The sequence below is a fragment of the Ornithodoros turicata genome, chromosome 1 (assembly GCF_037126465.1).
Source record: "Ornithodoros turicata isolate Travis chromosome 1, ASM3712646v1, whole genome shotgun sequence".
Taxonomy (NCBI): domain Eukaryota; kingdom Metazoa; phylum Arthropoda; class Arachnida; order Ixodida; family Argasidae; genus Ornithodoros; species Ornithodoros turicata.
This window is the reverse complement of record NC_088201.1, coordinates 102473818-102617996: the sequence shown is the minus strand read 5'-3', so window position 1 is coordinate 102617996 and position 144179 is coordinate 102473818. Positions and strand designations below refer to the sequence as shown.

Sequence of the window (144179 nt, the reverse complement as noted above, 5' to 3'; positions counted from 1 at the left end):
CCACCGAAATGTGACCGGATAATCACCATTCTTCCTGACTTCATGAAGGAATATCGGTGTCGTTAAAAAAAGTCGCTTAACACACCAGAAAGTCACCAAAAAATCCGCTAATCCCAAATACAAAATTTTGTCGCTAGACAGACAAAATCCGCTAAATTTAGCGACTTTTCCCCAGATTTAGCAACACTGGCCGGCACGGCATGACTGATGGACTCATGAGAGCGTCGTCGTCGGTGGCGCCACAGGAGCTCCCCCCTCGGAGACCGGAAGTCACAGAGAACGGTGAGAGTGACGGCTTACGTCACGAACTTGCTGGGAGGCTCTGTTTGGCATCGATGAGCGGACGGGGCCGATGATGCGTGAAAGTGGGTCGTCTTGGAAAGCGCGGACGGTCAATGGTGACCGACTGGGGAGTAGCGCGAACGTCGATTGTGAAGGTCTTGGGACCACGTCGGAGCACTTTATAGGGCCCAGCATAGGGAGGCTCTAGGGAGCGGCGGATGCCATCCATTCGCAGAAAAACGTATGCCGATGAGTGCAGGGTGGGCGGTACGAAGGAGGCCCCTGAAGTTGAGGCGCGGGTCGGGGTGAATGGTCGCAATAGCTCGGCGAAAGCGGGCGAGAAAAGAAGGATCTTAGGCCGCGACAGCTGACGTGGCAAAAACTTCGGTAGGGAGCCGGAGAGGAGAACCGTACACCAACTCAGCCGAAGAGCAGGCGAGGTCGGGCTTCACGGTGGAACGTATGCCGAGGTTGACGAGGGGCAGCAAATCGGGCCATCGGGTGCAGTAGTCGTGAGTCATGATGGCCTGCTTGAAGTGCCGATGAAACCGCTCAACCAATCCATTGCAGGCGGGGTGGTAAGCCGAAGTTTCAAGCCGTGTGCTGCCCAAAAGGTGCGTAAAAGCTTAGAAGAGGCGAATTGCTGGCCCCTGTCCGTCACAATCTCCTGAGGGACGCCCAAGCGGGAATTCATGTGCCGAGGAATGTGCGTGCGACAGTGGCGTCCGGCATGGTAGCCGCTTCAGGCCATCGCGTAAACTGATCCACACGCGTCAGGAGGTATCGGAAACCTTGAGAAGGAGGTAGAGGGCCCACAATGTCCAGATGGACCTTTCAGAAACGGTCTGTGGGCGGTAGAAAAGCGCCAAGAGGCGTGACTGTGTGGCGATGGTATTTCGAGAGCTGACACGGTGTACAGGCGCGCACCCAGAGACGATGTCCTTCCGTGCACCCGGCCATACGAAACGGCGGAGAATCATGCTGGTTGAGGCACGCACACCAGAGTGGGCTAAGCCATGGATGCTGTCGAAGACAGCGTGACGGAGGGCACAACTGGGCGCGGTTCAGAGTCCGAGATGTCGCAGAGGACCGATATTCCGCAGCCAGGAGAAGTGACGTCGCTCAGCTTGAAGCTGGTCTTCTGCGAGACACGGAGGTGCTCGCAGAAGAAGATCCGATCTCGGGATCACCAGATGCGTTCGGGTCACCAGATGTGTGGTCTTCGGTCGAGGGCGTAAAAGGAAAGGTCCGGAGCAGCCAGCTGATCTGAACAAAGTGAATGGTTTTATTTCGCGCGCCCCGCGCTACCATCGCTACCAGCGCGGCACGAGAGCGTCGTCGGTGGCGCCACAAACTGTAAGGGAGTTAATTAAGCCTCGTCGTGTTTGTGTCTATCTTCAGTATTTTGTTCAATCCTCTAATTTAAAAAAAGCTGCCTTCATCGAATGATCACCAATTTTCTTCCACATTTCTTGTCTGTTCTGTCTTGTATAGACAGCATGTACTGTAGTGCTTTTCATGTTAAACTGTGGATGCCATGTCATTAAGTTCTTTCTCCGGTACACACACCCTTCTAAATTTTGGGGTGGATACCTTCACAAATGACGGTAGTGACATGTGTTCAGTAAAGTACCCATGACCTGATTCTTCGCCACATTTTACCCCAAAGGTACAAGGCTCTGCATGAAGGTTTACTTGGTCATCTGTGAAACGAAAAACCAGAAACCAACTGATATTGCACTGCAGCATATGTAAAGGTAATGTAGCTGGGATGATTACAGGATGATTTGGACTTCTTGGGACGAGACTGTGTGTACGCATGGTCTGTGACGATGATAGAGTTCACATATGTATTAGTTGGACCAGGCTGAAAAAAAAAGAAAGAAAAGCAGTTGTGCAAGTTCAAAGGTTCTGCATTGTCAAGTGGCCTTGAGCCGTGCAACAAACCGCAAAATTCTTGTGTACACACATCATTTGCAGTCGTGCAGTGTCCAGGGTCAACAGTCTCAAGGCATTTGACGTCTTCCATGCACTATGGGGAAGGTGCTCACCAGCTAAAAAATCAAAAGAAAAGGGATGGAACCCTACTGGTAAGAGACCAATGTGCAACTACACTGCATCTAAGACTACATACCAGGTGTTTTCAAGGCCGGTGGAAACCTCCAGGGCGTTTCAAATCTTGAAAATGGCATTTTTGAATTCCAGGGTATTCAGGGGTTTCAAGGACCAGTGGGAACCATGCTTGCACCCTGTGAAATATGCACAGCCTCAGAAACTTTCTCGCGCATAGAATCATGAAAACAAGTACTACACAGCACGGTTGACTCTGGTACCATTATACTTTCCTAAGGCATTACAATAGCATTAGTACAGCGAGGAAATCCCATAGTGCACAATGACGATCTGTTACTGTGCATTTCATACTGATATATACATAACACAACGAACCTCGCTAACATCGGGTGTCGGTGCTTTTCCTTCGAACTTGGGCGGTGCTGACTCCGACGTTGTGAGCCAGGTAGGAAATCCTCGTAAGAGTTCAATGTGAAGTGTACAATGTGAGGCACACACGACAGTCTGACTGCCCAGCAACCAACACCATTCCCGTCTTCGATGTTCAAACTTGGTACGACGTGATACATAACGTAGCTTCCATCGCGCGTCTCCGCAGACCGAGACACAGCACTGTGTACCTTGTACGTACTTTGAGTGGTCCAACTAGTGCTTTGACATCGACCACGAATATTTAAAATGAGTAGTTCGCGATAGCCACGCCGCTACGCTATGCATTGCCATCCGCGATCAGAAGACGCGGCAGGCGAAGAGGTTGGTCAGGTGGCGCCTCCGTCAAACAGGGGAACAGGGCTGCGTTTCCTTTTCATTTGACTTCGCAAAAAATACACTGAACAGGGGTTTCTGCACTCCTACGGAAACATGATAAGAAATAATACAGCCACCAAAAGAACCATATTGCGACAAAATAATGCTGCATAGATATTGGACAGTGTGGTCCGCTGCAAAAGAGGTTATTTGACACCAGGCGCCGCGCCGCTGCGCTACGCCGAATTTTTCTTGACAAATTAAAAATATTTCGAGCACGGTGTCGGCCGTATGGTTCCGCATATGGCATTTACAAGCAACAAACTGTCTAGTCACGCCGCGCAGAATATCTTGCTTGTCCACTGCTTTACAGTGCCCAGTACCCTTTAACTGCCCCGTCACTATTCGGAAAGACGAGTAGGGATGGGGGATCGACGCGTTATATACGAGGGGCGTTCAAGTCAAACAAGGGACTTTCTGTCTCCTGAGTGTACAAATGGCTTGCGCTACTTCTTTTTCATCATTTTCACACACGACAGGCCTCCGCGTTCACCACGTAGTGGTCCAAAGTTTGTGCAAAACAGAAGACACGTGCTAGACAAGATGGGCGACAACGAGGTGAGCGCGCACATCGAACAGCGAATTCTCATGAAGTTTCTCGTGAATGAAGGCGTAAAGTCATCTGAAATTCACAGAAGACTTCAGGCTCAGTATGGCCACGATACACTTAGCCGCAGCAAAGCGTTTGAGTGGTGCAAACGGTTCCGAGACGGCCGTACATCAGTGCAGGACGATCCTGGCCGGGGCGGCTCAGAGCCCAGTGTCAAAGTTCCTGAGAACATCCAACTTGTGAAGCGCCTGATCCTCAAGGACCGACGGATAACATGTCTCGAACTGGCTCGAAAGATGGACCTTTCTGTGGGAACGTTGAACACTATCATTCATGAACATATCCAGTTTCGGAAAGCCGGGCCTCATCACCAAAGGAGTCCTCCTCCTACAGGACAATGCACGCCCGCATACCGCGCATCTCACGACACGCACCTTCCAGGAACTTGGCTGGGAGTTGCTGCCACATCCCCCTTACAGTCCAGACCTCGCCCCCAGCGATTTCCATCTCTTCGGACCACTGAAGGCGTTCCTTGGGGGCCGCCACTTCAGCTGCGACGACGAGGTCAAGAATGCGGTCCGATCATGGATGGTACGCGTCGGTAAGGATTTCTACGCTGCTGGCATCAAAGCCCTCGTGAAACGCTGGGACAAGTGCATTAGTGCAGCTGGAGATTACGTTGAAAAATAAAACTAATTTCTCGCCTGTAAGTTCATTTTACTTTTGCGAAAAATGAAAAGTCCCGGTTTGACTTGAACGCCCCTCGTATAAAGCCCCTCTATACTGTTAAACGTAGCGACGCACTTTGAGGAAGCCGCCAACCTCTGCGATAGACCGGTTTGTAACTTGTGACCTGCCCCGCCTCTCCGTTCGCCATGATCGTTCAAGCGTTCCAGCAGTTGCGGCCAGCTGTGCCACGCTGTTTGATCTTTTTGTTGTGAGCTCTTTTCTGCGTATTTCTCGAAGTCTTCGTTGCCAGTTGGCGGTAACTCTCAGATTAGCTGCATCGTTTCAACCGAGTCAGATCTTCGGTATGTGCCTGTAAGTTGAAACTTTGTTTGGAAAGCCGACATGCCTGGCTGCTGCGCAGTAAGTTGCCGCAACCGAACAGAAGATGGGAAGAAACTCTTTGCCATGCCGCAGAGCAAAGCCAACAATATTAGAAGAAAAGTGTGGTTGCACAGAATAGGACGAAAGAACTTCACAACAACTGAAAATACCCGACTTTGTGAGGTAAGCCGTGTGTGCTCGTAATTTCGCAAAGCTATATTTCGGTCTCAGATGTCCAGTCTCAAACGGGGTGCTAATATTCTGTCATGGCTCATGTGATTGATTTTTCGGAGTTAATCGCTTGCAGTCCGGCAGGTATGAGGGACGCGATGGTAATTGGGATGCGTGGGATTTTGCCTAAAAGCTTGCTTGATCAGTTTACCTTACCAAGCAAGCTTGCAAATTCAGATGATCAGCCTGGGCTCTTCGCAGTCTCTCGTCTTGCGTTTTTAGATGTTTGATATGATATGTTACATTCAGCGTTTATATTAGGACCATTTCACCGTGGACCAATTTGAGCCACTCATTCTCGCGAAAACTGGTGAGAAAAAGCTGAAGTTGAATGCTGTACCAAGCATTTTTTCCCACCGGCCAGTCGAAAAGACACGTAAGCCGCCGTGCAAACGTTTGAGAGAAAACAATCCTGGTATGTAAAAAGATCAGACCAAGCTCTTTTTGTATATGTACATTACTTTGCTTAAAAAAAAAGGATGTCGTTTGCCATGCTAGTTGAATTGAGTATAGCGGTGTGCTCACTCCTTTGACTTTGACGGATGCTTCTCATGCATATTTTGCAGTCACTACCACGGCCAGTGTGGAGGCAGAGACCACGTGTGAAGTGGAAAAGACTGGTAAGTGCAGTGCCTTACATTTCACGATTCTTTTGTGTGAGTCTAAGCTATATGTGTATGCTCTACGTAGCTGCGCCTGACGGATTTCTAGACACTGAGAATAACAGCACCTTTGGCAGAGATATAGATAAATGCTGTTCCTTCAGGTGCAGTAACTGATGCACTCATTGTATTATTGTTTTCACTGCATAGTCTCGCACGAGGAGGATATGGACACATGTAACGACGCTTCAACACTGTGCACCGAAACACCCATATCAGGACCAGAGAATGCAGTGACGGGTGAGTCTTCACAGTCCAGATAGCCTTTTTCATTGTCGTGCATGTTCCACAGTTAAAATGAATTTCCCAGTAAAAAATATAGCCCGTAGTACATGCTTATGATGTTGTTCCAAAGCGGTTTTTAACTTTTTGTATGCGTTGGCCTGTCTTTTTCGTTGTTGCAGTTGCTTCAACACATTGCCGCATTTCTGAGCAGGATACAGCAACTCGAAGATCAAGTTCAAGGTGCGCGACGAAGACTGAACCTTGCACATAGACAGAGGTGCCAAGCACTTCTTGCAAACAAGCGTATTGTCTCAAGACTAAAGAAATATTTAAATGATGACCAGTTGAAGTGCCTCGAAAAGCTGACAATGAAGGGGGTTCAGTGGAGAAAGAAGGCGTTCATAAAGTCGTTAAAAGTTAGACTATCCTGTGGAAAACGTGGCTACAGCACTGTCAAAGAACTTGGACAACCCTTGCCTTCTGAGCGCACTCTGCAACGTCACCTGGAAATGTACAAGTTCGAACCAGGGCTGCTGAACGACATCATGAGGTCCCTTGGATTGAAGGTAGATTTACATTTTTTAAGTAGGAGATTTGGCCTTCAGCATACTTCCTTTGCACACATGGATCTTTTTCATCCCTCTGAGTGTACTATCGTCCCTGTGCAGGTCGATCTCATGTCACCAGAGGAGCGGCATGCTACCCTCATGCTTGGTGAGATTCAGCTGTCACCAGGCCTGGTCTACGACCCATCATCTGGTTCAGTTCTTGGATCGCCCGCCATTCCTCTGGCAGACGAGACGCTGCCAGCTAACACCCTTGCCACCCACGGACTTGTGTTTATGCTTGGTGGCATCAGCACACGCTGGAAGCAGACAATTGCCAATCATCTCTTAGGGAATTCGTTCCACGCACAGACTGTGAAGGACTTTATCGTTCACATTATCAGAGAATGTGAGGCCATATCCTTGAAGGTGGACGTTATCGTGACAGATATGGGAGGTGGCAACCAAGGCCTGTGGAAGCTTTTTTGGAATTATTGTTGGGAAGCACAGTAAAAGATGGACCTGGTGCCCTCACCCCTGTGATTCAACCAGGAAGCTCCACTTCATGGCGGACGTGCTTCATCTGCTGAAGAACCTGAGGAGTCACCTGACCAATGGCCAAACGATCTACGTGCCCGACAACCTTGTAGAAAAGTACTGCCTCCCAGGGAATGAGATGTCCATCGGACCAATCAAGAAGCTTGTGGAGGAGGACAGTGATGGCTGAGCTGGAAGCTGGCTCCCCATCTGAAACCTTTTTGTGTAGAGCCCGACCACTATCATAAGATGACGGTGGGGCCAGCTTTTAGCCTGCTCAATAACGACACAGCAGCTGCCCTGCGTTTACTTGTCGACAACGGGACACTTGACAAGACAGCGTTGCCAACTGCGTGATTGGTTGAGACTGTATTCAAATGGTTCCGCTTGATGACTTCGAGAACAACCAAGCTAGCTATTAGTAGGTTTGATGATGTTCAGTATGGCAAGGCAGTCCAGTTTCTGGAGGACGTTATTCAGCTGTTTGAGGAACTGTCAATTGGTGACTCAAAGAGAACCAGCTGGAAGCCGGTGCAGACTGGCCTGATACTTGCAACCACAACGGCCCTGCTGCTTCAACAGCTGTTTCTGGATGACTATGGCTTCAAGTTCCTCTTACTGAGCCGTTTTAGTCAGGACTCGTTGGAGAACCTGTTCTCTACCCTGCGGTGCAAGAACCCGGTGCCTCGTGTGATTAAGTTCAGGTGTGCACTTCGCGGAGCAACCATGGCACAGTTTCTGCGCCCAAGCAAAGACGGCAGTTACAACGAAGAGGACTGCTTCCTGCTTACAGGTTTGCCCACTGAAGAAAGGACAGCTCAAGTACAAAGCGCTGTAGCCTACCCTTCTGATTTCCTTGATCTTGAACACCCAGAACAAGAATCCCTAGAGTACCTTGCTGTCTACGTTGTGGGGCAAGTGAAAAAGACAAACTCGTGTGAGAACTGTCACGCTGCCATAACCGGCACAGCTGAGGCCAGCAAGCTTACAGTGCTCAAGGCATACAATAAAGAAAAGTGTGCGCTAGCGTTTCCGTCGCCTGCAGTGCTGCAGGTAATAGAAGCAGCAGAGGGCTATGTTCGGGCCAACCAGGAGCAGCTCATTGCAAACAAGCTGTCTCTTGCTACATTGAAGGGGACTCTACAAGGTGCTCTAAGCTTCGGTAACTGTTTCCCAACCTGTCACAAAGTTTGTGATGTGGTGCTTGCAAATTTTTTGAAAACTAGAATTCGAATTCTTGTAAAAAGGAGGAACGTCGTCGTTTCCCAGAGCTCCCAGAGATGTGGCAGCCGAAGTGTAGGCATGCGCGTTGCTGCAAACAGAACTAGGTAGCAGAACAGCACTCGCAGTTTATCAAAACCGTAGCAGCAGCTTCATTATAGCCTGCTTAACCTCGCATAAACAGTACTCGAGGTGCAAAGCTGATCTGTGATAGCTGACATACAGTGTAATGCACCTTGTACCATAATCTTAGAACTATACTTTGTCCTTATCAATAAAATTTTTAGTTAGTTTAGTTAGTTGGTGTCTGATACCATTTATTGTGCATGCTCCTAATTGCATTTGCCTCACTATTGTGTGCTTGTGCCGAAGCCAAATCACAAAGTTTTAGTTCCAGGGCTCAAGTAAAATGGCAAATTGCACTGAGCAATCAAGTTCAAGTCGGTTTATTATGTTGTCTTTTGCTCAGCACATCTTACAGCAACCTTTCTTGACCAACCGCTAAGCTGTGACTGCAAAATCAAAGTACAGTCGACACCCGTTTATCCGGACGGTGCCGTTCCCGGCGAAATCGTCCGGATACCGGGGCATCCGGATAAATGAAACGACCGAATAGGAACGTCCTACAGAGCAAGGTTTAATTGAAACATAGAAATCTCGTCAATGACAGCTGTTACATAGTAGCGTAGGCACTCGATTTCTGCAAACTTTTGCTAATTCCATAGAGTTGAGCCACGCTGTTGCGCTGCTCGAAGGATGTCAGTGCGGTCGCAAAGTGTCGATGTCCGAGCCTTGTTTCTCACTGCGTCATCGGCACCGTCTTGCTGCACATCATCGGAGGCAACAGCAGCAATCACACCGTCATCAGTCATAGCTGCACACGCGTCATAATCCTTTTCAACGTCAACGTAGTCAGAAACCGCAGTATCATCTACGGCAGTCGCAGTGAGCCTCTGCACCAGGGATCGCAGCTGAGCTAGGGGAATGTCTTCATCGGCCAACGGGCCGTAAGCAGCAGGCCCTCGGGTTGGAGTTTTCCCTTCTAGAACCGGACAGTTGCTCGAGATATTTCCAAATGACTCGACTGGTCAACGTGACCCAACGCACACAAATAGAAAAGAGGGTCATCGTGCATGGTTGTCTCCCTTACGGAGGAATGTAAGTCCCTGACGTGTGACGGGAACAACCCCAAAACAGCGAAAACGGTGACGAAGCGGGGTCAGCGTCTCCTCTTACCGGATAACTGAAGCTGGATTACAAGATATTTCGACTTTCGTTCCCTGGAATTCTTGTCCGAGTCCGGAAGCTGAAGTCCGGATAAACGAGAACAAAATACATGCAGGAAAATCCGTTCCCGTGCCTTTTGTTCGGATACCGCGGGATCCGGATAAATGAAGTCCGGATAAACGGGGGTCGACTTATTAGTGTTTCATTGGCGCAAGGACTAACGTTGCTGAATTGTATTTCTCGCTTAGCAGTTTACACCCGGTTTGGGGGCCCGCCAAAGACGAAAAAGGGCTGTCTATGTCCCCTCGCAACCCCTAATTGTACTGCCAGTCTACTGGAGGTTGCAGCGTTTATTTCATTGTTTTTCCACTTGTACTGTGCCAAGGCAGCATCCGGAACGCCATGTACACCGCAAGTCTTCATTTATTTGCTCGCCGTACAAAGATATTCCCCCACAGAAGAAGCATGGAGACACGCCGGCGTCGTCTGCCAGTTTTGCGCCTTGGAACGATGAAGGTTGCGCGCGCGTCGAACGGAGGAGTGAGAGGAGGAGGTTGTCGCTACTTTTACAGTATAGAGGGGCTTTAGTTAGTCAACCCTCGATTTATGAACACCCTCGGTTCCCCGAAAAATCGTTCATAAATCGAGGGATTCATAAATGGAAAATTCCGTTAACTGAGTGCTATCGAGCAAATGGAACAGTATTTCCGAGTTGATATTGTGTTTATAATGCCATATATTGTGTAATTTTGCTTTTGACCATGCCTTCTGCTGTATCAATCTCACATAGAACAGACGTTAGCGCATTCACACTCTGTGTATTATGCAATACTAAATTGTTTCATTGGAGAGGAGAGATGTCACCCGGAAAACCCGTTTGTTGTTCGGCTTTGGAGGGGTTAAGAACCGAGGGTGCAATACCTGGAAAACGTTTTGTCCGTTCAGGCGTCATTCATAAGACCACGGAATAATCCCTTTGAAGGTTTCTGTTGACCTCGGAACGACCCGTTCATAAATTGAGGGCAAAAACGCTGGGCAACTCCTAGTTGGTTCCCAGAAATTCCGTTCATTATTCGAATATCGAGGTTCATAAAACGATGTAAAAATGAATGGAAAAAGTTTGGTTCCCCGTGCTCGTGTTCATAAAACGAGGGAATTCATAAATCGAAGGTTCATAAATCGAGGGTTGACTGTATAAGGACAGCGGCGGCCATCTCGAGTTACAAAAGTTAACTTTTACTTTGAATTTGACATCTTACTAAGAAAAAGGGGGAAAGCAGTTGTTAGCCCTGATAGTAAGTGTCTTCCTATACATCGTATAATTCTAGCTCTAACTTCCACAGGACGTCCTCAATCCTCTATCCTCAGGACGTCCTCAAAGTGTCATGGTGTCCTCATCCGTGATGGGATGCCCGGAGGATATCCAGAGAGTGTCATCATGGGATTTTCCAGTGATAGTCATTTGTGTACATCCTACGGCTGTCAGCCGGAGGACATATATAGGAAAAGTAAACTAGTTTAATACTGCGTTGTGCATTTCAATGCCTCCACCCATTAATTAAGGTTCCGGTTTGTTTGTCATAACCAAATTCAACCGAACCAGCCGTGATCATGTATAAACTACAAAAAATACTACAAAGAGAAAATACAAAAAGTACAGGGGCACAAATACAAATTGAATGATTTCAATGGATGTTCCATGCACTGGGTTCAATGTGCAATAAAATACAGCTTGCTAGGTCTTCCATTGTGATCTTGTTGCCATGAACATCCGAGCAAGGTCCCTGACGGGATGCTACGCGGATCATTTCCGTGGACGATACAGAATAGAGCACTGCACGGGCCAGGGCTTACCCGAAAGCCCGAGCCCGGGCCGGGCCGCGGGCCGGGCCGGCTTTGCGTTTTTTATGCGGGCCTGGGCCGGTGTCTGGTTTCAGCCACCGTGCCCGTGCCGGGTACGGGCTTGACAACGCCGACCATGGCCGGGCATTTACGCGAACATATTTGGCGAAACTGAACAGCTAAATTTTAATGTCACTTCTTTTTTTTTTTCATTGGGTATGTTGTATCATGGTATTCTCATCTAAGAACTATCACTTTATTATATGTGATCATGCTTATTTCGTGTAATGGGTCTAGATTTAAAACGTGCACTCACACACATTTGGAGACGTTTGGTGTGGCGGGCGCGCTGAGCAAGTCCGGCACGAGGGTCAGTTAGGTGTTGGGACATATTTTGTTCCCGTGAGAGTCCTGTGTGAGGGTCAGTTGGGTTAGGTGCTCTGACATATTTCGTTCGCGTAAGAGTCCGGCGCGAGGGTCAGTTAGGTTAGGTGTTCTGACATATTTCGTTCACGTGAGAGTTCGAGAAGGGGGTGAAGGAGACAAGACAACCTTCATGGCGCGAGAATCAACGAGTACTGGTTTAATGACAACCGATCGGGCCGAAGGCTCTGCAGCTCGCGCCAGGTGAAGAAGATCGTGGTGACGATGGCGACGGGCCGCTACAGTTGCCCCCCCCCCCCCTCCCCTAGCGAATGGGCGAAGACCATGAGTGATGATGACAGACGTTACGCGCCCATGAGACCCTCAGACGGCGCTTGACGGGCTGCGAAGGGAGTCGGGCAGAGGATAAATCCTCGGTCGCCAGAACGTTGACGTCGGTGGCTGGCGGCCACTCGGTGTAGGCTGGCTTGAGCCTGTCGATGGCGATCTCCTCTGTTTTCGCGTTGATGCGGACTGTGAAATGCTTCGAAGAGCGAGCGATGACAAGGTAGGGACCGTTGTATGGGGGCTGTAACGGCTTCCGAACCGAGTCGACGCGCACAAATACGTGTGTGCATGTGGCGAGGTCTGGGTGGACGTACACCTTGACGATTGAGCCCACACGCGTGGGTGCGGGACGCAGATCAGTGAAGGCGGGAGACATAGTCGGTGGGATCAGGGATGGAGCGAAGAATTCGCCAGGAAGTCGCAAGATCCTTCCATAGACAAGCTGGGCCGAGGTCAGCCGAGGTGCAACCCAAGTCAGGTTTGAAAACGGACCGGAGTCCGAGGAGTATCACCACCGGCAAGGTTTCCGTCCAGACGGTGGGGTTGACGTGAGCCTTCAATGCGGCCTTGAGGTGACGGTGGAATCTCTCCACGAGGCCGTTGGACGACGGATGGTAGGCGGTCGTGCGGATACGTTACGCGCCGAGAGGAGTAGTGAGGGCGGCGAAACGAGATGACTCGAATTGCCTTCCGCAGTCTGTTGTTATGGTGGAGGGTACGCCAAAACGTGAAATCCAGGTGGTTACGAATGGGTGTAGCTTCCGGCAACCGGGTAAAACGGTCGATGACTGTTAAGAGATAACGTTTGCCTTGAGAAGTTGGTAAGGGGCCGACGATGTCAGTATGAATTTTGTCGAACCGTGAGTCGGTCGGGAGGAAGCTGACCACGGGTGCGTAGGTGTGACGATGAATTTTAGCTCGTTGACATTGCAGACAGCAGCGTGTCCATTGCTTGATGTGGGCGTGCATGCTTGGCCACACGTAGCGGGTCGCGATGAGCTTCTGTGTCGCCCGGACTCCAGGATGTAACAATGCGTGGAGCATGTCAAAAAGTTGTCGACGTAGGGTGACTGGAACAAACGGTCGCGGTGTTCCAAGTGACACGTCGCACGCTACAGCCGTTGCCGCGCCGGGGAGGAGCAAGTCTTGGAAGTGGAGTCCAGAGCGAGCATCGGCGCGGAGCTTAGCCAATTCCTCGTCTGTGCGTTGCTGCTCAGCCAAAGCGTCCAGTGTGAAACTACTTTCTGGTACTGAGCGGCGGGTGTACGACCTGAGAGAGAGTGCTGACACGGCTAAGGGTGTCGGCTACCGTGTTGTCTTTGCCGCTAAGGTGCCTGATGTCAGTCGAAAACTCTGAGATGTACGAGAGCTCCCGAGAACTCCCGAGGGGCGTAGTTATTGCCGGAGGATACGAAAACATAGGTTAGCGGCTTGTGGTCCGTGTAGATGGTGAACGTGCGGCCTTTGAGAAAATGTCGAAAATGCTTCACCGCGAGATAGACTGCAAGGAGCTCGCGGGAAAATGTGCTGTAACGTACTTCCCTGTCCCTCAGCTTGCGGGAGAAGAATGCGAGCGGTTGTCATTGGCTGCTGACTTGCTGCTGGAGGACTGCGCCGACGGCAGACGCCCAAGCGTCTACCAGCAGGATGGTCGGGGCGTCGTGGACAGGGTGTGCCAGAAGGGTAGCAGTAGCCAAGTCACGCTGAATCTTCTCGAAGGCATCGATGGCGCCTTGCGTCCAGGTGAGTAGGGTGGTTACGGCTTGTGGTGGTAGCAAGCAGCGATTCCAAAGGGAGGAGAGTTGTTACACAGCCAGGAACGAAGCGCCTGTAAAAGTTAACAAGCCCTAGGAATTTCTGGAGCTTGCGTGCGGACGAGGGTTGTGGGAAGTCCTGGGGCCCTATTCCGAGCTACCGATTGCGCGTGACCGACACTGTCGGTAGGCGAAGATCGCTCGCTCTCGATCGACCTTGTGGGAACGACCCATGCAACTTTTGATATTCCGACGGCGCGTCTAACGATAGCGGGCTTGAATCGCGAGGTGCACCGCTCGAGCAATCGAGCTGTTTGCAACCGATGGCACGTGATGCGTGATATCACGTATCGACGGCATCGAGCATTTGGTATTTCCTTGCCTTCTAAACGTGTCGCTTGTGAACGATGCTATCGGCTGAGTGTCGGTGCACGAGCGGTTTCTCGGACCCAGTCGTTTGGCCTGTCGAGTAGCCAGAGCATTCAACGGAGATGGCTGCAAGTTACTTCGCGTGGCTGCTATCGAGGCCAACACGGTCGGACCTTATGTGCAAGTCGACCTGCCTTCATCACTCTGTGAGGCAGAAGCTGCCTCGGGCGGTGCCATATAAATGATCGTTGCTGCGGACTCCGAGGTCGGCAGTGCCCGTATCCCGAGTCTCCTGCATCCCGGTTGTCGCCACTTGCCCAATCACAGAGGCCAGCCGCTCCTCCAGCTCAGAGAGCGATTTTCTTTCGGTGGGGGACCTCCTCCCGTCTCCCGCGTGTGATGTGAGATGCGAGCTGCCTTGGCTTTAGTGGTGCTTTTCCAGTTGGTCCACGTCTAAAAGTTCCCATTGAACACAACTTCAATCAAGTAGTGGGATATTGCAACAAAAACAACATATATATTCTGATGATGCAGGGGGGCGGTTTTCCACTCTATGAGTGGAAAGCTACCCCATAGCTAGGGGTTCTGATATGAGTGGTGACAATGATGAGTGATGACAATGAGAGATGACGGGAATGATCGGAGCGGCGATGGCGATGATGAACGTGATCGTGATGGTGGAAATGTCTGAGAGCGCTGGTGGGGTCATAATGAGTTCCTTAGGCCTGTCGCCTCAAAAGAGCCAACTACATGACGGAAGGTCGCCCTGGAGTGGGCTGCGGTGTCCCAAGGGCCGATGACGGGGATATTGCAGTCGTCACTGCTGCCGCGAATTTTGAGATTTTTGTTGGTGTTTCGTATCTGATGCTAATTTACGCACTTTTCTCCACCTCTCAACGGGTTTCACTGCACCACCGCTGGCGTTCAAACGTGTAGCCAGCTCGCACCACTCCCTATTTCTGTCTTGCGATGTGTAGCCAGCGGACAGCCCACCCGTAAAGAGATTACTGTGCTCGCCCACATAGTCGAGCACTATGTGAAACTGCTCTGAGGTGGGACGTGAAGCGCGTACCGGTGAATGAATCCATCGCAGATAGATGAAATTATACAAAAAAAAGAAAAACAAGCACAGCGTTTTTTTTTTTTTTGCGTCGTCTTTTATTGCCTATGTTTGCTTTTATCTCAAATGCACAAAGTTATATTTGCGAACGCGCTCGTGCAATCGCTTTGTCGTCGTCATCTGGGATGCGCGTGACAGTGACGTTGAACACCTCGACGGGCTGAACGATAGTAAATAACCCAAGCGCTCGATCGTTAGACGTAACCCGAAATACCAAAAGTGGCAGGTATCGTTCCCGCCGCCTCGATCGCTTCGCCTACCGACACCATCAGTGGTCCGGAACTACATGTGGTAGCTGGTCAACGGATTGGGAGGTTGTCAGTGGTTCCTTTGCCTTTGCCTTTCGCACCTCCGACTGCTTTTCACTACATGTATTCACTGTCAGCCGTGGAAAAATTTGCTAGAGCGGGAAGCCGCTATAGAATGTAACAAAAAAAAAATCATTACACACGTTGCTAGCTTATGAGGGTCAGAACCAGGCGGCAGTCGCCTTCTGGTGGTTCGTGTTGAAAGTTGCTATTTTTCACGTTCCCTTCTGCTGAGCTCTCCCCGCTGAACAAGCGTGCGCATCGGTCAAACGACAGGATCGTTCACGCGCGGCTCGTCTGGGAGCACTGGAATACCAAATTCTCGGCGCTGTCGTTCGATGACATCACGCACCACGTGCCGTCGCTTGCAAACGACTCGATTGCGCGAGCGAGGCACCTCGGAATAGGACCCCTGGATCGCTTGGACCTTTGCGGGAAGTGGGGTAATGCCGGAGCTGGTGATGAGGTGCCCGAGGAACTCCAGTTGCTCTACCCCGAACTCACTCTTGGCGGCATTGACGACGATATCGAAGTCGTTGAGGCGAGTAAGGAGAGCGCGGAGATGGACGGCATGCTCTTGCGGGGTGGAATTTGCGATCAGCGGGTTGGCAATATAGGCGAAGACAAATGGAATACTTCTGATGACTGAGTCGATGAACCGTTGGATAGTTTGCGCTGCGTTTCGCGAGCCAAAAGGCATCCGACTGAAACAGTCCAAACGGGGTGTTGATGGCGGTCTTCTGTACGTCTTCTGGCGCGACCGGTATTTGGTGGTATGCAAGAACTGCATTCCAGGACACCCCCTCTGAAACCCGGCTTGACATGATAGCAGAGGACTACGCAAGGAAGCTAAGTTTACAGGGTGGTGCGTGAGTACGTGAGGCGGAACAGACTTGGGCGGGAAGAGGAGGACATATCTGAGGCGAACAATTCCCTTCTCGCGCCCCGACCTGATAACAACACCGATAACACGTACGGAAATATTCGCGTAAGATAAAGAATAAGACGTGGTGTATAACTGTGAGAACGAGCATGAGACTTTCCAGATATCGGGAGACTGCCGGATGAAATTGGGAACTTGGCGCCTGTGATAGCCTTCTGGACGACAAAGTGACTAAGTGCGAGTTCTAAGGGTGCAGCAAGGGCAACAACTACGGTCCGGAGACGATATACAGACTACATAATTTTATGACGATACCGTCAATATCAAGTTGGTATCAAGAGTTATTACAAGTTAAAATAAAGGAAATTAACAATTCGGCGCCAGTGAGTGCCACTTGGGCGTATGTCTGAAGTATATAGATTGGGCTGGTTGGTGTAAATCCACAAGCGACCAAAGAACAATCACGAAACAACAACAGAGCGACTTGTGTGTGATCTTGTCTCCTGTTTGTTCTTTGGTTGCTTGAAAATGAACGATTTGACCATACGCTACTTCGCAGGTTGTAGCAATGGAAACAGGTATGGGCCGTGGATCCATAGCTATTAAGCATGGATATACAGACTACGTAATTAAATGATGACGCCTTCGATATCACGTTTATATCAAGAGGTATTACGAAATGAAGTGGAAGATAAATGGAAGGACTAAAGGCTGATACCAGCCGTTTGAATTCAGCATGGGAGAGCCGCGACGATATGACAATAAAAAAACTTGCCAAGCTACGGGGCACAAAAGTGAACTTCCACGGCAAATTGCCGGCAGTCCGAACATTTACACGGCAGATACTGTTTACCCATACTTGTGGGTATAGGCGCAGGTGCATAGGTCACAGAGCAATTTACAACAACACAAGAACAGACAATTACAACAGATGTTGCAGTTTTTAACTTCAAGCCCCATGTAAGATTTTGCCTTTCGGAGGTAGAAAAATTACTAAACCAAAATAACGTGAAAATGAGCTTGTTTGTGGGGGTCTATTTTGAAACGCGTTGAGTGGTGTGTTATCGCATCTCTGAATGACAAAGCACGTCTCCCCCCCCCCCCCCCACACACACACACACTTGGAAAGGAAACATTTTCGCGACGTGATCCAGCGGGTGATAGTACCGAGGCGACATCCGTCCCTTACAGCTACAAATGTAGAGTGCATCGGATGCATCATACGGAGCTTGTTGTGTTCAGTTTTTTTTAATTGCGTGCTAGCGCCGCGACGTACAGACGTAGACAGATGTCTGTTGTGTTCAGTAGTATAGTTATGCGTGGAAAATATAAGGTGCTCTGAAACTAAATTGCACAACAATCAGCGAGTTTTGATAAGTTAGAAACTTAACAACAACAACGCGGTTTGATTGTGCGACCCCTTCCTTCAATTCCAGTCTATAACAACTTGATCTCCGATGTTTATTGTAGATCTCCAATAACCATTTGTATGGATCCATTGTATGAAGACTGGCATCGGATCGGTAGTAGATCGAGACTGGAACAGGACAGAATACCGCCGGTGGCGATTAAAGTAAAGTTGATCTTGAGGACCAATAATGAAGAATTCGGAAAGAAACCAGGCTCTCAAGCCTTGATGTAGTGCTGCTCCTGTCGATGTTAGGAAGTACTTGCACATTCGAGCAGTTCTTGTGACTCATGAATCTCAACAAGTAGTTATAGTGACCTGGTCTGAAAGTGCATTTTGATAAACTACACTGTAAGGAATATGATAATTAAGAAGTAATAGTGAATATGTGCAATAGTGCGAATGGACTAAGTTTATGGGCTTGCAGCATAGCAGCAGCCTCTCCGGATATCATGCGCGAAACACTCTAACGAGCACAGAGAGGCGCAGAGAAAACAAGCAAAGAAAAAATAGAGATCGAGCAGATATGTACGAGGGTCATTGTGTGAAAGTTTTCAATTATTTCTCCTTCTCTTATTTTGTATATTTCAGGTTGAAAATGTAAGCAAAATCCACAATACATTGCGTAAACCGACAATTTCAGTGCTCTAGGACGTTGGGATAATCCCTCGTGAAGAACTGTGTACGAAGAACTTGAAACGCCTTTCAAATTTTCAGTGTCTCATTTGGAAAGGCAGCTCATTTGTTTCTGTTGGTGTGTCAAGTGAAGGCTTTCATTGATGAATTGTATACGCGAATGCCTAATAACTATACGGCTCAGCTGTTCCTTTTCTATATATTTTTTACGCTAAGGTACTTTGCTATAATTGCGGTCATTTTCAGGCTTTTCGTTCCGCCTGGTTCGCTCCACTTGAAATCACGCAGAGATCTTATATATCACGTTGGGGCCCGCATCTTGGCTTCTATATGCATTCGTGATAAAGCCAGCCCCAACAATAATGACAAAGAAGAAATTGTCGTTGCCCTCCGGTGCTGATACGAGTTGCGCAACGGGCTAAAGGCTGATACCTGCCGTTTGAATTCAACATGACAGAGCCGCCACGATATGGCAAGGGAAAAACTTGCCAAGGTACCAAGCAAAAAAAGTGAACTTGCACGGCAAATCACCGGCAGTCCGAACATTTATACGGCAGCAGACACCTACGAGCACGGGTGCTAAAGTCTGAGGAAACATCATCATACATGAAAATACATATTCTTTACGGTGCCTTTTGAATTTAACTGTTCATGGTAATCAACCAATTTTTCTCGAAGTGCAGCACGCATAGAAGAGTTCATGTTTCGCGGGCACGTCTACCTGCAAGAAATGACCCACAGTCTTCTTCTGAAACACTGCATCACTTGCCAACTTCTTTAAGAAGTATATAGATAAGTCTGAAGTATATAGATTGGGCTGGTTGGTGTAAATCCACAAGCGACCAAAGAACAATCACGAAACAACAACAGAGCGACTTGTGTGTGATCTTGTCTCCTGTTTGTTCTTTGGTTGCTTGAAAATGAACGATTTGACCATACGCTACTTCGCAGGTTGTAGCAATGGAAACAGGTATGGGCCGTGGATCCATAGCTATTAAGCATGGATATACAGACTACGTAATTAAATGATGACGCCTTCGATATCACGTTTATATCAAGAGGTATTACGAAATGAAGTGGAAGATAAATGGAAGGACTAAAGGCTGATACCAGCCGTTTGAATTCAGCATGGGAGAGCCGCGACGATATGACAATAAAAAAACTTGCCAAGCTACGGGGCACAAAAGTGAACTTCCACGGCAAATTGCCGGCAGTCCGAACATTTACACGGCAGATACTGTTTACCCATACTTGTGGGTATAGGCGCAGGTGCATAGGTCACAGAGCAATTTACAACAACACAAGAACAGACAATTACAACAGATGTTGCAGTTTTTAACTTCAAGCCCCATGTAAGATTTTGCCTTTCGGAGGTAGAAAAATTACTAAACCAAAATAACGTGAAAATGAGCTTGTTTGTGGGGGTCTATTTTGAAACGCGTTGAGTGGTGTGTTATCGCATCTCTGAATGACAAAGCACGTCTCCCCCCCCCCCCACACACACACACACACTTGGAAAGGAAACATTTTCGCGACGTGATCCAGCGGGTGATAGTACCGAGGCGACATCCGTCCCTTACAGCTACAAATGTAGAGTGCATCGGATGCATCATACGGAGCTTGTTGTGTTCAGTTTTTTTTAATTGCGTGCTAGCGCCGCGACGTACAGACGTAGACAGATGTCTGTTGTGTTCAGTAGTATAGTTATGCGTGGAAAATATAAGGTGCTCTGAAACTAAATTGCACAACAATCAGCGAGTTTTGATAAGTTAGAAACTTAACAACAACAACGCGGTTTGATTGTGCGACCCCTTCCTTCAATTCCAGTCTATAACAACTTGATCTCCGATGTTTATTGTAGATCTCCAATAACCATTTGTATGGATCCATTGTATGAAGACTGGCATCGGATCGGTAGTAGATCGAGACTGGAACAGGACAGAATACCGCCGGTGGCGATTAAAGTAAAGTTGATCTTGAGGACCAATAATGAAGAATTCGGAAAGAAACCAGGCTCTCAAGCCTTGATGTAGTGCTGCTCCTGTCGATGTTAGGAAGTATACTTGCACATTCGAGCAGTTCTTGTGACTCATGAATCTCAACAAGTAGTTATAGTGACCTGGTCTGAAAGTGCATTTTGATAAACTACACTGTAAGGAATATGATAATTAAGAAGTAATAGTGAATATGTGCAATAGTGCGAATGGACTAAGTTTATGGGCTTGCAGCATAGCAGCAGCCTCTCCGGATATCATGCGCGAAACACTCTAACGAGCACAGAGAGGCGCAGAGAAAACAAGCAAAGAAAAAATAGAGATCGAGCAGATATGTACGAGGGTCATTGTGTGAAAGTTTTCAATTATTTCTCCTTCTCTTATTTTGTATATTTCAGGTTGAAAATGTAAGCAAAATCCACAATACATTGCGTAAACCGACAATTTCAGTGCTCTAGGACGTTGGGATAATCCCTCGTGAAGAACTGTGTACGAAGAACTTGAAACGCCTTTCAAATTTTCAGTGTCTCATTTGGAAAGGCAGCTCATTTGTTTCTGTTGGTGTGTCAAGTGAAGGCTTTCATTGATGAATTGTATACGCGAATGCCTAATAACTATACGGCTCAGCTGTTCCTTTTCTATATATTTTTTACGCTAAGGTACTTTGCTATAATTGCGGTCATTTTCAGGCTTTTCGTTCCGCCTGGTTCGCTCCACTTGAAATCACGCAGAGATCTTATATATCACGTTGGGGCCCGCATCTTGGCTTCTATATGCATTCGTGATAAAGCCAGCCCCAACAATAATGACAAAGAAGAAATTGTCGTTGCCCTCCGGTGCTGATACGAGTTGCGCAACGGGCTAAAGGCTGATACCTGCCGTTTGAATTCAACATGACAGAGCCGCCACGATATGGCAAGGGAAAAACTTGCCAAGGTACCAAGCAAAAAAAGTGAACTTGCACGGCAAATCACCGGCAGTCCGAACATTTATACGGCAGCAGACACCTACGAGCACGGGTGCTAAAGTCTGAGGAAACATCATCATACATGAAAATACATATTCTTTACGGTGCCTTTTGAATTTAACTGTTCATGGTAATCAACCAATTTTTCTCGAAGTGCAGCACGCATAGAAGAGTTCATGTTTCGCGGGCACGTCTACCTGCAAGAAATGACCCACAGTCTTCTTCTGAAACACTGCATCACTTGCCAACTTCTTTGCGAAAAGTAAAGAAAAGCAACCTTCCTGCAACCCCGATCACGACAGGGGCATCCAAGGAATACACCACAAACAGTCACTGATGTATCCTGCATAGCGAAGCAGTTATCAACAACTTATGCTATAGACCCTTGTACTAGGATTTTAACAGTCGAAATTTGGAAAAGGCGCCAGCCTAGCTCTTTAAAACGGGCGAAACCCTTTGTATCATGACGCCGAAGGTATATTCGCGACGACTTATGCTATTGCCCTTCCCACTGGGATTTTAACGGAGGCGATCGCAAAATCCGTAATAGTATGCAGCAGAGCCCTTTAGACCGGGCGAAACCTCTTTAATCATGGTTCCAAACAGATATTATCAACGGCTTATGATGCTCTTCTACTGGGATTGCAACAGAAGCGACCACAAAATTTGGAAAAGGAAGCAGCAGAGTCCTGTAAAACGTACGAAACCCCTTGTATCATGGTAAAGCATATTCACGGCGGCTTATGATATGCCTTTCTACTGGTATTGCTCAAAAGGGGGCCGCAAAATTCGGATACGGCGGCAGCATGGTCTTTTAAAACGGGCGATACTCCCTGTATCATGGAGCGAAAGAAAGAAAGTTATCAGTGGCTTGTGCAATGCTATTCCGCTAGGGTTATATTATAACACAGGCGATCGTCAAATTCGGAAAATGCCGCAGCAGAACCCTCTTAAACGAGCAAAACCCCTCGTGTCACGCTGCGAAAGACTTATTATCAACAACCTATACTATGTCATTCTACCGAGATCATAACACAGGCGACCGCAAATATCGGAAAAGGATGCAGCATAGCCCTTCAAAACGGCCGAGACCCCTTGTATCATGTTGCCAAAGACGTATCACCAATGGCCTGTGCCATGCCCTTGTACTGGGATTGTAACAGAGACTTCTGCAAAATACGGAACATGCGGCTGCAGAGCCCTTTAAAACGGTCGATACCCCTTGTATCATAGTTCCAAAGTCATATACGTATTCACAATGGCTTATGCGTGGTTCACACTACAACTTCTCTCCGTTGCGGTTACGGTGCGGATCCAGTGCGGAGGCGGCTGTCGTACGACACGCTGTTCAGACATATGCGTTCTTGATACGTCAAACGCTTGTGGTTGACCAATCACGTCTCCACTCCACCACGTCTCTATTCCACAGGCAGCCATGAACGGGCAACGTGATGTGGTCGGCGAAACTTTGAGGTGTATTGAAGCGTATCTGCGTCATACAGAGCGCGTAAACTGGCCACTTGTTGTTCAAATGGCAGCAGCCATGTTGGAAAAGCACGCGATAGCACAGCAGTGATGCGCTTGCCCGGAGCGCGCTCGCTCATTGGTCAGCTGCATCACCGCAGGTAGCCCGTACCGCATGGAGTTCGGTCGAGCTCAACTCTTGCGGTATGGTGAGCTAGAATGAATGGTGCGCTGAACGGCGACTGAAACCGGGTCGTGACGACGGGCCTGCCGATAGGTGGCTACCAAGGGCTCGGCCCGCTGCCGCTTCTTGCGCCCTCAAGGCCACGTGACCTCATGCGCAAAGAGCACCTGGGAGCGGCAGGGAGTTCCCGCGATGGCCGAAATTGAAGCAATCTGGCAGATACAGGGGGAGGGAGAAAAAATGTGGGCGTGCAGACACGTCACGCTTCGGAGATATGATTACGACGGACGGAGAAGTTCGCGTTTTCGCATGTTGCGGTAAAGGCAGTGTTTCAATGCCCTTCGATTATTCTTGGGATAATCGGGAGATAATTCTCTTCGGGGGATAAGGAATATCTCTAGTTCTGCTACATCGCTTCTGCGCGAAATCCCCTAATTAAAGAGGTTAATAAATGAATTTTAGGTAATTAGTGACCTTGTAGTTACATACTTTATTCAAGAGGGTGTTCGCCTAGCCATATATAACTCAAAGAAAAAAAATAAATTAATAAAAGGGAGGAATGGAGTGGACTTTCAGTGCTGCAAGCATGTATATTAATATACTAAAAAAGTATTCAAGTCAAGATAATAAATACTGCCTTTTAAAAGTATTTGTAAGATACCAAGTTACTCCCAAAAGCACTTAAGGTAAAGTAACTTGAGTAGAGTATTTTCGTTATGTACAATTCTGTGTGAAGCTCTCACATGTTTTGTGAGGTAGCACAAAGGCATTCCATTCCAGTCTCCTTGGGTACTTCACACAGATACGTTATGTATAAATTAATGTACATGGAAGTGACTTCGATAGTCATAAAGGTATACTTGAGGTTGTTTGCATTCACAGCAAAGTACATACTGGTTTGCTGCTTGTCTGTATATGCCCAGCCCCTGTTTGGTAATAAAATACCTCCGTTTTGAGACATGTTGGCTAAAATTTTGGCTGCAGGATGTGTTACATGCCATTGTTGTACAATCCAACATGATGCGCTTGTGATATAATGCAATGATACACTGGTGCACAATGTATAAAGTTTTGGGCGCGACAGACTGGACCATCGTGACACACGCTCTGAAAGTCACACAAATCATTTCATACTCATGGCCCTGAAGTTTTTCCATTTCCAAAAACAGCGTCATGTACTCATAGATGCAGAGTATTTGGAAAATCAGTCAGATACCTCAGCCAATTCTTGACATCAAATTATGCAAGCTGTGAACATCTCCTTATTTACCTCATAACATGTAATCGCGTCGTTTGACAAGCAAAAGTCGGGGTGTACTATGTATTTGTCGCGAACATCGTACTAGAGGTAGTAGAAGGTGAGATCCTGTTTAGACAGAAAGTCACATCCTGTAGGAACGACTGTCTTTCTTTACGACTGTCTCTGAAAACTGTCTCTTTTATAACTTCGTCGTAGAAGCAATGGTTTTTGCTTACGATTTCAGAACAGGGTTTATACACTATGTCACTGCTCTCCCCCTTTCCCGGCTTTACGGAAACCCCCTTTCCCGGCTTTGTAAATTTGGTACCCGTACCAAAGGGGAAAACATAAACAGTTCCAGCAGAATAAACTCGTCCTATACTGGATGAGGTGAGCATCTCTCAAAACGGTGTTCGCTCCATGCTGAGCAGCGACCTGTACTTTGCTTTCATGGACGCCACCACAGAGCAGCCAAGTTCACAAAGTACATCATGACTGATAAAAAGAGAGAGAGAGAGAACTTTCATAACTTTAGTGCTCAGGAGCAGATGTCTTTCTTACAAATCCGCCCAAATTTGGGAAGATAGCTTCAGCAGAACCAGCAACTCCAAAGGGGGTCAAGTTCGGGCCACTCCCTGAACGCTGGTAAATCTGCGGCGTCCCTCCTGGTGCTGGGGTTCACTATGTGTTATTCCCTTTATGCTGACATGGCATACCGAGACTGGGAGGTGACCTGGGTTCGAATCTCGGAGGAAGCTGTGCTGTCTGAGGCTGGGCTTTCCTCGTACACTTTAAGACAAATGTCAGCTCAGTTGGCTATGAAGTCTGTCCAGAACGCCCACCCCCCCCCCCCCGGCATGAGCAGCATGTGCCGCCAGACAGATAGGCAGGTCGCTCTGTTGTATCCACCACCTTTTATGCTAAGCAGACGGTGTATACCGTCCTATTTTGATACAGCATTCAGGGTTACCCCCCCCCCCCCCCGTAATTTCGCTAATCTTTATCATTTCCAGAAAGACATCGTCGCGCTGTTATCAGGTATCATGATACATGCCGAGCGGGGCTGCTATTTTCGTCATCTTCGTTCTTAAAGAAAAGTTTTCTGTGTCCGCTGCAAACGAAGCTGTTGCATAATTTATAGTCTTTTTCTTCAGAAATTCGGCATTGTTATCTGACTACCCGCACTTTCACTCATTCAGTTGGTGAATATTCGGAAAACAAGGGCGGTATAATGTTTATTTTATTGCCGATTTTATCTTGTCGTTCTTACTTCCAACTTTAGCGACGCTCTTCCATTGCTTGCTATTGAATACTGGCATTCAATAAAGCAGTTATATATAAGAAAATTTTATTGGCCTTATATGCTGGTGTGTACAATAAAAAAAGCGCGAGATGTACACATATAAGTACGGGCTAAAACAATGAGTGGGTTCCCCAAACACTCTTCCATCCGTTCTTACATGGAGTCTCATTTCTTGAAAATAGCGAGCAACAAGCAGTAGTTATGATGTGACTGTGAACAGCAGGCACATTATCGCCGAAGTTCTTTCCACGTACGTACTTTCTTGTACGTACACCAGCTAAGGGGTTCAGAACAGGATGAATAGAAAAGCGACGAAACGTCGGGTTACTTATCGTTAAGGGATAACAAGTGAAGATAATGTCGCATGCTTAGATGTAATTTATATCGCATCAACTACATTGCGGTGTAGTACATATGATCGCGGTATTTGATGATTTGATGAGGCAATCGTCTGTAAAGCACTGCGCGGTCCTACGTTTGTCACCCGGTCAGTGTCGGAAGCGACGAGGGTTTATTTGACCCGTGATTAAACCGCGGAAAACTGTTTATCCGCACACTTGGTGCGCTTCCCTACTTATCCCGGCCACTTACCGGCCTAATAAAACGCGAAAGAATACGCATCACAAGCCCTTAATTCTTGCACTACGCACGAATCCGACTCATGCGCTCTAACCTGTGAATCACTGCGAGAAACAGTTTCTGAAAACTGTGTGAAATGAGAAAATATACGATTTGTTGCTGCTGCTTTCTCTATTGAAACCGTGCTGTCTCGGGTAATACTGCGAGGTCCTGTAACGACTCCTCCCTTGCCTTCGATACACAATCCTTGCATACTTGCGCCTGGACGCGATCCTTATGCCATAGCCGATTTCGAATGAGAGAAAACAAGCACGGTTAAATTGCAAGGAATAGCCATTGCACATCGTCTAACCAACTGTACGCGTATTTTACAATCAGTGATTTATGGAGGCCCCCTTACTAAAACCCTCAGTTGCTTGGGGTCAGGTTATGGATACAATTCCGGCTCAGGGGGCTATCTGCTTTTCGGCGGGGTACAAGTTGCTTATAGATTGTGCACGCGCTGCGAGCGAACGCCCAACGCATTGCCAATCCTACTCGAAGGGTTCCCCGAAGCGCAACAAATTATCAATTGCAAGAGAGTGAGAGATAACCTCAGCAAGCAACGACCTTGCACTGAGCTCGTGATGCTCTTGATAAACCACGCATCGACACTGTTCCGTTTCTCGGCCGGCGCGGTGCGATCCTCTGCATTTCTCGGAAACGTCATGTGATACCAAACAGAAGAGTACCTCGGATCCCCACAAAAATCCTTCCGCAAGGCGCGCAGCGAGCTTCAGCGCATCCATGTAAACAATCGCACGTGGTCGAGTGCCAAGGCCGCGACCAAGCGCTCCCATGCATTGGATAGGCCGGTAAGCGCACCAGTCATTCTAGCTCACCATACTTGCGGTGCGTGTGCTTTTCGGAGTGTCGTGCTTCGTTGTCATGACAACCGTGTCGCGCCGCGTCCGTAACGCATGAAAATGCAACAGTGTGAACCAAGCATTAAGCTATTGCCCTTCTACTGGAATTATAACGGACGCGACAGCAAACTCCATAAAGGCTGCAGCAGAGCCCTTTAAAACGGGCAAAAATCCCTTTAATCATGATGGCAAAGCCATATTACACACATACAAAGACGCGACGGTTATGTTATGCCCCCCCCCCCCGTGTGATTGTATCGGAGACTACCGCAAAATTTGGAAAAGGCGGCAGCAGGGCCTTTTACAATGACTCAAACGACTTGCATCATGGTGCCAAAAAGATACTATGAACGACTTGTACTGGGATTGTAACAGGAGCTACCGCAACGTTCGGCAGCAGATCGAGCCCTTTAAAACGTGTGAAGCCCCTTTAATCGTAGTGCCAGGGCGTACCTGTTTCCCCTGTACATGGAGAGGTCGCGTTTGAGGAAACTGCTTCCAAAACGGCACTCGCGAAGGCAAAAAAAAAGAGGATAGGATCAAATTTGTGGCGTAATATGATCTGATATAAAAATATCAAAAATGTCTTCAGCTGGTTTTACAGAACGCATACGTGAAATTCAGATTTCGGAGTTTGGGCCCCGTACCATTTTCCCCTTTTGCACCCTAAGAGGTCCCGTTTGACAAAATCGCCTCCAAAACGGCACTCGAAATTGCCAAATGGCCAATCTCATCAACTTTCGGGCTTAATATTATTTGATATAGCAATAATATTAAAGATGTCCTAAGCTGATTTTGTAATATGTATGTCTGAATGTAAGATCACGGGGTTTGAACCCCGTACCTTTGTTCCCCTGTTGCAGCCTGAGAGGTCGCGTTTGAGAAAATCGCTTCCAAAACGGCACGCGAAATTGCCAAATGGCCAGTTCCATCAACTCCGGTACTTAATATTTTTTTTATATAACAACAATATTAAAGATGTCCCATGCTGATTTTGTAATATATATATGTGTGTGTGTGTGTGAAAGTAAGATCACGGGGTTTGAGCTTCGTACCATTTTCCCCTTTTGCACCCTGAGAGGTCGCGTTTTACCAAATCACCTCCAAAACGGCACACGAAATGGCCAAATGGCCAATTTCATCAACTTTGGGGCTTAATATAACATAACAATAATATTAAAGATGTCCTGATGCATATCTGAAATAAGATCACGGGGTATGAACCCCGTACCTTGTTCCCCTGTTGCACCCAGGGATCGGAACCGGAACTGAACTCGGACCGAAAACCGGAAAACAAACGTTATTTTCTGACGAACCCGAACCGAACCGAACCCGAACAATTTTTTGCTTGTCCTGATCCGAACCGGAACTGAACAAAAAAAATTCATACGGTTACCGGTTCGGGAATCGGTTCAGAGGTGAAATCATTGTGCTACTGGCCGACCTTTTTTTGACTCACCTGAAACGGTTATCTCACACCTTTCTCTTACAACCGTGTACGGTGAGCGGAAGCTCGCTTTCATGTAGCAAAATTACTGCCCACGAACCGGCTAAACCGGGCCCGAAAAAAGTAACGGTTCTAATCCCTGCAAATGTCCCGACTGCTGACCGATTTTTTTGTCTGTGTGTGTATGTGGGGGGGGGGGGGGGTTCCCTGAGCCGAACCCGAACCGAACCGATATACCTGAACCGGTTCAAGCTGATAATTTCGGTTCAGCGGAGCTAAACCAGAACCCGAACCGCACCGAAAAAATACCGGTTCCGATCCCTGCACCCTGAGGGGTCGCGTTTGGCAAAATCGCCTCCAAAACGACATTCGAAATGGCCAAATGACCAATTTCATCAACTTTGGGGCTTAGGATTAGCACTCACACATCGTGCCGTGGTTGGTATGTGGCCTGAGGACGTACTGACTAAAAATAGGCGATGACACGTCCAGAATTTGACTGTCTGTCAGAAAATCGTAGTCCCATGGGCCCTGAGCAAAAATCGACGGAATCCCCATAGGCGCAACGCATTAAAGTTTATTCGCCCAGGGGGCACTAGGTTTACATTCTGATAGCGCCTCTCATGTCTCCAGGGGTTCTTTGCTGGGCGGCTGGGCTTTGCATAGTGTTCTTCTGTATTAGGCGATGACATCTTAAAATTTTTATTCCGTTTTGCTGTTAAGTGGCAGAAACACTGTCGCCCATTTAATTTACATCCTGTAAGGCCGCTACCCGCATAGCGGTTGAGCATGGTGGCGGAGCGCGCCGGCGGGGGGGGGGGGGGGGGGGCGTGCTGCGAATTTTGGGATTGTGCGGACCAGTTCGACCTTCGAAAAATCCTGTACGTCAGGAATCGGGTATCGATCTGGTACGGTGACGCGATTAAGGGCTATGTAATCTCCACATGCTCGCCAGTCTTCTTGGGGACCATATGGGGAGCGGATGACCAGTTGTTGGATGAAGGTTCGATGATGCCGAGGTCGAGCTTGTGCTCGAACTCAGCTCTGACCACCTTGAGCTTCTCTGGTGCGAGGCGGCGTTGCGGACGCGGACAGGTGGACCGGTGGTTACGATGCGATGGACAACGTCGTGATGAACAGGCAGTTATCAGTTGAGCGGTTGGGTGAGCGCCGGGAATTCCTGCAAATTTCCCGGCAACCACCGCCTGCCGAGAACCGCCTGCCGGAACGAGATGGGCTGAGATTCTGTCTGTGGCTCCGACTTGCGGAGGATTGGACCAACTATGCGTGTCAATGCGATTGCGCCTTGCACCATAAGGTTGGTAGTAGTGTCAATCAACCTGCGACGGTTCATGTCCACGAGAAGGCCAAAGTGCACCAAAAAGCCTGCTCTGATTATGACGTGCGGGACTTGCGCAATGGTGAAAATCCAGCGAAAAGCGCGGCGTAGACCAAGATTGACGGTCACAAGCTTTTCGCCGAAAGTGGTGATGGGCGTGGTGTTAACAGCCTGCAAGATGTTGCATGTCCATGGTGGAAGCAGGAAGGACAGACAACTCTGCTCCAATGTCCACGAGGAACCGCACGCCGGAGGAGCGGTCTGAGATGAAAAACAGGCGTGGACGACTGGATGCGCCGTCAGCAAAGCTGGTCGCCGTCAGTTGCTGACGCTCCCGTTTCCCGTATGGGTGCAGGTAGGCTGGCAGTTGCGTGCACTGGCTCCGAAAGCCTGGTGGTACCAGCATTCGCCTGGGTTGGGGGACGGCGAACGGTTGGAGGGGCTGCGGCGCCCACTGCTTCGGTGAGGGCTACGGTTCCTGGGTGTTCTGGGGCGGCGGTTGAAGCGTAAACTTGAAACCATGGCGGTCAGCCGCACGACCGCGTTACGGAGGGTCTGGAAGTCCGACATCGTGGGAGTGGTCGAAGGTGGGGAAACCGCGTGCGGTTGCGGTGATACAGCAGAAATGGCTGGCGGTGCGATGTCCATTATCTTGTCAGCCATCTCGGCCAATGCTTCAAGGGAGGCTACGGTGGAGGTCGTCAGAATCATTCGCACAGTGTTCGGGAGCCGCTGCAAAAACAGCTTGCGCAAGATAGAATCGTCTAGTGCGGAAGCACGGTCGCTTAAGAGTTGTTGCATTCGGCAGAGTAGTTGAGATGGCTTTCTGTCGCCGAGGACCTCAGCGGTCAGGAGTTGCTTTATGCACTCCTGTTCAGACGCGGCGGTGCGCCGGGTCAGAGCAGTCTTGAGGGCGCCATACGGGTGGTCTGCAGGGGGTACGGTGATAATGTCACGCACCTCCGCTGCTTCATCAGGTCCGAGGGCGCCGATAACATGATAAAATTTGGTTAGCTGGGCGGTAATACCTCGGAGGATAAATTGCGCCTCAATGTTAGCGAATCGAAGAATGTGGTCAGCGTGCCAGAACGGGGGGATCTTGATGGAGACTGCGTTAAGGCCCGGCGATGACGTTGCTGGTTGGGGGGATTCCAGCCCGTGAGGTACAGCAGGGTTGGACTGCGGAGTGGCCATGGTTGCAGCTCGATCGTATCACGTCCGGGTCACCAATACGAAGGAGACAAGACAACCTTCATGGTGCGAAAATCAACGAGAACTGGTTTAATGACAACTGATCGGGCCGAAGGCTCTGCAGCTCGCGCCAGGTGAAGAAGACCGTGGTGACGATGGCGACAGGCCGCTACAGGGGAATAACACCGGTGCATGCGCAATAGAGCGGAAATGAATCTCTCTTGATCGGCAAGGTACATACATATCTCCAACGCGCCACTGCGCGCTGCCTTCCCAAGCAAGCTAGCACCAAGCACACAGCGGCTTGCCGGCAGAGAAACACAGCCCGTAAAAACATAGAGGGTACCTTCTTCTTCGTCCCACGGGGAATGGCCATTAGCCCCAAGGGAGATCGGCCAGGGCTATGAGGATGTCCAACTGTACTATGACTAGACGGGGGGTGGAGAATGTGAAGGTTGGTGGAGAATGTTATGGTTGAAGTGGTGGAGGTGCTGAAGTTCGCTTGTTTTGGCTCCATGGCACAAGGGCAAGCAGCGTGCATGACGTGGTTATTTGCGTAATTGACATGTAGAGGCATTGTAGCACTCATTAGCAGTAGACATTGTAGTAGAGTCATTGTGTAGTAGTCAGTGTAGATGCGTGGCTGTGTGTTTGACCGTAGCTTTCTATTCCAGGTAGGTAAGAGCCCGCGGAGTTGGATACTCTACATTGAAAGTGTGGCACGAAGTTATACTTGGGATAAACCAAAGCAATCAGATGCCATTGTAACCTTCGGCCACCCTTTTCAGACTTATGTTGCTTTGACTCGCCTCGCGCGAGGGAGCCACCGGAATTACTCAGACCTAATGGGCTCCTTCGGCGTGCACGTAACACACGGCGTGGTAACACTCAATGGGTGATTGTGGGTGGGTGGGTGAATGGGTGGATGCAAAGGTGGGATGATGCAAAGGTGGGCCAGAAGCGGCGCGAGCGAGAGCGAAAATATGCAAGTCCAACCGCTACCGACCTATCCCAGCTGGAAGTGCTGGAGACTCCAAACGAAAGGAGGGCTGCTGGGGACACGGGAACCCCCAGCAGACGGGGTGGAAGACTTATATAGGCCTCTCGAAGCCTAGCGTAAAAGCTGCATTGCATGAGGAAGTGCTCTACCGTCTCGTCCTGGCCACAGTGGGGACACGCGGGGGATGAAGAGCGGCCGGTTCGGTGAAGATAGAAGTTGAGGGGGAGGGCGAGGCAGCGAGCGCGCGTCAGCGAGACCTCTGACTGCCGAGAAAGACAGGAATTCGGCTTCCACGGGAAGCACAGATGGGCGTACTTAGGGCGCAAAATGGGGCAAGAGGATAGCCGTGCAAAATGTTTGTATCTGGCGATACACACATGTGCAAGGGGGGGCAGCAGGCCAATAACCGCCCCAGAGAGTGACATATTTGCGAGGCAGTCAGCGGTCTCGTTTACAGCAAGCCCACGGTGACCAGGAACCCACGTTATGATGATATCGTGTATGTGCGAGGGAGCGAGCGTAAGCAGAATGGAGAGCAAGTTCTGGGAAGGGGTCGCCAAAGTGAATCTGAAAGCAAGAGCACCCTTTCCCAGGTGGGCGGGACCCTTTTGAGAGCTAGTATCATGGCGAGGAACTCGCTATGAAATGGAGGGGTGAAATCTGTGAGCCGCACCGGGAACTGGAAGTCAAGCTGAGGGAAGAAAAGGCCGACCCCAGAGCGCTCCTCTGAGACAGAGGCGTCAGTTGCGACCTCAAGATGTAGCGGAAATTGATGAAGATAGTTCGTTAGCACTGTCTGCAGAGTACGCAAAGGAGCATGACGAACACTCTTGGGAAGATGTCAATGACACTCACAGAAGGAGGGTCCAGCGGGGCCCCAAGTGGGAGGACATCCAAGAGCGAAACCTTTAATGGCAGAAGGAGTTGCTGGGCGAAAACTAATTGCGGAGTATTTCTACGGTGCCACTGCCGAGTTAACCACAGCCGAGCATCCATGAGAGCCGCATTATTTGCCAGCGCAAGGGGGATCTGGCGCTGAGACAGGAAGATGCTCACAGTAAGTAGCCGGAACCGAGCCTTGAGAGAAGGCAGCCGGGCCTCAAGGAGAAGTGCATCATTAGCCGAATCTTGGGGAAGGCCCAGGCAGAGGCGGAGGGCCCGCCACTCCAAAATGTACAGTTCGGTTAGTCGCCAGTCAGGCAGGGAGGAAAAAAGGACTGCACCAAACTCCAAAATGGGTCGCACGTAAGAACGGTACACGTAGAGCAGGGCATCCCTACGCATGCCGACACGGGGCTAGAGCACCGGTGGAGGACGCCGATTGCCTTCGTTGCCTTTAGACACAAGTGATCTATGTGGCGACGCCAGCTCAGCGAGTCGTCGTACCACATCCCCAAGTACTTGAGCTGCTTAACTTGACGGACCGATTGCAGGCCAACTTGCAAGTCGATGGTGACTGGAGTGTTCAGCGGGAACACGAGCATGGCCGACTTGTCCACATTCAAGGAAAGATAGAGCTCATCCAGGCTGCCAGGGTGTCCAGGGAGGCTTGAAGCCTAGCGTACAACTCAGACAATGAGGGCACCGAACCAAAGAAAGCAATGTCGTCCGCATACGTAAAAGTTGTAATGCTCGGGTCACATGGGAGGGAGCTCATCAAAACGTTGAATAATATGGGAGAGAGCACCGATCCTTGGGGGACGCCCCTACTCTGGGGGTAAGATGAAGAAACTAAGGAACCAGCAGAACAGAAGAACGAGCGATCACAGAGGAAGGCCATGACCCAAGCAATCAGGTAAGGGGGAGTGTTAGCGTTCACTAACTCCTGGAGGAGCACCGAATGCTCTACGCTGTCATAGGCTTTAGCAACATCTAGAGCCACCAGCCCAGAGAGAAATCCCCTCTCGCGGGCGAGGCGGATCTGGCACTCGAGGCTGGTGTGGGCCAACCAAATGGAGCAATGCTCGCGAAAACCTATTTGTGATTTGTTGAGAACACCAGAGGACTCTACAAACGCCGATAGCCGGCGGTGAATGATACGCTCGACAGTCTTACAAAGGACTGACGTCAGTGCGATTGGCCTAATATTGTCGAGAGAGAGGCCCCTGGAGGGCACCTTCTGAACGACGACAATTCGAGACCGCCTCCAGACTTGGGGGATCCATGCGTGCTTCAAGGACGAATTCACAATATTCAGCAATACAGATCGATGGTTCGCCCAAAGGTGCTTAACCACCGCTGCACTAACCCCGTCAGGACCGGGAGCACTGTTAGGAAGAGCCCCCAGAGCACATTCCAGCTCCGCGGGGGAGACCGCATGAAACCCAGAGGATGGAGCTGGAAGGGCAGGTAATACGACGGCTACCGCATTCGAGAACCGCAGAGCAAGTCCCCCTCGCGACTCCTTCGAGGCGCGAGCTAGAGTCGGCATCGGAAAGGACGGTTAGAGCGGGGGGTGCTGTGGAGAAGGATCTGTGGATAAAAGCAATGTGTCTGTGTAGCGCTTCCTGCAGTTCGGAGCTGAGAGGAATGAGTTGCGACCCGAATAAAAGTCACGCTTGGCGGCTGCAATAGTGCGTTTATAAAGAGCCTTGAGACGCTGGAAATGTATCCAGTTCGCGTAGCATGTGTTAGCAAGCACTTGTTTCCATTCTGCCTTGCGGCGTCTGTAGGCTCTCGTGCAGTCACCGGTTCACCAAGGAGCACATCTTGAGGAAGTACGTTTCTCCACCCTAAAAGTGGACTGCTGTAGAGATTGAGAGAGAGAGGAAAGAGACGAGATTGCCCTGTCCAGAGGAGGGAGATCGTCGCTTCCAGCCAACAATGAAGCAAGTTTCTTCTCTTGCAGAGAGCGGTTACACTGGGACCGCACAGAGACAGTGCGGAGGACAGGAGACAGGAGCTCGAAATAAATGGGTAGGTGATCGCTGTTGGTGGACGAATCGATGGCCCTCCATGAAGACAGCTTGATCCGGGGTCAGGTCAGGTCGGGTCAGGTCAGCAAGGTCAGGTCGATCGCAGAGCGCGCAGTCCCTCGGAGTAACGTAGACGATCCATCATTAGCCACAGAAAGGTTTCGCTGGCAAATCCAAGCCCACAAGTCCCGGCCTCGCGAGTCGGTCTTATGGCCCCACTGGACATGGTGGGAGTTGAAATCCCTGGGCCCGGAGAGAAAGCCACCAGGACAATAGACGTTGATGATAGAGATATTCAGGGACGGCGAGGCAAGGCGAACGCCGAGCACTTCGCAGACCAGAGATGATTGCTCATAGAAAACAGAGGAACAGTGAATGAGGGATGTGGAAACAAGTGTCAGCAGGCCACCACCGCAGCCGGCTGGTCGGTCTAAGCGGTACGCATGAAAACCGGGAAGAGAAAAAGACCGAAAAGCAGAAAGCCAAGTCTCCTGAAGTAAAATAACATCTGGAGAACAAGAGGAAACTAGTGTGTTAAGGTCTGGAAGGCCGTTGAGTACAGAGTAGCAGTTCCATTGGAGTATGCGAAGGCTATCCATCAGTGAGTATGGATTCAGCAACGGCGGTGGCAAGGGCGTCACTACTCACTTGCTGTTTACGACCTTTCTTATTGCGCTTGCCTTGAAGGGAGCCCGATCCCAAAGCAGCAGGGGAGGCACCGCGCTTGGGCAAGGAGCGTAAGGAATCTATGTCAGAATCCATTTCGGAATCCTGGCAGTCACCCGGGGGGGCGAGCAAGAATGGGCGTACAACCTAGAGGCGGAGTTGCCTCTTCAGACACCGAGCCGCCAGGACCACGAGCCGCAGAAGCAACCCGTGCCACTGAGGACACAGTGTCCTGGGGGGCAGCAGTTAGAGAAGCTAGCAGGGAGATAAGAGAGCAATTGTCCTCTTTTAACTTGGCGACTGCGGACTCCACAGCATCACTAATCATTTTCTCAAGTCTCTCCGGGGCAAGCCCGGAAGCCTGAGTCCTAGCGGCAAACGAATCACCACGACCCTTAAGCACAGAAGCAGCTTCGACACGAGAGCAGTGACGTGAATCCATAAGATACAAGAGAGCTATTTCCTGATCGCGACAGGGACAAGCCGGGAAATCCGCGTTGTGATCGCCTCCACATAGACAGCACTTCAAAGAGGAATCAGGGGAACAGGCAGATTCTTCATGGGAATCACCGCAGCGCCGGCAGCGCATCTCGGACTTACAGTGCTTAGTGACATGGCCAAAGCGGTGGCAGCGCTCACACTGCAGCGGTCTACGTTTGAACAAGTCCACGCGAAATATCAGCGGCCACGATTTTATCTCCGAAGGACAGTTGTGCCCCGCGAAGGTCACTATGACTGACTCTGTAGCTACACGACTGTTGTTACCGGGTGCGCTACACCGGTAAGCTTCAAGCACCCCGAGATGGGAGAAAAGGTCAAGGAGCTCATCGGCAGGGAACGAGACATAAACCCCCTTCACCACCCCTTTGACGCACGCTAAGTGATGGGGAATGTAGGACTTGACAGGAAGGCCTCCGAATGTAGAGGTTTGGAGCAAGGCCGAACCACGTTCAGGTTAGAGGACCTACAAACGATGCCGTCTTTTCCGTACTGACGTACCTCATTAATATCCTTAAAATCGGGAGTTACGCCCTCTAGGCACTGAATAACTATCTTAGGGTTTTTAGAGCATTCGTACCATTCGTAGGCATCTGCAGAACAGGAATGGCAGAGAGCCCGTTCTCTAAGAAGTGTTCCAAAGGGAAGGAACCAATGTCGCTGGACGCGGACCAGTACAGCTCCGCCCCGCCGCTGACCGGCATCTTACGACCGCGGGGAGCCCCGGCCAAACCCCCTTACCTCGACACCGCCGGTCACCAACAAGGTATGGGCAGGTGGCAGACCCAGAGGCCAAGAGCAAAGTCACTTAGTCGCTTTCGCTAACAGACCGTTTCCCGCAGGAGCTATCGGAGAAGCAGCCTTCACCCGTTCAATGGTTAGGGCCGGATCCAGCCACTCTCCACCAATTAATTGCGTCCTTTTCCTCGCTGCGCTGTGCTCTTTCAATGCGCGGATTTGAAGGGAGACCAGAGCAGAGACCAGAGCATAGCGTGTAGCGAACGCTGGACGACGACCACGACGACAACGATGGCCACGCGCATGGAGCACCCGCTTCTCAGTTCCACCGGCGCGGCCACCCCACCGCCACCCCGCCACGCCACCGAGCGCCTCACTCTCTCTCGCTCGTCTCTACCCGACGGATCGCTGTTCCCGTCTTCATCCTCTGTGAAATGCCGCCAACGTGTGCCGTGCCCCTGTTCGACCACACGTCACCACGTCTGCATGTCTACCACCGTCGCCCTCAACTGCAGCTTTTCCCAGACGCGTTACCTGGGCTCCAGCTCTTGCGATGCGTCCGCAACGCATCTGACGGCCGGTGGACCCCTGTAGCGGACGCTGGACGACGACAACGATGGCCACGCGCATGGAGCACCCGCTTCTCAGTTCCACCGGCGCGGCCATGGAGATCGGCCACCGTCATCGCCTCTCCGTGGCATACCATCATCGCCGGTCGGGACTCATGTAGAGGAGCAACACCTCCTCTACATAGCGCACGTCAAATGAACCCCCGGTGGTCCACACATTTTCTAGAAGGAGTGCCTCACATTAGCTTTTATAGTTTACATCTTCTGAGATCTCGTATACTATCTAGCAAGCTATTCAAGACTACATTACGCTGCTAGCGCAAATTGGAACCTTCGTTGACTTCATTATAGAACGTGAAGAAAAAACAATGTGCAAGTTTCCGATTACTCAAAAATCGGTAATGAGCTCCGTAAAATCAAGAATATCCCTTTGTATAACAATGACAAGGTATTAGATCTGCCGCGCGTCATAGTTGCCCGATGACTGTTCTTAATGAGCCTCAGTATCGAAAATGAGCGATCATAGGAACTGCTGCTACCATCATAGTGAGCTATAGACCAAGAGCAACTCTACATAAAGGAAAACTTCCTTCACTCCGTTCTTTATACTAAGCGTCTAAAGGAACGCTCCTCGGCTGCCGATCTCGTCTTGCAAAATGCTTTAGCACAGAGCCTGAAGTATATACCTCGAAGATGCAGATTTCTCCAAAGAGAACCAGGACGATAGTGCTTCATACCGGCCAGCTGTTGATCAAGAGAAACCAAACTGATCCCGGACCGGGAGAAAGTTCTTTGTAAAACGACGATAAAACCTGAGACACTCAGGTTTTATCGTCATTTTACAATGTACCAGCTCGCCTGCACCCTTGCACTTCTACGGCATTAAAGTTCTTTCTCGGAAACTTCTACGAAGAGCCACTAGACCGTGCTTCCGGGACAGTTCCGTAGCCTGGTGGCGTCAGCCATACATTAGGCAGACGATTGAGCTTTCTTATTGCAGTATATTCCCTCGTTCCCTTCCCCGACCATGCCGTAGTGACCGAATGCTTCACGCCTTCAGGTCAAAGCATTTTCGGGTCGCTGTCCAGGTGTATCTTTGGCATTTGTAACGTTTTACTGGTCATGTCCACTATGTCTAAAATATCGTCCCAAAACACCACATAAATTCCCGTTCTAAGTCGTTGACACCGCCTGCTTTAAAGCGCACTTCAGTCATTTCATCTCGATTGCTAGCAATAACTTCGAGCGTGTTAAAGAAAAGACAGTATCCCCTGACGGCTCTGAGAGCGACCGCTCTACAGGACCACCGTGTGCTGCTGACCGTCTTCGGTATACCGGTACAGGCTGCTTTGCTGAGCAGTCGCCGGACATCGTTGTGGTGATGTTACTAGTCACCTTGTGTCTCACTCGTATACTTGCTCGAGGAAACCTCAAAAAGGCAACATCAGCGGGGCACTCGACAGCTAATTTTGCCAACAGATTCAGACAGCGCACTGAGCAAGGGACCCACGTGCCAACTCGTGCTTGAAGACCTTTCTACCTTCCACTCATGGACGCAGCATTGTCGTAGGACTGCCATACCTTTCTTGATGTTTATGCCTTGTGCGTCGAATAAACTGATTAAATCTTCGAACATGTCCTCAGCATTATGCCCCTGGTTGTGCATGAACCTTACACGACACAAAGTAACTGAACTCTGTGGCTGAAACACACAACAGGCGCACACAACTATGTGCGTCACCTTAAGGCTTGTGTTAACACAAGCCTCAAGGTGACTAAGAACATACGGCTGAATTATGGAAGTGAACTGTACGACTATCTTTCAACTGGGCTGGTATTGTCCAATTGCACGAAAGTTCTTACTGCATATGTGATTTTGGCCAGAACCCACAACCCTATCGTTTGGAGAAGAAGCAGTGACAATTGCAGTGGTGGGGGCCCCGGGGTATGCGCCCCGTTTCCCCCCTCCCCCTTAAATCCGGCACTGGTGGTGACTGGTACCATACATGGTTGCTAAGCTTTTTCCTGTCATTGGCTGGCCAATGGCTGATATAACTAAAAAGTTGCTTTGCTGGCCAAACAACCTGCTGGTTATCTCTTTGCATTACACTTACCAATCTATGACCACTAGCCAGTGCCTGCTTGGGATGGCTAACGTGAGTGCCGTATACACCACCCGTTACACATAGGCACCCAGGTTTTAGGAAAAATCTTCCCGGGAACAGCACCGCATGCGATACTGCCTCGACGACCATTTCATGGGCCGCGCATTCTAAGACACTGCCCCCCCCCCCCAGACGGCGAACCGCATTATCCAGGAGCCCTTCTCTAATATATATGAACGACCGGCTCCCGTTTGCCTCGCTTCACAACGTACGCGGATTTGAAGGGAGGCTAGAGCGACCAGGGACCCTATTTTCGTCAAAGTAATCAACCTCGATTACTTTGTGTCTCGCCTGTCATTGGTCGTCACGCCTTCTTCACGTATAACGAACAATGACACGCAAAGACACAAAGTAATTGAGGTTGTATTACTTTGACGAGAATAGGGCCCCAAGGAAACCATAGTTGAGGGGGAGGAGCTTCGGCGTAGCCACTATAAGCCAACCGAATGGAACATATGGCCACGTTCATCAATTGTAGAGTGGGGCGTAAAACGTTTGTAACGGTGACGAGGATGCGTCTTTGCAATTAGCCCGTGCATCTGCAAAGAGTCAAGTATACCAAACAACCTTCCTGGTACAACAACAACTGTATTTCAGGATAATGGGTGAGGAGTTTCATCGCCGGGGGCGATACTCTACCCCATTGCTGGAGGTGAAGCAGGGAATGAAGGAATGGGTCCCGTTACAATGAGGATCGAAGTTCTGTGGCGTCCAAGAAGGCGAAGGGAGCCTTGAGGACAGAGCGTTGGTGAGCTGGATGCGGCCAGGGGCCAAGCAATTTGGTGAGGGAGAGGGGACGGGAATCGAGCTCGTTCAGGGAGGCGGAAAGTACGGAGCGGGAAGGGTGGTAGTGTGGGCAACGGAGAAGAATGTGCTCGAGATCTTCAACAGCACCAGTGACTGCAGTGGGGAGAGTTAACTTGCCGCAAGCGGTAGCGTCACTGTGCTGTGAAGGTCACGTCGAGGCGCATTCGATGAACTAATGCGGTGTCTTGACGAGAGATATGTGCTGGCATGCGGAAAGCGAGCGCTGGGTCAACTCTGCTCAGCATTGCGGGGGTAGTATGTCGGCGGTCCGTTGGCGGGTAGCCAGAGGAGTCACAGGGCTTCGAAGTATGGACCGCCGATCGCCTCTCAGCAGTGCAATACGCGTCCGTGTCCGAGACGAGAGAGCTGCTTCGGCGGCGCTGTCCGCCAGTTCATTGCCTTCGACACCGCAATGGGCGGGAGCCCATTGGAGAGCGAGCCTATGTCCTGTTTCGTAGACAAGTTTGTAAGCGGTTAACACATCCATAACCAACGGGGCGGAGGAACCTCGGATGCCAGAATTTTCAATTGCTTGCAGCGCAGATGCTGAGTCAGTAAAGACCACCCATATTCCAGGGTATGAATGGAACGATGTGCTGCAAAAAGAAAAGTATGGCGTAGAGTTCCGCAGCTGTGGATGATGTACCCCAAGCAGCACAATGCACTGAAAGTCGAGTGCAATAGGGGTGGACGGTATGTGTCTTATCAATGTTCTTTAGTTTCACGAGTCTGTTCAAGGCCTTCCACCTACCCGTCCACCCCTATTGCACTCGACTTTCGGTACATTGTGCTACTTGGGACAATGCCAAAGGCGACGTCCTTGAACTACGCCTTCGACGGGGATGACAAATGCTGACGCGGACTTGCCATTTCGAGATACGCCATCGGTGTAAGCGGCGGTAGAGGTGGAAAACTTCGCGTCGACGAGAGCATAAAAATGGGCTCGAAGGCCTTGAGGGGGACCCTGAGCTCTTCGGACCTGGAGGTCAGGAACACGTGGGAAGGTGGGTGGCACAGGCAGAGACCAGGGGGCGTTCGGCAGTGTGACAGTCCTAGGTGTGAAGCCGGTGAGAGCGTGGCGTGTCCCCTGCGCCACGCGATGGAAATCACTTTCCAGTCAAATAAATGACATTTTCCAGTCAAATACTGTGTTTTTAATTCAGACTCGTCTCTAATGTGATTACAAGGACGGGGTGCATATGCAAACCCAGTCAGTTTATCATGTTACTTTGAAAAGTGTTACACGTGTGCTTGGCACAGGCAGCAGCATGCGAACGATGGAAACACGTATGGAAACACGTTTCAAGTGAATCGCTGACCAGGTATTTTGTCTCCGTCAGCTATATTTTGTGGATTCGTACGAGTCTGGCCAACGTATGCGTACCATACATGGCTGCAAAGCTTTTACCTGTCATTGGCTGGCCAAAGGTTGATATATCTCAAAAGTTTGTTGGCCAAGCAACTGGCCAAGCAAGCTGGCCACACATTCACCATACGCTTGTCAATCTATGACCACTGGCCAGTGTCTGTTTGGGGGGGGGGGGGGGGGGGTTGTCCCAGAAAGCGTGTCATTGAATTACAATTTAAATAATTAGCATTGGCAAAAAGTTGGCTAGCCAAACTGGCCAAAAACTTTCCAAGTTTGGCCAAAGAGTATGGGACCAGTGTGGCATATTGGTTCCTTGGCCAAAGGTTTGGCTGGCCATTGTGTGCCCAAACACAGGTCTGTAGCCAGTTTGCCCGTCCTTTCATTCTATACATATATATGTATATAATTTATATATAGATGTGTACGCCTATATATTTAATTTTTATATAGACTGCGTGCGTGAGCGCTTCTGGTAAAATGGTACATTGAACAATAATAAATGGTGATAAATTTTATTAAACCGAGCATTCAAACAAAGAGCAGCATAAATAACGAAAGCCACCGATATATCACTTTGGCAGAGTTGGCATAAACAGTCTTACTGATACTGTTCCCTGTGTATCACGCAGTAAAAAAAAAGTATAGAATATTGAAGTCACATAAGACTGTGAGCAGCGACATAGATGACAACGTCCACCAAAATGTCAGTTCAGTTGAGTGGGCGTAAACAATACCCTATCACTTGTGTATCACTCAGTAATAACACACATATATTTAGAGAGAAAAATCAGTTCTTCAAATACAGGTACGACTATGAGCAGCCAGATGACAATGTGCAACCAAAATGCCCCTTCGGCCATGTTGCTCACATATTATGTATTGACACACTCCTGTATCACACAGCGGAAACAATACATATATTAAAATTCACTTCCTTGAAATAAAAGCATATGGCTGTGTAATACATTTATACGTTTATATAGAAAAGAGGTACATGTCTGAAAATCGCTCTTCAAATACAGGTACAACTGTGAGCAGCAATTTGTCCACTAAAGTGTCCATTGGTTGACTAGAATAGTTTTAAGGAAGCAAACAGTTCTGTTATGTACCTCTGAAAACTCACATTGCACCTTGTCCGAAAAGAACTTGAATTACTTAATACATTGGCAGAAATCTGGCCAACATGTTTCTTCCATACATGGCATCCAAGCATTGTCCAAACTTAGGTGTGCCAAACTTTGGCCAACCTCAAATTTTGCTTTGTTCGCCAAAGAACCTGTTGGTAAAAGGCCTGCCCGGCCCCTGCCAACCTCTGGCCATTCACCACTGTTTGCTTGGGGAGCTATCCCTACGAAAAGAATAGCCGAATATCATGCTTCTTGTAGCCTCCAGAGCATAGCGCTCGACGACAGTTTGAGCGCCCTCAAGCAGCCCGATGACAGGAGGTTGCTAACACCCAGCCCACAGAGGGATAGTAGAAAAAGCAACACTTCTTGAAACTGGGACCCAAGCAGCACAATGTACTGAAAATCGAGTGCAATATAGGTGGACGGGTAAGTGGAAGGCCTTGAACAGGCCTTGACCAGCCGAGAACGTGTCGTGTCGTCCCTCCTCTGTCCCTTTCTCGGGTTCCAATTTTTTCACTATGTATTTCGAACTGATATGTGTCATTAAAGGTCAGCTATGCCGATATCCCAAATAGTCGAAACGGTTGTGATATTCTGAAAGGCCACATCCAGCTCTCACCAAAATGCACCTTCATTCTCTCAGTTCGGTGCAGTACCATGTAAAAAAAATAGATAATTCATTCCGAAACACACATGGGCGCAGCCATTTTTATGAAGTAGATGCACCCGAACGACCCGAACGGGCATTGTGACGTGTACGCGCCTTCGTACTTGTCAGTGGATTCCAGCTACGGCTTTTCGCGGCTTCACGTATCTGTGCTTGAAGATGGCGGACAGCCGGGTTCCACCGTTCCGCGATAAGTAAACAGTGCAGCAGCTGCGAACTCATTCGCGAACCAACCTCTGTGCGATGTTGTGACTGAAATTCGTCGTTTGTGTTTTGTGAGCACGTACGGCTGGACCAAGATATTTCGCACACATATTCAGTCTTCGCTAACGAACACAAAGCGCGAGTATCGCTCAGTATCTGCGACACTTCAAAATCGGCATATCTGACCTCTAAACCTGATGTGATTTACCCCCGTATTCCCAAACAACCCTGAGGGCTCCCCATCTAAGCGCCGGCCCTAAGGGAGGAGAATTTCGTTTCCCAAAGCGCCCGTATCTGCAAGGGGCGCCCTAAGGGCGCGCGCCATAGAGTCACTGTACTGGGGGAATAGTATCGCATTCGCTTTCCCCGTGCCGCCGCCTTGCTCATTCGCCGAGGCGCGTCACGTGGTGCGTTTTCCTCCTCTTTGCTTCCAACCTCCCGCCGGGTCTCCGGGGAATGCAATAGCTGGGACGCATGTGCGCGTACGTTCGTGTGCCGCTCTTGGTGTTTTGTACGTGCAATGTATCTTAGAGAGCTGAGGAACTACGAACAACCATGTCTGGATGTTGTGCTGCAACGGGACAGAGTCAGGGAAAGCATTTTTCTGCATTCCGACGGGCAAAAGTGACGAAACGCGTAGATCGGCACAGAACCTGTCGGAAGAACTTCGCGCCTACGAATAACACACGCTCGAGCGAGGTAAATTTCGTGGCGTGTTTATTTTTCATTGCAGAACCTTTGCACACAGTACTGAATAACAGTTCAACTGTGCGAAGAACAGCCGTGCGTATCAAAGTAGTGCTTGTTGGATCTTCCCATTGCGTTCCCTGTCCTGCGGTGCTAACAAAACGTCACTGTCAATACTTCACACGCGACTTCAACGCGAAACGAAACTTCACACGCGACGACTTCGAGGACAAGGAGATTCGAAAGAAGTTGAAGTGGACGGCAGTCCGAAGCAGTTTTGCATACCGGACACCTACGGGGCTGAGGAAGGCTCCTATCCCCCGTTCTTCGCACGCAGAGTTCTCCGAGGAGTCACCAAAAGACTTGCACACTGAAGTTGATGACAACATAGTGTAAGATCAAGGGGCAGTGGAGGATAGTAATGCGTCGAGATATATGTAGATATGCACTATGAAAATTATTGGAACTTATGAAAACCATTCCTAAATATTGATCAAGGGGCAGTGGAGGATGGTAATGCGTCGAAATATATGTTGATATGCACTATGAGAACTATTGAAACTTATGAAAACTATTCTTAAATATTGAGCTGTAATTGTGAGTGAATCAACTTTGCAGAGGAAGACAACACCGTCACAAACCAGAGCATCGAGGAATATGCACAGGAAAAACTTGCAGACGAGTCATGTGATGGTCCTTCGACGAGGTCGCCGTCTTAAAAGAAACGAGCAAAGGCTGAGACGGAATGTAGTGACTTGAAGCTCACGGTCTACTCCTCATGGAAGATCAACTGCTTGCGTTGGAGCGGGGGATTGGAAGAACAATCCACAGCACTTTACATGCGCGTGAAAAAACGGTGGCATGCACATAGCCATTGAACGTTTGAAATAGAAATTTAATTGCGAAGAGACGAGAATAAAACTGGTGGAGGTTATTTATGTCAACCTGAAGCTGCACACACGAGCACTATAGTTTTATGTCCACAAAACAAGTGAACTAAAAGGAAAAAAAAACTGATCTATAGAGCGCAAACGAGACTCGACGATGCCTTTTAGAGGCGAACACGAGCCAACATAATTCGTCTGTTGGCTACCGAATACAACAAACGATATTGTAGTGACGCTTATGACCTGTTTCATTAAGTATTAGCCGAGTCCCACCACAGGAAGTCGCAAAATGTTTGGTGCACAGCCGCGAAATCAACGCGTTGTAACACTGACTACAGCTATCGCAACACGCGAACCGCGGCGGCTTGGAAGCAATATGGCTGCCGGAGCAGACGACGCGGAGCGGTTGCGGTACTCTTCCCCCGGTACAGTGACTCTAGCGCGCCAGCCAAGCAAGCTCGCGAGCTCCCTGTACGCTCCCTGGGGGACGCTCGCCTCGAAACAAACATGGAGGACATGTGCGATTTCATTCATGGATCGCGTCGAGCGATTCGGTTTATGCCGACAGTGCGACGAATGGGAATGGGAAAAACCATCTTGAGCGGTACGACGAATATCAATTCAAAGAAAGATACTGCTTATCGAAGTCGTCTGTGCATTATACCAACGTCTCAACATCAGGAGGGGCATGGACAATCGTGGCTTCCTTTGTCCGCCCATCCAGTGATTGCTACAATCTTGCCATTTTAGCGCAACACACATACACACATAAAGAGACGATGATGAGATGGGTACAATTCATATTCGCAATACCCAACAGTTTTACAACATCTGAACACAATACTGACATGAAGTTTGCAACACAAACGCCAGCAGATACCAAAATAGCAGACGACAGCCGTCGGAAGCGGAAATGAAGCGCGGTCGTGCGCATGCGCTTCTGCTTCGTTCTACGAGGAATCGGGCCGAATCCCCTTCGAGCCTCCCGATGGCCAGCCGTTCGCTGAGCGCGTGCACGTTTACGTTTGAGAAACGCATGCTGCCCTGAGGGGATGTTCGCCCTCAAGGGTCCCTGGGCTACGGGCGCCCTTAGGGCGAAGTTGCGGGTGGTTTGGGAATACGGCCCTATTCTTCTCTGTTCTCGGCTGCGTTCCAATACCTCGCGCCCGCGAAGCCGCCTGACTAGGCAGCTGAGTAGACCTCTTTGCTTGTCACTATTGGAACAGGCTTGCCTAGCCGAGGCGGCTGTGACGCCATCTCTTTGCTCACGCAAGAAATGCGTACGGCGCAAGCGCAGCAGGACTCTAATGCGCTAAGTTTGTAGGACATCGTGCATAATTAAACTGTCACCTTCACAACTAAACATGTGTTGCAACTCTCTACGCAGTTTTAAAAAACCTACCACTATGTGCAACTTTACATTTAAAGCAAGCAGAAACAGCATGCACGCTGGTACCGTCAACGCGCGTCTCCATCCCGGCTGTCAGATGGTCAGGCGTATAACTAGACTGCATCGATGCGCACTAGGCGGTAGCCGACTGAATAGCGGACTTGGCGAGATTTGGAACGAGACTTAACATGGCGGCACTTCCGGTTAGACCGCTAGGCAGTCGACTAACCGGGGTATGGGAACGCAGCCCTCCTCTGGTATTGCTGTCCTGGGTGACTAGTATTGTTCGGTAAGGAAAAGGGGAAGGGTACACAATGCAAACGAAGTACTAGAATGCAAACGTGCCATGGCTAATTATGCACTACTTATTATTCATACTGCTGACGTCATATGTGACATCATTTATTTACAAGAGTAGTAGTCCGCGCAACGGATGGATGGCGTTGGCAGTCTCTATCATGTCTCTATCATGGCGCCATCTGAAGACGCAGGGCCCTGAAGCAAGCGAAGCGCGATGACGCGACGGACGCAAAAGAAGGCGCGCTCCCCGAAAGCTTCTAAGGTGAGTGAATCCAATTTGCTCACCGAAACCATTGCGAAAGAACCCGAATTAGAGGATATGATTCAGTGTGACCAGTGTAGTCGATGGGTTTACATGGACGAGACAGGATTTGAGAGCTGCGAGGACGCAGATCTACCGCCGTCCTTCGAGTGTAAAATCTGCAAGAAGCTCGAGATATACAAAAAGCTAATCGATAGCCAACATGAGAAAATTGCTAAGATTGAGGAGACCAACCAGTCATTGTCAAGAAAGGTTGAACAGCTTACAGTAGCCTGCAGAGCGCATGCAGAAAATCTAAACATACTGGAGAGAGAAAACGAGGAACTGAAGAAAACGACACAATCGGAGAAAAACCCAACAAGACAGGAAATTCAAGCTCTCGAAGACAAAGTCACTGATATGAACGCTGAGAATACTGCGAAGATGGAAGTGATCGAATCCCTACTAAACCGAGTCCAGGTACTCGAGAAAGAAAATGGAGAGCTTCAGTTGTCAAAACAGACAGCAAATGGCGTCCCATCCCCCACAGCCACCATGGCGGACGAAATGGGTCAAGAAGAAGGGCTTAAAGGATCCCCCCTCGAAAACCCAAACGGAAACGAGGTCAATACAACCACAAAGCGAGTCCAGACGGGCACACTCCCCGGCGTGCCCACAAATGGAAGGGCCCTACCGAAAAGACGTGTAACACTTTTAGGGGACTCTAACCTAAATAGGGTGAAAAAACCATTGCTGAATGAAGTCCAAAGAGACAGTCGAGTAAGCGTACATGCATTGCCCGGAGCAAAAGCGGATCACATTCTTAACGAAATGGAGAAACTGACCCAAACTGAGAACGAAGAAAACCTCGTTCTACTCATGGCGGGCCTCAATGATATATTGAACGGCGGGGAACCAAAGGACATCGTCTCCGGAATGACAACAAGAATGACCCGATGGCTCCAAGACCACCCCAATCATACGTTGGGGGTATGCTCGGTACCTTACACGAAGGAGAGAGGACACGAGATTCAAATCAAAATAAAAGAAGTAAACAAGGATATGCAAGCAGCATGCCACGCGACCCCTCGCATGCAGTTCATCAACAATTACCACATTTTGGGGAAAGCTGAAGCATCAGGGATGGTGGACATCCACCTGTCACCGGAAGGAAGCGAGATAGTAGCCCGACAACTCTCTGAGAGAATAACAGATTTTTTAGGGGAGGAGATGCAGTCCAGACGAAGGCCGAGGAGCCGCTACCCCCGGGAAGCATACATAAGATATCGGGGACATGAAACAGGAACAACCCGCGACCCCGGTTATGCTACTCGGAGACTTCAACTGCCACATTATGGAACTAGACGGAAAAGACCATAAGTCCCGGCACCTTCGCTGCATAGCCAAGAAACACGATCTGGTTATACTGAACCTACATGAAAAGTGCACTGGACGCGTGACATGGACCAGGGGAACACACCAGACATCTATTGACTATGCACTCGCTTGTCCCCTCTGGGAGCAACCTCCATTCAACATCAAGGGTATCAACATCGACGAGGAAAAGGAACATAGCTGTGACAGTGATCACAATCGCATTAAAGTAATAATAACAACCCCCCTGAAAAAGAACTACGGCGGCGATTTAAAGCGCAGGAAAAAAGCACGGTGGAAGACGGGAAACGAAGATAATATCCAGATATTTGCTACAAAGTTTGAAGAAGCCCTTACGGCAAGAGAAGAACAACCAGATTACGAGACCTTCCTTCAAGAAATGGAAAAGGCAGCGATTTCTTTTGTCGGCAAGTCAAGGGGTAGCATACGAAAGAGCAAGCGGAAGCCATGGTGCGACAAAGAAGTTACAGATGCAATAAGAGAGCGAAAAAGGTTGTGCCGTAAATGGAGAGAAGCAATAAAGAAAAAAGCGGACGACCAAGATGAAAAACGTGCGTATCAAAACCAACAGGCAGAAACCAAACGGCTGATAGGAAAAAAAATAGAGCAGTACTACAAAACGGTAGAAGAAAACATATGCTCAGCGGGAAGACGAAGCGGCCAAAATTTTTGGAAATACGTGAAGAACATCGACAACCGTAACGAAGCGCCGAACGTGGAAGTCAAATTACACGACCGCCAAAGCGGGAAACTACTTCGAACCAAAAACGAGCTTGAGCAATATATGACTGACTTCTTCAAGGAACAACAAGAAGCTATCCACAAGAGGACGAGCCCACACGAAACAGGGGAACAGCCCCCAAATTACAACGATGACCGCGTGGAACCCATAGAGGAGCAGGAATTTGAAAGACACGTCAAGAAACTAATGAAAGGAAAAGCGACTGGTCCAGACGGAATCCCGAACGAATTCCTTAAAGCTCTCGGGCCGCATACCAAAACAGTCCTGAGAAAAATATTCAACAACATACTACAAACAAAGGAAATCCCCGAAAGTTGGAAGAAAAGCGTCGTCAGACTAATCCACAAGGGCCACGGGAAATCAATGGATGACCTAAACTCATACCGGCCAATCACATTGCAAAACAATACAGCAAAGCTCTTCGCCAGCATCATCAACGATCGCCTGAATAAAGCATACGAGCACTCCCTAAGTGAAGCCCAGAATGGCTTCCGCCGAAACAGGCGAGGAAGTGATAATTTATTCATCATCACTCAACTTATGGAACTCACGCAGAAGACAGGAAACGATTTATACCTAGCGTTCCTGGATCTTGAAAAAGCCTACGATGCTGTACCACACGGAACAGTTTGGCAGAAACTACGGCACACTGGACTCCAAGAAGGAATGGTACAATTGATACGGAATTTGTATTCGGACTGCTACTGCACATACCAATTAGAAGAATATCAGTCAGGCGAAGTTAAGCAGATCGTAGGCCTAAAACAGGGATGCCCAATGTCACCAACGCTGTTTAACGTATTCCTTAACGAACTACTGCAAGAATTAGAATTGAGCGGCAAAGGAGTCACAATACATACCCACGATACGAAAGGCCTACAAACGACAACGCACCTCCCCGCCCTCGCTTTTGCCGACGATATCGTGCTCCTAGCGAGGACGTCACAAGATCTACAACACCTGTTGAACCTATGCACAAAGACGGCAGAGCTTAACGGAATGAAATTTAGCAAGGAGAAAACACAATGGATGAAGATAGGAAGGAACAGCGCCAGCAGCGAGACTTTTTCCCTTCAAAATTTCGTGATCACCCACACAAATGAATACAAATATCTAGGTGTACTCCTGCAAAACCAGCCAGACTACTTGGAAAAATACGAAAAATCAATTATTGCTAATACGAACAGGAAGAAAGGTCATATATGGCATCTTGCTCGACACTCCTATAACCCATACTCAGTTGGGAAACTCCTATGGAAAACTGTAGCTGTACCGGCTGCAACATATGCGAATGAAGCCCTCTGCTACAGCACAACTACCATAAAGGCGCTTGAACGGCAGCAAAGAGAAATTGGAAAGTGGATCCTCAGAGGAAACATGGCCACCGCCAACACAGCCATTGAGGGAGAGATAGGGTGGTCTAGATTCGAGTACCGAGATGCGCGGTCAAAGACACGTTACCTAGGAAGACTCATCCATCTACCAGAAGGCAGGTATGCGAGACGACTCTTTGAACACGTAAGATACACTGGCATCAGAACAGAATGGGTGAAACGCATTGGCCGAATAGACTCCAAATACAGCAGAGGCACCCGCCGTCAGACGACGAAAAACTCAATTGAATGGAATCGGTGCATAAACAAAGAGATGAAGAAAATTGAAAATGAAGACTGGAACCAGCGCACTACAAAGAAACAAAGCCTAGCTCTCTACAACAGCTACAAAAGTACACCGGCCCCGTTCAACGCCTACAGAGGAGACCGCCAAAGCGGCTTATTATTCCAGGCCAGAACGGGCGCACTCCTGACAAGGCAAAGATTGGCCCAGCTATTCCGCCACAACGAGACAACGTGCATCCTGTGCGGCGAGGAAGAAGAAGACATCGGACATGTCTTATTTAGATGTCCAGCCACAATGGCCACCAGACCTGAGGGAGCAGACATCGCAACAGCGCTTGGCTTAACGACTCCACCAGACGACGGCAGTGCCAGTGACATCGTGGAGACCACAAGGCGACACCTGACGAACTGGGACAGACTAACAGCGAGTGCTCTTCGCGCAAAACCACACAACGGACCAACTTAGCGACTCTAAAATCATTTGTATTTTTTTCTTCCTTTTATTTTAGTGCCGGTGGATCCTGACAGGGAAACTGCCCCGACTCAAAGGGGACAAGGCACAACCTAAACCTAAACCTAAACCTGAGTTTCGCTACCTGTTTATATATACCACGTTATGAACTTGAGTAAATTCGGCACGCGCTTCACATTGGCGGGGCAAAAAAGTGACCCTGACTAGACAAATTTTCGAGTTCAGTTCGTACAAACTGACATATAAAACTCAAGTTCGATGAGATGCACATCGGGAGGTGGCAAAAACCTAGTAAAAACGAATGTGAGAGAACTGATGTTCTGAGGCTGGAACAACATGGAAGGGACAAATACATACAGAGCCTCAAATTGCCTAAGAAATTAACGAAGAAAGATGAAAGTCACTGAAAAGTCAGCCAGCTGTAGGACTCGAACCCACATCTTCTGGATTGCCGTGAGTGAGCAAAAATGTAAGAGTGAAAGGAGGATGAGTGAGAGAGAGTGACATGGTTTGTACCTTCAGATGACGCACCCTGGAAGTCGCTGAGAAGGCGTGTTAGCTTAGCTCAATTGGTAGAGCCCTGGACCGGTAATCCAGAAGATGTGGGTTCGATCCCTACAGCTGGCTAATCTTTTCAGTGACTTTCATCTTTCATCGTTGATTTCTTAGGCAATTTGAGGCTTTGTATGTATTTGTCCCTTCTATGTTGTTCCAGCTTCAGAACATCAGTTCTCCCATGTTCAACAGTTGCCGCTTGCGTCGATCCCTGTCGTACGAATGTGTGTATGAGTGAGCACAAATGTAAGAATGAAAGGAGGATGAGTGACAGAGAGTGACTGGTTTGTCCCTTCAGATGACGCACCCTGGAAGCAGTCTTGGGTAAGTTACTTCTAAAAAGTAACTGAGTTACAGTTACAGTTTATCTGCCAAAAATAGTAACTAAGTTACAGTTATAGTTACTTTCTTGGTCGAGTAACTAGTTACAGTTACAATTACTGAGAGAAAGTAACTTAGTTACATTACAGTTACTTTTTATAAAAATGTCCATGAGAGGGTGATACAATTTTTGAAAGCATACATTTATTTACATTTACTCAAGTGCAATAAAAGTTGTCTTGCACTTAACCAGAAGCAGTATAAGTTAATACGCGGTTATCCCACACGGAAAAATACGACATGTGCATGCGACCTGGCGCATCGCGGTGAAAAGGAGAGCACGGTGATACGCACATGTTTCGTAACGTGTAGAGAGTGAGACATACGCAAGAAGAAGGAACTCGCCTCAAGATGCTTTTTCAGGTTTGAAGTTGACGTCCTGCTTGCCGAGTACGTCTTATTCCATAGCTTGCACTTTACAGTTAAATTATTCTCGTCCCTCCATGATAAAAACTCGAAGGTTGCTTCATAGAGCGGCTTCGGAAGCTTATGGTAGCAGCAACCGGAGCAGAATTAGCCATTGTACTGGTCGGAGCGCAAGTGAGCTGACCGGAAAGTTTCTCGTTGTGCATAATCATTCCCCTGTCCATATCCACAGGAGGCAGGATCCCGTGCTAGGGCAGTGACACTGTTACTCACATATGACTCACTCCGACCGTTGAGGGTCACTAACTTCAACAAATTTCTGTTCGCAAAGCTGGAATTCCCTGCTTGGTCAAGAGCCCAAGGCACGGGGCACATACCGGTTACTGATAACAGGAAGAAAGACACTGTTAGGGGGTAGTAGGGGAAGGTAGATTAAAGAAAAAAAGGAACGACATTTATTCGAGTAACTAGTTACATTTTGCAGTTACTTTCACAGAAATAGTAACTAGTTACAGTTAAAAGCTACTTCTCTGGAAATGTAACTAGTTACTGTAACTAGTTACCCCCAAAAGTAACTAGTTACAGTTACAAGTTAAAAGTAACTTAGTTACTACCCAAGACTGCCTGGAAGTCGCTGAGAAGGCGTGTTAGCTTAGCTCAATTGGTATAGCTGGACCGGCAATCCAGAAGATGTGGGTTCGAGTCCTACGGCTGGCTAACCTTTTCAGTGACTTCCATCTTTCTTCTAAAAACGAATGCCGTTGAAAGCATGATTCTAGGTAGGCGTAGGTTTGTTCCAATATTGTATTATACTTCCGCATATGTCGTCACTTACTATCAGGGTTTACAACTGCTTTTTCCTTCTTTTCGTCAGACAGATGTCAACTTTAAAGCAAAGTTTGCGCGTGCGACCCTAGATGGCGCTGCTCCCCCTTGTCTATATAAGCTCTGACTACCCTGCTTCTCTCGTCTTTCCTTTTTGACTCGAACAGTTGTCAACGTTATCTTACTCCATCGCCGTTTTTTGTTCGCTTCTGGATCGCATATCTACTAATTTCTTATTCTTTTTTTTTGTGGGCTAGCCGCAACTCAGGTAAGTTGCTTGATTGTGTGGGTGATTTACTTCTGAAGTTTTTTTTTTTTTGGTAGGGTTAAGCTTCCCCGGGAGTCGCTCCCGGGTAGCTTTGTGTTTTCATTAACCACTTTCGGTTCCCACCGTGGCTTCCGAACACTTGTAGCTTCCACAATTGTTGCTTCCTCTGTGACCGCTTCCCCGGCGCTGCCACAGGAGCTACCTCTGAGGTTGCGCTGCCACATTTTGGCCACTTTGGGCCGCGTTTTCGTTTTGGGCCGGATGGCCATGCTTGGGCTGGATAGCCACGTTTGGGCCGGATGGCCATGCTTGGGCTGGATAGCCATTTTCTGAGCGATACCCCTCCCCACTCGGGGTGAAACATTAACCTTGTCGGGATGACAGGGGTATTCGTTCTTCGTAGTCTGCGTACCCGTACTGCTAGGATTAGCTAGACGTTTTGTTTTGTTTTTTATGCAGAGACCATGGCTGCACCTTCAGGAACAGAACCTGACCTGAGGGCTATGGTGGAGTCCCTCACGGAGACAGTGGCCTGCCTGGTCCAGCGCTTACCTCCCCTGCCGGCGCAGGAACTGGACGTTGAGTCTGACATATATGTGGCAGACAGGGAGGAAGATCTTCCCCCCCCAATCATCTCACCCCATTCTCCCCACGATCCCGAGGTGGCGGGTGAGGGTTCCATGTCAGCAGTGGACGACTGGCTAACTGGCTTCGCAGGGGTGGGGCACCGGGAGGTGTCCCCAGCCATCATTGGCTTCGTCCGGGGCCACTGGGGTCCTGACGGGAGATCCGAACGGTGCCGCAAGGCCCTTGCGGACTTCCCCCGTTTGAAGCTCCCGTTCCTGGTGGTTCCGGATTTGAATCCGGAAATGAAGGTACTAGCACTAGAGGCAGCCCGTCAGCGGCGACGTCCAGGCGACAGTGAACCAGATTGTGGGAGCCTGAGCCAACGGGATCAAGCCTTGCGGGATGGCCAAGCTGCCATCGTCTCCGCGGTGAGCCCCTTGGTGGCTCTCTTGGAGCATTGTTCCGAGGAGCCATCTACAGCTCCAGGGGACCCACCTTCTGGAACGCCGCACGGTCAGGGGCGAGTGGATCGACGCGTGGTCGCCGACCACTTAGCGGCTGCCCTGTCACACTTGGGGCGGCTTTTCACCTCTCTCGGTAATGAACGCCGAGAGAGTGTGCTGAACAGGGTAGCCCCGGACCTGCGGTCCCTAGTTACCAGGGACCATCTCGACGAGGAGGGTGCTGCCCAACTATTTGGGCAGCAGTTCCTCGAGCAGATTCGAATGCGAAACGAGACATACAAGGTCCTCAGGGAAGCCCGACAGGGCACACAGAGGGGCCCGCCCGAGGAACCTGCTGTGAAACGAAGCCGCCCGGGGTCCAGCGGCACCTTCCGCCAGCCCTTTCCAGGCCGGCCCTTCCCAGGTGGACCTCAGGGAAGGGCATTTCGAGGCCCACGGGGTAAGTCTCCTTTCCTCTTCTCCTCCAGCAGGCCGACTGGCCCGCTGTCTCCCGGTGTGGAAACTGCTCACAGGGGATGCATGGGTTCTACAAACCGTAAGGGGATATCACCTCGAATTCTCCCACCCACCCTCCCTCGCGGGTTCCACGCTTCTAACGCGCTCGAGGCTATACCCAAACCCTTCCGCTATTCCGGTGATAGAGGAGCTGCAGCTCAAGGGAGCTATATCCCCCATCCCTCTGCACACAGCACGGTTTCTGTCCCCTTTCTTTCTTGTTCCAAAGAAGGACCGGCAGTTGAGGCCAGTCCTGAATCTCAAGCAGCTCAACCTGTTCATTCACCACGAACATTTCAAGATGGAGGGCTGGGACACCGTGAAGGATCTGCTACTTCAGGGAGATTATCTGGTTCGCATCGACCTGAAAGATGCCTACTTGTCAGTTCCTATAGCCAAGCGGGACAGACCTTGGCTCTGCTTCCTGCATCAGGGGAGGTGTTACCAATGGAACGTTCTCCCTTTTGGCCTCTGCTCGGCACCGCGGGTGTTCACCAAGATTATGAAACCTATAGTTGCCCATCTAAGGTCTCAGGGGATTCGGCTGGTAATATTCTTAGACGACATCCTCCTCATGGACCAATCACCTGGTCGCTTGAGGTCCTCCATGCAGATAGTCGTAAATCTGTTACATTCTCTGGGCTTTGTGATAAATCAGACAAAATCTCATCTCACCCCAACTCGCACTCTCACCTTCTTGGGATTCGAGATCATGACGGTACCATTGGCACTCTGCCTCCCCGTCGACAAGAGGTTAGCAATCAAACAGGAGATAGATTCCATACTCGGAGAGAGCATAGGTGTGAGGGCCCTAGCGAGCCTGATAGGTCGTCTGAATGCTACTTCTTTGGCCGTTCTGGCAGCTCCCCTACATCTCAGGTCGCTCCAGTCTCTCTTGCATCAGGCTTTACAGATAGGCTCTTACGAGACCACAGTTACACTCTCCTCAGCAGCCAGGGAGGATTTGGGGTGGTGGCGCACGGTCCTCCTGTCCCACCCCAGGCGCAGCTTGCACGAGAGTTCAGTCCTTCAGACCATTCAAACAGACAGTTCTCTGCAAGGTTGGGGCGCTCACTCTCAGGGTCTCGTAGTGGGTCAGCAGTGGACCAACGAGCTAGCCCAGCTCCACATAAACGAGTTGGAGCTGAGAGCAGCATTCTTGGGGCTCCAGGCTCTTGGGAGGCCATCCGACCAGGGCTGCATCCTACTGCAGCTCGACAACAGGGCAGCAGTGGCTGCTATCAATCGCATGGGGAGCACTCGCTCCAGCAGTCTCAACAAAGTAGCCCTTCAGCTGTGGTCGTGGTGCCTGAAGCGAGGCCTAACGGTGCGTGCTCAACATATTCCCGGACGATTGAATGCTGTGGCAGACAGGGCCTCTCGTGTCCACTTCGACAACAGCAGTTGGAAACTTCATGTGCCCACGTTTCAGAAGATCGACAGCCTCTGGGGTCCTATCAAGGTGGATCTCTTCGCCGATCTGTCGAACCATCAAGTTCCACATTATTTCAGCTGGAAACCGGACCCAGGAGCAGCAGAGGTGGATGCTTTCACCCAGATCTGGTCAGGACCGGGTCTTTATGCATTTCCCCCCTTCAACCTAGTGAATCGATGTCTCCGGAAAATGTGCGAGACAGGCGGGGACCTCATCTTGGTAGCCCCGACCTGGCCGTCGCAGCCATGGTACCCCTCTCTGTTGCGTCTGGCTTGCGAAGAACCTCGACTCATCCAACCCCTCCAGGATCTTCTCCGCAATCCGCAAGGTGTATTTCACCCATTGGTAGGCCACAGCCTTCGCCTAGCTGTGTGGAAGCTGACCAGCGACCCCCTTCGCATTCGAGCCTTTCGGGAGAGGCTGCAGGGCTTATCTCCGCGTCTTGGCGCAGAGGCACCCGGCTCGCCTACAATTCCTGCTGGCGAAGGTGGGATAGCTGGTGCAGTGCACGGTTGCTTGATCCCTTTTCTCCCCCTTTGAATACAGTCTTGAACTTCCTCGCGTACCTGCACTACCAGGAACATTTATCATACAGGACCATTAATAGCTATCGGTCAGCCCTTTCCCAAACTATTGGTGTTTGCGAGGGCCATCCTTTGGGAGAACACCCAGCGGTCACCCGGCTCCTGAAAGGAGTGTTTAACTTGAACCCCCCTCGTCCTCGTTACTCTGACATGTGGCCGGTGGAGTCAGTTACTTCTTTCATTTCTTCCTTAGGGGAAAATGATTCCCTACCTCTGCGCCTGCTATCGTACAAGCTGGTTATGCTTCTGGCTCTGGCTACTGCAGGGCGCTCAGCCGATCTCTGTTTGCTGGCATTAAGCGTCAGCCGACTGGCTGGGAACTGCGGCTTGACGGCTTACGGAAAACATCACGGCCCTCTAAACCCTGGCCATCCCTGTTCGTCCCGGCTCTGCTTCAGGAGCCCTCCCTCTGCCCAATTCTGTGCCTACAAGCATATCTAACACGTACACTCACCCTCCGTACTGGATGTTCCCGACTCCTCTTGACTACTCAGAAACCCCACAGACCTGCCTCTCGGGACACAATCGCCAATTGGCTGAAGCGCATGTTACAGTCAGCGGGCATTGACATATCCCGCTTCAAAGCGCACTCCACAAGGGGTGCAGCCACTTCCAGGGCGCTGGAAAAGGGGGTCCCTATCTCTGAAATTCTCGCGGTGGCTGACTGGTCGTCCGACACCACTTTTAACCGTTTCTACAGACGAGATTTGGTCTCTAGAGCAAATTTCGGCACGCAAGTTTTGTCCCGGGTGTGCACGCAGCTTTGAACAAGCAGTTGTAAACCCTGATAGTAAGTGACGACATATGCGGAAGTATAATTACCAGTTCTAACGAACGGTACTTACCTGAAGTTAGAGCTGGAATTATACGACGTATAGGGAGACACTTACTATCAGGGGTTCGTCCCGCCCGGGGTTTGACCAATCCCCACCCTTGCGAAGGGGTTCTGCTGGCTTGCTAGATGCATATAATTAGCAGCTCATGCCCCTTTTTCTCCCTTGCCTTTCATGTACAGGTCGGGGTCGAAGCCCAACAAGCCACCAGACCACTACGTTCTACGCTGGTTGACGATCACCAAAACTTGATGACAGTTGTGTGATGAATAAAGTTTGCGTACACACCCTCTCTTATGGTGCCTGTGTTGTCTTGGGCACTGCCCTCACATTTCGGAAAGACGAGAGAAGCAGGGTAGTCAGAGCTTATATAGACAAGGGGGAGCAGCGCCATCTAGGGTCGCACGCGCAAACTTTGCTTTAAAGTTGACATCTGTCTGACGAAAAGAAGGAAAAAGCAGTTGTAAACCCTGATAGTAAGTGTCTCCCTATACGTCGTATAATTCCAGCTCTAACTTCAGGTAAGTACCGTTCGTTAGAACTGGTAATTGTTTGCCCGGCCTCCTCGTTCTTCATTATCACCCTCGTGCTACCTGGTGCCACCACCAAGGGCCCGAAACTCGCCAGTTCGTTTGCGGGATAAAGTGAGGCGCTTCATGCGTTTCACGTCATCGGACGTCAGAAACGTCATAAATTGAACGTCATGGACACATCCGGTGGCTAGTGATTACTGATTGGTTCCCATGAGGATGAATTCGTTTTCTGAGCTATGACTGGCCGTTTTCAAATTGTTCGCGAGCGCTCAACCAGGCGACAGCGCGGCGGCTGTGCCGGTTGGAACCGGCGTCCACGGAGTCGCCGGCGTCCGTTTCAGACGGCTCGTATTGTGTAGCGGTTGGGTTGGACTACGAGTTCTGATTTTTCTTGTTTAAAAGCGCAAGCTGTATCACGTGAGTGTCCTCGAACAGTCACAGCTGTCAAAGAAAATGTCTGTGCAACATTTCTGCTCTGCTTCTTGGTGTAGAAACTATTCGAGCGTCCGAACGCCTCGTACCTGATACCCGGTCAACGACTGCCAACAGGTAAGTGATTTGTCATTGCTTGTTGCCTTACAACACCGCGTTCACTTCGTCTATTGTGAATAAGTTGCTTAACAGTTACCGTAAATCGGGACCGGGATACGCTGTGACCGAGACAGTCAGTGTAGCTTTGCAGATACGATGGTAGAATATAATTTATTTTCGTGAAAAAATATCATGAAAATGTTATGATTAAATACCCGCTCACGTCGTACTGTATCAGGGTATGATGATACTTGGTGATTTCGCTCGACAAGTTTCGTTCGACGTTGACTGTTCTGTACGTAGCGCTAAAGCCAAGTTTGTCAGGCTATTCGGCCTGAATATATCATTGTGAAGTAGAGCAATAAAAGGTATTTTTTATACTAGTCGCTCATCATACCCCATGGCTGCGAGCTTCTCACAACCCTTCCACCGTTCCCTTTCGCGTCCAATAGCACCTTTATTATTTCTATTTACATTGCAACTTTCACATGCATAGCTGTATATCTGATACTAATTTTCCTCTTGCAGCCACTGAGCTCCAGTCCCCAGTAGCAGTTCTTGCCAGAGGCAGTCCGACATTATCACGCTTCTTCAAGCAAATTCCGGAGCAATATTAATGTCATGTTGTTTTCGTTACCGCAGTCATGCTGTGTACGTCTTGCTTGCGTAACCGTATGTCGCACAATAAAATACTTCATGTGAAAAAAAACAACCAAGGCTTCGTCGTATTTCTGTAACTCACACTGCATTCCGACAAACGCGAACCAGAAAAAACAGGGAATTCAAGAAGAAAAAAAGGAACAAAAGAAAATGGGAAGCAGCGCAGAGAGGAGAAAAGTAGAGGGAGAAACGGATGACACGTCATTTACGTCATTCGCGACATAATAAAAAAAATAAAAAAATAGGGTGGCTAGTCCTCAGTCATTGGTCCAGCTCCGGAGGTCACGTGAGTTTCCAGCTACAATAGATTTCTACTACAGCTTCGCGCCCCTGCCAAGGGCCCGAAACTCGCCAGTTCCTTTGCGGGATAAAGTGAGGCGCTTCATGCGATTCACGTCATCGGACGTCAGAAAACGTCATAAATTGAACGTCATGGAGACATCCGGTGGCTAGTGATTACTGATTGGTTCCCATGAGGATGAATTCGTTTTCTGAGCGATGATTGGCCGTTTTCAAATGTGTTCGCGGGCGCTCGAACAGGCGACAGCGCGGCGGCTGTGCCGGTTGGAACCGGCGTCCACGGAGTCGACGGCGTCCGTTTCGGACGGCTCGTGTTGTGTAGCGGTTGTGTTGGACTATGAGTTCTGTTTTTTCCTGTTTAAAAACGCAAGCTGTATCATGTGAGTGTCCTCGAACAGTAACAGCTGCCAGGGAAGATGCCTGCGCAACATTTGTGCTCTGCTTCTTGGTGTAGAAAGTATTCGAGCGCCCGAACGCCTCGTACCCGATACCTGGTCAACGACTGCCGAGAGGTACCGTATTTTCACGCGTATTAGCCGCGGCTTATACGCGAATTTTTTTTTTCGCGGACGCTCTGCGGCTTATCCACGGGTGCGGCTTATCTGATGGGTATTTTTCCCTGGTATTTTCCCCATATCCCGGATTAAACGAAAGGGCCGACAGTGCCTCATGTTTTTCGGAACAGGACCGCCCTGCCAGTGCACGAACAATACCGAACAGGGGCGGGTGTACATTCGAGTGGACTGACCTTCCGAATACGTTCCCCGACGCAGCTTTAACAAAAGGGGTGACAGTGATCGTCTCCTGGAACACCACTAACTCGTCAATCCACAAAAAACACCCAACAAGGGCACAATCCGATCTTAGTAGAACACTAGAACTGACCTCCTTTGTTATACATCATGCCGATACCGGAATGTGGACCACATTGTTTATGGCCTTCCCTACGGTCTCCTTTGTCGGCAGACCCACAGGAAGGGTCCAATACACCTGACATCGGGATAAAACGTGGTCAGCTAAGCGTCAGTTCTCATTTGACCTGAGCAGCAGCATTCGTGGACACGGCAGTTATAGGTAAGGCATGGCTCCATCGCGGAGGCACAGCTACGGCAGCGGCTTCAAACTAAAAGTCGTTGACGGACCAGTACGGGAACAGGGCAGCTGGCATGGAGTATGGCGTCGACGAGCGTTGAGAGTCTCTATTGATTTTGTTTGTGCATCACTGCTTTAGCGCACAAAGCGGTCGCGTCGTATTACCCGCGGCTTATCTGCGAGTGCGGCTTATCTGCAAAAACATTTTCAAAATGTATCGAAAAACGAGTCCTGCGGCTTATCTGCGGTGCGGCTAATACGCGTGAAAATACGGTAAGTCATTTGTCGTTGCTTGTTGCCTTACAACACCGCATTCACTTCGTGTATTGTGAATAAGTTGCTTAACAGTTACCGGAATACGCGGTCACCGAGACAGACAGCGTAGCTTTGCAGATACGATGGTAGACTATATTTCTTTTCGTGAAACAATATCATCTAAACGTTATGATTAAATACCCGTTCACGTCGTACTGTATAAAGGTATGACGCTACTGTAAGTCTGATTCTTGGTGATTTCGCTCGACAAGTTTCGTACGACGCGTTGACTTAGTAGCTGTTCTGTACGTAGCGCCAAAGCCAAGATTGTCAGGCGAATCGGTCGGAATATATCATTGTGAAGTAGCGCAATAAAAGGTATTTTTTATACTAAGGTCGCTGGTCACACCCCATGGCTGCGAGCTTCTCGCAACCCTACCACCGCTCTTATTTTTCGCGTTCAATAGCACCTTTATTCTTTCTATTTACATTGCAACTTTCACATGCATAACCATATATCTCATACAATTTTTTTTTCATCTTGCAGCCACTGAGCTCCAGTTCCCAGTAGCAGTCCTTGCCATAGGCAGTCCGACATTATCAAGCTTCTTCAAGCAAATTCTGGAGCAATATTAATGTCATCCTTTGTACGTCTTGCTTGCATAACCGTATGTTGCACAATAAAATACTTCATGTGACAAACAACCAAGGCTCTGTCGTATTCCTGTAACTTCCACTGCATTCCGACAAACGCGAACCAAAAAGACAGTGCATGGAAGAAAAAAAAAGGAACAAAAGAAGACTGGAAGCAGAGCCGAGAGGAGGAAAGTAGTGAGAGAGAAACGGATAACACGTCATTTACGTCATTCGCGACATAATCAAAAAAGAAAAAAAATTGGGTGGCTAGTCCTCAGTCATTGGTCGAGATCCGGAGGTCACGTGAGTTTTCAGCTACAATAGATTTCTACTACAGCTTCGCGCCCCTGCCCCTGCCACCACCACCACCTTACCAGTACACCACATGGGTGACGCTCACACCACACGGATTTGGGGAGGTTTCTCTTTGTTCGCAGTTTCGGTTTCTATGAGCTTGCCGCTGAAAGCGGAAACAATGAACGTCAACCAAATATTCAATAACGTTTTTGGTACGATGTAAAACTGGGTTGCCAAATTTTACATGCCTCTTATATCTTGGCTGGTCTTGGCAATGTAACCGGTAAAATGTAAAACTACAAAACCGTGCTGAACCCTGCGTCTGGCAACAGTTCGTTCCTCATTTGCCGCCAACAGGCAAATTGTCGGAAGTTGTCAGTGTTGCGTTTTTGTCCGTCTTTTGTTTGAAATTCGTTTGACGATTTGAGCTTCTTGTAGTTTTGTACAGCAACTGCAAAGCGATGTATGCGTACGTCAAGTACGTTGAAGATGACATCAAGGCTATTGTGCCGGTTTCCCTCATTATGGACTTTCACCCTGTGAATTGTGAATCGCTCCCTAAATGCACCAAACTGACATACTGGCGATCAGCCGACGGTAGCGAGGCAGACTTTTACAAGGCAAAGGTTATAATGATTCGAGGTGAGTTGAATGTTAACCTGTTGCAGAAGACGTGCTGTATGGGTAACAGTCAGTGTTGTACCCGCTACCTCGAAAGAGGCAGCGTAATACCGATATACGCGCTACCTGAGCAAAAAGTAACGAAATCCCGATATCGCTACACGTTTCTAAAAATAGCGGAATGCCGTTACCCGTAAAAAGTAACGCAATACTTCATGCGCTACGTTTTAGGAAAGAAAAGTAAGTAACCTGAAAGTCACACTAGTAAGTAACGCGTTCGTTAAGATGAAAAACAACACAACCGTTTTTGTAGGTGACACGTAGGTCTCCTCAAGGCAATAATTTTGAAAACCATTTTTACAGATTTACAAAGCCGCCTTGGTCGTTATCCTGCGTATCTTTTTCTCTTCCCTTAAAGCAAATAAGGCAGAAAGCAAGCGTACCGCTAAAAAGCTCTACAGCTTTGTTACTGATCTCGCCCGGAACGAGAAGTTAGTAAACATACCTTGATGTGCTTTTTCAAATCGGACGTTGACTTGCTTGACGCACAGATGAGCTTTTCCACCAGGGCGCATAGTAAACAACCAAACACCCACGCTACCATTTTCTTTCTCCTCCTTATACTCAAAGATGCTTGCTGTAGCAGGCCATGGTCCTTCCATTGCAGCGGACAGAAAATAGCTGTCACTCAACCGCAATGCTCAAGCACCTAAGCCTATGTGGTGCTATACGTCATGTCGACCCAACCCTGTGTTAAAAGTAGCAGCTTCATGACTCATAGCTAGCGAGGACGACTCCACAGTGCAGTAGGAGTGACCTCAGTTTGCGGGCAACTTCAACCATACACCAAATCTCCAAGAAGGTTAAACCCATATAGGAAACACGTGGAGGGCACAGCCTCATCTTTGTAAAGTAGCGACCTCTGTGCCTAGGGTTGCCACCAGGCCGGTATTATACTTGCAGGGCCGGTTATTTGCTCCCTCTGCCTGTTGCCGGTAGAAAGCTGATACCGGCAGCCTTTTGCCGGTATTTGTGGCTCAACACCTTTCACCTTGAGCTTTTTCGGGGTTTTCCCTTCAACATTCCACTACAGCTTCTGGAGCACAGAACCAACTCTGCGATCACCAGTCAATTTCTTAGTTATTCATTACAGTCTTGTGTTCTGAGGGGACAAGAGCAGTGGTTGTGCAAAGCTGTTGGTGGTTGTGTCGAGCCAGCTAGGACTGAGGCCGTGTACAACCATCATGAGATCCCCGCCTGCAAAGAAGTGTTTGTCTGCGCCGATGCATTTTTCAAAGCGAGTGGCAATCCAGTCCGGTTGCTCCAATACAATCTAGCAATATTTATTGGAGCAACCGGACTGGATTGCCACTCGCTTATTTCGTGTTTATAGTATTCACCAAATGTTGCCCCTTGTCTATATCTCGTTAGGAGGCCAAGTAGCGCAGCTCGGAAACTGTCTATCACCGGTGACTGACGTTCAATGGGTGCCATAAAAAACCAGTTAAGCTGAGCGCAAAGGGGATGCAGAATAGTTGTGTCGCTGCCAGGTGCTATGATGTGTTGCTAACAAATTTTGTCGGAGGGAAATTATGCAATCAAGCCAGTGTGCTGTCACCCGTGAACTTCGACTGGTCCATTAATAGTGTAGCTTTACCAGTTGGACTATATCTACATGTGGAAAACGATTTTTGGTTTCAGCAACAAAGAAAGCCCTTATTGCTGAAATGCTGCACAGGTGTCTTGAAATCCCTGACGTAATTGAGCCTATTGAAGACGACAAAGTTCTTGGGGTAAGACTCTAAGGCTTTGCTTGCACATAAATAAATAAAACAGTAATAATTCGTGGCTTTACGTCGCAAGACAACCGTGATCATGAGTGAAGCCACAGTGTCTAGGGGTTAATTTTGCCCACCTGGGGGCTCTTTTACGTGCACTGAAATAAAATGTTGGGAGTGTTACGCAGCACACGTGCAGTATTAATTTGTTCTGTTGTTACTTGTGTCATGGGGACCGCACCATTTCACTGTGGTATCACCATGTAGAAAGCATTGCAGTGAATTCATAGAACTGAATGATACGACTAGCAAGAAGCATAAAATCGACAGTAACTACACGCTTTGCATGTGTTTTGTCATAACTCTTGTTTTTAATGGTTTCAGTGGAATCTCTGCCAGCGTTTGTTTTCCCTCCATTTTTACTACCGATTCTGATGAAATTCGAACACTGTGTTTGGTGTGTACCTTACATTGTGTGTGTGTCACATTGAAAACAATATTACTTTGTGGTACCTTGTTATTTACAGAGTGTTTATTTCTATTCGTTAAAGAATTTTCTAAAAAACTAGCAGAGCAAAATATATGCTTGTTTTTGCCAGGCTGGCATCCCCTTGAAGAAAGTATGCAACTACAATATGACAGATTACCTAAAATTAGTTAAGTAACTCTTTAATTAAGGGATATTGGGCAAAAGTGGGAGATCAGAATCAGAGACCATCCTAGTTGAAAGCCATTCCATGTTTAAAATATCCTTAAACATGCACGTGTGTGAAGATACCCACCCCCAAAGTTTCATATGCAAATGAGCCGAAAGTGAAAAGGTGCGCCTGAAAAGCGCATCACCTTCGCTGACAGAGGCTTATCTGGGCGGGAAAGCGGTTTGTTTGGCTCGCAGGTTGGCACCTACTCTAGTCGTCCCTATCACTCCAAATCACGTGACTCTCTGACGTGAAATGAGGGCTTTTCCCCCCTGCGTTCCAGGTCGTCGTCGTTGGGAGAGGGAAACGTGTGAGCAGAAAACCCTTATTTTGCCTCTGTTGTAAAACCCTCTCGTCGTTGTTCGGTTCATTTGCATATCAAAATTCGGGGGTTTTCAACTTCAAAATTCAAACTTCCAACTTTCAAATTAAAAAATCTTCACACACGTGCATGTTTCAGGATAATTTAAACATGGAATATCTTTCAACTAGGATGATCTCTCATTTTGGTCTCTCGCTTTTGCCCCAAATCTCCTAATTAAAGAGTTAATTAATGAATTTTAGTTTGGCCACCTTGTAGTTGCATACTTTCTTCGAGGGGATATCAGCCTGGCTGTAGACCTCAACTGCAAAAATGGCATGTATTTTGCTCTGCTAGTTTTTCAAATAAAAATTATGTAACAAATAAAATTAAACACCCAGTATTGCACTCATTGAATTTTTTTGCGTATTTATTTTGTTTTGTTGGCCTGCTACACAGGACTCTAGGATGAAGCTTGCAAGCAAAGACAGACTCAAAAGGCCTGAGCAACGACCAGCGAGGAGGATGAGAGAGGAGGACACCGGGTCAGAGTACTCTGACTCTGATGATGAAGTGATCCCCAAAAGGCTGTTTCTCCAGGCACAAGATGAAAACAAAGAACAAGCACGTGAGATACGTAAGCTGAGGAGGGAACTGGACAGTGAAAGGCGTCTCTGCCGTGAGTTGCAAGAGGCCCTGTTGAGGAAGCAGGGTACTCACTGCTGTAGTAGAATAGAACAGTACACTTGTCCGTCAATCACAGTACAGATAACCAGAGCACCACAGATGAGCCCTGTGACTGAGGGCTGCATGGTAAGGCATTGTCTATTGAATTACCTTTGAATTGTTTTGTAGTCAGGATTGTGCATGGACTCTTCCAGTAAACATTCTTACTGTATTTTTCTGCTGCTTTATCCTACTTATGCTCAGCTATCTTTCTACAGCAACAAGTACCAGCACAAGGCAAACAACTTGAAGATGGCAATTTTAGTAACTTGACTGCCCTCTGCCCTGCACTGCCATCTACTAGCCATATGGGTGATGAGAATACGAATGTAAGCTGCTTGTGTCATTTCTATAGCTACTTCATTGGTGTCTTACACTGCAGCAGTAGAAACAGTTATGCAGTGTGCCTTCTCTGTGTTCTATTCAACATAATGTGATCAGATGTCCCGATTTAGGCGGGACAATCCCGCTTTTGAGGTCGTGGTCCCGCTGTCCCACCAGCCTTCTTGGAGACTGTGTTTTGCCCCGCTTTTGGCTAGAACGACCCATAAACGAAAGAAAAGGTGGCAAAATAAGGGTGTTCTACTCCCACGTTTCCCTCTTCCAGCTCACGCCTTTCCACAATCTATCCAATGAAATATTATGACGTGTTTGCTAATAAGCTGTGTACTCCTATGACAATACTTTGTGGTAAAAAAAGATTGCCTGCGCACGCTTTGCTCATCAGGCTGTCTCAGTGGGAGGCCAATGGTCTTAAAGGGGCACTAAAATGCAAAAACAACTTGCTCTCAAATGAAAGCCCATGTTTCAATTATGTAATGCAATTCAAACAAAATTAGTTCCCGAATGTTTCCGTTCAGAAGAAAAATGCTATGAAAACAGAGCCGTCTTTGGCGGCAACGAATGGGGTCCCCAGGAGGCAAAGATTGACGGCATCCAATGACAACATGCGAAGCACACGCATAGGGCGTGTGAATTTGAAACAGGTCCGATCGTAGTGTTCCGAATATGCGCGGCATGATGCGCGCTGCTGCATTTTTCAATACCGATTCACAACAGTTCTCGCGAATGTTCAACTGACAACATTTATCTTCACGTCCTTCAGACAGCGATGCTAGCCCGTGTCGCAACGTGCGCTATGCTTTTCACCAGGACTTCTCTATGGTGTGGCACACACTGCATACATTACATAACATATGGGTCATTCAATGCCAAGTGGTCCAGGAGGGTCGCTCGACCATCACAGATTTTTACAGAAAAAATCAAGGTAGTTTGTAGTTACGGTATCATTCACGATACGTAATGTTGCTTTGAAATTCCAAACCGTTCCGCCGCTAGGCGGTCCAAAGTCTTCGCTGGGGGCAAAAACCATGTTTTGTTCCGTTGCGCGTCACGGCCGTTATACTGCACTTTGAAAGTTCAAATTTGGCATAGACGCTGTATATACATCCATTGTTATTGTGAATGAGCCTCGTTCGTTTATCGCAAGGGGAAGAGACGTAGAGCCCCACGCAAGTAATGTCAAAACAGTGTAACTTTGACCATTTTTATTGAAAGAACTGTACACACGAAGAAAATGAGACTTTGCACGTGGGAAGCCCGTCACGTCACCATTCTAACAAAAAAAGTACCATCAGGTTTAGAAATAATTTTCATGGTAAAAAAATACTGTCAATTCGGGGAAATGTGCTAAGTACACATATTTCAAGCGAAATTTTTTCGTAGGCGATAACAAGCTGGAGATGCGCGGCCTGCAGATAATTATACCTAGACATGTTCGGAATCCAAACACAAAAAATTTGAAAAGTACTTTTTGTTGAAGCAGAGAAATTATTTTTTTCGCGACCGTATGCAAGCGCGGCACGCAGTGCGTGGCTAAGTCTCGATGCGGCAACGCTTGCCGGCCCAGTTCCACTTGAAAAGTACAGAAACTTTGTCGAGATTTATCAGGGGTACAGAAGAAGCCGGCTGTTGGACAAAGTAGCAATGAAACAATATAACTTTCTGTTTCCTTTTCTCGATGTGTTTGTGAAGCGCGCTGTCTCCAAAAATAAAAAAGACACAATGCATAAAACCACTGGACATAGCATAAAGCTATCCGTAATACGCATGCGGGGAAATAAACGCACACACTCAGTGGACAATATGTTACATTTTAATACAGGGAACAAAGGTGGTGAGTAATGTAATAAGTAAATGTAGTAATGTAATAACGGTAGAGGATGAAGAGAGGGTCGTCAAAATATCCCGGGTTGAAGGGAACAAATGGTATTTCGTGACGTTTTTTTAACCATCAAATACACGAAAAACAGTTCTTTTCTGTAAGAACGACGTTGTCATTGCAGCCACATGGCATCGAGTGACCGGAAGGAAGCAGTGATACGTTCTTGTGCCAGGGACGGTGATGGCCTTTCTCTACCTGGTAGAAAGGGTCTCGTTGTGCGCTTCAATCTCCTCTTTTCCTACCCAAATCGGTGTGATGCTTTTCATATTTTGGTGTGCCCACGTATATAAGTCTAGGGGTGTTAATATTTGCTGATCAAAATGCCTTTGGATACTGGCTTTTTCCACCAACCTCTTGAGTGTGCCGCCACTGTCGTCGCAAGGACCTTTCCCGTGGGACGTCACAAAAAAGTGCCATGAAGCGCCAATTCAGAAGTCGGATTCATGGTGGCAGAGATTCACGAAGTTCTTTTTATTCTTATATTGTGATGCAGTGCCGTCGGTGAAGTAGGAAATTCTTCGAATATGTGGAGAGTCAGCAGTGAAATGTCGCAAAAACGACGTTTGAAATGTATGTACTGTCGCATTTTCGTGTGATAACGAATCAGAGATCATGATGAATGTCTTGTACTGTAGCTCACAGTCCTCTTCACGAACATCTCTGTAGTATACAATAATAGGGTGAATCGTGGCTTGGCTGTCATGCCAATGGAACGACTGCGATGAATTTTGAACCATGAAGCCATAATTTTCCGAAAAATCCATTAACACATTTGTCAGGAGGAAGGGTAAGCTTCAAATGTCGCAGAAAGCGAGATTGCTCTTTCGTTTATGAAGTGGTGCATTTTGAGGTCCCCGATGTCTTCGAGAAGGTGGTCACGAAGATGATCATATGGCAATATGATTGTGTCGAGCCTGCTGTGCAGTCCAGGTATCCACTGTTTGAAGGTAACATCTCCTATTAGGTCATCATCCCAGTCAACATTTGCTTCCAAGTATTCGTGGAGTTTGGCGATGCCGGGACACTCCTTGCACGCACCACGCATACATCGCTCATCCTGTGTGTTGCACACGATCATGTCCAACAGGTGCTTATAGTCGTCCTTCATACCCACCGCGTGCAGGATAAGTTTGACATTATGGTGGTAATGGCACACACATACGGAGTGAGTTCCCGGCTCACCCGCCAGAACACACCGAGGAGGGCGCAAATGTGCAAACGTTGAAAATCCGGCCTGGAGATCAGGGTTCTCTGTTTTCCACATTTCGTACGCTTCGTGCAAATTTGACAGCATCATTCTTCTCTGGTGTCCGTGCCACGTGTCCTTCTTCCCGGGAAAGCTGTGTGAAACCCTGTCATCCTCATAGAAAGATGTTATTGAGGCTCATGTATTTTCCTTCATCGCTCTGCCTAGCTTCGGACCTGGCTCGGCGAGGATACCTTTTTCTTTTCTGAGGCGTTTGGCGGCCCTCACCATCCTTTCACTAGCATTGAAAAATTTTGCAACTTCCGCATGTCCCCACGAAGAGGGCGCTACGGTGAGTGTAGCAACTTGCTTGGAACGAGACTTCTCCTCCTTGAACTTGTTTTGCAGCTCATCCAGAAGTTTCTCGTATTCAGCTGAGAGGTCTTCCTTCTTGAGGTTCCCACCAGGTAGACGGACTTGTAGGGACGATTCAAACTTTGCCTGAAGCCTCCTCTGAGCTTGTTCTAACTTTTTCTTGGTGTAGGAATGCCTTTTTGCCGAAGGAATGCTTCCGAGTGATGGGAGTTTCACCTATTGCTAAGAGGGAGGCGTTGAGGCCTTGCAGCTCTTCGGGGCTTTCAACAACGGGTCCGCCTGTGCTTGAAGGCGTTGTCGCTTCTTGTGGTGCTGGGGGTGTGAGAGGAGGCAGATTCTTCACTTTAATATGGCACTTGGGACACAGTCTGTCACCGGGTACCAAGCGCAAACCCACGGCAGCTCTCGCAAGATTGGCCGTTGTCACGTTCGTACCTCTGGTTCGTTTTTTATGAACATTGAGCGGATCGACACAGTTCTTCGACGCAAGTAGAGAGGAATACCTTGTAGCATAGATATAATGGTGATGCTGACATATTGTTGTGATGCTGTTTCTCTCGCGTTTGGATCAGAGAGAAATAATGTGCTGAGAGCTCTCGCTCAAATCATCAAACTTGAGCAGCCTTGTTGTCTTCACCAGCATACGCTTATGGCAGTCTGATGGGCCAAAGCTACATGGTGGGAGAACGTTTCTGTCCACTATGCCAAACAAACAGACAAAGAAGACAGACTTATAAAGCGGACAAATGACTGACAAGAAATGGGAGGATAAGGAGAGGAAAACAGGAACGTTCAGTGCTAAACACGTGGCACCTCTAGAATTCGCAGTTACCACAGACTGCCTATTACATTGCTGTACAAGGTGGAAAGTTAACAAGGTGTAAAGTTCTGAGGCTGAACGGCACTTAGCAGGACAGACATGCACAAGGTCTCAACACGCCATTACGAAGCCAAACACGTCATTACGCCTTCTTCATCGTTGATTCTACATTGCTGTAAGCTTATACTCGTGTACTGGGTACACCAAACTTTTAGTTTTAGGAAGCAACAGGGATATTAGTTGAACACCACCTAAAAATTTATAGTCAGGAATTCGTTGCTGCCTTATGGCACCGAACAACATGTAGAGACAGTGGTGCTGAACACGACAGCGATTTTTAATGACCATATGGTTTCGACACCTGTTTTTTACATGCGAGAATTTTAGTTGTGAGGTGTTTCATTTGTTGTGCTGTCCTTAAATGACTTGGTGTATGATCCTATCAGGCTGCGTATCCCGCTACTGATCCCGGGGCCAATATAAATACTCCAGTACACTAGGCGATTGGAGGAGTTTACAAGCTGCTGCAGTACCCTAAGCACTAGTAAGGGAGGTGATCACAGACTTACCCTCGTAACCATTCGCCGCTAGAACTTGGAGCGGACACAGCCTCGTCGTCCTCCATCACGATGCGCACGCCATGGAAGACAGTCCCTCGAATAGCGACACAGCACTTCCAACTCCGTAGTTCCTTACATCACGTGAGGATTGCGTCTCGCTAAATCTTTTTAAATTTCGTACACAGTACTTGAGAGCCTTTAAGCACCCGTCATAAACATAGTCATATCACCCCTTAAATGATGTAGGTGGGTCATTCCAGGCGAAATGATCCAATGGGTGCGCTCGACCCCCCACAATTTTGGTTCAAAAAATTACCACCCATTCCTTACGACAGGAAAAGGCATGTGTCCGAGATTTACTCGAAAATATTTGCCCGCTCAGAATTTACGCCGGGGCAAAGTTTGTAAGAATGACATAAACCATATCGGGAAGTAAGTAGACTAGTGGGCAGAATATTGCAGCTGGACAGGTTTTTGTGGTGCAGAACGAGAGAGCAGGGTTCAAATAATGTGCCAAGGTTAAAATATTCCCGCTTGTTCCACATTTGACCAGTCAAACGGACCCCATTTGCGGGGCTGTATTTCGTCCTATTTTGGGCCTCGCTAAGGACACTTTCCAGATGAGTGAGAAATCCAAGAAAAATTGAGGATATTAACCACTTCCAATACCATAAGTTAATTTATTTTGAAGATTCAATTCGCAGTAGTGTTTGCTACATTGAATCTCAAAGTTTGAACTTTGTTCAAAGTTCGGTGATTTCGATGCGAATTTTGAAAGTGAAGCGGTCGACGGGCAGCAGTAAAAAGGTATGCAGATGATAGCTCGAAATGCAAAGCAAAACATATAGAAAAAGTAAAAAATTACTTTTCCATAAGCGCGAGAAAATATTTTTTATGTCAGACATGGTACGTACGGACCGCGGGTATACTGACGGGCGGCTCTCGTAGCCGTGGTTTGCAGAAGACGCCTGCCGGCTGGGTGACAGCTGTACCGTAGTAGTTCTGGACCTTCCTTTTTAAAAACCTAAATTGTCTTTGTTGATATCATTTGTAATTCCATCTTCGGCGTTCAGTCGTCGCAGTAAGAGAAATGCACAACGGTCCGTGAAGTGGTAATGGCGGTGGCGCTGCGCTCACAGGGGGAATAGGCAGTTTTCGCCCGTTTCCACAGCATCAGCGGCAGGGGCAGACTGGCCATAGGACTCACCGCGAAATTTCCCGGTGGGCCAATGGGGCTGGATACACATGCGCCGCTCAGAAGGCCGCTTAAGTGGGCCGCATAGTGCTAATCACTACCAGTGTCACGAGTAAATGCTTGCCTGTGCAGTACCACCTCGATGCGGTAATTTGTGCCGACGTTATCTGTGAATGCACGTTGATGCTGTGGAAGGGCGAAGGCAGCCTATTGCCCCTCAGAGCGCAAAGCCACCGCCCTCACGACTTCACAGACCGTCGTACCCCTGTTTTACTGCCACGATTGAACGCTGAAGAGGGAATTACAAATGATATTGTAGAGGAGGGGGTATTCCTCTACATGAATCTTGACCGGCGATGATGGAATGTCCCAGCCGGCAGATGGACGTGGCCCCACGCTAGGACGGTGCCGGTAGAACTGGCTGGCAGGCGCAGTAGCGCGCGGCAGCAGAGGCGCGTCGTCGTCGTCGTCTTCCACGGGCCGCCACATCATCAACACAGACCATTTCGATTCTCAAAAAGAAAGGTCCAGAACCACTATGGTACAGCTGTCACCCTGCCGGCAGGCATCTTCTGCAAAGCACGGCCACGCGAGCCGCCCGTCAGTATACCCGCACGGTCCGCATGTACCATGTCCGACATAAAAAATATTTTCTCGCCCATATGGAAAAGTAATTTTTTAGTTTTTTTATATGTCTTGCTTTCAATTTCGAGCTATCATCTGCATACCTTTTTACTGTTGCGCGCCGACCGCTTCATTTTCAAAATTGGCATCGAAGTCACCGAACTTTGAGTAAAGTTCGAACTTTGAGATTAAATGTAGCAATAACTACTGCGAATTTAATCTTCAAAATAAACGAACTTAATGTATTGGAAGCAGGGATCGGAACTGGTATTTTTTTCGGTTCGGTTCGGGTTCAGGCATATTGGTTCGGTTCGGGTTTAGCTCCGCTGAACCGAAATTATCAGCTTGAACCGGTTCAGGTATATCGGTTCGGTTCGGGTTCGGCTCAGGGAGAACCCCCCCCCCCCTGCACATACACAGACAAAAAAAAAATCTGTCAGCGGTCGGGGCATTTACAGGGATTGGAACAGTTACTTTTTTCGGCCTCGGATTAACCGGTCCACGGGCAGTAATTTTGCTACATGCAAGCAAGCTTATACCCCTGTCACACGGGCATTCCGATCCTTCTCGAATCCGATCTGCATCGAACTTCCCGAGCACGCTCGAGTTTTGACGCTGCTACACGGCCACTTTCAATGCGCATTGAATGGTTGACCTGTGGCGCGAGAGGCGGCGCAACCGTCGCCGTCTGAGTACGTATCCGATTAGCTGTTCCGGCTGTTGTCGCGCGGGGTCGAGGATATAGGCAAATGAATAAACGGAACTCATTAATTTCGCGTTTCCTATATAACAGCGATATTACTGGTAATTTATCGTATACCGATGTAAGCATCATTTGTAGCTTCAAAAGTTCAATCCTTCTTGGAAGCGGCCGTGTAGCACCATCCGATCTGCATTGGGTTGAAGCAGGTTCGGTCGAGCAGGATCGAAAATGCTCGTGTGACAGGGGTATTACGCTCACCGTACACGATTGTAAGAGAAAGATGTGAGATAACCGTTCAGGTGAGCAAAAAAAAAAGGTCGGTCAGTAGTACAATTAATTCACCTCTGAACCGATTCCCGAACCGGTAACCGTATCAATTTTTTTCGGTTCAGTTCCGGTTCGGCTCAGGACAAGCAAAAAAATCGTTCGGGTTCGGTTCGGTTCGGGTTCGTCAGAAAATAACGGTTTTTTCCGGTTTTCGGTTCGGGTTCAGTTTCGGTTCCGATCCCTGATTGGAAGTGGGTAATATGCTCAATTTTTCCTGGATTTCCCACTCATCTGGAAAGTATCCTTAGCGAGGCCCAAAATAGGACGAAATAGCCCTGCGAATGGGGTCCGTTTGACTGGCCAGATGTGGAACAAGCGGGAATATTTTAACCTTGGCACATTATTTGAACCCTGCTCTCTCGTTCTGCACCACAAACACCTGTCCAGCTGCAATATTCTGCCCACTAGTTTACTTACTTCCCGGTATGGTTTACGTTATTCTTACAAACTTTGACCCGGCGTAAATTCTGAGCGGGCAAATATTTTCGAGTAAATCTCGGACCTATGCCTTTTCCTGTCGTAAGGAATGGGAGGAGGAAAGGAAAGGAATTTTTTGAACCAAAATTATGGGGGGTCGAGCGCACACATTGGATCATTTCGCCTGGAATGACCCAGGTGCGATATACCCACCGACATCACCACATCTGGGAGTAAGCCGTTCTCCAGCATGTTTCCCACGAGTACATACAAATACCCAGCCAGGCGTGAATAAGCAGACTTGAACATGCTGTTTCCACAAAATTTACGCGCATGACATGCACTTGGATACAGGCCAAAGCGAAACAGTCTCATTTTGTTATTTCTCGACACTACAGTCTGAGAGCAGGCGTCTTCTGTACTGTACCTCCGATAAATCTCGGCAAAGTTTCTGTACTTTCCAAGTGGAACTGGGCCGGCAAGCGTTGCCGCATGGAGGCTTAGCCACGCACTGCGTGCCGCGCTTGCATACGGTCGCGAAAACAATAATTTCTCTGCATCAACAAAAAGTACTTTTCAAATTTTTTGTTTTTGGATTCCGAACTTGTCTATGTATAATTATCTGCAGGCCGCGCATCTCCAGCTTGTTATCGCCTACGAAAAAATTTAGCTTGAAATATGTGTACTTAGCACATTTCCCCGAATTGACAGTATTTTTTTACCATGAAAATTATTTCTAAACCGGATGGTATTTTTTTGTTAGAATGGTGACGTGACGGGCTTCCCACGTGCAAAGTCTCATTTTCTTCGTGTGTACAGTTCTTTCAATAAAAATGGTCAAAGTTACACTGTTTTGACATTACTTGCGTGGGGCTCTACGTCTCTTCCCCTTGCGATAAACGAACGAGGCTCATTCACAATAACAATGGATGTATATACAGCATCTGTACCAAATTTGAACTTTCAAAGCGCAGTATAGCGGCCGTGACGTGCAACGAAACAAAACATGTTTTTTGCCCCCAGCGAAGACATCGGACCTCCTAGCGGCGGAACGGTTTGGAATTTCAAAGCAACATTACGTATCGTGAATGGTAACGTAACTACAAACCACCTTGGTCGAGCGACCCTCCTGGACCACTTGGCGTGGAATGACCCATATGCTCAAATATTGTGTTTCATGACGCTACAAATCCTTTTCAGAAACCTGCTGTGCCTATTGCTGGACAACGTTTTTCAACTAGAGACATGGTCCCGCTACCTGTTGTTGATGACAAGGTACACCACATCACAAGAAAATTGCAGAAATATTTTTCGTGGAGGCATGCAAATATTTGTTTTGGAATTGCAAATGCTCTACGTGGCTAACTTTACAGCATTCTTACAACCACAAGAAATTCCTTATTTCTAAGGCTGTGCGAATCCGAATACAGTCGAACCTCGTTATAGCGAAGCCTCCTGGCAACCGCGAATTGGTTCGTTGTATCCGAAATTCGTACCAAAAGAATGCCTCCAGAAAATGCGGGAGATTGCCGCTAAACTACGAACAAGTGCATGCACCACACTCAGATATGATACAGTCAGGCTACAACACAAAATGAGCACTCAAAAAAGCATATTTATTCCAAAAAACCTGTTATGACTTGTTGCCTCGTCGCGATAGCATTGCGCACGACGATGTCGCTCACCTTGTCGAGACAACGTAGTCCGTTGCAAACATCTGCTTCTGACGCCGTTGGGTGTTCCAAGAGGAAGTCCTTTAATGTCTGCACCATGGTAAGCGTCTCAGCACTGGTTACGCGAGAGTTCTCTGTGCCTTCATTTTCGCTGTCACCGCAGTCATCATCGCTGATTGCGTCAGCTCCAACCATCGTGTTTTGCGCTGACGGCAGCGTTTATGTCACTGTCTGATAGCTCAGCTGCCACCACGACCTTGTCATCGGCCGACACAAAATCGTGAAAAGTCACCTTCTCCACCATTTGCAGACACTTTGTGCCCAGCCTCGTTTGTTACCGATGTCGTCTCCGTGTCAACTTCCTCTGCGATGGCTGCGAACCCGCCCTTCGCAAAAAAGTTTCGGATTGTGGTGTGTGTGACGTCGTTCCACGCCCCAAACAACATCTCAATCGCAGTCCTTACGGTTATTGCTGTCTGGGCCCGCTGCTGGTCATTGTCAAAGACCATCCTTGACACGAGCCTCTTCTAGTAGAGGTTTTTTAGCGACCAAGTGATGGCTTGGTCAAGGGACTACATCACAGACGTCGTATTTGTCGACAAGAACATCAGCTTCACACACCGCAAAGGTGTGGACACCTTATGCGCTGAACAATTGTCCACGAATAGAAGCACATGTCTTCCCTGCCTGTCCATGTCGCGATCAAAGGCGATAAGCCGCTCCTCGAACAGCTGAGTCGTGATCTACGCCTTGCCGTTCGCCCGATAGTCGACGGGCAGATGGTGGATGCCTTTGAACGACTGGGGTTTTCTTGATTTGCCGATCCCCAGAAGTTTCCGCTTGTCGGAGCCATCCATATTAGTCGCGCACAAGAGGGTCACGCGGTCCTTGCATCGCTTCCCACCATGACGTGTCTCTCCTCGCATTGCGAGTGAGCGATCCGGTAACAACACGAAGAATACACCAGTCTTGTCGGCGTTGTAAATATTCTTCTCGTCGTACTCCCTAAGCAGTGGTTGTACCTTTTCAAGCCAATTTTGGCAGACTTCCTGGTCAACGCTGCTGGATTCACCGGCGGTCACGTGGCAGGAGATCTGATGGCGGGCCTTGAATCTATGCAGCCAACCGCTGCTAGCAGAGAAGTCTTCCTTGTGGCCAAGAAGGCAGGCCAGGTCCATTGCCTTTTTCTGCAGCAAGGTGCCTGGGACCGGTAGGTTCCTCGCCCTCACGTCTTTAAACCACGCTAGGAGCGCATCTTCGACGTCAGGGAACGTGCACTTCCGCAACCTTTTACGGGAACTTGCGGGGTAGGCTGGACCTTGAAAGCTCGCTTCAATGTTCTCCCTTGCTTTCAGTATCGTTGAAAGGGTGTTGGCAGAAATCTCGTGCTTCTCGGCGACATTCTTTTTCGTGCCGCTGTCAGCATCCTGCAGGATCTGCATTTTCATCTCCAAAGACAACGCTTTCCGCTTGCGAGACATGGCGTACCAGTTAGTCGAAAGTGTACCCACCTTGTCCACACTGCCAGAAGTCAGAGGGAATGAATCATGTTACGTGTGGTCACGTGGGTGGAGGAGGACTAGGCGCAGGGGTGGAGATGTGGCGAGGAGGAAGTGAGAGAATGCAGAGCGGGGCGCCAGGCTAGGACGCGAACACTCATTGAGGTAATTCGCCTCATCGGTGACACGTACGCGGCATCGCTAATCTCTGTGGATTAGTCATTCCACGATAAGAAATACGGGTCAAAAACTTCGCAATAACCGAGGATGGGATGAAAATAGAGGAGACTACTTCGTTGTACAAAAAAAGTCCCCATAGAACCAAAGCATGGCCAATCGAGTGAAGAAAAAAATTCGTAATAATCGAAAATTCGCTGTAACCGACTTAGTTTTAACGAGGTTTGACTGTATTTGAAATTGAAGCAATGGGGAAAAAATGACGAATACTGAGTTGAATATCAAATATTTCTATAAATTTTACAATATGTGCCTTTTGCACTAAAAGTTTGGAATTTGTAGCCCATGTCTGTGATGTGCTTTTTTTATGTGCAACAGTCACAAAAGACGCACAATTCTTCTGTGGAAAGCCCATACTCTTCAATTTTGTATGATAGTGTTTCCTCCTTTTCAGGTGAGCCTACTCTTACTGGGGTGATTATCTTGATTTCAAAATATAATGTCAGGCTGTGGTATGTTACACAGATGAGGCTGTGATTGTTTTTGAACATACACGGGAAACAAACAAATTGATGTCCTGCGTCGACTTTGCCATGAACATCCTTTAACTTCTTTGCTGGTGTGTGTTGCTAAAATTTTAAACTTGAGGAATGTTTTAAAGACACCGTTTTTGTCCTGGGCTGCAGGCATTATTCGAGAGTCTTAACTTTTTAAAGGCAACTTTCCAGACATCAAATCCAGTTCCCCACTGGCACTGCTGAAGTGCACTTTGGAGGGACGTCTCCCCTTCCTCGGCCGAAATATACATAATTAACTTGGGCTAACGTTGTCTTAAACTAAACACAGGTCCAGGTACAGGTTACAATGCATTCTATGCTTTTCTTATTTCTATAGGTGGTCTTGGGTGATGGTCTTTCCATCGACTCGCAGAAGTTTAAGCAGATGCTTAGTGCATCCAGCGATTCAATGTTTTGTCGAGATGTGGCAAGAGCCTTATGGACACTGGAGGAACTAACAGGGAGAAGTGTGACTGGGGCTCCATGCAGGAGGTTCCTCAAAACAGGAAATCAAGCACGCCGGGCACTAACACCAGAGAAGAAGGCAGCCGTACGAAGTGAGTATATTTCTTGTTCACTTCATAGAGCACCTGGATTCCGTCACAGTCATTTCGTAGGAACCATAAATTGTTTGTAGGCCACAGTGACCTCATGATTCATTTGGTCACTGCACACTTTTGTTAAACTTGAAAATCTAAGACAGTCAGTTAAACTCAGAAATTTAGAAAAACAGTGCAGCGGAGCTTCTGAGCGTGGATTTTTCTGCTTCTAGAAGCAAATTTGTCTTCTAATTCGCGAAGGTAACCAGCACGAATGTTCCAATAGGAATCCTCAAAGAAGCACGAATGAGATAAATTAAGCCTTCAAGCCCCGGCACATGAAAAATGTGACTGCAAGGCACAATTGAACCCGTGGATGCAATGGTGGGATAAGTCAGCTTATCCCCATTTTAGTATGTTTGTTGTTATGACATATGTGTTCCAGTACGTACCTGTCAAAGAAAATTTAGGACCGTATTACAATTTATTGACCCGCTACAGGAGGGTAAGAAACAAGAAATGCATGCGTGTCAATGGGATGAACAGTCAGATCAGGCCCCTTTTCTACACACGCATACAAATGGTGTAGCTTAAATTTTGCTGCAGTGCCGAAATGAACTTTGACTTCTACCTGAAAAACACGTTCTTCCTACCTCATGTGACCGTGTCAGCAGTGCTACAGAGCATTGTAATCGGAAACCACCAAAAAAATTTAAAAAGGAAAAAAACTTGTATACTAAGCACTAGGGCTGTGCGAATAATGATTTTTGGGTTCGAATGGAATATGAATCGAATAGTAAATCTTTGAATAGTAGCGAACCGAATAATGTCAAATACCACACAAAAATGTGCGCTTATTGCTGAATAGTAAGCAAAAGCTTTCATTGAAACCTGGTGCTCAGTTGTAGTTTGTGAGACTGATTGCGAACTACAGTCAAACCTCGTTACAACGAAACGCGATACAACGAAATTCGCAATAGAGCGAAATAATTTGGATTCCCCGGCAGATGGCCATAGAGATCAATGTATTTTAACTCCCGCTACAACGAAACACTTTTTAGCCGCTGCCTTGATACAACGAAAGAACGAGATAAGGTTTATGACCCCAAAGCCGACTTTAGGGTCATGAAAACAAAGGGCGTGAGCTGCGTCCTGTTCCCGCGGCGAAAGATGGCACGCGCGATTATGGTCGGGAGGAATCTGGTGCCTACAAAAGGAAGTCTGAGTCATTGGAAGGTTAGGGATTTTCTTCCGAGGCTTCTCCTTTTCGCGCTTGTTTTGAACTGTCCGGTTGCAGCCAACTAAAAAGAGCACGAGACGCAAGGCGCCATCGCGCGCGTGGGAAACGCTTCGTTCGCGTGGCGGCGTAAATGACGAAATCAGCCTAGATGATTTTCTTGACGGGGACAAACATGCCGTAGCAACGGAGAGCCTTACGGGAAACGCACTGTCATAGACGTAGAAGGTTTGCGGGAGATCGCAACACAATATGGAGAAAGCTGCGGAGGCTTCGGTTGCGTACGAACAATGCGTGACACCGCGTCTTCTAGGCACGACACAGACGCGTATAACCGGCTATTTCACGCAAGAATAAAATGCCGTAGGTGCACCTTGGCGCTGTATTTGTAGTTGTTGTCATTTTTCACGAAAAACCTTTCTGCATCGTCGCGGGAGTTATCGACGCTTATCTACAGCGCGCACCCTCGCAAAGGTCGCGATCCGTGACCTTCAATTCGGTACAACGAAATGTTCGATACAACGAAAGAAATTGCAGTCCCTGTGGGTTTCGTTATATCGAGGTTCGACTGTATATACACATATTTCATTAATGAATATGTTTGTGCTAGAATTGTCCTGAAAATTGTAGTTCCAGACATAATGTAGCTGGCTGTGTGATTAAATCCCTCTTTCTTTATTTTTTTTTATTTCGTGGTACGTTAAAGGCCCTTGGGCACTACATAACGGACGGCGGACACAGCACATATAAGAGCACACTATGTACATACTATATGGGTTAACATGGGTTATATAAATAATTTTTTACAAAGACACAAAAGGTACAGACTTCAGCTACACACTGTTCTTTCATTGTCCCCTATGATGAGTGCGGTGACTGTTTCTTTGAATTCTACAGGATCATGAAGCACTGCCAATGTTACGAGGTAAATCATTCCAACATTTCGCTATGTAACAACCAAATGAGTTAAGGAAGAAATCATGGTGGCAATGTGTTAGTTCAACCTTGTAGTAATGATCCAGTCGTGCAGAGATAAACGCCGCATTTCTTAAAAAGTCTGTGCTTAAGATTGTGTTGTGGAAGACCTTATGAAAGAGACAGAGACTGGATACTTTCCTACGTAAATCTAATGTTGGGATATCAATAGACGACTTCATTGTTGTTATACTGCTATATGGAGAAAAATTATTTAAAATGAATAGAACTGCGCGGTTCTGCACCGCCTCAACTGCACAAGAGAGGTTGGAGTGGTAAGGACTCCAGATGGGGGAGGCATACTCAAGTATGGGCCTGATGAAGCTCGTGTAGGCAGCTTTTTTTGTTATAGGTGGACAAGAACAAAGGTTGCGGCAAAGATACCCAAGGGAGCAGTTAGCTTTCGCTGTGATGTATGTAACGTGCTCAGTCCAAGTCATGTCACAAGTGAGGTGGATGCCAAGATATTTGTAGGTCTTTACATGTTGTAGTTCGCAGGGTCCGAGGTTGTGCGGGTGATTTAAGCTTGAACGGCGAGAGAATGACAAAACCTTACACTTCTCGGAATTAACAGGGAGTTGCCAGGCCGTGCTCCATTGAAAAATTTTCTGAAGGTCAGACTGTAGTAATTGGATGTCAGAGAAATTAGTAATTGGGTGGTATATAACACAGTCGTCTGCAAACAGTCTCAGCCTACACGATAGATCATAAGGCAGGTCATTGATGTAAATCAAGAAAAGGAGTGGACCTATTACCGAACCCTGCGGAATACCAGAAGCTACATGAGCGAGACTGGAGGTGGTACCATTTGCAATGACATACTGTTTCCTGTTTGTAAGGAAGTTCTGAATCCACGTAAGAACCATTGGATCAATGTTAAGACTTGATAACTCGGTTAGAAGACGAGAATGTGGAACCCTATCGAAAGCTTTGGCAAAGTCTAGGAACACTGCATCGACTTGTTTTCCTTTATCAAGATTATGGAGAATGTCGTGTGTTAGACCTGCCAGCTGAGTCTCACAGGAGTATCCCCTACGAAAGCCATGTTGATATTTGTAGAAGAAATTGTTAGTTTCTAGGTAGGTGACCATATGTTTAACAATGATGTGCTCCAGCAGCTTACATGAGACACTGGAGAGAGATATGGGCCTAAAGTGGCTTGGGGTTTGTTTGTCACCGGACTTATGAACTGGGATGATCTTATCGATCAGCCAATCGTCTGGGACACTACCCGTTGCTAGGGGCTGTTGGAATACAGTAAACCCTCGTTAACTCGAACTCGCTTATCTCGAAATATCGGTTATCTCGAATATTTTTTGCGTCCCGATCCATGCCCCAATGCTTCCTATACATTTGGGCCCTTTTAGGTTGAAGCTTTTTTTTTTGCCCGAGTACGGATATCTCGAAATCCCATCACCGGTAGGTCAGCGTACCTATGGCTGATAACGTGCATTCTTCGGTCCCCCAGGCTAGGTCAAGGTCAAAGCCTTTCAGTCCTAGTGACTCACGCCTCACGCGCCGCTAGCTGTGGCAGGCAGACAGCACTCCCCTTTCCACCCAACGTCACTCCTCCTCCTCCTCTGCATTCGTCCGAGAATCTCTTCGTTTTGTTCTTCGCGGCGCCATGATGGCTGAACAACGCACATGAAAGTCCCTGACTTTGGAGCGGAAGGTGGCACTTACCAAAGGCCTGGTAGCAAGTTCATCAAGCCAATAGCATGAACTGTTTCATTCATGCGGGTTTCTGGTCTTCCACCGCCGTACCGGAGCCAGCAGACCACTTCAGTGGCTGTGATGAATTGTGCAACGACGTGATGCGCCTCGCATGTTTTGGGGAGAGTGACTTAGGACTTGAACATCGAGGAGAACATCGAGGACTATGCGCTTTACGACGGAGATGTTCCAGTAGCGGTGAACTGAGTGATACAGAAATCGTCGAGAGTGGCCGCGGTAGTGACGTGCCGGGAGGAGCGTCTCATGCGTTGCACTGAAGTGCTTGAAGATGCTTTCTTGTTCACAGACGCAAATGCCAAACAGATTGCTATTACGGAGTTATTCAGTCTCAGATGATGTTAAAAAATAAATGGCTTCGGAATTGTTTACGAGCCCTATTACTGTAGGAACGCTTTTTTTTTTACGTTTCATAACATAGCGCATTGTGGTAACATCGGGGCAACGTAATTTTCGCTGTTCGCTTAACTCGAAACCCCGCTTATCTCGAAATTTTTTCCGGTTTTTACGACTTCGAGTTATCGGGGGTTTACTGTATTAGAGTTAAGTACGCACACGATATCATCTTTGTGTTTTTAAGGATTTTGGTATTAATGCCATCAATGCCACAGGAAGAAGATAGTTTGCTATTATCTATCAGTTTCAGGACACCACAGTAATCTATATCAAATGATAACATATGCGGAAAAGAGTATAATGGGGCCTTCGGAACATTACCGGTATCTTCCACGGTAAATACAGAAGTAAAATACTCATTGAACATATTAGCACACTGATCAATGGCTACAGATGCGCCTGTCGAATCCATTAGGTGTATCTCGGGGTGCTTGCGCGGCGAGATAAACTCCCAAAATTTTCTAGGGTTACTTTCCAGCAAAAATGGTAGGGTGTGCCCACAGAACTCTTCCTTTTTTGTTCGAACAGCTGTTGTGAACTGTTTTTCGGCAGAGTAGTACCGTTGCCAAGTATGGGGTGAATTTGTGGATCTAGCTTTGCGAAACAGGCGTTTTTTCCTTGAACGAAGACGTCTCAAATTGTTATTAAACCACGGTGTGGAAGGAGACGAGCTTACATGAAAAGTTGGTACATGGGCGTTTACAAGCTCGTTGATCTTATTCTTAAACATCAACCAGTTTTCTTTGACAGTTCTCACTGCAAAGTGAGCTGAAAACTCGTTATATATTTCTATGGCGTCATAGCTGGTCCAGCCAAAGCCCAAACATTCCCAGAATTTCGGGACACGTCTTCTTAAAGTTGGCTTCACCGGCGTACTCGCTGCCCTCCATTGAAGCAATGCATTCCACCTGGATTTGTTAGAATATCTGTTGACGCTGAGCTTTAGAAAGAAATGCCCACACACAGGTCTAGTTTCGAGAGGTCCCTTAATGCTGTACAAGTGGAATGGAAGCGCAAGAGCGCCACGGCTTTGTTCCTGGATGACTTATTTTCGCCGAGTTGGCTTCAGGACAGAATGCGTTGACGTGCTTTTTTTCCTGTACTTGGCCAGAACAGTGGGTTCTCCAGAAAATTCCCATGTGAGGCATGAAAGGTGAAGCTGTCTTTTACGCTTTGCAGGTTTGTGGGCGTCTGTGGGACGCTTAAGTTTTGTTCCCACGACAAAAGAAGTTATGACAGGCTCGGTGTGGCATACGAGGGTTTTGTACCTTCACCCTGAGGTTGATAACGGGTCTGCTTGTTGGCTTAGTGGCGTAGACGTTGGCTCCGACTTTCACGTTCCGCAGTTCGATCCTCGGTTTGTCTGTTTTTTTTTTTTGTCTCTTTTTCATTCCTTTTTTTTTTTTTGTCTTCTGAACTGTGTTGAGAGCACCATCAAAGCAAGTGTGGCTATTCGGTTCCATTTAGTTGCGGTAATGCTGTGCGGTGGCCTGTGCGCTAAATATGTGAATGGCAGACCCCCTTTCTATTGCTTTCCGACTTACTTCATCGTTACTGGAAGCCCCATTTAGCCTACTCCCACGCGTGTGTGTTGTAGATACCTGCCAATGATGTAACATAAATCTCGGACCTGTGGCTTTAACATCCTTTGTCCCTTTCAAGGTGCAACTTATTTGATCGATCGATATGACGACAGAAGAATCATGCGTGCCAGATTTGATTCGCTCTAATAGTGTAACTAAGTATGATCACAATGTCACCCCCCAGAAATGAAGGACTCAGGGCAAAGCAAGCCGCTGTGCCATCAGTTATATAAGTGGGGTCTAAATGCATGAGGAAGGAGATCGTTATGAAATTTGGTTTCACGAAAATCGTTAGATTTTTTCGGTGGTGCTACCACAGAGATCCGTTACAAGGACATCAAAGCGACCGTTAGAACGAAGCGACCGTTAAGTAGAAAGTGTACTGTACATTCTAAAACTGTACATACTGTAAATACTGTACATACTGTACATATCTCATGTGTAATTTGTTCCCATTGCTCTAAAATGTTGGTGCATGTCGCCTATGGGCCAGAGGGCAAAAATCTTGCTTGTGCGTGACTTTACACCCGTATATAAAAACTGATGGCCATATATGGCAAAGCAGTTGCTTTGCGACTTGAAAAACAGTGCTACAGCATTTATGCGATCTCTGGCAACATCTCTTACTGCCAGAAGTTTGCTAGCTGATACAAGTACTTTTTGTCCCCAAAGTGGTGGGGGTTATGTATGCCTGTTATAAAAAGGAGGGGAACTGGCTTTTGCGTCACAAACTTTATTAATGTGGAGCTTGCATGCAACTCCTTCCCTCCCACTCTGCCGCGCGCTGGATGGTGAAGAGCTAAAGGAAAGGGCAGTGTTGGTAACAATAGTTTACCAGTATCATATCAATTGTTGGTTTTCTGGAATTTTGTGTGATCTCAATTCGTGGTATGATAGATAGAGCCCCTGCAAGATCCTGATTCAGTTTGCCTTTTGGTCCCAGCGAGGTTAAAACGCTTTATTAACACGACGCCTGCGCGGGGTCGTGACTGTTTCACATAATTTGCTATCAAATCTTCATACCACGTTGTCGACGTGACCCAAGCTCCTTTCGTGGTGAACTTCAGATGGAGATGCACTTTTCAGATAGGAAATTTATGACACATCAATGTGTGAGCGACGCAAATCACTTTAAAACTGTGAAGTTGGTCTATTCCGATGTCACAAATATCATATACTGCTTGCGACACTGTTGTCTGGAATCGTCTGTCAGTTGTCCTGCAGCCCATATTTTCTTGGTTACCCTCAGAAATGTTCTTCTGATACTCTATTTAAAGAAAGACCGTATGGTGCACGTATTTATTACTCAAAATAAATGACCTTGCAACACCCGGAGATTTGAGATGGAATAAACCACATGGTGCTGAGTTCAGATGAGCCTGTCGCAAGCAGTATATTTATTGATACACACAAACACAGGCCACGTCCAGTGAGATGACAGTTGCAAACAATGGCTTCTCGCTTGACGTTGTTCCGTTCCGGCTTTGTTCCGTGCGCAACGCGTCAAACTCTCAGTCCGAGGTGCTCCATACGTTATGAAACGTCAACTGGAACCAAGTTTGTCGTTCCGCTACTTTTTTAGCATAGAATATATTTCAAGAGCCACTTGCAATCACTGTAGCACACACCCTTGAGTATCAGTGAATAAATTTCAGACTTCTCGCTTGAGCAGCATTTTTCCCTCATGCACGCGGAAGTCGACAGTGGGCCTATCTGATGCGTTTTGCACATACTGGAACTTCCGCCGCTGTTCGCCTAACAGTGTCGTGCTATTTGTATCGAGATTTGAAAATATTCTCCAGGCTACTCGGCATGAAAATCATGGTAGTCTACGCGAATCTAGAAACGCCCGAGTTCATCGTATTCGTTGTTCCCGTTTTGTCATCGCACAAACAGCGCAAGGACGTACCGTTTTAGGACACGTGGTTGGCCCCCCGACGAACCAAACGCGACAAAATCCCCTAGATAACTAGTTTGCGGGTAGGAAGATCGCCGTCCTCTTCGGCTTGCCATAGTTTGGAGGATAGACACCAGTAAATCCGTTCACTAATAATTGAAAACACAGAGCAACATGTGATGCATCATTTTGCGAAAGTTTATTGAAACAAGGCATTATGGAACTGGGAACATAAGACTCATCTGAAACGTTATTCCTACAAGGCAATTATTCACATGTATCAGATATTAAGGAAGGTAGAACTTAACCTAGGGACGTAAAAGACACAATCATCAGAAGTGTCGAGCGAGAAGATCGTGAACACTTGAAAGTTACACAGTGCAAGTGTGGAATTTCAAGTGGAATTCTGTTTCATAAGGCTTGGTATGGTCGTCCAAATCAAAGTGCTAGTTGTTGAATACTGCATACAAGTTGATTCCATGTCACTCTCTACATGTTAACATGCAGACTCGAAAAATCGACCCCAGTCCTAATCTGTTTAATAATGCTCCGTTATTTTGGATGCTTTACATGGTAGGTCGCGCGCTGCTGGCTGCATTTTAGCACATCTGTGTGTCATTTGGAGAGACAAATACAAGAAGGCACAAATGCCAGAAACACAAGTCGATACGCTTAGTCTAAAAACTTGAGAGACAGCGTACATAACTAATAGGTGGATTAATTATGTATGGTGAGAAAGGTACACAACAATACAACTGCTGGAATAAAAGTGGAACTGTGTTTCGTAACTAGTAGGAAATCGTAACACTTCGGACAAAACGTGACACCGTAAGGAAACTGCCATCATTCGTAAATTTCTCATTCGCAATACATTACCATTGTGGCAGCTATAACATAAGGAGTGGGACACAGCTTTCAACATTGTGAAAAGCATCAATTTGATCCATAAAAAAAGTTGATAACCGTGAAGCACGAAGATGAATATCTACAAGAATTACATACAGTGTATGTTCAACCTGGATACACAAGGTCCTTGATGTGCAGCAAATTTTCTGGAAAAAGACCGAGTTCTGCTAGCAAACTTTGAATGTTGCCGTTCGGTTACCCGATTTCGAGGCCTACGGAGCAACGTTCCTTATGCGATTGTACGGCTACTTAACGGATGCTTAATTAACATTTTAGTTATTTGTTTTAGAGGGCATATTGTGTCTATAAAATTCAAGGTAATTCCCAATAATGTGCAACAAGCCATTAGAAATAAGCTGGAGACAACATTAAGAGTGTGCTAGTACAAATCTTTCCTACAATAACGCGCCCTGGATCGAAGTACGCGACACTACTACGCGAGTAGAAATGACGAAAACATGAACTATTTCTATGTACAAACAGCAAGCTTCTCTCGGAGCAGTTTTCTAAGCTTTGCGATGGATTTTGTGCTTGTTTTTACACCCATGGCACGGAGTTCTGTTCTGAGTTGACCCGCTGTCATTTCCTCTATATCCATGTTGATATACAACATAGTTGCAATCACATCTTCTGGATTACCGTTAATCCAGAAGATGTGGGTTCGATCCCTACAACTGGCTAATCTTTTCAGTGACTTTCATCTTTCATCGTTGATTTCTTAGGCAATTTGAGGCTTTGTTTGTATCTGTCCCTTCTATGTTGTTCCAGCCTCAGAGCATCAGTTTCTCTCTTGTTCAACAGGTGCCGCTTGCGTCGATTTCCGTCGTATGAATGTGTGTATGAGTGAGCAAAAAATGTAAGAGTGAAAGGAGGGTGAGTGAGAGTGAGTGGCTGGTTTGTCGTCCCTTCAGATGGCGCACGCAGAAAGTCGCTGGAGAGACGTGTTAGCTTAGCCCAATTGGTAGAGCCCTGGACCGGTAATCCAGAAGATGTGGGTTCGATCCCTACAGCTGGCTAATCTTTTCAGTGACTTTCATCTTTCATCGTTGATTTCTTAGGCAATTTGAGGCTTTGTTTGTATCTGTCCCTTCTATGTTGTTCCAGCCTCAAAACATCAGTTTCTCTCTTGTTCAACAGGTGCCGCTTGCGTCGATTTCCGTCGTATGAATGTGTGTATGAGTGAGCAAAAAATGTAAGAGTGAAAGGAGGGTGAGTGAGAGTGAGTGGCTGGTTTGTCGTCCCTTCAGATGACGCACCCAGAAAGTCGCTGGAGAGGCGTGTTAGCTTAGCTCAATTGGTAGAGCCCTGGACCGGTAATCCAGAAGATGTGGGTTCGATCCCTACAGCTGGCTAATCTTTTCAGTGACTTTCATCTTTCATCGTTGATTTCTTAGGCAATTTGAGGCTTTGTTTGTATCTGTCCCTTCTATGTTATTCCAGCCTCAGAACATCAGTTTCTCTCTTGTTCAACAGGTGCCGCTTGCGTCGATTTCCGTCGTATGAATGTGTGAATGAGTGAGCAAAAAATGTAAGAGTGAAAGGAGGGTGAGTAAGAGTGAGTGCCTGGTTTGTCATCCCTTCAGATGACGCACCCAGAAAGTCGCTGGAGAGGCGTGTTAGCTTAGCTCAATTGGTAGAGCCCTGGACCGGTAATCCAGAAGATGTGGGTTCGATCCCTACAGCTGGCTAACCTTTTCAGTGACTTTCATCTTTCATCGTTGATTTCTTAGGCAATTTGAGGCTTCGTTTGTATCTGTCCCTTCTATGTTGTTCCAGCCTCAGAACGTCAGTTTCTCTCTTGTTCAACAGGTGCCGCTTGCGTCGATTTCCGTCGTATGAATGTGTGTATGAGTGAGCAAAAAATGTAAGAGTGAAAGGAGGGTGAGTGAGAGTGAGTGGCTGGTTTGTCGTCCCTTCAGATGACGCACCCAGAAAGTCGCTGGAGAGGCGTGTTAGCTTAGCTCAATTGGTAGAGCCCTGGACCGGTAATCCAGAAGATGTGGGTTCGATCCCTACAGCTGGCTAATCTTTTCAGTGACTTTCATCTTTCATCGTTGGTTTCTTAGGCAATTTGAGGCTTTGTTTGTATCTGTCCCTTCTATGTTATTCCAGCCTCAGAACATCAGTTTCTCTCTTGTTCAACAGTTGCCGCTTGCGTCGATTTCTGTCGTATGAATGTGTGTATGAGTGAGCAAAAAATGTAAGAGTGAAAGGAGGGTGAGTGAGAGTGAGTGGCTGGTTTGTCGTCCCTTCAGATGACGCACCCAGAAAGTCGCTGGAGAGGCGTGTTAGCTTAGCCCAATTGGTAGAGCCCTGGACCGGTAATCCAGAAGATGTGGGTTCGATCCCTACAGCTGGCTAATCTTTTCAGTGACTTTCATCTTTCATTGTTGTAAAGTAGGCTTTGCCAAACGCTCAGAGGCATGAGTTGAAGGCAGCTTGCGGAATTTCGAATGTATTCGAGTATTCGATGTAATGTTATTAGGCTCGAATACGAATAGCGCGGTACCGTTATTCGGTACAAATATCGAATATTTCGAACGTTCGCACACCCCTACTATGCACATAAGTGATTGTAAGTTTAATGGCGCAGCGACAACTGAGACTAAGCACATAAGTCTCATGCTGGTCATCTAGGACATTATTGTCAAGAGTGTGCTAGTTTAGCGTGACAAGCCCAAATCCAGGCTGCTCCACTACACGCAGGTGACTTCACCCTAAATGGCATCACCATTGTTCAGCCTTCAAGGTTCGACTCATGAAAACTTTTTTTCAGCACGATAACCGTGTGCATGCTGTGCTACATTGAAAAAGGGGACATGTCATGCTTATGCATGTTGTTCAATTTCTGCTAACACACAGTTCGTTAAATAGGATAATTCATTAAATCAAACTTGTCGACAACCCTGGCCCGCACAGCCCACTGTAGTGTACATCATTTTGTCATCAGATTAGTTTAAAAATACTAAGAGCACTCTTATTCTTGAGTGTCATGCAAGTTTTATCAACTACACAAGTCATCACTGTACTTAGGTTCCATTCAGAAGCATACAAAAAGTATGTTTTGCCTGAACTGTCCTTTATTCTTTTGCAAACACAGTGTGTTTGTATGGTGGACTCTCGTTAAGTCGAACTTGTTGGGGCTGGGATATTTGTTATAATAAAGTGGATTTCAAACTAACGAGAGAAGCTCTCCTGGAAGTGGGCTTGGGCACAGGGAGCGCTTGGTATACGTTTGTGGTACCAGTTTTACTTTGAGACACATTGAAATAATATTGGCATAATTCAAATCATTACTCCTGCCGAATTCTGCCACAACCATTCCTGATGCCTGTCCACTGTTGTGGAGGAGAAACCCTCTAGAGCGTTGTGGCCAGGAAATGCAGGATTTACAGTCATGCCTTGTTAATATGGACCCCGTTAATATAGACAACTTGAATTATGGACGATTTTTGTGAGGACCAAACTTTTTCAATGCATTTTGGTCTCGTCAGTATGGAAACTCGCTTTTTGGACAATGGACGGTCCAGCAAGGTACAAATCATATGCAGCCCATGCATTTTTGTCTGGTCATTATGTACGGTATCGGTGTGGAGGGCAAGCCTCTCCCCACATTCTGCACGATAATTTTTTAAAGTAGGACGTTGCGTTGCGTAGGGAGCTATGCCCTCCCCTTCACATCCGTCTACAAGAACTATAAGATGAAAGGGGGTTATTTGCGGGCATGAAGAGCCTGGAAAATCTTATTTGATGTCATGACTGTTCCAAACACGTCCACGGGTGATTGATCCTGGTGCAAGGAGTTGTACCTTTAGTTAAACATAGTGCAGTCACTCAGCAGCTTACAAGAATAGAGGCAGTACAGTTGTCAAGGCAAGTCGTCGGGCACTGGCGTTGATGACTTCAGCAACGCCAAACGAATGGTCATGTCTGCTGTGGCTCAAGCGGGACTAGAGACACCTCTTAAATTCTTTGAGGACAATGAGCAGCAAGCTCTACGTGTTGCCGACGTTTTGCTGATGAGCAACCTTCACTTCAAGCAGGCACTAATTCAGAAATTATTTTCAATAAATCTTCAGCATTGTTTTTGCTATTTCTTTGGTATTCGATAACATGGATGATTCACTTTATGGACGGCTTTGGTCGGGGACGAAAGTGTCCATATTAACGAGGGATGACTGTAGATGTTCACAAAGATTCACTTACAGAAATTATGAAGCAAGTTAGGGTTGAAAGCAGTCAGTAATTCTCTCCTGCAACCGTTTCCTTGGACAGGACTGTTAGCTTGGCTTTCAGTTGGAACATAAGTTCAAATGCGCTGTCCGCATTTTCAGAATAAAAATAGCGCAGTCATATCCAGTGCCGATGCTGCTTCAGATGCACTTGGTAAAGGCACAGGTTCGTGACTTGGGTTGTCCGAACCGTCGTTGCGACGGTTCGCATGGCCCTCTGGTGTAGTTCGGCTGGCGCACGTGGCGTCAGTGATGTCCACATCAGTGAAGAGTCCAGTCTCCACGTTGTCATCTACACTGACATGGTGCCAGTTAGGAAATAAATGATGACCTGTGAACGAGTTATAGAACTATATTGACAGTCGCGAAGTCATCAAAGCGAGGGACGTGACGGCATGCGAACACACCTCTTCCACACTTCATGGCCTCGAGAGGAAGAGAGAGAAAGAGGAGAGTTGTGTATGGAGAACACAAGCATTTGTGCAAGCTCCTTGCTGCCGTGAAGAGCTGACAGCATCATTGAACAGTGCAATGTGTGGAAAAAGAATGGGAACCACACGGAGGGTCCATAACCAGGGAGATATGGGGTACTGTGACCTGTTCTGGTCTGACGGGCAAGTGCCGTTGGTTCGAATTATCCAGTGTATATGCACGTCCGTTCGAATTACCAGGAGATGCTTCCATTGAAATACATGTGGCTTGGACAGAACCCAGACAAGATTTTGAATTTTCTGGAGGTTTGAATTAAGAGATTTCAGATTAACGAGATTGTACTGTAATTTGCCGATAGTAACGTCACTTTTCTTTTCACCCTTGGACATGGCATTGATTGTTGCAAGTTCTTCGCCAACTGACGGAAGATTTAGTTTTTGACTACACTGACCGCAACCAACCACAGGAAACAGATCGGGACACGAAAGTGACACGGGGGCAACCGCATGACTTTCATAGCAAAAGCGATGTGATGGATGCCTGATCTGCCAGTTACATTATTCCATGTAATGTCAATAACCAATAGTAGCAAAACATTGTGATTTTGATGTTTCTGCTCCCTCCCTCACCTGAGGTGTGTCACTCCTCCCTCCCATGTCTCTCACTTGAGGACTGGTGCATGCTAGTGCATGCAGTGTGGCAATGCATTTTTTCACACTTCTTGTGCTGCAGGCTTCGTTAAGTAGAATATACCGAACGAAAAGACTTCGTGAAATAGAGCACAGAAATGAACTGGCTTTTATGGAAAGTGTACATGCAACAGAAATCATTCGTTAATAGAGGATTTTGTTAAATCGGCATAGTGCAAGGACGACACCCTTCGCTTCCAACCTCATCAACAGCCGCAGAACTCTATGCCATTCTATTCTTTCTGCAGCACATCGGTAACCTAATCTCATGAGAGTGGGCAGTGTTCAGCAACTCAAAATCTGCACTGCAAATACAGGCATATCAGGCTCATCAGCAAGGAACAGATGTGACAGATGTGTTAATGGCTTACCACCGTGTGTACAACACAGATTATTTGCCAGTTCTCTGGTGGGTTCTAGCCCATTGTGGTGTCCAGTGCTGACAGTGCCACAGAAGCAGCTCCCAGTCTCGGAGATGGATGAGTATTGCACTGATAAGAGGAGGTTGTCGTTCCGTTCTTCGACATCTAGTGACACCCCTGGCTTCCCTCCAATGGACGATTGATGTTCTCTCCCATCTATGCTGAGCAGAATTGCTCCAATGCTCGCTTTCAGCATGCCAGGAAACACCTCTCGTCAAGACGCTGCACTAGGTCATCGGATGCGACTCGATGTGGCTGTTACAGCTCAGTGGCATTACTGCTTGAGACAGGTTGGCTCTCCCAGATGCTGTCACTGCATTGATATAAAAGATCTAGAGTGTATTCTTCTTCATTGCCCACACTACCGACCTTCCTGAACCACACTTTCTGGGCCGGCGTTCACACGGGGCAAGTTTTCCCAGCAGCTTGAAGCAACTTGAATCAACGTCTTACGAGCAGTGTCAAGTTCGCGTACACATATAGCAGCTGAGTAGCTCCACCCACAAGCAACCTTATGGCGACTGGAGAATGTGGGTTCGAATCGAACAGGTGGAGTCTTTTCTTTAGCTGTTGTTTGTCAAATTTTAGTGAATTTTTTTGCACAAATAGATGATTATTACCTTTAAAAAATGGCAATTGACATGTTTGCGTGATGTTAGTAAAAGAAAAAAGTTATTTCTCAGCTGCACCTGCAGGATTTGAATCCAAAGTGGTACATTCTTAAAATGGGTAAAAAAAATAAGGAAAGAAAAAGTACCGTATTTTCCGGACTATAGGTCGCACCTTTGTATAAGTCGCATCCCCCCAAAAATGCACAATTTAGCGCAGAGAATCGTATATAAGTCTCACCTTTGTATAAGACGCACACGTTTTATTATATACAAGAACTACTAGCTAAAAGCCGTCAAAGGACTCGTCCTCCGAGTTGCTAATCAGCATTTGGGCAATCTCGGGTGGAAGCTCACACGGCACATCCGCATCACTCCAAGTCATCGTCACAAGTGATAAGTCCCGCCTTTCTAAATCTAGCCGTAATTGTATTTACGGAAACTTCGTTCCACGCCTCGCTCACCCACTTTGCTACCTCGCCAAACGACGGGTGTCTCGTGCGTTCCGTCTTCGTGAAACTGTGTTCACCTTCAGTCATCCACGACTCCCACAAACGTCGCAGAACGGCTTTAAAACTCCGATTGACAGATATGACCAAGGGCTGAAGCATTTTTGTCATCCTTCCAGGGATGATTACGGGAACACAGTTCTTGGACTTGATTTTTCATTTCACTGCAACTTTTCACTAACGACGAAGTGCCTCCCGACAGTCCGGTTGCCATGCTCGACTGCGTAATCAACAACCGATAACTTAAACTTCGCATCATAACTCCTCCGGATACCAGCTGGCGCCATGTTGGGAACCTGACTCCACTGAAGTGCAGGGTGGCGTTTGTTGTTCCCACGTGGTGAACGGGGATGCTGGAAGTGGAAGCCGCTATTACGGCGGTAGCACAGCGGGATATAGCGCGCGCTGTCAATGGCGATGGGAATTCCGTATTTCAAAAAAAAAGTCTCATATACGCTTCGTGCAAAGCGTCCGCTGCGCCACGGAAAATCCTGGCGGCAGTCATAGGAACTTGTTGTGTGAGTCCGCTCCGTTTTCGAGGGCTATTCGTACACGTTCAATCGTCACCTTGCTTCGGTGACGCCGCGCCTGAATTGATAGCTGCTAAAGGTAGTGCCGTACCGCACAAACTGTTGCGTCGTTGGGTGCACAAAAACGTATGATAAAGCGGGGTATGAAAACAAAAAGGTCCCTGGTTGTGTAGGCAGAAAAATGGTCCCCCAGGCTCCTGCGCACCCAAAAATACAGGGGTGCGGATGGGGTAACTGACGAAACACATCACAGCCAACTGAGTGTTACCATTCGCTCTCCTCATTTGTTGAAAAATGAGGCATAGACCTTTTTCATCTGTTAGTAGATGATAAAATCTGCCTTCTCATTCGTTGTTTCATTGGCTTTACGACTCCACTTCTGCTAGAGATACGGTTCATCGACATAGAAAGGATGACAGAACAACTGTGAAACCTGTGTGACCAACAATAGGAAAACAAGAACATGACGAAAGATGAAAGCCACTGCAAAGGTTAGCCAGCATCCAGCACTAGCATCCAGGTTGAATTAGGAACTGCACCCAACGCCCCCCCCCCCTCCCCCCGTACAGAGAGTGTGAGGTCGGAGCCAGGCTAGTGAGCTCACAGTGTAAAGCGTTTGTGTGTGCTTTATTTTATTGGTACGAATACAGAAGGTAAAGTGCCTCTTTGCTTACTCCTCTGTAATCCATCCTGTTATAAAAGAATGCGGGTACCATTTTCCCGACATATCTGCAAGACATTGCTTTGTCTGTACTGGACAAAAAAGAGAGAGAGGAACGGGAGGAACAGACGCATTGCGCTCAGTACAACCGGTGCAGCAAATGTAATCGCTTTTATGTTCCTCATTGAATGGCGTGCAGCTTTTATTGTTCATTAACATCAATGTTGATTAAAAAAAAAAAACTATGTCTCCCAATTTTAACAAATCGGGAGACATACTAGAGTTTCCGCACTCCAGTTTCCCGCCAAATCCACACGAAGTGGACATGAGGAGAAGATGATTGTCGGCCATCAACCGTTTGCGTCACAAAATAAGCTACTCCGTGGATTCTTCGTTTATGCCAGTGAGCCTAATTGGTTGCCATAATCAGACCGTATATCGTTCGTGTTGTGTTGAGTGATGTTGTGATGTGTGTTCTCCATTCAGACAAGAACTTCCAACTAGCTTGGACCTTGTCGCTTTTTCCAACTCAGCTAATGAGAATTCTGCATCCGCTGTAGGTGCAACCTTTGCAAGGTTGCTGGAAAAAGTATAAAAGAAAACATAAGCAATTGTTGTGCTTACGAAGAAAAGCTAAAAGAATTGTAAAAATGCTCACATGCCTGCTTCTGCATATAGTCTTATGTCTTATAGTTTTATGACCGCTGAGGACCGAAAGTAGTCGTTCGGAGTTAAAGCGATTGAAATCCACAAAGTTACACAACCGATTCACACAATTTCGATGTTCATGACGCCCGCCACATACACTTTTGACTGGTTTTGATATCGGACGACTCACACAAAAAGTTCGCTTTCCCACCACTACGTGGCCGCGCAAAGCGCCACCTTTAGTCTGTGCACGAGGCGTATACAATTCATCTTTTTCATCTTCACCCCACTCGGATATTATCCCACATGCACTGAGGTATGGTACCACAATTGTTGCGGTGAGACACCTCATTTCATCGTCATTCATGTACTAGTTGTTGTTCCGTACGTGACTTCCTTACTGAAAAATCAGTAATGCGCTCTGTAAAATCAAGCTGTCTAAAAATGTGGTGGTGGAATTATGATGTTTTAAGGAAGATGAGTGAGGTCTGCCTGCACTTATTATATTATATGCAATATTATATTAAAAACTATAGTTTTTAATTGACCCTAGATCGCGTATCTAGCATGTTGACCATGGCTGGACCCCCTCCTCAGTAAAATGCTGGATCCGCCTTTGGTAACGGCATGTTTTCGTTTTCGTTTACCTGGTTCTGGTAACAGCATTTCAATTTCGTTTTCATTATATATTACGTTTCTGGTACAATCTAAAAAAAATATTTCGGCAAGAACCTAAAGGCGTATCGTTTGCAGAAGACAGTGACACAATTGCAGTGGTGGGGGCCCCCAGGGCATACGCCCCCCCCCTGCACTGGGCCCGACCCATTCGCATTGTAGCTTTTTCTTCCTTCGATTTTCTATTGTGTTGAGTGATGTTGTGATGTGTGTTCTCCATTCAGACAAGAACTTCCAACTATCTTGGACCTTGTCGCTTTTTCCAACTCAGCTAATGAGAATTCTGCATCCGCTGTAGGTGCAACCTTTGCAAGGTTGCTGGAAAAAGTATAAAAGAAAACATAAGCAATTGCGGTGCTCACGAAGAAAAGCTAAAAGAATTGTAAAAATGCTCACATGCCTGCTTCTGCATATAGTCTTATGTCTTATAGTTTTATGACCGCTGAGGACCGAAAGTAGTCGTTCGGAGTTCAAAGCGATTGAAATCCACAAAGTTACACAACCGATTCACACAATTTCGATGTTCATGATGCCCGCCACATACACTATTGACTGGTTTCGATATCGAACGACTCACACAAAAAGTTCGCTTTCCCACCACTACGTGGCCGCGCAAAGCGCCACCTTTAGTCTGTGCACGAGGCGTATAAGTCGCATCGCTCTATAAGTCGCACCGCCAAAAACTTGAGAAAAAAGATGCGACTTATACACCGGAAAATACGGTAATAAGCAAAGAAAAATAAAATCTGGAGAAATTGTGACATGGCTGTTGAGAACACAAGGTATATGTACCACCGTTTAAAGACAGAGGGCCCTGGAGTCTGTTAAAAAAAGGGGGTGCATTATACAATACGAAAGGGGGTTGCTTCAGGTGGTCAAGTGACCAATACACACATGGTCTCCTGCAGTAGGTGAAAAACAGGTCAAGAGTTTTTATGTTTAGCAGACAGGCAATGTTTTGGAACCTTTGGGAAAATCGGGGAAACAAGATGATAAAGTGGGCCAGAAAAAAATATTGAGACCATGAGGTGTCAAGGACTAGAATTTAGCAATTAAAAATGACTCTCGGTTTTTGCATTTGTTGTTGTCAGGAAAGCCAGATTCTAAGATGACGATCGTTAAGTGTGTGTTAAAGTCGTGCTCAGGAAGGTTAAAATGCAAGGAAACCGGGGTTGGTCGTTAATGAACAATGTCTCCTTTGTGCCTGTAAAACCGTTCCCGCATGGAATTAGACGTTTCTCCGACATACTGAACGTGACATTTGGTGCAGAAGATTATGTAGCATACGTTATATGAATTACAGCTAAGAGAGTGTTTTATTTTAAAAGTGAAGTTGTTTTTGTAGCTATCAATCTGTGTACACGGAACAATAAATTTACAGGTCTGGCATCGTGTTTTGCCACATGGAGCACAGCTTGGGGGTTGATGGTGAATCTTTGACGATACTAGTAGGTTACGCAAGTTCGTCTGTTCCTTGAAAGCGACCGTGGATGCCTGCAGGAAAACTTCCTTCAATTTCCTGTCAGCGTGAAGGATTTAAATGGCGGTTTAGGATTGTTTTACAGTTATTGAGAGATTTATGGAACTGAGTGGTGAAAAGTAAGCTTGGGCTTTCTGTTCTAGTTTTAGGTGCTAGTAGGACATCTCTTTCCTGTAAGTATAATTTGTGGAGGGCATCACTGACTAGAGGGGAAGGATAACGACGGTTTAGGAAGTCTTTAGTTATATCGCGTGCATGTTTAGAAAAATCTTCCTGGTGTGAGGATATACGTTTTAAGCGCAAAAACTATCCATAAGCTATGTTACTTTTCTGTTGCTGGGGGTGGTAACTGTCAAAATGGAGATACTGGCGCTGATCTGTGGGTTTTTTAAAAAGCTCGGTAACAAGTGAGCCCGATCTAATTGAGACGGCTACGTCTAAGAAGTTAACAGATTGGTGTGAGAAGTAACATGAAAATTTAATTGAATGATGCAGCAAGTTAAAATGCTCAAAAAATCGTTTTAGAGACGTTTCATCATCAGGCCAGATGATGAATATGTCATCGATGTATCTATAGTATGCTAGGGGACGTATATCAAATGATTCTAGTGCTCTATGTTCAAATTGGCCCATAAAAAGGTTAGCATAATTTTTGGAAACTCGCAAACCCATCGCTGCTCTGTGGATCTGTACATAATGGCTGTCCGAAAAGGTAAAGTTGTTGTATGTCGGAACCAACTGTAAGAGAGGAATTATAGCGGTGCTGTGGAGAATATTGGGAGGATGTAAAGAAAGAAACGCTTCAACACTTTAAAGTCCTTCATCATAAGGGATATTAGTGTACAGGGATACTACATCTATGGTCGCTAGAATAGCATTACTAAGATTGAGCTGGAGGTTGTTGAGTGAATATTGTTAAGTGAATTTGAGAACTCAAATATTTGCACACCCCAACTACAGGGTTCGCCAAGATAAACTTCGGTGTTTGTAACTAGGATAAAACAAACAGGAACGGTGTCGGGAAGCAAAAGTAGGTGTTTAAGCACGTACTATGCCCCAAAATTTTATGTCGATACTGCCACTTGGTCCGTTTCTCTGGGGATAAATCGTGTACCGTATTTTCACGCGTATTAGCCGCGGCTTATGCACGATTTTTTTTTTCTCACGGGCGCCCTGCGGCTTATCCACCGGTGCGGCTTATCTGATGACTATTTTTTCCTGGTATTTTCCCCATACGTCGATTTTAACGAAAGGGTCTCTGGAAAGTGTCAGTGTCTCTGGAACAGCACTGGCCTGCCGATGCACGAACAGTGCGTAACAAGGACGGGTCCACATTCGAGTTGATTGATCTTCCTGGTGCATTCCTCCAAGCAGCTTTAAGGAAAGTGGTGACAGTGATTCACGTCTTCTGGAAGATCACTGACCCATCAGCCCACGAAAGACACCCGACAAGGGCACAATCCGATCTTGGTAGAACTCCAGAACTGACCTCTGTTGTACACTGTGCCGATCTCGGAGTATGGACCACAGGGTTTATGGCCTTCTCTATGGTCTCCTTTGTCGCACAAATCAGTCGTCTCATATTGCCCGCGGCTTATCTGCGGGTGCGGCTTATCTGCCAGAAAATTTTCAAAAAGTCCCAAAAAACGCGTCCTGCGGCTTATCTGCGGTGCGGCTTATAGGCGTGAAATTACGGTAAATAGAAACAAATGCCACTCCCTAACATTTCCAATCGGCTATACCTGTGGTTCAGCGCCTTCCGTGAGATGGCAAAATGGTCGAACGTGGCGTTGCAGACGACTCCACACAGTAGTCCTCTTCATTCAGTTCCACTTGTTCACTTGGTTTCGATATCTTCTGCAACGCCGCGTTTGACTGCGTGCAGATTTTATTCAAACTAATTTATTACAAAGCGAACGCTTCACCTCTGTGCAGTGAGGGGGCAATGAAAGCAACACACTGATGAAGTCATCCTGAATCTTTTCCCGGTGCTGCTTTATTTGACCTGCTCGTGAGGACACATTTTTTCGAAAACGTACTCGCTTGTATCCCGTTCGAATGGACATCATAATGGTCAGCTCAATATATTGCATGAGCGTTTGAGGCAAGAGATTCGCTATATGACTGAAACGGCAACTACATGAAACGTCCTTCTTGTTCCCTTCGAAACGCAAGGGAGGTGATAATGCAGGGTCATGTCACAGTACCCTCCTCTGGATGAACGGCTGTAGTATGGAGCTCTGTTTCTGCTCTTGGCATCTTTGCTTCAGTTTTCCATTGTCATCATTTACGAATGAATTACTAGCGCGAAATGAATGTATTCAGTATTGAGGGGGTGGTTGTATTGTACTCACTTTTTCAAATTCCTGTTCAAGTCTCTCTTTAAGATCAAATGGATACATTAATCATATTCACTTTTGAAACAACGAGGTAATCCTCTTTTGCTTTTGCGTACATAATATAGCCCATGAGGTGAACTGTGTAATGATGGCAAGGCATTCATGCACTTTTAAGTTTTTCTAAACACTGCAGTGCTTCATTGCCAGGTACTTTTGGTGCTGCTTCTTCGGCGATCCCTTCTCCACACTCGAGATCATCTCGTCGTCTTTTAGTTCCACACATGTTTCTAGTTGAGTGTACACTGTAACATAGTCCTCAAATGCAACACTCTCTCGTATACTTAGCTTTTGTGACAGTTCCTCTCACGCAGCTGGTTCGATGATTTTTGTACATGAAAGAACTGATGTTCTGAGGCTGGAACAACATAGGGACAAATACATACAAAGCCTCAATTTGCCTAAGAAATCAATTTTAATGATTTCTTCTGCAGCTGAGTGTTCTCGAGGGCTCTTACCAGCAGTCACCCAGCTAGCATTGCCACCACTTGGCAATGGTGCTCGTGTTCGCACGTCGCCACGTGCCTGTAAGCATCTCAGCTGCTTGTTGCACGCAGTGGCCAGGTTATGTGCACAACGCACACTCCTTTTCCCACTGAAACCTGGAAAATATTATTTTCTGACCAGAATTTCCGTCTAGAACGTCGTCCCCAAACCAGCAGAAAAACCACCCATGAAAAATAAAATATTAAGCTCTTGCTCTTGAAAATTTTCCAAAATATGTACTTTCATCCGAAATAAGCCACAACGTGCAAAGCATGTATTTACATGCACTAGCGAAACATCCCGATCGGTTGGAATGAAAACTTGTTTTCATCGTCCTGATACGAAACCATATTGGGAAGAAAAAAAATGTTACGTTCTGGCTGCACGGGACGTCGTTCCAGATATGCATGATGGATTCCAGTAGGGCGGTTGGATGGCATTTGCAACACTGAAATTTCAGTGGGACAGCAGTTTGTTAGAATGAAAATTATTTATGTTGAAATGTTATACTAATTACATTAAATTACTATTAAGTTTGTTAATCTGAACAGTTTGTTCAAGTGGTTCGTACCATTGCATAAAAACTATATGTATGATATGCTTTGATATGCTGATATGCTTTACAGAATCGGTACGTTTCAGTGCGTCAAGTTTTTTAGCAAGCTTTTTTTTCAGGGTTTTTCGGGTTTTACCCGAAGTGATGGCGATGCAAATCTGAGGGGTTTGACCCTAAAACAGAAGGCCCTATGCATAAATCACACAAAATTTTTTTTGCTTCATATTTTGGGAGCCATTGATTTGAATGATCTGAAGTATTCACATGAGACATGTGGGGATGACAACAGGCCTAACTGGATTTATTGCAACGCATCATGGACAACGATGACCAACATACGGGAAGCTCTGGGAACAACCGTTTGTTCATGTAAGCAGGCCGACGCCATCACAAAGCAAGACGTCGCTTTCCAGCCTTGGTAGTTTCGCTTCCAAGATGTAGTAAATGGAGCATTAAAAGTGCCCACAGCTGTCTCCTGATAACCTCGCCAAGCAGATCCGGTGCTGTGCTTTACTAGGCACTCCTTATCTCACAGTCATGCAGTCGCGTGATTTGAAACTGTGGTGTGCTGGCAGCATAGGTCGGCGAATTCATTCATGATGGCCTTCACCGACTTCATTCACCATCACCTCATAGAGAATGATGTGAAGTGAAGTTGAAGTTGAATGAAGGGCTATGATGGGTTTTGAAGTTGAAGTCCGCGTGATGGGTTTTGAAGTTGAAGTCCGCGTGATGGGTTTTGAAGTTGAAGTCTGTGTGACGGGATTTGAAGTTGAAGTCCGCGTGATGGGTTTTGAAATTGAAGTCAGTGTGGTGGGATTTGAAGTTGAAGTCCGCGTGATGGGTTTTGAAGTTGAAGTCAGCGTGTGGGTTTGGAAGTCGAAGTCCGTGTGTTGGGTTTTGAAGTCAGCACAATGGTTTTTAAGGGAAAGTCAGCGGGATGGGTTTTGAAGCTGAAGTCTGCGCGATAGATTTTGAAGATGACGGATAGGTTTCGAAGCCCTCATAATAGGTTTTGAAGCCGACAATGTTTAGTCGATGTCTGACCTTCACGTGTCGTGACTGTTACTTGTGCGAACGCGTGCGGAGTGAATGGCAAATGTGTATTGGAGTGCACCGAGCTAACAAAAAACGCTTCGCGGTTCGTGTCTGGTGTGGGCGTATGGGCCTGACACTGGAGATGCCTGGCGGACTTCCCCCCCCCCCCCCCCCTTGTTGTGTACCGGCGGTCGCAGGGAGGGAAAGTGTTTGGAACGCGTTACTCTCTGGCGTAGTTGGGCGCGGAGGGCAATGTCATGTAGCCGGGGGCAACTGCATGTTGCGAATGTGAGCGGTAGATTAGATCGAGATGCGATTTGGCATTCTGCGGTCGCGCGGTCTGCACGTTGCGGTTCTGTTTGACTCATTTGCTCGCCTACAGCTATAATGTGCGTATATATGTATATTGGATGGGTTTGGATTTGAGCCTCTGCCTTCGGTCGCGTACGCGCGTTTTACTAGGCGACAGTAGATTGCTGTCGTGCTGACGAAGTGTGTTTTATTAGGCTTATTTTGTGTCTTCTTAGATTGCTTATTTTTCCTTTGTGTGATTGGGATCCAAATACGACAAGATCGGGCTGGCATTGTTTTTGTAGACGTCTTTTGTTTTAAATTTAATACAGAGAGGTCACTATAGGTCTCTTATTTATCTGAGGTGCATAGGTCATGTTTTGGGGAATTATGTGTTCTGCATGCACCCATCGGACACAAGTGTTCCATCAGAGCATGCAGCTGATATTTCTTAGATATTTATCGCCAATAAAGTACATTTCAGCAGAGGCGGGGAAGTTAATTACCACCCAAAAGTTGCTAGTTACGAGTTACGTCATTAAGCTAAATATGTAATGCAGTTACAACCTTCAAGTTATCAAAATGAAATTAAGTGAGAAATGAAAGTTCTTGCTACTATGCCGAAATTAAGTTGGGAGCCGAGTTCCGAATATACCTTGTCAATTGGGCACAAAGTGAGAATTGGAATTCCAAGTTCTGCGAGTTCCCATTTTCCGCGCACATTTCATAGAACCTTGCCAGTGGCCTTATCACCTTCCCCGTAAAAAAATGCACTCCACGCACTCCAAACGAACGCTCTGGTGCGACCTAACTCAGAAGCACGTCGGAATTGCGTTTGCGTACATCCAGTACATCACGCTGCAACAAGACGGAGCAGACAGGCTGCTGGCGCCGCGCACGTGCAAGAGGCGGGGTCACTGTCGTCGGATTTTTCAGCAGCAAAATAAAAAGAAAGGAGCCCGCATTATGCGTTCTGCCTGCTTGGACGTGAAGCGAAATAGAAATTTCTAACTTTGCTCATGATACTTTTGCGAAGTTACCTCAAAAAGTGACTAACACTACACTCAAGTGATTATGATGAGAGGTTGTTTCAAATATCAAATAAAAACAGGTAAGAGTGGGAATTGTTGTAAACTGTGTCGACACATATTTATTTAGAGAATGTGAGAGAGGAAAAGAAACTGTTTCACGGACTGTAAGTTGGTGGTCTTCCGAGCTCCTTGCAGTCTTCACTTCAATTTGCGCCTCACATTCTGTGTGTATTACATGTGTCCAAACGCCTCGGTAGTTAAGAATTCACTTAGTGTTCGTCCGTATATACCCTCCTCGGAGGAAAAACAATACAATGGGTTACACTTCTCCGAGGAGAGATTCTCAGTTTTTGGTGTCAGTGATTTATCGACACCATCATACATCCCTGTGACACCCCCCACCCCAAAGAAAAAAGTTTGGCGACACCCCTTGCAAAAAAGGGGGCTTGCCGTTTCAGCTGTAATGACATGTCGGTAATTATACGTGTAAAGCTGTTAGTTATCACGTAGCTGTAACAATGACCATGACCCTGCTTGGGATTCCGGATAAACCACTGGTGTATTGCATGAAAGAATTAGAGTAAAAACATATGTCCAGCGAAGGTGATTACAGGTCGCTGAATTCGTTCATGACGGCTTTTTCCAGTGTCAGTAAGCATCATGTCACAAGAACTCATGTAATACTGAGTGGCTGGCCACGATGTACTCCGATGCCGAAGCTAATAGCCGAAGATACCCCCGTGTCACGAGTGAAAAATGGCATGGCGGAAAAGCCAGACGTACGAAGCCACATGATCGTGCAATGTACCGGCAGACACGGCGATCGTACGAAGTCCTGTGAACGTTCAATGTTCCGGCAGGCAAGGATGTCGTACGAAGCCACATGAACCTGCAATGTGTTATGCGCTCACTTCGCTGTCAACAACGGGCGCAACATTGTGCAACAACCCTACCGCCTAAGCAACATACCTCCCGCTGCCGTTCACATGCGACAGCGGAGGTCAAACGTTGCATCCCTCCCTTTCCTCCTTTCTTGGTGCACCCTGCTTCCAAGCCCAACCCAGAGCAAGGCGACCGCACCCTCCAAACAGCATACCCCTCCTCCGCTTACGCTTTCGCCGCCACTACCAGGAAATCCACGCTAACAGGGGCGAGGAAGACGCCAACGTCATAATCCTCCAGCAGCGAGCAGCCGGGCACACCAACGTAGGCCTTCGTTGGTATTCAACTTCAAAACCCCATCAGCGGTCATCCGAAGCCACATGAACGCGCAGTGTGCTATGCGCTCACTTATCTGTCAACAACGGGCGCAATATTGTGCAACAACTACCGCGCAAGCAATACACCTTCCGCTGTTCGCATGCGACAGCGGAGGTCAAACGTGGCATCCCTCCCTTTCCTCCCTCATTGGTAAACCCTGCTTCCACATCCAACCGAGCGCAGGCTGACCGCGCCCTCCAAACAGCATACCCTTCCTTCGCTTAAGCTTTTGCTGCCACTACCAGGAAACCCACGCAAACACAGGCGAGCAGGACGCTAGCGTCGTAATCCTGCAGCCGGGCACACTCCACGTAGGCCTTTGTTGGAGTTCAACTTCAAAAACCCCATCACCGACTTCAGCACCCATCATAGGAATTCAACTTCAAAGCCCCATCACAGACTTCAACTTCAAAATCCATCACTGACTTCAGAACCCATCATAGGAATTCAACTTCAGAGCCCCATCACAAACTTCAACTTCAAAATCCATCACCGACTTCAGAACCCATCATAGGAATTCAACTTCAAAACCGCGATGGGATCTGAAGTTGAATTCTGATGATGGTTTCTCAAGTTGAATGATGGGTTATGATGTGATGAATTCTGAAGTTGAAATTGAATGATGGGTTATGAAGTGATGAATTCTGAGGTTGAAGTTGAGTTACGGGCTCGTGATGTGATAGTTTATGACGGTGATGTGATGTGATGGGCTTTGCGGAAAACTGACCATGATGTGATGTTGAATGAATTCTTAGCACAATGCCGACCTATGGCTGGCAGGCAGCCGTGGTCCCTCCACATGAAGAGCTGTACACGGGAGAAGGGGAGGAGTCACGTTGAATAGCTGGTAAATGCAACAACAAAGACACAGACGGACAGGAATGGAATGGAACAAGTCGCGCTTTTAACTTTTACTGCAGTAAGGATGTAGCACAAATGAACCTTTTTTGTGATAATGCAACCCGCCATCTACCAAACCAGTCGATAAGAGATTTTGTGTTTTTTGAGTAATACAGCAGTAGGAGAGCTGATACATCATTCTGTTTCCTTGTTTATGCGTGGGGTTTCAAACCACTTGTCTGATGTTGACCTCACTGGAATTAGAGATAACCTGAGTGGACGTCAAGTACGGCGTTCAAGCGCAGGATGCTAAATGCGTGTTCCATTCCTGTCCATGTGTGTCCTTGTCATGTTTACAAGTTATGTACCAACTGGATCCATATATGTTTCACGTACCCTGCCATAAATGCCTCCGCGCTCATGGTACCTGTGATGTCACCTATCGTCTGAGCGTTGTTTTCAGCGCGGACCACAGGAATTTCCAAGGAGGGAGCCCAGTAATGCAATTGCATTAAAAACCTGTTCATAGAGATAAGCAAAAAGCATCATCATCACCAACAACTTCATTTAAAGATGATGAATAGGGAGTTTCATTGCCAGGGGCGATACTCTGCCCCATTGCTGGCGGTGATGTGGTGAATGAAATAATGACTCCCTTCACAATACGGATCGAAGTCGTATGGTGTCCAAAAAGGCCAAAAGAGCTTTGAGCGGAGAGGGCTGAGGGGCTGGATTCGGCCACGGGCCAAGCAATTTTGGGAGCGAGAAGGGGTGAGAGTCCAGCTGACCAAGAAACCTTGAGAGTGCGGTTCAGAAGGGATGGTAGTGTGGGCAAGGAAGAAGAATGTGCTCCGATTCTCTAGAGCATCAGGTTCAGATGGATACATGGAAAAAAATGCCCTTGACAAGATGCTTTCTTGTTCCCAGACGCGAATGCCAAGCAGATTGCTAATATGGAGTTATTCCGTCTCAGATGATGTTAAAAAATAAATGGCTTCTGAATTGTTTACGAGCCCTATTACTGTAGTAAAGCTTTTTTTTTTTACGTTTCATAACATAGTGCATTGTGGTAACATCGTGGCAACATAATTTTTGCTGTTCGCTTATCTGGAAACCTCGCTTATCTCGAAATTTTTTCCGTTTTTAACGACTTCGAGTTATCGGAGGTTTACTGTACTTGGTTCTTCAAGTACTGCCCACCACTGCAGTCAGGACATATATAATTCCCTGTACTACATATGCTGGACTGTTACAGCTTGTGTACAGTAAACTGATGAAATGCTATTCTACTTTTTCTTACAGCTGCATTAAAAGAATACATCAGGAGAAATCGGCGCTCTGAAGAAGACTCCTCACGACTTGCACAAGTTAACAAGCATTTGGGAAACTTTCTGTCAGACATGAATAGAGGGAAGTGAGCATCACTGTTCACTCCCATCTTGTTCTGTCAAAGTAGACAGCATTTTTTAAACTAAGCTTGCTAATTTGAACTTTACGAGGATGCTAAAAAAATGTTGAGACGAATCAAAGCTTGTATGTTGCACAAGTAAGTCCGACAGTTCTGTTGTTGAAAAGAAAAAAAAAATAGTTATAGTAATCTGTTTTTTGCCTTGAAAATTATTGCCACGAGCTTTTGCTCCAACGTGTGCATGTGTTTTGGCAGTCTTTGAAGATGAAGAAAAGGCACACAACATTTCCGTTAGTCCATCACCTACAACTCGGACCTCCTTCAAGAACTTTTAGCTTTTTCAGGGATAGTGGGTTTCTAGGTGCGCCATAATTTTCTGTCTCCTAAGTTATACAGACACGTTTATGTTACATTTTGCATTTTTTTTAACCTAATCATTTAAAACCCCATCGTTTTTAACCAAATTTTTACATTCACTACCACAGTCTTCCGCTCTATGGCCCTTGTTGCTTTTGCACCAGAAAAATCCAATCATCATCATCATCATCACCTACAATTCGGATGCCCACACTATATAGTTTCCTCGTTGTCACCCTCATCGTCTCCTGTCCACAGACCGCCACCCAAATCCATGTACCTATTGCAACACCCTGCATATCCCTCCTTAAACGACCTTCTGTGCTCTGGGGTTGGTAGCAAAAGCAGTTCACAATTGCAAGACAAAAATTTGGAAGGGGAAGTTCGGACGTTATCGCAGTTTCGTGAGTTGCCGTGGCAGCTGGCGAGAAGGGTGAAGAAAAGCTGTGTGGGAGAAATTGTTTCTTGGCCAGCAGCAAATATGGGTCGCGCAGTTCTCTGGTAGTGGCGCGCCGTCTATCGCTTGGTCGAGAAAAATACCAGCGTCAGCTTATTGCATCTACAAAGGGCAGCACACAGTTCAAATTATCGATACATTAGCTGATACCTTAGGGCAGTTTCATTTTAAATCGAACGATGCGCAGAAGTTGGGTCTTTTGATTGTGACGAAAAAAATATATGTTGAATGGGACCTCTGGCGATGTATAACGCGCCCTACACCAGGCTCGTGCAGGCATCGATATCTGAGGTGGAGAGGAGGAAAGATTGGAGACTCTTACAAGTGCTTCTGTCGACACCGTATTTGAGTGCTTCAGGAGGCGTTCATTTTGATCGTGAAGGGTAAATTCTTTTTGGGGTGAGAGACAGGGTACTAGTCTCTGCGCCACGTTGTTCTTGCAGCTGTGTGACGCGTAGTTAATTTCTAGAAAAATCGTAAACTCGGCATGTGTGTCAAAAAATCTCACAATTTGCGGTCACGTACCACCGTAAGTATTTCTCCCACTGAAGTGAAATTAGTACCACTCGATAGATCGTGCAGCGCCCTTTCGTGTGATATGTTTTTTATGTATGTCGATATGGGTATTATGTAATTTGGATGCGTTCAAATGTGCAAGGTATGCGATAATACGGAAATTTTGGCCGCAGATATCTCAAAAATGCCATCTTCGATTTTAATAATTTTCGGCACATCAGTAGCTTCACCCCGCTTCTTTCTAATGGCGGAAAGGCATTTTTACTTTTTTGCGTTTGAGAAGAGGAGCGATTTTTTTCCTGAGGCAATGTTTACGACACGCACGGTTCGCACGCGCCGCTACGCACTTTAATGTGCCACACGTGCGCATCAAAGAACACCACGAAATAGTGTGCCACGCTGAGCTTAGGCACTATACACAGCTATGTCCACTCTATAATATTAATTAATCCATTTCTTATGGTCGTGTTGTACTGTTTCTCGATACAAGTATCAGTCTAAGAACACCACGAAATGGTCTGTCATGCTGAGCTTAGACACTATACACAGCTATGCCCACTCTATAATATTAATTAATCCATTTCTTATGATCGTGTTGTACTGTTTCTCGATACAAGCATCAGTCTAAGAACACCACGAAATAGTGTGCCACGCTGAGCTTAGGCACTATACACAGCTATGCCCACTCTATAATATTAATTAATCCATTTCTTATGATCGTGTTGTACTGTTTCTCGATACAAGCATCAGTCTAAGAACACCACGAAATAGTGTGTCATGCTGAGCTTAGACACTATACACAGCGATGTCCACTCTATAATATTAATTAATCCATTTATGATCGTGTTGTCCTGTTTCTCGATACAAGCATCAGTCTAAGAACACCACGAAATAGTGTGTCATGCTGAGCTTAGACACTATACACAGCTATGTCCACTCTATAATATTAATTAATCCATTTATGATCGTGTTGTACTGTTTCTCGATACAAGCATCAGTCTACGAACAGCCAACTGTATTTAAAACTGCAATGTTGTCGTGAATTCTGACTCCAGAAACATGTTCGAGCGCCGTTATTTTTGCATTGCAGTGACAAGAAAATAGGATTCATGAAGCAGCGTGATGTTTTGTTTGGTGTATAGCCGGCAAGGAAAGGACGTGTTCATCATGTGATTGTGGGCAAGTATGTGAAAGTGAAAGTTGGTCGTTGTTGGTAAAAGGCTGTGTTTTGAAAGGGTGAACGGCAAGGGTCAACGGTTTAACTTTGTTGCTCAGAAGCGCTTCGCAACGGACGCTGTACGTTCAGTGCATGTATGTGTGCCAGTCTGCACAGGCGGTTGTGTTAGTATATGATGACTCAAATAAATTTGTTTGTTGACACATATTTTGTACTTGTTTTTTGAATCACGGAATAACTGTATGGTGGATATGAAAGCTACTATTCCTAGAAATCAGCGGTAGCCAGGACCGGCCAAGCTAAGCTGCGAGCAAAACATGTTTTATTGCATGTCCCAAATCCAAAGGACAGGCCACAAGAGTGTGTGAACTTCGCCGATTCCTGTTTCAGACAGACGGCTTTGGCTGTATTGATTTCAGGCAGATCTGACAGAGATCAGTTTTCCCATGTACTTGAGACCCTTTTCGGTGCTGCATAGCTGTTTTGCAACTAGGCACACCAAATGGATATTATAGAGTGGACTTAGCTGTGTATCGTGTCTGAGCTCAGCGTGACACACTATTTCGTGATGTTCTTTGATGCGCACGTGTGGCGCATTAGATTGCGTAGCGGCACGTGAGAGCCGTGCGTGTCGTAAACATTGCAGCAGGGAGAAAATCGCTCCTCTTCCCAGACGCAAAAAAGTAAAAATGTCTCTCCGCCATTAGAAACAAGCGGGGTGAAGCTACTCATGTGCTGAAAATTATTAAAATCGAAGATGGCATTTTTGAGATATCTGCGGCCAAAATTTGCGTAAAACCGCTTACCTTGTGCATTTGAACGCTTCCAAATCACGTAATACCCAGATCGGTATACATAAAAAACATACCACACGAAAGGGCGTTGCGCGATCTATCGAGTGATACTAATTTCACTTCAGTGGAAGAAATACTTATGGTGGTAGGTGACCGGAAATTGTGGGATTTTTTGACACACACGCAGAGTTTACGATTTTTCTGGAAATTAACTACGCATCACACGGCGGCAAGAACAACGTGGCGCAGGCACTAGTACCCTGTCTCTCACCCCAAAAAGAATTTACCCTTTACGATGAAAATGAACGGCTCCTGAAGCGCTCAAATATGGTGTCGACAGAAGCGCCCGAAAGAGTCTCAGATCTTTCCTCCTCTCCACCTCAGATATTAATGTCTGAACGAGTTTAGTGTAGGGCGCGTTTTACATCGCCCGAGGTCCCATTCAACATATATTTTTTTCGTCACAATCAAAAGACCCAACTTCTGCGCCTTGTTCGATTTAAAATGAAACTGCCCCTTAGCGAGATATTTTTTTGTACATGAGATTCTATGGATTGCAGCAAGACAAGCAAAGGGTTCGAATTAACAATGTGTGTTAAGGAGCTTTCACTGTATTGGTCTGTAGCAATCATAAGTAGCTTTGTTACAGCTGTATAACTCTCTATATAAGGAAGAGCAAAAATTTAATAAATCATTCATTCTAATGCCAGCAGTGTCGTCATTGAAGCTGCAGTGCTTTATATGGCAGAAAGAAGAGGAAAATAGCTGTGGTGTCCCAGCTGGGTCGTTCCACACCAGAACAACTTTATATTTGAATGATGATGAGTGGGGATTCTCATTGCCAGGTGTGATACTTCTACCCTATTGTTGGCGGTAATTGATGAAATGGAATAACAGGTTGCCTCGCATTGTGGACCGAAGTCCAACGGTGTCTGGTCTAATGATCACATGATGCAACGGTCCCGCTCATTTCTTCACACATTGGGACCAAAATATTATCGTGGGTACCCTGGGCTATGAATAGACATTTCCCAAAATTTCACTCAGAAACATTGAGCCACTCTCTGTCTATGCGGGGTCAAAGTTTCCAGTAAACACGAAAACCTTAGTATGTTTCAAACTTCACAAATTTGTTTACATACATATGTTTTGAAAGAATTCTGAAGAGGGTGGATTTCTCCACACACAGACTTACACACAGAACTATGGCATTACAACAGGCAATATGGTTTGAAAAACGTTTGAGCAATTTTTCGCAATTTTTTATTTTTAGTGCCTTATAGGGACTGTGAAATTTCTCGAACCCCCATAATTTTTTTGCTGGAAACGGCTCTTCCTGTCGAGAGACTAACGTTTGATTTACTGCATGATCGTTTTGTCGTCGGTCTGCGTGACAAACGGCTTTAGGAGAAATTGCAGCTTGACCCACCACTAGCGTGGGAGAAAGCATTGGCAACAGCAGCCAACACGAGGTAGTTAGACAACAGCTGGTCAACATTCATCCCGTCACGGGTAACCTTGCAATGGTCAACGTCGCTGTCAGACAAGGTAAAGCTGCAACCAACAGAACTTCATGTTGGCTGAGCCAGCCGATGCACCGCTTCACGTCGCTCAGTCGTAAAAGCACCAGCGGCACGCAGCAAACGTATGTTTCGTGTGGATGCTCTTCTCACCCCAGAAGTTCATGTCCAGCGAAGGAGGCAATTTGCCACAAGAAAGGACACTTCACCAGAGTTTGTCGATCTAATACGAATATGTCTGCAGTACAAGGGTTCCTGTGAGCCGCATCATCGTCTGTCAAGTCGTCATGTTGGGACATCAGCATCTTGGTAAATGGAGTTTCACTACCTTTCCAGACTGACACTGGAGAGAACGAATCCGTGCTCTCGGAGACAGCATTCACCCCACACTTCTGAGAGGTAGTTTTACCAGAACCTTGTTGGATACTCTGCGAACCAGGTGGAAAGCCACTGGACGTGTTGGGGATGACTACTCTTCCGTTGGCTAGCAAAGGCATCCAGTCTGACCAGAATGTCTTTATAGTCCAGAGTTTGAAGAGAAATCTCCCAGGTAAACCTGCAATAGCAAAGTTTCAACTGCTAGCTCTGGTCAATACGTGAAGACAACTCCTGTGCATCCGAGGAAGGAGTATCCACAGCTCTTTCAAGGCCTCAAGATTCTACGGGGTGACAGCTGCCTTCGCGTAAAGCCTGGAGCTTCCCCTTTCACTGTAACGTCGCCAAGGCGGGTTCTTTTACCATTGTACGAAAGTATACGAAAGTGCACGAGGAGCTGCAAAACATGGAATGCTATGGCTTCATGGAGTGGCTTTATGGCTATGGAATGCTATGGAGCCGATGCAGTGGTGCACTCCAATGGTCGTGGTACCCAAGAGTCACGGCAAACTGCATATTTGTGTTGATCTCAAAGAGCTCAACCGTTCTGTCCTGAGAGAGTGGTACCCTATTCCTTCGGTGGAACACAAATTGGGAAGATCATCAAGAGCAAAGGTGTTCTCGAAGATCGATGTTAATTCATGATTTGGGCAGATGAGCAGCTACAGTCGCCTCCTCTCCACTTTCATAACTCCTTTTGCGCGGTTTTCCTTTAGCTGACTGCTGCTCGGAATTTTGTCAGCACCCAAGCATTTCGAAGCATGATTGACGTTTTGGAGGGGATTGAAGGAGAGATTCGCCACATGGACTATGTGCTCATTTTTGGCTGGGACCGTCATGTTCACGACGCAGGACTTCGTGCAGTTCTGGACCGTCTAAGTGAAATGGGAATGATACTGAACTCAGAAAAGTGCACTTTGGTGTCGAAATGGTTGATTTCCTGGGCAACACCATTTCGAAAGGAGGAATATGCCCTAATTAAAGAGCACTCGACACTGCTAGGAACATGTCACCGCCAACGTCAAAAGTAGAACTGAGATACCTCCTTGGCTTGGCTACCTACTTTGTACCACGCATGGCCGACCTCGTCACCTTTTTTCTTCATGTTAAGCAGCAAACAAGAATTCGTGTGAGGTAAGCCCCAACAGGAGCCTTTCGCTTGATGGAAAGATATTCTGTCATCATCCCCTGTTTTGGGAATTTACGACATCACATGGGAGATCGTAGTCTCTGCAGCTGCATCCTCGTACGGCCTAGGGTGGTTGTTCTACAAAAGCGGGACGATGGCTCAACGGTTGTCATTGCTTACGCATCAAAAGCTCTCACTGAAACTGAGAGGCGGTATGCTCAAATTGAAAAGGAAGGCTCGGTACTCACTTGGGCTTGCGAAAAGTTCCAGGGGTACCTTATAGGTAAACTATTTCATCTGGAAACAGACCACAAACCTCGTCACCTTTTTTCTTCATGTTAAGCAGCAAACAAGAATTCGTGTGAGGTAAGCCCCAACAGGAGCCTTTCGCTTGATGGAAAGATATTCTGTCATCATCCCCTGTTTTGGGAATTTACGACATCACATGGGAGATCGTAGTCTCTGCAGCTGCATCCTCGTACGGCCTAGGGCGGTTGTTCTACAAAAGCGGGACGATGGCTCAACGGTTGTCATTGCTTACGCATCAAAAACTCTCACTGAAACTGAGAGGCGGTATGCTCAAATTGAAAAGGAAGGCTCGGTACTCACTTGGGCTTGCGAAAAGTTCCAGGGGTACCTTATAGGTAAACTATTTCATCTGGAAACAGACCACAAACCTCTCGTCGTCCTTCTGAGGACCAAGTTCCTGTATGACTTAAACGTCTCGTATGCAACACACGATGATGCGTTTGATGGGGTATTCGTATACAGTCGCGTACGTCTGTAAGCTTGCATACGTAAGGAGCTCATCGCTGCTCATGTGCTATTAAGAAACCCAATCAGATCAACGCAACCTTCTATGCTCGAGGAAGACGTTCAAGGGTACATTCAGAAGAAACGCTTCCCTTCACTTTGGCAAGCCTCAAGGTTACCATATTTACTCGAATACAAGACGCCGCCGATTGCAAGACGACCCCCGGACTACAGCCTCATAAATTGGGGGAAAAAAAGAAAAATGAGGGGTATTGACAAGCACTTTATTCTGGCATTTCATCATTCTCAGAAACGTCACTGGTTTCCTTGTCAGAATCATCCCAAAGTGCGTCATCCTCAGTACCGTCCATTGCATTCGAAATACCACACTTCTTAAACGCGCGGGCTACGATGACAGCTGGTATCACCCTCCACGCGTCCATAATCCACATTGCCACCTGGCTGAGCGAAGCACGCTTCAGACGTCCAGTTGGCGTGAACTGTTGGTCGCCACATTCCATCCACTCATTGTACAGTTTCCGGAGTTGGTCCTTAAACGGCTTGTTGATTCCAACGTCCAGAGGTTGAATTTGTGAAGTCATGCCCCCTGGGATCACTACGAGGTCAGTGCCGTTCTGCCGTACGATCTCCTTGCTGTGATCACCAGTGTGCCCCTTGAAGGCATCAACAACCAACATCGAACGGCGGCACAGTAAGCTGCCTGGGCGGCGGAACCACACAGTCTTCAGCCAGTTGTCGGAGAGCTCGGAGGTCATCCAACCTTTCGCATTACATCTTATTACAGCACCAGGCGGGAACTGCTCCTTTTTCGGGAGGGTCTTTCTTGCAAAAAGGATGTACAGAGGGAGCTTATGACCGTCCGCGGTGCAGGACAGCATTACTGTAACTCTTTGTTTCTCACATCCTGTTGTGCGAACTTTAACCTCTTTCGCTCCCGTTTCTTCCACTGTGACGTTCGACGGCATGTCGAACCAAACCGGGGTTTGGTTGCCGTTCCCGATTTGCCCGAACGGGTAGCAGTGCTCCCTTCGAAGTCTGATAACATACCGTTGAAATTCTCGAAGCTTTTCTTCTAAGTGAGCCGGTAACCGCTGGCACACGGATGTTCTCCTTCTTAACGAGAATCCTGACCTTTTCATAAATTTCTGGAATCAACACCTGCTGGCTTTGAAGTCCGACGGTGGGATGTTCTTCTCACGTGCCAGTTGACGAGCTCTGCTGTTACTGTGACACACTTGCTCCGGAGTTGCCTGATGTAGTCGACAACAGCCCTCTCGATATCGGACTGCCGTCCGGACCTCGGGCCACCGAAAGTCTTCCGCGTTCCTGAGCAGTTGAATATTTCGTTGCGTTGTCCCAGCCACTTGCGCACGTTGGCCTCTGAAACTCCGAAGCGTCTTCCTCTCGCAACGTTGTTGTTGGTAGCTTCGGCCACTTCTATCACTTTCCGTTTGAAGACTGCTGAGTAGAACGTCCGCTTTGGAGCCATCACTCAGGAAACATTAGTTACTACGTTGCACGTGCACCAAAAACGAAAGGAAACTGACGAAAGCACGGGCAGGCGCCCACAGCTCCCCATAGAGCCCATAGTTTGAGATAATTCAGGCAACACTGGACATACGACCAATGAAAATGCGTCGTGATGCCTAGCAGCCAACCAATCAGCAACCTCTCAGTTTGGCTCGGCTTTCGGCCTGTCCTGGCTGCCATTGACTTCTACTGGTTTTCATACCTGGCGCCCGTTATTCCAAAATAACTAAGACATTTTTGATAGGCGAAATACATATTTATTGATGCAACGTATAAACTCAAATGTTTGACTCATATAATCACCGTGCGTACAGGACGTTTCGTTCCTTGAATAGACAGCAACCAGACCAAGTTCGAACTTGCAAATCACACATACAGTCTACTTCTGGAGGCGAGCGAAGTCCACGAGTGCGTGCGTTTCACAGATGAGCATCTTCTTCTCATTCTGGCGATGCATCGTAGGTCACACAGTCACGGGAAATACTTTTGTCGTTACGAACACTCTCTTCTTAGTCACTGTATTTGAAAATGTGACAGCGCTCGAAAGTGTTCCTCAGGCGTCAGCTCACCAAGCATTCCAGTTCCGACCCGGCAAGAATGTCCGTAGGTTGACACTTTACCGGAGATCAGTACATGGCCAGAGTCACTATAGCTCACGAACAAACCCGTGCGTACACTTCCTCTTTGGACGTTGTGGTCAACCGACATCGGCGAGCCGCGGAGAAGCAGCGACCTTGCTTGGAGCTGGCCGCCTGGCCGACTGCCCAGACTGCCCGCGAAAAGTGAGCTCTCAGATATTTCGAAACTTTATCAACCAATCCCGGAGCGCGCATCCTCCTTTGGCCAATCGGCATCCGTCATGATGCCTGACGATGTAATACCACGTGACTGTGACGTGATTTTATTTTTCTACTGCCGCAAATGCGGGGAGCTGTGGAGGCCTGGCACGGGAGTCAAATGCACTGCGAACAAAAGCGCGAGGAAAGGAGAGAGCGAATTAAGCGAATCACGTGGCACCAAACTCCGTTCTCACTGCGTCTCCTTTCCCCCTCTCCTTTTCTCCCATGACTCACCTACCCCGTCCTCTCGCCCGCTCGAAACGTGTCGCGGAAATCACATAGTTTCGATTCCAAGACGACCCCGATTTTCGGCACTAGCTTTTTTGGAAAAAAAACTCGTCTTGCAATTGAGTAAATGCGGTATTGCCAAGAAACAGAACGAAGATAAAACCTGCAGAACGCTGATAGGCTTAGCACTGCGGGATGGCCAGCATGTCGTGACTTGAACTCAGAAGTTGACATATTGGGACGAAAAAGATATCGCCTTCGAAAATTTCTTGCTGATGTACAAGAATCGCATCATCGTGCCATCATTATACCAACGATGTGTCCTGGTGTAAATACATAAAGGACATCAAGGAATAGTGAAGTGCAAAGCCAAGGTGAGGGCAGTGTCTGGTAGCCTGCTATAGGACGGGACATCAATTGCTTTATAAGGTCCTGCACCACATGTACGGAGCACGGCATAAACAGGAAGCAACCACTGCTTTCTACTGACCTCCCCCAGAGACCTTGGCAAAAACTCACCATGGATGTTTTCTTCATCAAACGACGATGGTGGCTGATCACAACGTATTATTACTCGTGGTTTCCTGAAATTGCTCTTCTTCAAAGCCCATCCTCAAATGTGGTGATTGAACTGTGCAAGTTCGTCTTCGCTTGCCATGGCATCCAAGAGGTGGTCATATCGGATAACAGACCCCAGTTCTCAGGATCTCAGGCTTCAGAGTTAAAGAAATTTGTGGACACCAGCAGATTTACTCACATTACATCGAGTCCTCATTATCCTCAAAGTAATGGCCCCGCAGAAGCTGCTGTAAAGATCGTTAAGAATTCTTTCAAGAAGACAAGTGACCCCCATGAGTCCCTCCTTGCATACCGGTTGTTTCCTCTGCCTAACGGCTATTCTCCATCGGAGCTGTCAATGGGTCGCAAGCTTCGCACGCCCATTCCCGTTCCCTGCGAGAACGTTCTTCCAAAGACCCCTGACCCCAAAGAAGTGAAGACTCAAGAGGAGATGCTGAAACTCAAGCAAGCAACTTGGTATAATGCTCGATATGTGGTTCGACTGCTACCGCTGGTAGATGTTGGAGATGATGTATGGACAATCGACCTTAAACGTTTAAACGTCAAGTGAGTATTCAACGCAAGGCTGGCACACCGCGATCGTTTTGGGTTTCAACAAACCAGGGAAAGGTGTGACGAAATTGAGCCCACCTCATCCCGTATCACAGAAGGAAAAGAGTGACGGACGGAACCGACAATGCGATCCCTGTGTCAAGTAACGTGCCAGTGGATCGTCAGCAATGTTCAACGGCCTCAGAAGTACAAGTGACATCTACTACACCTGTGTCATCTGACGTCGTGGAAGACAGGCCAACGAACCTCACCTGTGCCGGCATCTGTGACTCAAGGAAACAGAAGCGTTTGTTCAGACACTTCTTACCAGGACACAAGGAGTGGTCGCTGTGTTAGAGTCCCCAAGAGACTTAGGATCTGATCGTTTTGTTTATATGCATGTGAGGTAACAGGTTTACGCACTTGAATCGCAGACTGCATTTCTCATATTCCAAAGAAAGGGGGATGTGTGATACGTGCCGTTATCTCTTGTTCGCTTGCCTACAACTAATATGATCGGTTGCGTCAGGTAAGATGGGGGCGTGTGCTGCTTCCGTTTTGGATGCTTTTTAACGCCAAGCTTCTGGAATAAAGTTTTTTTTTTTTGCATTTCTCTGCTCAACTGGGGAATAGTTGTGTCTTCTTGGGTTGCCTGCCATCAGGCCACAACGCAAGAATTTGCCACAGCCACAATGACATGGATGGAATGCCTTCGCTTATCACGTTGACAACCTCCTTCCGCTTGGTGGAATGGATACTGAGAGCAGCTTCCTTCAGAATACCAACGAAGTTGTGATGCTTATGACGAAGTGCCCAAGCATTGAAATTTTGCATGATGTACATGAAACACATTTTTATATACAAATAAAAAGTTGTGCAACAAAAAACAAACCTTACAACACCTTTCAAGTGAAGTAGCCTGTGATGGATGGAAAATATTCCGGATTGTGCGGACAACACATCCTGGTATGTGGTGCCTATAGACCTCTACCCGAGAAATGTTATCATGACATTGGTGGACAGACTGAAACCGAAACAAATCGGTAGGGGAGGGTTGGGTTCCACAAATGGGCACGTGTTCGCTGCATCCTCTGGAAAGAAAAATAGGACCGAAGGTCACATCCCTTTCAGGGACCATCGTAATCCCCTCAAGACTGTGGTTTTTGTGCATGACCTTCATAGGTGGGGAAGTTACTTTTATTTTGTAGTTCACTACCGTTACTCACTACTTTTTCAAAAAGTAACGCGTTACGTTATTCGTTACTGTTGCGGTAGTAGGTAACGCGTTACTAACGCCGTTACTTCTGATAAGTAACGCCGTTATGTTTGCATTACTTCACCAGTTGTCCTTATAATATGTACCATTTTTGTTTCAGTCACATAAGTGCATTCCGCAAACCAATACAAGCAATGTTGGGCACAAATAAGGGTCACGCATGAACGCAACTTACATGTACGATTTATTGCAAGGCAGAAGTAGTTTATGTTCAAAATTTTCATCTGTGAGCTTCGCCCGTTGGGCTGAGAGGACGCCTAATGACCAGTGAGTGCTCCTTGTCAAGGTTGATAGAAATGGTGACCTTTTATCTCACACAGTACAAATCCAAACAGCCAATCCCTTGGTACTTTGTTACTTGTTCAGAGGGTAGAGGCTACTTTCCTGACGGTTTTACCCCATTCGTCAAAACAGAGGTGGTAAACAAAGGTGACATCTCAACCAGGGTAGGTCAACATTCGATAGGTGTCGATATAACCTTGTCAATGTTGAAGATGAATAGAAAAAAATCGGGGATTTTCCCGGATTCTGCAGGCACGGTCCTCACTCAAGCTTTCAAGTTTAGACGATGAAGCAATATTCCCGAACACGCAGTAACGCATAACGCCGTTAGTTATTAAAACACACGTTACTTATTAAAAATGTAATGATGTTACGTTACTCATTACTTTTCTCCCAAATGTAATGCGTTACCATATTTCAGTACTCGAATGTAACGCGTTACTCCCTACCTATGACGACCTTCTACGCCCCTAGCTTCGAGCGTAGTTCAACTCTACCAAATTGGTGGTGCTGTTAAACACTATGATGTCACTTGTTTACAAACAGGAAGAGGTCTGTTCCTTGGACCAAGACACCCCAGAACCTGTCAGAATGGGTTTGGTTTCTTTGCATCTACAATAAATGGAAACGTGCCATTCCATAAACAACAACACAAGTTCAGTATCGCAACGCACCTGTCATCGTTTGGATACAGTGGCCGTAGTTGACGGCTGTAACACCATTACGGAGTGCCGTTGACGATAAAAAGTTCCAGACGAGTGCAAAAATCAGGGTAGAGCACATGATGCATGATGCAGCGTACACTGGCGCCGTCAACAGCAGCCTCTACTATGTCTACAGCCATGGAGCATATGTAGTCGTCAGCCTCCTGCAGTGAGCAGTGGCTACACACACACACACACCTGCAACGTTTGTACAATTTAGAAGCGCTGTTACGGTTTATTGATGAGTCTTACCCAAAGTCAGTGGGTTCTCAATCATCCACTACTTCCACTTTCTGACCACGTTGCTGTAGCAAAGGGTCAGCAGCGTAACGACCATCGACGCCCCGTAACTCAATCGGTCGGAGCTGGTGAGCTCATGTTCATGCTCAAATTCACTGTCGGACATTCACGACGCATGACAACAACCAACTGCAATCAATTGTTTTGTTCTTAGGCCACCGGCATTCCGTCGTGGCCACCGTAACGATGTCACGCGTGACGTTGCAAGAGGGGGAGTGAATCCAGCTGCAACTTCCGTCGTTTGCTGTTACGACATATTTCTGTAAATTTATAGAAAACCACTCTGTTGTTTTGGATGAAACTTTCACGACTGTATGTTTGTAGCAGTCATGAATATAGTTTCAGGTATGTTTTGGAATCGCTCGATCTGTACGAGACATTTCGGTGGGGACGTTTTGGTGAACGGACATTTGGGTGCGCGTTCTTTACGGGGGCGCAAAGCGAAAAGAAAAATTACAGCTGTTTTTTTGCCCTTTCTGATTTACCATACATTCAGAATTTAGCGAGTTTTCACTGATGCCTTTCACTGATGCATGCCTTCGTTACAGAAGTATTATGGTACTGCGCCTATGTTACTGTGTGCTCATCTCATTCAGAAAGCGCTTCGAATGCAGGGGACCTCACTTTGACTTGTGTAACTCCAGGGTAGAAAATGATCCATGTGCAGTCCTTTATTCATTTTCTAGCTCTAGAACATTTCGGTACAGGACATTCTGGTACGGACATCTCTGTGCATGGACGGTTCGGTGCACGGATACATATTTTGGTGCACGGGCATCTGGGTACACGAAGATGCCGGTACACGGACATCTTGGTACACGGGCATCTCTGCAACAAAAATTGTCGAGTAAGGAAAATGCTTGCACTCCAGTTCGTCGCCATTAGAAGTCCTCGCTTTCGTGATAAATTAACGAAATGCCCAACTGGAAAAAGGGATACACATTGGAATTTTTTTTTACATTGTAGATTCGAGGCTGAGACAGCGGGCCTATAGAAAGCAGCAACACCCAGTTTTCAAATGCTCTATGAAGTCAAGTATAATGTTGTGTCTGCTCAATTTCCGTGTCGATGGGGGGTTGCCGCTGAGGTTCTGGCAAGATCTCAAGTAAATTAATGTTATATTTCTGGCACTAAGAGCACCATTTTTTTTTCGTTTTTGGGCTTATGAGCGCAGCTTTTGAGCTATTCCAATATATCCAGTTTCGAAGAGGATTTGCTTGGATTGAAATTCAAATGTAGTGGTCCACATTGGATTCGGATTTTGTAAAAGTTATTTATTTAGCAACACTGTAGGTAATCTATTTTGGGTCCATTCAGTTACATGGTAACATGTACTCAAACTGATATAAAGTTAACAAACACGGTGACTGGACTCACAAGGAAACAACCTATGACCACTATAAGTCACACACATGATAACAGTAGTAGGGAGCTATTGCATGCATCAACCACCTCTCTAATCCAACAGAAGAAAATTCTAATCCAGTTCTAATCCAACACAAGCCAACCCTCGGCTTTTATGCTAATGAGCTGGCTTGGCTTCTCCCCTTCACGGTGATTGGTCCAGGCCAAGCCTACTGATCGATGATTGGTCGACCGTAGGTCCGCACTTTTATGCTAATGAGCTGGTTTGGCTCCGACCCTTCATGGTGTTGGTCGACCGTAGCGGCACCTCTTTATGCTACTTCAATTTATTTTTTAGGTGCCTGTGAACAGCCGGTAAAGGCCTGGGTAACAGTACACACTTAATCACTAAAAACAATCAACCAGAAAAAAAGATGCCAAACAAAGAAGAAAAAAAAAGAAAATAAGGCAAACAACAATATTAATATACGCAGCATAAGTTTGAGGCATACAAAAATGAGTGGCAACAACAACAATCATGAAATAAGTCGCTCCTGAGTAACCTCCGTAATGGAGGTCAGAAACATTCGAGTATGAGCAAAGATATCGATGGTATGTTGACTACTGAAGTTGTTTAAATCAACCAGAATTCTTATTAAAGGACTAAGTTTGCAATGCATATTGACATAAAAGGTAGGGTAACATCTGAGGGACCTAGGCAGTACATGAAATGAAATGGCGAGAGAAGCTCAGGATAATCAATCCGCGAATCGGAGAAGTTTGCGCAAAAACACGAATTCACGGCACGGCCGGCGACACGAGAGAGTAACTATTCCTATTTTTTTAAGCAAATAGGAATGGTTCGTGCATCACCACCTACTTGACCCACCAGTATTTGTAGGTGGTGATGCCGATATATCTATCATGGAAGATTTTGATAAACCTCCTTTGCACACGTTGAATTTGTTCACTGCTCGTAAGGGTAGTGGCGTTCCAGCAACAGGATGCAAATTCTAAGAGGGTAAAATAAGGGAAAAATACAAATAGAAGAAACAAGAGGGGTTGGAAAAATCCTGTGTTATCCGCAACATGAGGTAAAGTTCTCTCATAGCAACAGATGTGATATTATCGAGGTGGGAGGCGTGCGATAGAGAAAACTCTAGAACAACGCCAAGGTGACGAACAGAGACTACAGGCTTAATCGGTGAAGATAATAGAGAATACTGAAAGTTAATTGCATTAATTCGTTTGGTAAACAATATAACGAGCATTTTAGATTCATTCAGGTTGAGAAGATTATTCGAGCACCGTTCCACGACAGACACATCATCATCCTGGAGCAATTGACAATTGCTGACACTTCATATATCACGAAACAATTTCAAGTAATCAGCGTATTGAAGTGTGAATGAGTTACTGACACATGAAAGTAAGTCATTCACAAAATTGTTGAACAATAATGGACTGAGGGTCGACCCGAGGCACCCCAGAGGTCATAAGGTATGGGCTAGCATAATGACCACTGATTCTTACGTGATTATATCTACCGGAGAGGTAGGAGTCGAACCAAGAGCAAAGTGAGTCGCAAATACCATAGTATGATAGTTTATGACTAATGGGCTGCCTTGGCTCCACCCCTTCACACTGAATGGTCCATGCCAGCCTACTAATCGCTGATTGGTCGATCGTAGCTCCACCCCTTCAGCTGGCTTGGGTCTGCCCCTTTATGCTGGTCCACACCAACCTACTGATCGTTAATTGGGTAGTCGTAGCTCCATCCACTTCTTGCTGACTGGTGCATTCTAGGCATACTGATCACACTGCATTTCTAGACTTTTAAGCTCTGATTGGTCCATGCTAAGCCTACTGATTGGCCCTTCACGCTGATTGGTCCAGTGTAAGCCTTCCGATAGCTGGCCCCCCTTTATGCTAATTGGCTCTGCCTCTTCAAGCTGACTGGTTCACGCTAAGCCTACTGAACAGTGATTGGCTAGCCTGAATTTGTCACTCGTAAACCGGTCTGGCAGCGGCTTCATACAAGACACAACAAAATTGATTTCAACCTTTATTTGGTACAACAGGGTTCAGCCTCCTGCTATTGGTCCAGCTGCGTCGTAGAGCATGGGTTGGTCACCGGATCAGCTGCATCAGAGAGATCATTGGTCACTCATGTATTGATCCACTCATTGGTTCATAATTCTATCCGGTCACTTCCACTCATCCCTTGACCCAACCGCTCATTGGTTATTCTAGCCTCACAGGTTGGTAGACTCCAACTGCTATTGGCTCATCTAACTGCAAACCACTCGTTAGTCACTCGCAACCGCTCATTGGCCAATCTAACTGCAGGGTCATTCCACGCCACATGATCCAAAGGTCCTGCTCGACCCCCCGCACTTCTCGACCAAAAAATTATCGTGGATACCCTATGGTATTAATAGACATTTCCCAAAGTTTTACTGGTGAATATTGAGCCCCTGTAATTTTACGTGGGGTCAAAGTTTTCGGTAAGCATGAAAACCATAGTATGCTTGAAATAATCGGGCGGGTGCATCGCTCGCGTTATACGCATAATTATGGTGCTGAAACAGACGACTGGGTTCGAAAAATGTGCTGAAGGAGCAATTTTGAGGAAATATCAACTTTGAGTGCCCTAAAACGCCCCTGCTATCAGCGCTTTTTCTTGCGACTTTGCGAGTTTTTAAATATACTTTACGTAACAGCTGGAATCCTTGAAAACTTTGCGGCCGTTCACGAGGACCCATTCTACAAGCCAGCTGGTTTTCAAAGCCGTCAATGCAGTAGTTTTTGCCACAGCACACCTTAAACCTGGCGATTTTCGCAAAGTTTGACGTTTTTACGGCCAATTTTGAAAAGGAAGCGGTCGTCATAGAACAGTCATTTGGTATACATTTGGTAAAGGAAACCCTCAGCCAAAACATATAAAAAAACTAAAGAGGTACTTTTTGATAAGCGTGAGAAAATTTTTTTTTCCCCTGAACGTACTACGCGGAGGCGCACGCACTCTCCGGTGGAGGGAGAGCGTTTGTGAGCATTGCGGGCCAGGCGCGCTGCAACGCGACAGCTCAGGTATGCCGCTGCTTGTCGCACGATGCCAAAAACGATAATTTTCACTTGTGGGCACCGGTCTGGTGCATGCACAACCTACTGCAAATGTCGCGACAGGTAAGGAAACTGCCTCCACCAGTATATAGCAACACGAGTCGATACTTTGCATTACAAACCCGGCCGAAATATATAGCCTCATGAAAGGACTTTTACTTACACCTTCCTCTTATCATTTTCATAGTGTTGTACAAAAGCAAAACGTCTGCAACAAAAATAAATGGTCCCGCTCAGTACTCCAGTATGCGCAAGGAACGCAAGATGACGTCCCAGAGTCGCGTGCATCATATACGTAGTCTACAAAGTTGAAAATTTATCAGTGGAAAAGGGTTGTTATCCTGGTCCTCCATTGACAGTTGCCTGCTTTTGGAGACAGTAGCCTGCGGTGCAGGTGGCAGCATGCCACAGGCTCTACACGTTAGTCAGCTTTGCATATGCCGCCAGTTTATTGCGCTTGTAAAAGGCAAAGAAATGTAAAATGGGAACCTTTTGGAGATAGCGGTTCTAGAGGAGATACAAATCTCCTTTCTGGGATGCAAATCCCAACATACGTGTAATACGCTTTAATGCTCTGTGGCTGACAGAAAAGTCCCTGTCGGGACGACTTTGTCGATCACTTGACGTATAAATTGGAATCACTTAAATACCACCACTGGCGCGGCAAAGCAACAATCAGGGTTCCTTCGGAATCTAAAAGATTCGCTCCCTCCTGAAGAACGTGTCATCCTAATGGATTTTTCCGAAAACTACAGCTTTATCGTACAGTACACTCTGCAATCTTTCTATTGGGATCAAGGACAGGCCACCATTCATTCGATGGTATTTTACAACCGCTTCCCTGGTGATATGAACTCGCGTCACCGTACATTCGTTGTGATATCAGATTGCTTACGGCACGATAATGCCGTGGTCTGTACCTTTCAGACAGAGCTCACACGCAGAATAAGAGCAGACTATCCCCATGTCAATAAACTTCACTACTTCACGGACGGCGTAGGTTCGCAATACAAAAACAAAAAATGTTTCGTCAACCTCTGTCACCACTACTCGGATTTCAGCGTAAGTGCATCATGGCACTTCTATGCGACCTCACGTGGGAAAGGGCCGTGCGATGAACCTGGGACTCTGAAGAGGCTTGCTGCTAAAGCCAGCATTCAGAGGCCCTTAGAAGGTCACATACTGAGATCCGTGGATCTGTACAGCTGGGCAGAGGCATATCTCGACGCCATTACATCGATCTGGGTGCTGGAGGAACAGGTAATGCGGCAGCAAGGGGCGTTGAAGAACCGCTCCGACAACGCAAGGGCCGTGCCTGAAACCAGGAGGTATCGCTGCTTCGAACCCGTTAGCCGCACTGAAATCACCGTGAAGACAACATCCATTCCCAACAGCATCGGGTATTCCGGGTGTTCAAAAACCTGCTAGAAACGCGGAGCCGCCTTCTATTGCATCTACTACTGGACATAATCTTGAGCGCCTTCACTGTGCTAGTGTGCTGAGCACAACCATTCATTTGTGTTACAGACGTTTGTTTTTGTACAACTCGTATGAAAACGATAAGAGGAAGGTGTAAGTAAACGTGCCTTTACGTGGCTATACGTTTCGGTCGGGTTTGTAATGCAAAGTATCCACTCGCGTTGCTATACTGGTGGAGGCAGTTTCCTTACCTGTCGCGACATTGGCAGTAGGTTGTGCATGCACTAGACCGGTGCCCACAAGTCCAAATTATTGTTTTTGGCATCGTGCGACAAGCAGCAGCGTATCTGAGCTGTCGCGTTGCAGCGCGCCTGGCCCGCGATGCTCACCAACGCTCTCCCTCCACCGGAGAGTGCGTTCAGCGAAAAATAATTTTTCTCGCGCTTATCAAAAAGTACCTCTTTAGTTTTTTTATGTGTTTTGGCTGAGGGCTTCCTTTACCAAATGTATATCAAATGACTGTTCTATGACGACCGCTTCCTTTTCAAAATTGGCCGTAAAAACGTCAAACTTTGCGAAAATCGCCAGGTTTAAGGTGTACTATGGCAAAAACTACTGCATTGACGGCTTTGAAAACCAGCAGGCTTGTAGAATGGGTTCTCGTGAACGGCCACAAAGCTTTCAAGAATTCCAGCTGTTATGTAAAGTATATTTAAAAAAACGCAAAGTCGCAAGAAAAAGCGCCGATAGCCGGGGAGTTTTAGGGCACTAAAAGTTGAAATTTCCCAAAAATTTATTCTTCAGCACATTTTCCGAACCCAGACGTCTGTTTCAGCACCATAATTATGCGTGTAACGCGAGCGATGAACCCGCCCAATTATTTCACGCATACGATGGTTTTCGTGCTTACCGAAAACTTTGACCCCGCGTAAAATCACAGGGGCTCAATATTCACCAGTAAAACTTTGGGAAATGTCTATTAATACCATAGGGTATCTACGATAATTTTTTGGTCCAGAAGTGCGGGTGGTCGAGCAGGACCTTTGGATCATTTGGCGTGGAATGACCCTGCAAGCTTCTCATTGGTCACTCCCAAGTGCTCATTGGCCAATCTATCTGTAAGCCTCTCATTGGTCACTTCTACTCACCCAACTTCTTATTGATTCCTACTTCTAGCCGGTCACTTCCATGCAACTCTAGAGCTCCGTCATAAGCTGGCAGACTCCAACTGCCATTGGTCACTTCCACTCATCTCTAGACCCAACTGCTATTAGTCCATTGAACTGCAAGCCACTCTTTGGTCACTCACACTCATCTCTAGATGAGATAAGTTTAGCCAGGGAACTTTCTACCAAAAGATAAGTTTAGCGGCGGTCATTAGAACTTTCTACCCAATCGGTTCACATTTCTAGGTGGTCACTTCCACTCACGTTGACCCCAACTACCAACTGCTTATTGGTTCATACTTCTGGCCTGTCACTTCCATCATCTCTAGAGCTCCCTCATAGGCTGGTAGATTCCATCTGCTATTGGTCCGTGTTCACTAAATGCCACTCATTGGTCACACCTCCAAGTTTGCACCCTGCTGCTCATTGGTTCACAATGGACCTTTTCCACAATGCTTCTGTGCATACTCTGTGATCCAGACGGCGCCGAAGAAGCTTCCCTACATATTCAATAGATGGGTCCATTGTAGGGTGCATCGATACTTGCGCCCTCTTTCCAAAGAAGGCTGAGGTACTTTAGCTGGCTGTGATTTGGCACGCGCCGATCGTATTTCGCTGGACGGCTGCTAGGACACAATGCGACTGTGAAAAAGGTCCATTCGAACTGCAAGCCACAAATTTGTCACTCATTTCTACCCAACTGCTTAGTGGTTCATACTTCGAGCTAGAGAGCCGGTCACTTCCACGGCGTTAGAAGGCTCGCGTGGCTCAGTGGTTAGCGTGCTGGTACTGAGAGGTACCCGGGTTCGAATTCCGGTGCTGGCTGTGCTGTCGAAATTTTCATGGGTCGCTGACACTTCGCTTTCCACAGACGCTTTCAGACATATGTCGGCACAGTTCCCTTAGATGTTGACCCAGGACGCGCATTCCCCAGGGCGTCAGTCATGAAGTTTCCCACGTCTGTGAGACCGACAACGGCGAGCCCTTTCGCCAACCACTACCACCAGACGGCTAATCCGCTGCTGAAGCCAGCCTCCTTCCTGCTGTCCACGCTGCTCATAGCCACAGTTACTTTGCGGTGCTAACGAGAAATTAAAAAAAACATGTTCAGGGTACGATGTACACATTTCCAAACACTCTATCCATCCCTCCATAGAACACGAGTAAAGTTGGCTTCCGTGCATGCGTAGGGAAAGCCCTCCTCTGGGAACAAGCTGTAGATCGTTGTTATAGTGTGCGCTGTGCACTTCAACATAAAAATTGATTTCAATGTTTATTAAGCAGAATGGCAAAGAAAATCCACAAATGATGCTATGGACTGAAGCGCGTTCATTCATGAAAGCTTAAGAACGAATTTTGTCACGGATACATCCCAACAACAAGTTCAACAACAACAAAAACATTTCAGTGTTTATCAAACACAGCGCAAAGACTTCATAGTTATGCTGTGCAGTAAAGCCCACCAGCTCCGCACGCCTTCGAAATATAAAAGCTGAGCAAGAAGAAGCACACGATCGAGAAACATTGATAGTTCTTGCTGATGCTGTGTGGAGAAGCTCGTTTTAGGGAAAAACGGCTTGAATGTTGATTGATCAAGAAAACTTGCAGAGGTGTACGGCAATGAAGCGTAGGATTGTTTTTGTCTTATACAGTGGTCTTTGCACTTCAACATAAAAAATGATTTAAATGTTTATCAAGCAGAATGGCAAAGAAAACCCTTAGTGATGCTATGCGGTGAAGCTCAAGATTGTTTCACTCACTGAAACTTCGACGCCCAGATGATATAACGCTTATTAAACAAAGTGATCGAGTTAGCTCATATGGTTGGTGCTATGCAGTGAACCTCCGCACTTACTCAATCTTAAAAAGAAGATATGTACTCAACCTGAGTTGTGTATGAAGAAACGCAATTTCAGATTGCCTTCAGAGCTCTCCCAGAATATTCTGTGCGTGCCCCACAAACATATTCAGCATATATTTCACACAGCACCTCTTTTCGAAGTATGCGCACGCGTTCCTTTTAAACAGTACGCAAGTACTACTGAACAGTTAGAAGCACCATTAGAAATATAAACTTATGGTGATCACACAGACTCAAAATGAGGAAAGCTCATCGCAATATGAACAAGTTCATCTCAGAAAAAATATGTTCACCTTAAGAGTATCACAGTTACAAATATGTCATGTTTTATACCACATAGATTCACAGCGCACAAACTTGTCACGTGAAAAATTCACCTGCACCATGCAGCATCCCATTCGCAAGAGTGTGGACAGCTCACGTGATTTTAGCCTGCCCATGTCCGGGTATATTGCAATTTTTCACCACAGAGGCATCCACATGCCGTTATCACAGAGCTACACACACACAATACAATATTGAATGCATAATCGCGATGATCGCGAAAACATACCTCGAACCCTTTGGCCGTCCACCTTTGATCGTAGCCTTTGGCAAACACGCCGCGATTTAACACGATCCTCATCCTGGTCCCGTAGTTTATATTTGCTCTCGCGCAGGGTCGTCTTATGATTCTGTCTGTTGAACAGAGTTACTTCATTCCTGGCGTTCACGTTTCGCCCGTGACGGAATGTACCGAGTCATTATAACCGGCCACTGTCTCATGTATAATTAAACTTCCCCGTACTAGTGAGATGTCTGGCTATTCTTTCTCTAATTGTTCTTTCTACGTGTTCACAGGAGGCCGCTTTCATTCCACTCTGTGTTGTTGTATAGTGATATAGTAGGGACTGAAAATACTGACGAATGGGGGAACCCCAAAATTCGCTTCCACGATCGGTGAGATTCTTCGGAATTCCATGCCGGAAAACTCGTTGGGAAGCGTTCGTTACGTCTTGCAGTCGCTTTGTGCGAATGAGGACCATGTACAGGTACCTCAATAGCGTATCTATGACTGTTAACGTACTTGTAGCCCTTGTTAAATTTCTGTTATCTATGCATACCCAGGAGGTTTGCCTGATTTAAATCCCTCACGTGAGTTGCGATGATAGAGTGCACTCTTAAACTTTTTCTTCACCGGCTTGTGCAGGGTGTAAGCATCTTCTTTTTTCAGCTGCTCGATGGTTTTTCTGCGCGTGAGCTTGTGATAACGTCGGTCCCGATCCACTCCACCTAACCCTTTCTCCTTAATCTTTCTATAGGGCCCCATATTTGCTCCAGCGAGCAATTCGGGGTATTTTCAGAGCGCTTATAATTTTCGTTACTTTTTTGTACCAGTTGGGTTTCTTGATGAACGCGCTACGACGTGTTAAGTAGCTCATGAGAGCCACAATGTTTGAGCGGTGGATTGACTTCCCTCTATATACTAGCACATTATCCGCCTATCCGGCGAAAACTTTTCCAATTCTTTTAGCACAGCTTTTGCACGTACTCTACCAATGCCGGAGAGTAGGAAGATTAAAATCGAATTGGTTGGGTTTCGGTTCCGGTTTAAAATTGGGTTTCGAATCGACGGGTTCCAGGGGAGGAGGATGATAGTGAGCGCGCTTGAGCAAGTAATAGAGGGCTTCCAGTATTCTACCCACTTTTACATCGTCCGAATCTTTGGATTTCAGGACTTCACCTATTTCTATTCTATGAGCCATGGCCGATGGCTTTGGATATCGCTCGCCCCGCGACGCCCGCCAGGAGACTTGAGAACCCTGAGAGGAGCAGTGGAAGTATGGAAATGAGACCACCTTGTTGTCCCCTAATATACTTTTTCAACCGCAGTGGGCATGGAAGCGGATGATTATTTTATGTTTTTTTTTTCAAGTTTTTATGATGTTCTGTCGAAAGTGGGATATTTCCGCGTAGAATGTTCAGATAGATTTCCGAATGAATTCGAATGTCGTCACAGCTGAGCTCTTTAAGTAACTCTGCACGGTGAGCCGGTTTGCTGGTGGCCAATACTTTGAGGAGCGTAAGATGTCTTCTACGATGTGTCATTTCGTGTGGTAAGATACTCGTTCGCAGGCTTCAGGACGGGAGTGCTTGCGAGTGAAGATCTACAACCAAATAACCATGTGCCTTTTCCGTCACTGGTTATATGCGTCGAGGAAATAGGAGAGCTTGTTTCCCGAATACTTGACATCCAAAGGTTTAGATCTGTTGTGCGGACCGAGCTTTCCTTAACAATACGATATAACTGGCATTCAGGGATATCGTTCGAAAAGTGCCACTGTGATAGAACAAGGCTTGTGTAATCAGGATCACGGACGCATTCTTATGGTGGCTACCGTGCACAAACAGTGACTCTACCTCCGTTAGAACCCCTTTTCTGTAATTTGGTCGTCAATAACTATGACGGTGGGATATTGTTCATCCTAATCTGTGGGTATCCTGTTTGTAAACTCCACGCCGTCGAAATCCTTTCCCCATACAGCTGCATAAGTATTTTTCACTCATGATTTGTGGTTGAAGAGCTTTGTAGCCCTGTTTTCCAATAATCTCTCTGCTAATGAGCTGAAATCAATAAACGTGATGGAAAAGTTCTTTGTGGCTTAGAAACACGATGTCCTTTATTCACAACACTTTAGCGAGGACGTCTTTTAACGTGGAGACAACTCGTTCCTTTCCCTCGACGACGGTAATGTCCAAGCTCGTGTGGTTCTTTTTCCAGTAGTCACGCACCACGGCGATGAAAAATCCGGCATTGATGATTGCCTCGTAAATGGGTTCTCCGTTTCCATATCACTCCAACAGTTCCAACTTGCACCTTACAAACTGTCTTATTTTTTGAGTACTCCACACAGGAATAGCTCTTAAAATGTTACTAAAATAACTCTTCTCCGTACCCATTTAAAAAGTTGTTTAGACGCTGTAAATTTGCGATCATGCATTCGCATACGAACTGATCCCAACGCCACAACGACGACGTAATCCGAAACTTTGCGAAACTCAATGTTGCTCAGCTTGAACACAAAAACGAAACTATGGGGTAACGCTATAATGAACAAGCCGTCAATTGTAGAAGGGAATTGTAACAGGAACAGAATGTGCCTTGTATGATCCGTGTGGTTTTGTGACGACAGTTTCTTTCCACTTAAGGCGATTGAAAAAAACATGAAAAGAAAACGTTTTTTACGGAAAAAAAACATGTTTTTTATAATGGTTGACAACGAGATTTTATAATGGGTTTGCAACACTAGGCCCGACCCCATGTGTACATTTGGCAGCGCGGCACGCATCGTTCATGCAAAAAGCATGGTGTCCAACATCCATCTGTTAACAATACGTATAAAAAAATAAAATACACACATACAAGAAAATGAAAAGAGGAAGCTCACTCAAGCGGTACTTAAGCAAAGCTGTAGCACAACAACAACTTTATTTTGGCTTTGGAGAGTGGGGAGCTTCATCGCCACAGGCAATACTCTACCCCATTGCTGGTGGGAAAGTGGGGAGTAATATAACGAGCCCCTTCACAATAACGATCGAAGTCCGGTGGTGTCCAGCAATGTCAGAAGGGCTTTGAGCGCAGAGCGTTGCTGGGCTGGATTAGGCCAGGGACCAAGCAATTTAGATAGCATCGATAGCATATTCTGGAGCATATTCTTCTTCATTGCTCCCACTACCGAACCACACTCTCCGAGTCTCTTCGTCTGCTGTAGCACAACTCCCTTCAAAAGCATACAATCTCCTATACATGTGAGCCTGAATAGTCGAAACCTTATTCAATGTATAATGCTCGTAATGAACGTAACGGGAGAGAATCAGTGTTAATATTGTTGTGTACACAAGAATTTATATGTCGGGGCAGCTTGTATGCGACAGACTGTAAGCTAAAATTAGTACGTGCTCGCGGGGTGAAATAACGTTCGCCATGTTGCAAGGTACGGTTGGTCGATCTTATGGTTAAATGAGCGAGTCCTAAGAAAGTGTAATTATTTTGTTTCACTGATATAATATATGTGGCTAATAAGCGGTAATCATAAACGTGCATTATTTTAAGAATGTTAAACCTCCGGAAAAGAGGCCCGGTAGGATGCAAGAAAGGAACACCTGCTACGTGACGAATCACTCTTTTCTGACACAAGAACAATCTTTCAAGGTTTGTTTATGTTGTCATGCCCCAGACTAAATGACAGTAAGTAAGATGGGGATGAATAAGAGCATTGTATGCCATGAGTTTTGCCCTGCACGAAAGAATGTTTCTATACTGAGCTATTATACCAATGACACGCGATATTTTATTCATGACGTATGTAATATGCTTGTCCCATGACACTGTATGAGTAAACCAGACACCAAGTGACTTTACTTCTTTGATAACGGGTATGACGGTGTTGTCAAGAATGATGGATTCAGATAAGGTGACAGGCTTGTGTAACGGATGGAAAACGACAGCTTTTGTTTTTATAGGGCTAATGACTAAGTAATTTTTAGTCGACCACGTACATAGAATCGACAGAAACCAGTTCATTTTCCTAATTAGGTTCGTGACAGAACAAGTAAATTATTCCACTCACTTGTTGCACAATTTTTACGGTTCCTTTTATTTGCAGTGCCTAGGTGTGTATTCTGCTTTTTTGACCCTCACGATATCGAGGACGAAGAGCTATCGGAAGAGGATTCTCGGGACGGCGCACCTCACGTGATGCGATCACACCCCGACGTGGACATATCCTTCCTGCCCTTCCAGACTGACAGTGCATTTAGAGGTATCGTCAAAATGTTCGTCCTATTGGCATCTGTTCACAATGAGGGAGTAGAGGAGTTGCGACAATATATAATGATTGATGTTCACGATATGGTCTCTATATTGAGAGCGCAGGGAATACCCTTTACGTTTTGCATTTGTTCCGATGTTTTAATGATAAAGGAAATTCGGGGGGAGATAATCACGCACATCGCCCACTGTATGGCATTTGTTCGTGAAGTCCGCAGTGACAGAGCTATCACGAATACCTTGATAGACGTGATTCTGGTATTCCACTGGGCTCGTCGAAAACTATCAGCGGGAAGGGAGTGGGTTCATATCCACCAACATCCAAAACGTTCAAATGTGTATTTCCGCAGTGAAAACAAAAAAATTCGGATGCAGTGGGGTACTTCCCACTGATTTGGCTAATCGCCGAAACGTCCTAATGAAAGTCCTTTTACCACCGCGTAAGCATGGCGAGCGTTTTAAATACAATACGCTCGCCCTCCTGCTCCAGCAGGAAAGGAATAGATGGGAAAAATATGAAAACTACACAGCAGAGTACTCGTGGCCTAGCCGCTTCCCTGTTTCCTACCCTGATCTGGATGAATTCGAAGACAAAAACAAGATATCCATGTACGTGTATGAGTACGTCGATCAGGTAGTGCATGTGTCGCAACCCCCAAAACTAGTGTATGAAAAAAAAGTTTACTTATCAGACTATAGAAGAGCATTTTTTTCGGAATCAAGTCCCTCGAGATGACAAAAAGAAGTAACTATCTGGTATGTAAACGTTGTACGCACTCTTTTAAGGAGGAAAAGAGCATGGCGAAGCACCGCTGTCTGCGCATGGATGTAAACGAAGTCGTATTGGAATTTTGTGAACTGGGCAAAGATTTTGTAGAATTTAATAAAATACAGTACATGCAGCAGTACAACTATGTCGTCGCGTTGGACACGGAGAGCGTACTCACCTCCAGCTTCTGTGCCATGCTCGTGTGCACCCGTGACTCAAAGGTGATTAGCATCAGGATGCACCATGGTGAAGATTCTACGAGGCAGTGTGTGAAAGCTTTGATGGAAATGCGGGACGAGATGATCACCCTGAACGCCTGCCCTGCTGCACTGCTGCTGAATGATAGCAACGAGCTGAGCACAGAGCCACCACTCACTGCGTGTACTGTAAACAGGAGTTCGCGCAAGATCAACCCCGTGTCCGATGCGCGACGCTGTGCAACGCCTCCTGTAATGTGGCGTGCACAACGCGAGAAAAACTACTGAACAAGGTGCACAATTGGGCCCATGATTTGGTCGGACTGCTGCGGGAATTTCACGTTCTCGGGTGGAAGCGAGCTCCCTTCATCGTGGCCAGTTCCAGGGAAAAAATTCGAGTGTTCGAAATTGGCACCTTCCTATTCAGAGATACCATGCAGCAGTGATGGCCACTAACTACTTCTGCAGTAGTTTAACTATATAACTACTAACTACTTTGGGATTAAGTAGTTTAACTAGTAGTTCAACTACTTTTCGCGGGAGTAGTTAAAACTACTTTTTTAACTACTGCAATGTAGTTTAACTATATCTATAACTACTTAACGTTGTCCACCGACACCAATCCCTTGTAGTGTTCTTGGGCACCTAAATATGATTCACAAGCGATAATAAACTTTGGCTCAAGCCATTGCTACGATCGTCAAATACAAAGCTTGCGGCGGGATTCTTTCTGTACCTACGCGATAAACTAAGTTGCAGAATTATTTCACAGCATATGAGACTTCACTAGACATGCCCTAAATGTATAGGTGTGGCAATAATCGAAATTTTGAATACGAATCGAATATTTGCGATATTCGATTCGTATTCGAAAATTTAATATTCGAAGTTTTCGAATATTCGATTTCTTTTCGCATATCACAGCAGCTTATTCCGGAGCTGTTGCGGGCTGCGCACTGGAATTTGTACATTGTGGCGACGAACATGCATAGTAGAACAGCTGCAAAGCTACGCGCGGAGCTTCCGAGGTACGCTTGTTCGCGAATGCGTCGCTATACGTTCGGTAACCGAAACCGAAACTAGTACGCAGTTGTGTGCGGCCGCCATTTTAGAGTCCGCCTCAGCGAAACCCGAGTCCGCGGTACGTGTCATACATCGTCAACACTACTGTGGCTTTAGTGGATTGCTAGCGAACTCTGAACATTCGTATGAGGCCTACAGTTCGGTGAAATTACGGTTAAATATCGAAATTTTGTTGACGTTGAGCTGAACACCGCTGTTCAGCGTCCCATCGGATGCACTGCCAAAACCTCCGTCTCGAATGCGTCTTTTTCGGTTTCGATTTGTGGTTGTCAGCGATATATGATAGAATTGTGGTCGCGTTCGATGACGGCGATAATCGAGGAGTGCGACGTGTTGATATTTCGACATAGTTTCTCGAACTCCGGCGCTCTGCGACCGTATGAAAGCGCCAACTAGGACGACAGTAATGCTGCAGTAATTTGAAACTGCGCTAACTGTTGTTACAGACGTATATATAGCCTTAAGCCCGACCTTCATGGATCGATTTTGCTCGTGACTCACGCGCGTCGCCGCCGGCGCGACAAAGTTTGAGGTCCGCGGAAACAATCACGCGTGATAGAGCCACACAACATCGTTGACGATCGCAGTTTTACCACGCTATAATGCATGAGGCTGTTCCAAACTATGCATTAGCGTCAGTAACGATGGTCTCACGCGTGACGTCACACATGAGAGCACTGAAACCGTGCAGTTTCTCGCCTTCACGACAAACGCGGAAGGCATTGTCAATGCAAGAAGAGACCACTTGCCACCATCATTTTCTTTCTGAGGTGCTCATCACTAAATCATCCCACACTCTGTACATGTCATTGCTCTTTACTTCCATTCTGTCTGTTTCACCAGCACCTTACAATGCAAACACAGGTGTTCACTGTTCATGAAAGATTTTTGAAATGAAAGTTTTTGCTTGCGGTTTTCAGCTTGCCTCATGAGAACAGCACACTGTTTCATTGAAAAAATAATTTTACTGTACATGTGCATATAAACATGTATGCTCTATGCTAAGCCAATACATTAATACGATAACGATAAACGATGCTTTATTGCAACTTCCAGATAACGAATACAATCAGGGGGAAGCCAAAAAGCAGCACGAGGCTGCTTGACAAGGGCATTACCCCTTTAATATAATCGTCGCGACGGCATCCAGCGAATGAACAAAATCATCTATGTAGTGTGAAATATGGAACGCTATTTTAAAACTAACCTTTAAACTACCTAATCTTTAAACACAACCTTTAAAACTAGCACAACCATGACAAAATACTACAATGTGCGCAGTTCGGTATGTACAATACTGCACAATACTACACAATATAATATACACAATTGTGTATAAAGTAACAAGAAATTGAGCTCCTATCCCGAAATATCAAATTAAATAAACAACGATCTTAAAGAAGAAAAGGAGAGGTCATTGATATATACTTTCTGCGTATGAAAACTATTCAAACCGTAGGGAAGGGTATAAGACAGGGACTGATGGCCGTAGTTGGTCTTAAACCAGGGTATTGTCCATTTGTCACAGTGACGAGTACGTTGTGATAAGTGTCGTAACGCAAACAAGGATAACATATAATTATTATTTTGTCGTGTGGCAACTAGAAAAGACTTGAACATATGATAGTTGTACATACTGGTTATCTTCATTATCTTGAAAGTGGTAAACAAAGGCTGTGTGTGTGCACCGTAAGGTACATCGGCTATTATACGCACTGCCCGTTTATTATTACGATACATATTCCTCATTAGCACTTGGGACATTTTTCTAAGGATCAGCAGAACACAACTGTGAGTGTGTGTTTCCGGGGCTTAATTAACTTAATTAACTCTTAGAAGCCGTTATCCTGTCACGTGATATTCGAAGGACAATTTTGTCGATATTCGTATTCGATTCGTATCCAATATTCGCAGACCTCTAATTAAAAGTGAAGATTTAGTACACGTGCACCACACAATTGCCTTGCACCTCCGTTCTCATCAAACAAGTAGCTCAAGGCAAAAGTCGGAAGCACAATGGTGCCGTAAAGCTTGCGGCAAAATCGGAAGTAGTTCACGCCTTCAGTAACTTAACTACTGTAGTTAACTACTTAAAATAGTAGTTTAACTAGTAGTTGCCACTACATTTCTGCAAGTAGTTGATAACTACTTTTTAACTACAATCATGTAGTTTAACTAGTAGTTTAACTACATGTAGTTAACTACTGGCCATCACTGCCATGCAGTACCTAAATTTGTCGCTGGGAAACCTTGTGGAAACCGTCAAATCCATGGGGGGCGAAAAGGCGTTCCAATGCCTGAAGTCATTTCGGGAAGATTACGAAATTTTGCTTCATAAAGGTGTATTCCAGTATGGCCACGTTAATTCTTTTGCTGTGTATGATGAATTGGCTCTGCCGGCAAAATCCGCCTTCCGAAACGATCTGACAAGGGAGGATGACTAAGCGACGAAGACTACCAGTGCGTGCTGCACGTATTTGAACGTTTTGGATGCTCGAATCTGAGGGATTATAATGCATTGTACCTGAAAATGGATGCCCTATTACATGCAGACGTAATGCAGCACTTCCGATGCCTGTGCTACAATGCGCACATATTGGAATTGCTTTATTGCGTTTCTGTGGCATCCTATTCATGGCAACGCGCTCTAAATTACACGCGGGCAAAATTGGAGTTAATCATCGACGAGGACATGTACAGAACCATCAAATCTATTAGAGGCGGGCTCTGTCAGGCGAGCAGGCGTCATTTATGGGCTAACAGCCCTCTATGCAGTGGCTGTGATCCCAATAAAGAGGAGGTACTACATATCATACATAGATGGCAACAATCTTTAGGGATTCACTATGATGAAACACCTCCCGATCGGCGAGTTCGAATGTGTCGAGGATTTTAGCTCCGTGGATTTTATGCGTCACGCCACGGATCGGACGTGGGGTACCTGTACGTGTGCGACATAGAGTATCTAAAATCTATCCATGCGCTGACGCGGTACTTCCCCCTGGCTCCCGAGAAGGTGACTGTCCCCAAGGAATGACTTTCACCGTTCCAGCGAGGGCTCCTCAAAGGATTATTATATCAGCCGGAGAACAGCAAGAAGCTGCTGCTCACGTGCAAGGACAAGGTCGAGTACGCCATTGGTTACGCGCTGCTTGCGCTCTATAGATTGGGCGTGAGGGCGACGAAAATTCACCGAATTCTAAAATTTCGTCAGGCACCAGTCCTGCGTCCCTACATTGAGGACAGTGTTGCCAGACGCGTTGCCTCGGGCGCGACGTTCAAGAAAAATTTCTATAAAATCTCAAATAATGCGGTCTTCGGAAGAATGAATAAATTGAATATGCGAGATATTCGAGTAGCCTTCGATGAGGAGACGATTTTAGAACTGAGTAAATTACCCATGTACTCGTTTTACTATGAAACCCTGCTGAGTAAGCTCACTTGTCCAGTGATTACCTGCTACCTTGACACGGATTCTCTAATCCTCGGCCTATTCTGCAAGGACTATGAAGATCAGTTATGAGCGATCGCCGACAAACATTTAAACTTGTCTTCTTTCGATCGGGATCATCTGCTGTACAGCGAGAGGAATCGCGGTAGGCTTGGTGCGTTCAAAAGTGAAACTGGTAGCACACCCATAGAGAAAGTAATGTGCTTGAAAGGAAAAATGTACTCCATCAAATTAGCTGAGGGAAAACAAATTGCAAGAGCTAAAGGGGTAAAAAAAACATTGTGTGCAAACACTTCCTCCATCATATGTACCACTATACCCTATTCAAGCACGCTACCGTATCGCACGAACATGTGTCAATAGTGGGAAAGAAACAGTGCATGTACTCCATCAAAAATGTGAAAAGAAGCCTGATGGTGTACGACGACAAACGATACCTCTACAGTGACGTCGGTTCCTACCCGTGTGGCAGCTGCGAATATGGTAAGCTCGGGTAGATGACGTAAATGGTGGGATTTCACCATGCGTTCTTTCCCCCTTCAGATAATGCAGAGGATGAGAAGGAGTAGCGTCATTTGGACTGTGTCACTGGAAGGATGTGGTACCTCGTTCTCTTCTCGCTTGTCTCGTGCACGCTGGAGCTGGACGCCGTTTTTCTGTACAGCGAGCATCAAGGTGGAGAAGGATAAGCACACCTATATTAACCAATGCCCTGGCGATATTTCAGCCATCACGGAGCGGCACGTGGTACTTATGCGGTCGTGCATTAACCTGGACAGGAATGCTAATGGATCGCTGCGCACGTGGCTGCATTCGTTGGATGTGAGCGACAGCTACGAAGATATCCAGTGCATGTGGAAGTGTCAACTCACGGAGGAAGAAATTTTTGTGAGCCGCTGTCCCAGAGATGTCTACATGATTCACCACTTTCGAGGAACCACGCCCAGCATCAAAGGAATCAATCTCTTCAAGACTGCCGTGATTTTTCTCAAACACGTAACCAAATAAATGTTGAAATGTATTTTTCGTGTCTGGTCTAAAGTAGAGCCTCAGTGGAGCCGAAGCTGAGCGTGCCACCTGGTCGCGTGTGGTTTGGCAACGCGAAGTCAATCAGCGTGAAACGGACGGAGCCGGGGTGGACCAATCAGTAGGCTTAGGATCAGTGGGGAGGAGTCGATCAGTCAGATGACTTCAGAGAAGTGTAGAAAATGTGCGGAGCCAATGTGCGATAAGTGGGCTTAGAATTGACCAATCACGGAGCTGAGCCAAGCCAGCTAATTAGCATACAGAGTCATCATCTTAGCATGGTATTACCCATGCTTTTCATTAAATATGTGAGTTTCTGCACTGTAATGGGATACTGTGGGGCTATTCCCATGTGTGCGGGTATTACCCATGCTTTTTGTTAAATATGTGGGATTCTGCCTGTAATGGGATACTGTGGGACTATTCTCATGTGTGCGGGTATTACCAATGCTTTTCATTAAATATGCAGGTTTCTGCACCTTAATGGGATACTGTGGGACTGTCGATCTTGATTACGATGTCCTGGGACTATATGCATGTGTACGGGTATTCCACTTCCTTTCTATTTAAAATGTGGTTATTTGCATTGTAATGGCATACTGCGGGTCTTTCAATCTGGGGTACGATATTGTGGGACTATTTCCTTGTCTATGGGTGTTATCCATGCTTTTCCCATGAAAAAGCATGGGTAATACCCGCCCACATGAGAATAGTCCCACAGTATCCCATCACAGTGCAGAAACTCACATATTTAATGAAAAGCATGGGTAATACCCGCACACATGGGAATAGTTCCACAATATCCTAAACCAGACAGACAATCCCACACTATCCCGTTACACTCCAGAAACTTGCATTTTGAATGAAAAGCATAGGGTCATACCCATAGACATGGAAATAGTACCACAATATCGTAATGAAGATTGACGGTCCCACAGTATCCCATTACAGTGCAAAAAACGCGTTTTTAATGGAAAGCACTGGGAATAACCTTGACTTGCTTATAGTCCCAGGATATCGTAATGAAGATCGACAGTCCCACATTATCCCATTACAGTACAGAAACCCGCATATCTAATGAAAAGCATGGGTAATATCCGAACACCTGGGAATAGTCCCACAATATCGTAATCCATATACAGAGTCCCACAGTATCCCATTACAATGCAGAAACCCACGTTCTTAATGAAAACCATGGGTAGTACTCGTAGACATGGGAATAGTCCCACAACACCGTAATCCAGATTGACAGTCTCACAGTATCCCGTTATGGTGCAGAAACCCACAATATTAGTGAAAAGCATGTGCAATATGCGTACACATGGGAATTGTCCCAAAATACACAAAAAAAGTCATGTAGCCTGCACATAGTCACTTGGATTAAATTGCATGAGAAACAGAATAAATTATGTGATATGAGGGTTAAAAATAATGAAAGGAGGATTAATTCCAAATGGATTAAATGTCATGGTATAAGGATTAAAATTTACGACAAGAGGATTAATAACGCCGGGAAAACATGTAGAAGTCTTACCATTACTTAGACGTCCAAAATTAGTGATGTACAAGACAGCTGGTTGACATTTGAAAATTGATGTCTAATTGTAGACATCTTGTAGCTGGCCTTGTATATACCACATACTAGAAATCATCAAGATTTTGTCTTATTGTGTTTTTAAGAGGTATAAACACATCCACACATCAAATAGAGTCATTAAATTACGAGGGGCTTTCAAGTCAAACCGGGACTTTTCATTTTTCACAAAAGTAAAGCGAACTTACAGGCTAGAAATTAGTTTGATTTTTCAACGTAATTTCCATCTGCACTAATGCACTTGTCCCAGCGTTTCACGAGGGCTTGGATGCCAGCAGCGCTGAAATCCTTACCAGCGCGTAGAAGCCATGATCGGAGCGCATTTATGACCTCGTCGTCGAAGCTGAGCTGCCGGCTCCCAAGGAACGCTTTCAGTGGCCTGAGGAGATGGAAATCGCTGGGGGCGAGGTCGGGACTGTAAGGGGGATGTGGAAGCAACTCCCAGCCAAGTTCTTGTAAGGT

At 46.8% G+C, this 144179-nt stretch overlaps 7 protein-coding genes across 7 annotated transcripts; 6 read left to right on the top strand and 1 right to left on the bottom strand.

Moving 5' to 3' along the window:
- Positions 1 to 4783: 4783 nt before the first annotated feature.
- LOC135380834 (uncharacterized) lies at positions 4784 to 6438 on the top strand. Its single transcript, XM_064612520.1, has 5 exons — positions 4784 to 4801; positions 5255 to 5408; positions 5560 to 5613; positions 5806 to 5895; positions 6092 to 6438. Exons 1-5 carry the CDS (start codon positions 4784 to 4786, stop codon positions 6136 to 6138), a joined length of 363 nt encoding a protein of 120 aa, XP_064468590.1. The 3' UTR covers positions 6139 to 6438.
- Positions 6439 to 30181: 23743 nt separating this feature from the next.
- LOC135380818 (uncharacterized) lies at positions 30182 to 31057 on the bottom strand. Its single transcript, XM_064612519.1, has one exon. It carries the CDS (start codon positions 31055 to 31057, stop codon positions 30182 to 30184), a length of 876 nt encoding a protein of 291 aa, XP_064468589.1.
- Positions 31058 to 47257: 16200 nt separating this feature from the next.
- Positions 47258 to 51506, top strand: LOC135380802 (uncharacterized). Its single transcript, XM_064612518.1, has 2 exons — positions 47258 to 48466; positions 48588 to 51506. Exons 1-2 carry the CDS (start codon positions 47258 to 47260, stop codon positions 51504 to 51506), a joined length of 4128 nt encoding a protein of 1375 aa, XP_064468588.1.
- A 3081-nt stretch (positions 51507 to 54587) lies between these two features.
- LOC135380786 (uncharacterized) lies at positions 54588 to 58577 on the top strand. Its single transcript, XM_064612517.1, has 2 exons — positions 54588 to 55377; positions 58468 to 58577. Exons 1-2 carry the CDS (start codon positions 54588 to 54590, stop codon positions 58518 to 58520), a joined length of 843 nt encoding a protein of 280 aa, XP_064468587.1. The 3' UTR covers positions 58521 to 58577.
- LOC135378673 (uncharacterized) lies at positions 55458 to 57893 on the top strand. The gene is made up of 3 exons (XM_064611748.1): positions 55458 to 55473; positions 55580 to 56996; positions 57038 to 57893. The coding sequence occupies exons 1-3, from the start codon at positions 55458 to 55460 to the stop codon at positions 57891 to 57893; spliced, it is 2289 nt and encodes a 762-aa protein (XP_064467818.1).
- A 4341-nt stretch (positions 58578 to 62918) lies between the features above and the next one.
- On the top strand, positions 62919 to 109469 carry LOC135367177 (BEN domain-containing protein 5-like). The gene is made up of 7 exons (XM_064600324.1): positions 62919 to 63231; positions 64912 to 65003; positions 66447 to 66800; positions 66932 to 67042; positions 76345 to 76419; positions 79388 to 79607; positions 108401 to 109469. The coding sequence occupies exons 1-7, from the start codon at positions 63051 to 63053 to the stop codon at positions 108514 to 108516; spliced, it is 1149 nt and encodes a 382-aa protein (XP_064456394.1). The 5' UTR covers positions 62919 to 63050; the 3' UTR covers positions 108517 to 109469.
- A 9253-nt stretch (positions 109470 to 118722) lies between these two features.
- LOC135380755 (uncharacterized protein K02A2.6-like) lies at positions 118723 to 119331 on the top strand. The gene has a single exon (XM_064612516.1). It carries the CDS (start codon positions 118723 to 118725, stop codon positions 119329 to 119331), a length of 609 nt encoding a protein of 202 aa, XP_064468586.1.
- The last annotated feature ends 24848 nt before the right edge of the window (positions 119332 to 144179 follow it).

Excerpts from the sequence above, each read along its gene's own strand:
- LOC135380834 (XM_064612520.1), top strand. Across the intron at positions 5,409-5,559 it reads TTTGAGAGAAAACAATCCTG|TCACTACCACGGCCAGTGTG; the intron begins GTATGTAAAAAG and ends CATATTTTGCAG. Across the intron at positions 5,896-6,091 it reads ACCAGAGAATGCAGTGACGG|GATACAGCAACTCGAAGATC; the intron begins GTGAGTCTTCAC and ends ATTTCTGAGCAG.
- LOC135380755 (XM_064612516.1), top strand. The coding sequence starts at position 118,723 with ATGGATGTTTTCTTCATCAAACGACGATGGTGGCTGATCACAACGTAT.
- LOC135380802 (XM_064612518.1), top strand. The coding sequence starts at position 47,258 with ATGACGCGACGGACGCAAAAGAAGGCGCGCTCCCCGAAAGCTTCTAAG. Across the intron at positions 48,467-48,587 it reads CACCGGAAGGAAGCGAGATA|GAACAACCCGCGACCCCGGT; the intron begins GTAGCCCGACAA and ends GACATGAAACAG.
- LOC135378673 (XM_064611748.1), top strand. Across the intron at positions 56,997-57,037 it reads GATGCTTTCACCCAGATCTG|TGAATCGATGTCTCCGGAAA; the intron begins GTCAGGACCGGG and ends CCTTCAACCTAG.
- LOC135380786 (XM_064612517.1), top strand. The coding sequence starts at position 54,588 with ATGTCAGCAGTGGACGACTGGCTAACTGGCTTCGCAGGGGTGGGGCAC. Across the intron at positions 55,378-58,467 it reads GGCATTTCGAGGCCCACGGG|GTCGGGGTCGAAGCCCAACA; the intron begins GTAAGTCTCCTT and ends TTTCATGTACAG.
- LOC135367177 (XM_064600324.1), top strand. The coding sequence starts at position 63,051 with ATGTATGCGTACGTCAAGTACGTTGAAGATGACATCAAGGCTATTGTG. Across the intron at positions 63,232-64,911 it reads AAAGGTTATAATGATTCGAG|CAACAAAGAAAGCCCTTATT; the intron begins GTGAGTTGAATG and ends TTTTGGTTTCAG. Across the intron at positions 67,043-76,344 it reads TGGGTGATGAGAATACGAAT|AAACCTGCTGTGCCTATTGC; the intron begins GTAAGCTGCTTG and ends AATCCTTTTCAG.
- LOC135380818 (XM_064612519.1), bottom strand. The coding sequence starts at position 31,057 with ATGGCCACTCCGCAGTCCAACCCTGCTGTACCTCACGGGCTGGAATCC.